Source organism: Pseudochaenichthys georgianus, chromosome 17, assembly GCF_902827115.2.
Source record: "Pseudochaenichthys georgianus chromosome 17, fPseGeo1.2, whole genome shotgun sequence".
Taxonomy (NCBI): Eukaryota; Metazoa; Chordata; class Actinopteri; order Perciformes; family Channichthyidae; genus Pseudochaenichthys; species Pseudochaenichthys georgianus.
In genome coordinates, this window is record NC_047519.1 from 19,375,284 (window position 1) to 19,487,261 (window position 111,978).

The 111,978-nt window shown below is 41.5% G+C and overlaps 4 protein-coding genes across 9 annotated transcripts; 3 read left to right on the forward strand and 1 right to left on the reverse strand.

The window, feature by feature from the left end:
* The first annotated feature begins 2,008 nt into the window (after positions 1 to 2,008).
* Positions 2,009 to 87,730, forward strand: pde4ca (phosphodiesterase 4C, cAMP-specific a). 6 transcript variants are annotated; one of them, XM_034104098.1, is made up of 17 exons: positions 2,009 to 2,073; positions 12,658 to 12,875; positions 75,055 to 75,246; positions 76,344 to 76,388; positions 77,023 to 77,059; positions 77,731 to 77,804; positions 77,909 to 77,961; positions 79,846 to 79,958; positions 82,090 to 82,183; positions 82,323 to 82,495; positions 82,582 to 82,680; positions 82,801 to 82,965; positions 83,087 to 83,186; positions 83,333 to 83,487; positions 83,583 to 83,705; positions 84,082 to 84,264; positions 84,484 to 87,730. In XM_034104098.1, exons 1-17 carry the CDS (start codon positions 2,032 to 2,034, stop codon positions 84,988 to 84,990), a joined length of 2,373 nt encoding a protein of 790 aa, XP_033959989.1. In that variant the 5' UTR covers positions 2,009 to 2,031; the 3' UTR covers positions 84,991 to 87,730. The 6 variants fall into 6 exon arrangements, with proteins under 6 accessions (XP_033959989.1, XP_033959990.1, XP_033959993.1 ...); XM_034104099.1 differs by lacking the exon at positions 76,344 to 76,388; XM_034104102.2 differs by lacking the exons at positions 2,009 to 2,073; positions 12,658 to 12,875 and adding an exon at positions 40,314 to 41,343.
* An 820-nt stretch (positions 87,731 to 88,550) lies between these two features.
* On the forward strand, positions 88,551 to 97,977 carry rab3aa (RAB3A, member RAS oncogene family, a). The gene is made up of 5 exons (XM_034104145.2): positions 88,551 to 88,648; positions 90,317 to 90,541; positions 91,828 to 91,946; positions 94,340 to 94,464; positions 95,297 to 97,977. Exons 2-5 carry the CDS (start codon positions 90,317 to 90,319, stop codon positions 95,485 to 95,487), a joined length of 660 nt encoding a protein of 219 aa, XP_033960036.1. The 5' UTR covers positions 88,551 to 88,648; the 3' UTR covers positions 95,488 to 97,977.
* LOC117462088 (transcription factor JunD-like) lies at positions 90,368 to 100,245 on the reverse strand. The gene is made up of 2 exons (XM_071206423.1): positions 96,712 to 100,245; positions 90,368 to 90,504 (listed from the first exon to the last, which is right to left on the reverse strand). The coding sequence occupies exon 1, from the start codon at positions 99,964 to 99,966 to the stop codon at positions 99,034 to 99,036; it is 933 nt and encodes a 310-aa protein (XP_071062524.1). The 5' UTR covers positions 99,967 to 100,245; the 3' UTR covers positions 90,368 to 90,504; positions 96,712 to 99,033.
* Positions 100,246 to 102,587: 2,342 nt separating this feature from the next.
* On the forward strand, positions 102,588 to 108,088 carry LOC117462075 (pyroglutamyl-peptidase 1-like). Its single transcript, XM_034104144.1, has 5 exons — positions 102,588 to 102,730; positions 105,068 to 105,120; positions 105,299 to 105,415; positions 105,540 to 105,772; positions 106,376 to 108,088. The coding sequence occupies exons 1-5, from the start codon at positions 102,700 to 102,702 to the stop codon at positions 106,614 to 106,616; spliced, it is 675 nt and encodes a 224-aa protein (XP_033960035.1). The 5' UTR covers positions 102,588 to 102,699; the 3' UTR covers positions 106,617 to 108,088.
* The last annotated feature ends 3,890 nt before the right edge of the window (positions 108,089 to 111,978 follow it).

The following is a 111,978-nucleotide window of genomic DNA, read 5'->3' on the forward strand; positions in this document are numbered from 1 at the left end:
CTGACGTGGAAACGTTACTCGTGGATGGGGCTATAGAGTTACTAGAAAGACAGTCGAAACCGGTGCATTCCTCCGTCTGAATGTGGTGCACTTTTGCTAAATGTTTAGACAAATTGCTCGTGTTACCGCCCTTACATGCTAAACTCTTATTGCACTTTTGGCAACGAGCATTTTCCACCTCAAGACCAAGCCCCCAGGAAGTGCGCCGGACTCTGAGGAAAATATTCGTTGTGTCCAAACGGTGGTACTACAATTTCCTTATCAGTCCGTGAAGTCGACCGGCCCAGAAATACTTTTTCCCATTGACTAACATGGGGAAAGAGACGTCTGTAAATCGGTGGATAATATTTTTGAAACTAAATAAATTATCCAGTATGAACTATTTTATAACCTTTATTAGAAACATTCGGTCCTTAAAGTTGTAAAATCTAGATTTATTTTCTCTCTCCATTCATTCTAGTGAGCCGACAGTGGGTGCTCAGGGGGCGGGGCTTAAGGGGTGCATGCTCTGTGAGCGCACATACGGGTTCTTCTGCACTGACAGCCAGGCATGACGGGTAATCTGTGACGTTTCGCTCTCTCAAAAGTTGGGCCATTTTGACTTCATGCGCCAATGAGCAGCTCTCATAGGAAAGAACGAGACCCCTCCTCCTCCGACGCTGTATTCAGTTCTTATTATACATCCATGCTCAAGACGGGTAACATATAACTACCCTCAGGACGCTTAGTTCTCTCTGCCATGTGTGTGTGTGCGCACACGCGCGCGCGTGCGTGCGTGCGTGCGTGTGTGTGTGTTGCATGCATGTAGCAGGTTGTGTGTGTAAACTGCCCCACCCCCTCGCACACCGACCGGGGAGAGAGATCTCTTGTCTGGATTGGAAAGATCGAAAATAAATCATAGACGCATTTTGTAGTCTTATTGCATATTAGAAACGGAGTTGACGACAGTAACCGGTTTGGTTTATTGGCACTTTGCAAACCACTTAAGAGTACTAACTGGAGTGTGAAACAAGAGCTATTGAGTCAGTGTTGTGGTGCTGTTGCTTTGGTCTGGATCTGTGAGCTAACCACGCCCCGTTCATTTGCATATAAGGAATGGAAATGTCTCATCATGAAATATAAGTCCCCTGAAATAAATACACGTGTCATTATGAAATACAAGTCTCTTGAAATAAATAAATGTGTTATTATGAAATAAAAGTCTCTTGAAATAAATAAATGTGTATTTAAATGTACATGTATACATATTTATTGCCTCATTTATTTATTTCAGAATTGATTTCATAGGCATATTTATATATGTATATATATAGATGTATTTATTTAATTATTTATGTATTTATTTAATTTTGGCTTAAATGGCATTCCATACAGATCATGGTCGCTGACTCGTCATGAGTTACAGCTGCGTTTTCCTTTATGTAATGCATTTTTTTAAACCTGCGTTACTGTGTGTGTGCAGCCGAAGGGGGGTGGCTCATTAAAGTGCATAACGTCTCCTGGGGATCAAACTGAATCTTGAACACAGACTCACAATGCAAAAAGAAACCGTAAATCCATCTTTGTATGTATGTTTAAAGGTTGATCAAAGACAGAGTCTGCCTAACCAGTAGGTTGGCTGATCCTACTGTCAGATAAACACAAATGAATTACGGCCTGTAATGCAGCTCCCCCACTTCTATGTCACAGCTCATCTGCATGTCCGTATCTTTATTATTCCAGCTGGTCGGACTAATTCTCACAATTTTCTATCACCCTCCAATATATGTATTACTTTAGGGTTTATACGGTTTACAGTATATTAAAGGCGCTGGTAGAAAACTCAAAAGCGTACTAAGAAAGATTTATCTCTCCACTAATGACTACTTTGAGAGGGGGCGTGGAAATGGGTATTTAGTGAGTGACAGCATCAGGAAGTATTGGTGCCCCAGACTACTTCATATCTGATCCTAAATGTGGTATCTCTATACTGAGCGTTGGTATTTCCTTTGCTATTTGTCTTGTTGCTTCCATGATGCAGTAGCCGAAAGTATGAGGAGAAATAACTCATCAAAAATATTCTACATCAACGAGGTAAGAAGAAATAGAGAACTCTTATATTGCACTAGTTGTGTTGATCTGCTGCTTAGGACTCATCACAATCTGAATTTTAACAAAAAACTGTTTACTTGCATTACTTATATTCTCATTCATGTGTTCTTTTGTGCATTTGACCTACTTCTGAACAGTTGAGAAGATTGTACAGTATGTGAAAATTAACCCTTTGTAATTCAATGTTCAGGTTAAGAGCAATTATTTGTTGTGTTTATTAGCTTTAACAAATGAGATTTGGGAGCCTGTTCAAAAGCCATTTTGAATTTAGATACATAACTTACAGTATTTTTGTGAAAGAAGATAAATGAGTTGATAACAAGACATTCTATATTTCACATGAGTAGGGTTGGGTATCGTTTGAATTTCCACGATTCCGATTCCGATTCCGATTCTACTTTTCGATTCCGGTTCTTAACGGTTCTCGATTCCGATTCTTTGAGGGGCAGGGTAAAAAAATGATACATGCTTCTTCCACCAAAAAAATTACATTTATTCGAGAAACTTTTACACAGGTTAGTTTAAAGTAATATTCACATTAATCAGTCTGTTTATATTCACTGCTATGTAACTTTAACCTGAGAACCACTGAAGCTACAACAGTGCAACACTCCAACTTTTAAAAACAGTTCTTGTTGAGAAAAACAAGCATATCTGCCTTCTCAGGCATAACGGGAAGAAATGTTTGAACATTTTGAAGTAAAATGCTTCAATCTGGTGCACACGCAGAATTACTAGAGACTAGATCTAGGGGGTACAACTCTAAACACCCATATGAAAAAGATCGGTTTACATTTTAATAATTAAATAACAAATAGCCTACATGTAATGCATTTTATTTTTGTTGTTCATTCATATCTTATTTTACTATTTTATTTATGCATATTTTCTTATCTCTCCAGTTTAAAACGATATGTCTGGTTTACTGTCCTATAGTATACATTGGAATGATTTCAAACCTGTTTTATCCGAATAATTATAAAAGAGTGCCTTGGAAATATGTGTTTACATAAATTGTGATCAAAACGTTTGAGACCCACTGAGATAACTTAGACTAAAGTGAACTATCTAAACCCTCAGAGTCCTTTACCTCACTGAGCTGAAGTTATCAGCCTCTCAGTCTGACTGGAGAGGACTCTCCCTCCACATCATGTAGAAACATCTTCTTCCGTAAGAGCAGCTAGCACCAGATGCTAATAACAACAGCGCCGGTTCCAGTGCACCCTCCCTTTCTCCCTCGCTCACGCGCACTTTGGCTGTGAGCTGCGGTTGCCAGATAAGCCAACATCCCCCATTTTCATCAATTGCAGCGCCCATCGTACAGGGCAAATGAAAAGTGTAACCGGGGTGAAAAGGGTGTTACATGTACTTAATTATGAATGTTGTTACATCAAGGCCGAAAATTAGGATGAGCACCAACGGTCAAAACATTTATTTTTTCTCCCAGAGCTGTCAGCGCAGCGCCTCCACAGATCTAGCGCCCTAGGCGAACATTTATAATGCCAGTGCGACGGGCCGGCCCTGGTCTCAGATTACACTGTAGGAAATGTAGATACAACGCTACATTTCCCGCAGGCATGCAGTAGGCTACCGAAAGCGGCGAGAAACATTTCCTCAGGAATCGAAAAGCGGAACCGAAATTCACATTTCTAAATGATACCGTTGGAATCTAAATGTTGGAACCGGTTCCGAACCGGAACCGGTTCTCGGTACCCAACCCTACACATGAGTGACATTTGCAGGAAATTGACACTGTTCACCGTATCTTGGGCAACTTGGTCAGACATGGTGAACAATAAATAATGTGTGAGTTGACTATTGTTTATGGGGAGGATTAACTCTCCACTGAGGAGATAAGGTCACAGGATGCAGCAGGAAACAAGCGCTCCTATTTGCTTCCCCCTAAACGCTGACGCTGAGAGACATGCCCTAAGAGCTGGATCTCAAACAATATCTCACTGTGAGAACCGTCTATTGTGTCCAAGGTGATAGTGTGCGGGTCTCAGGATCTGAAATCAGATCAAACTTCCAAAAATGATACCCGACTGGGCTTTTTTACGTGACTCGTCATATTTTCATCAACAGCACAAAACCAGCCCTGTCTGCAACTAACGTCCAGGTCTCTGGATGCTTTTGTGTTTTACACTGTGTCTTTAAGAAGTTCAGCAAAGGCCAAGCATGACTTGTTTAATATACTAATTATATGAATAATCTAAATGTATTCATACAAAAGTGGAATTTCATATATATTTTTTCTGCTGCAGTGGTGGCTATAAATCCGTTCAAGTAAGGGGGGCCAGTGTAGGGCGACATGCAATATTATGGGTAATAACACTATCAGAGTAACTATACACATATAACACTTAAAAAGAAAATACTCATTCACTGGTAACATCCTTTTTTTTCTTATCTATCTAGTGATGAAAAAGTGTGGACATTTTAACAATATAATTTCTTCAGTTAAGAGGGTGAAAAAGGGGTCAAGGCATAAGGGTCAAGAGAATTGCCCACCCTTAGAATCACCATTGTTCCACTACAAGAAATGTCAGTGTTTTTAGTGATGAGTCGCTCAAGTAGCCAAACTATAACTTCACTTGTGCGTCAAAGCTCATACTGCACCAGTAATTCAATTCCAGTAACTGAGGTTTGATAGAGATTTGGATGGACAACTAGTCCGCATTTTCAAATCTCCGCGTGTCCCTAAACAAGCTGATATCTTACAGGAAGGAAATCCAGAGCATACAATTAACCGTTAAACAATAATCCACTTTAATGGTAATATACAATGCAATACAATCAATACATTACCATACAAGACCATATCATTTCATATGCATAATGTCAGAAGTGGGCCCACCCCTGGCCCCTGCCCACAGGCCGCCACGACGTTCCAGTCCAAGCGGCGAGGAGAGAGAGGCAGAACAGAAAGCTGGATAGGCTTTCATACCAATGATACAGGAAGGGGTGGAGTTTAAGGACAACTGGTCGTCTTTTCCAGTCATCTCAAACAAACACCTCTGACCCTCACTGTCTCCTATTTCTGCAGCCTCTGCAGCCTCCACACATACACACATCCCCCCATCACATTCCAGAGACCACAGTGGGGTCTTGCTCCAGCTCCCCCACAGCAATAAAACCCTTAACAGTCCTTTGTCTACCGCCATTTTAGTCCTCACATTTATGAAAGGATGAAACAGATAAATCAATATAAAACACAAACATAGGTATTGTTTGAACAGTATTCACTTAACTGCTACTATTTGATAATTTGATATATTTTGATTTTGATTTTGATATGGTAATTACCAGAGGAACTCAATGGACCTCTTTTAATATCTGGAAATTGCAACAAGACTTTCTGCCTTTTTCAAATGTAACACACTTCTTAAATATCAGATGCTGCAATCCCCGTTTTGCACTCTCCTAAAAGAGTGCAACTTACACAAGGCACTTGAAACATAACTATTGTCATTCCTCTCCAATATCATCAGAAACTGAGATCCAAAGTATTTGAAATCGTGAAGGAACCGAACATCACTTCCCATGGCAGTGAAGGAACCATGAGGGGGCAGCTGAGTGCTAAGAAGCGGTCTCCTGGTGGTGAATCATCAGCCCGCCTGCCCGCCCCCCCCCAAAGGAATAGCCCACACGACAGCTGATAGGGAGGGGGAGATGCGGCTTTCCCTTCACGGGTGTAACTGATCAGAGAGAAGTAGACTCCTCTGCTGCCTCGACAAGTCCCCCAGCCCACTGCCAGCCGCTTCCAAGTCGTCTGCTGCCTGGATGTCCTCGAGGTCCTTCCCCGGTCCGATGATGATGCCTCCTGGGACGACTGCTGGATGGATGTCCTCGAGGTCCTTCCCCGGTCCGATGATGATGCCTCCTGGGACGACTGCTGGATGGATGTCCTCGAGGTCCTTCTCCTCCAATCCGCTGATGACAGCATCCGAGTCGACCTCCATGACGAGAGCCAGATCCGTCCTGGGTCCTCGCAGGTGTTTTCCCGACCGCACACTGGCTCCAGTGGTACCAGTTGTCCCCCTTTCCTTGTAGGCGGACGGCATTGGATGTCCTCTGGGTCACTCGGTCAGGGCCGGAGAGCCTGGGGTTGACAGTCAGCCTCCTGCGTCTCGGGTCCCCCTTTTGGCATCCACAACCTGTGTGGAGAAATCTGATACAAATCCCTCAAGCCTACGCTCCGGGCTCTGGGGCCCTCAGCTGTTTGACCCACCAGTGCGTGGCCACTTGGAGCCTGTTGGTGGGGTGTCTTAAAACAACAGACGTCTGTGCACAGGTTTTCTAAATTAATTGTGCAGCTTCAGAATCTTAATACTTGGACTGTGCCAACTAAATAAGAACCCCAACATCTTTAGGTAAACTAAATAACATATTTCAATAGCTCTGAATTTCTGACAAGCATCTGTGTTTATCTTTAAATGAAATCCCTGAGATCCCATTAAAAATCTAAATATGATTTGAACTGCTAATGTTTCTGGTAAAGAAACACACTAATGTTATGGATTCAAAAACAACCAAAATCACAATACTAACAAAGTGAATGGCTTCCTGGTGATACTGCTTCTACCCGTCAGTGCTTAGATATTATCCCACTGGAAAAATGAATACAGAATTCCAACAAACTGTCATCAAATGTCTTTCTATTATAAATGTAGATGAAATGTATATCCCCATAATGACCTAAACAATAAAGTCTATGGCTTTTACTTCTTTACCAGGCTAGTTACATGATGTTGTCTGTTGAAACATTACTCACAGGTCAGCTTCTCCAGTATTCCATTCTGGACTTACATCTCTCCCAGCAGCCCCTTGGCCACTGATTCTTTATCTGTGTTACCTGCTATAACTCAATCAATATTAGAGACATGTCAACATTCATCAAACAGTGTGTTATCCCCAGATATGGAGCAGGTCAATTCTAAAACTGTCAATCAATGGTCAGATTGAACAATGGAGATGGGCCAGCCGGTTCCTTTCAGTCCCTAAATGAAAAATGTACATTGTAAAGTTTACACTCCCCCTTTTTTACACATTATCTCATGTGTAAACAAAATCGAAGAAAACCTTCAGGTCATAATGGATTATAAGACAATACCAAACATTTTCCCCAAATGTACATCCATAATTTCCCCAGTAAACACTTCAGTGAAATGAAGTGTTTTCTCTCCATCTTTCAGCCCTAAAAGAAACAGAATCTTCATGTTTTAGTTTGAGTTTCACATTCTGCAAACAGCCACCTCCTGTGGGAGTGAAATATCATCAAGCAGATTAGATACGTTTTCCCCTTTTGTGCAATGTTAGGAAACCTCTCATTTCACACATTATTATCACACAAAGATAATGTGTTAGTCCAAAACATGCTTGATTAGTCATCGTTTTAAATCATGCAGTTGCACTGATCAGGTGCAGACATACACACACTCACACTCACACTGTCAGGTTGTAAAGTCAGGTCTGGTCAGGTTCACCTCAGAGTCAGTCATTGACAGTGCCTTCCCAAGTTACCCTGTCGGTCAGTTGGTCTCAGTCTTTTTGGCCATGTGTCGTGCTCTGCAGAGACTTTGATGTTCCAGCACAGGCCAGCATCCTCCGTCTATAAAAATCTGTATATATGGAGCGCCATCATTTATTAATTCACAATTACAACTATAATGTTCAAGATATCTCCAACCCCTCCTTGCTGTTTCCCACATTCCCTGAAAAGTGTCTAGCCAAAAAATGTCACTTCCTTATTGTACTATTACTATTACTGCAATTCATTTACACCTAATTAGTATTAAAATGACTAATAGATCTATTTCAGAAACATGTGTACATCACTATCTTGTGTCAAAACATTACTAGGATCTGTAAAGATCTGCTATGTATTCCATAACTCATTCTATCAATTTATCTTCAATTCTGGTGCACTTAAAGAACAATGTTACCCTCTTTAACAGTGCGTGGAACTCTGGGTGTCTGAACATGAAACCAGTACCTTAAATTGAAATACTATATTTCGTTTAGAACCAGCTTTCCCTTCAACATGACCTATATAAATAAATATTGATCTGATCTTATAGAGCTGTTACTAAAACTCTCCATTTGAACTGATCAATACTGTAACAAATTAAAACACTACCAAATTCACACACGAATAAAAAGTCCAGTGCATACTTCCTTCATGCCCCCCCTTTTCCTATCAGTGTGTTTTAGACTGATTTTCCACTTCACTTTAATAGTTCTCCTCTTTTCCACTATTTTTATTTACCAATTGACTAATTTATGGTCAATACATCTTCTTATCTTCACTTATTTATATTTATCTTTTGTTCACGATAACAATGGTATAACAACCACACGTCCTCAATTCTGGTCCACCTAAAAATCAATGTTAAACTCTTTAGCAGTGTGTGGAACCCTGGATGTCCGAACATGCAACAATTACTCCCTCCTTTATCAAGGATTTAAAAACAGAAGTCATTTCATATTTCCTATGGTAATAACCATGCTACAATGGTGAAATCAATTATTTAGATTGGAATACTATATCTAGCTTGGCACCAGCTCTCCCTTTAACATTATCCATACAGATAAAGATTTGTCTTATAGAGTGGTTCCTAAAACTATCCCACTACTTTATTCACACGTGAATAACAAATGTCAAAGAATATTTTGTTAACATGATGAAAAGATTGAAGAATATGGTTGTACTCTGTCATGTGGCCCCCTTTAACCCTCAGTGTGTTCTCATTTTACTCTAATAGTTTACTGCTATTTTTAATTTAATAAATCTTTCTGTCTTTACGTATTTATGCTTTAAATGTGCGTTTTGTGAATAAGTGTGTTTATGTGTAAACTCACTCATTCCCGTTCTCCTTTTCTCCTCCTCTGGTTTTCTCAAGCCGTGACCCCGGCCTCCTCACTTCTAATCGACCATGCCAACTCCTCTGATTCTGTGTTCTCTTCAGTCCATCAGCTGTAACCCCATCCGCTGTAACTCTTTTAGGCAGCCATTGGCCCAGTTACATCTGCATCCCCCATCATGCCAATGTTCTTGCACTGCTTTGCATTTCATCTCCTCCTTTACAGTCTCCCTGCTGTTTTTATGGAGGGCGGATTCTGCTCTCATGTCCCACACTTTGTTCTTGTGCTCAGCTTGGAACTTCATGGTCCCGTCTGAGGGACTGATGAGCGTAGATCTCTGCCTGTCAGCATGCTGTTTGGTTCTGGATGCCACAGGTGGAGATAGTTCTGGCTGCAGTCTTGTTGTTGTTGTTTCAGCTCTGGTTCTCTGTCTGTTCGATGGAGAAGGAGGAGTCTCCTGTTGGGTTAGGTCTTCTGTCTGCTTGGAGGGTCGGGATCGTAGCCTTTTCTAACTCAGAGGGGGAGTCCAGGTCTCGGGACGCATTACCTTTAAAAAAAATCTAGCACACTGAGGTTAAATAAATCCAATCCTTTCCACTCTGACTCTTTCTAATCATACTATCTGTCTTAATTGTTAAATGCCATCTAAACAACATAATTGATGTCTACTAATGATATCACAAAAACTCACTCTAAAAATTGTTTCATCCATTGCTACATATTTACCCAACATAACTCTTTCAGGAAACCATTTTGTCCTATACATTGAAAAACGTACATGTTTCCAGCATCACATATTCCACACACTACGAAAGAACATCTACATATTTTCTCCAATATTTTAAGCTAGTTTCTATAACAAGATTATCATGTGTGACATAATAATCAGATGTCTTGTTTGCTAACCAAGAATATTAAACTTTAAAATCTCTTTTGGCCAGTTGAAGTCCTGCTTACTTCATCTTTAAACTCTTCTTTAATTTGAAACCAAAAAAGGTCTTCCTTCTCCACCATGATCCTATCTCTATATCAAAGTCCAGACAAACTGATGATTTATCTTTAGAAACCATGAGGAATGACTCATAAAACACTATTCTCCCTTACTTCAGTTCTAAATCAAATGAGCCAGACAGGAAACCCCCTTTAACCACTTGCTTATTCTATTATCTAAGTTGTGTTACAAGCAGGTTAGATCTGTAATGAATTAAAATCAATATTTAAAGTTAAATATATTGTTAAGCAAATTACTGTTTTATTGTGAAGGCCTCTCTGGCGAACAGCGGCCTTTGGCTTTTATTTTGAAAGGCCGTTCCGGAACAGTGATTCCGATTTCTAGAAACACGGCAAGTTAACAATCGTTCTAATGCATTAACTATAGTCGTGAAAGAGACAAGGAGGGGGAAGGCGTATGGAAGCAAGCAATGAACTGAAAATGCCACCAATCCTCTGTTTTAACGTGATGGCGCACATTGAAAACCGAAGCGGGCATAAGCACCCCTGTCATAACTGACAAGCGTTCAAAAACCCTTCTGCTTATCACTTAGGCTACTACTCTTTGTTTTATTCATAACCTAAAAATACAATTGTGATGAATAGCTTGCTTTTGTACCATTACATTTACCAACATAAAACAAGGTCTTTACTAATCAACAATGACAACCTACAGACAGCTTATTTATTTAAATATACAAGCCTTGTCTTTCGCTCCCTGTTTGACTCCACTTAAAATCAATCTCTTAATCTGTTCCCATTGCTCCCTGTAACTCCCTGGAACTTCAGAATTGTCTTTACTTTTCTGATGTTCCATTTTGACTTCGCTTTTATTTATCTGACTTAATTAATATGTGTTCACTTGTCTATTGTCGTCGTTAACGTGCTTCCCCTCCTTTCAGCCACTAGATGGCAGCAGCAGAGCACAAATGAGCTTCACTCTTCTGAGTGCATTGTCTGTGCTCACACAATTATTTTAGGTAAAAATCACACAGATTTATTCCCCGTACAGTTTGTCCAGCTTGATAACGTGCTTCATATGTCGTCACGCAGGACTCTCTGTCTACCTTGCGATCAACGTTATGTTTACGTCAGCCTTTCAAATTAATTTTTACAGACAAGGGAAACGAGAGCCGGTTCCCGTCACATGGTGACGTTTGCTTTCTCTCCCCTGAATTGAACAAATAGTAGACCGCTGGCACTTTAGCTTATGGCGTCAGTCTGCTATTGAACCTCAGTTTTAAACGGCGACTCGATCTGATATATCGAGTGTCCAGGTTTCGTCGTGTAGGAATTTCACCTCACAGCCCACGAACTGCACCGTTTCCACGCCACTCAGGAATAAACTACCTAAGATCCACGCCAAACCGCTTCATATCTCGTCACGCAGGACTCTCTGTTTACCTTGCGATCAACGTTCACGTGTTTTATATAACTTTCCTAACATAGTAAAAATATGCATTGTATATTCCATTTAAACTTCAAAAACACTCTGAAACGCCTACAGACAATCCTACAGTTTTGTTACCTTATATGTAGCTGCAGGGCTCTGCGATTGTCTGAGGTGTCTAAAAGTGTTTGTTCCCGACCCAGTCTGGTCGTCTGAATCCTTCCACAGCTCTGTTTATTCAGAAACGTCGGGTCACCATTTGATAGAGATTTGGATGGACAACTAGTCCGCATTTTCAAATCTCCGCGCGTCCCTAAACAAGCTGATATCTTACAGGAAGGAAATCCAGAGCATACAATTAACCGTTAAACAATAATCCACTTTAATGGTAATATACAATGCAATACAATCAATACATTACCATACAAGACCATATAATTTCATATGCATAATGTCAGAAGTGGGCCCACCCCTGGCCCCTGCCCACAGGCCGCCACGACGTTCCAGTCCAAGCGGCGCGAGGAGAGAGAGGCAGAACAAAAAGCTGGATAGGCTTTCATACCAATGATACAGGAAGGGGTGGAGTTTAAGGACAACTGGTCGTCTTTTCCAGTCATCTCAAACAAACACCTCTGACCCTCACTGTCTCCTATTTCTGCAGCCTCCACACATACACACATCCCCCCATCACATTCCAGAGACCACAGTGGGGTCTTGCTCCAGCTCCCCCACAGCAATAAAACCCTTAACAGTCCTTTGTCTACCGCCATTTTAGTCCTCACATTTATGAAAGGATGAAACAGATAAATCAATATAAAACACAAACATAGGTATTGTTTGAACAGTATTCACTTAACTGCTACTATTTGATAATTACCAGAGGAACTCAATGGACCTCTTTTAATATCTGGAAATTGCAACAAGACTTTCTGCCTTTTTCAAATGTAACACACTTCTTAAATATCAGATGCTGCAGGTTACAGAGTATCAGTGTTTATTCACATGGCAATTCAAAATAAATTGTGCTGACATGTAATTAGGCAAATACAATATTTAAAGAGCAATTAAGATGGAGGAAACGGCTTTCTGGTCCTTGAATTGGATGGGTACAATGCAGCTTACTTGAATAGCTTGACTTTGCTTATCCTCTTTTCTAATAAGTGGCCAGTAATCAGCTGTCTATGCAGCATCTAGTTTCCACATATCCTTATGCAATCACAGTTGTTATCCGGTAGTGAGAAAAAGATAGTTATCTGATCTGATAATGTAACCAAACTGGCCTCAAACTGACCGCAGTGTCCTTTGTTTCTCCTGCCGTCCAGAGACAGTGGGACTCTTCGGAGCAGGACCCCGGCACAGAGCTCCTCCAGGACCCTGAGGTGAGATGTGCTGTGAAGAGGCTCTGCTCAGGCCCCCTGCAGCTGCCCAGGCTCTCCTGCAGACCCTCCACTCGTGATGGCCCCCAGTCCGGCCCCTCACATCGCAGAATCAAGCCCTCCAGGAGCCTGGGGACTCTGACCAGCTGTATCTCCAGAGACTTGTGAGTCAACTTTGCTACCTTTTTATTTTACATCCTTTTGACTTACACTTTGGAGTTATACATAACTAAACCTACAAAGTGTCTTTTCATACTTTAAATAATTCTGTTGAAATACAAAGATCACATTTGAGGTATTTTCTTTTATTTACTTTTAACGTTCAACTTCTTAAACAAATCCCACACAGTTCCTCTAGAAAAAGTGTATTATACAACTTCGTTTTTGCCAGTTTTGCCAGTTTTTGCGTTTTTTTCATCCTTTCCAAGCAGTTTTCCAAAAGCACATTTTCAAGTTTCATGATTAAATGTGGTTAATAAATAACGGAAGGCTGTGACTCCAACATATTGTGTCACACACATTATAGTCAACACACATTTTAGGATGACTTTGCAGAACGATCTTCCAACTGCGTTTCTGGGAAGGTTTTGAGTATTTAGCAGAGTTTGATGATATGTTTTGCTTCAATTATAAAGAAATATGGATTTGCTTCTTCTGATTTTGCGTCTTGTATTTGAGCATATGATCCAACAAAGTCTCCTGCTTGACGAGTTGCTCTCCCACCCGTTGAATAACTATCACTATAAAAGATCAGACAAACAAGGCTCTTGTGATTGTTACCATAAGAACATTCAATGTGCCGCTGGAAATACATCTCTGTGTGTCTGTTTGTGTGTGCAGCCCTTTTAATCTATTTGTTCACATGTTGAAGGAATGCAGACGGACCTGTTTGTTTACGTAGGCAGTTGTAGTGCATGTCAAAGGTGATCAGATATGGCTTCTCTCTGGACAAAGACACAGTTGTATCATTGGTTTATTTTTCTGAGCTAACAAACCTCCACCGTTGTGATATTAATCACTTTGAATTAGGGGTGGGCGATATGACGATATATATCGTCGTGACGATATTAGGTCTCCACGATATGCTTTTTCAGAGATATCGTCCTATCATGATAAAAAAAAAAAAAAAAAAAAAAAAAATAGCGGGAGGGGAAGAGGCTCTCCGTGCGCGGCGCAGGGGGCTATGACAGCGGACGGAGAGCCTCTTCCCCTCCCGCTCCCCCAGTCTCACCTACTGATTTTAATTTCACCATATATCAAGCCCGATCGATTTCACAATGTCAGCGCACCTCTGCTTGCGTTCAGTCCGAGTTGTTTGACACGCTCCCAAAGTCCCCGCCCCCTTTCTTTGCAGCGAGCAACCATAGGGCAGGCATTTCATAAAGGGGCTCCTTATGAAAAGACTAGCAAACGGTGGAAAGACATAACTGACGCTGTGGCGTTTTATGTTTTTCCCTTCAGTTATGCTAAAGTCTTTTATTACACTTCAAGTCTACTCTAAAGTTTACATTTTAATTATTTGGCACTGACTTTTCCTCATTGATGTTTTATGTTTTACTTAGTTATGTTTTACCCTCCTTTTCATGTTTATTGATGTTCACTGCTCACTTGTTCATTCAGGGTTTCATTTCTGAAATAAAACTAGCTTGAAATGCTATTTTGGTCTGTTACTCCTTTTTGTTTTAGTTTCTGTTACCTTGTAGGTGCTTGTACTGTTAAGTAACTTGAAAAATAACCATAATAACCGACATGAAAAAATATCGTGATATATATCGTCTATCGTGATACTGCCTGAAAATATCGTGATAACATATTTTTCAATATCGCCCACCCCTACTTTGAATGTTGAAAGCTGCTTAGATGCTGAGTTCTGACAGACGTTTGTCTAACTTTAGTCACAGCACGAGAAACTTGCTTTTGTTCATGTCAAATTCTTCGATACCATCTACTTTAAATCGATGAAATCAAGTTATGAAGTAATTAATGTAATCCTAAAATTATGTGTAGCATAATGGATTTCATTTGGTTACACAATTCTTTGAATAAAACTACAATTTATTTAGGTAATCGTGTCCATTCAACCGTTGTTCTGAACAGTACAGATACAGTCTGCAACATAACATAATGTGGAACGATACGATTCATCACTTTTATTTGCCACGGTCAATGTTTGGTTAATATATTGTGATGATCACGCCATATTTATTCCAATGTTGTTTATAAATCAGCAGGTATAAACCAATAGACAGGACTCCTCAGTGCTGATGAACTAAAAAGCATTTCATTGTGTTCCTTCTCCATGAAGAGGGCCATGTGCTCGCTTGTTTACAAATTGGTAGTGCAATTTTGATGCGGCGCCAGATAAATTGTTTATGGGGTAGCATTCAAAGCTGCAGATTGTTATATAACTACAATGCAACACATCATAAAACTCTGAATTGGACTGAATTAGTTTGTTTCTAATTTGATATACTATTATAGCTAATATTCGCTGTGGCTTGAGCACTGCCTGAAATGATGACATCCTCAGTGGAGTGGACACGTGTTGTGAGCGTTCTCACAGCAGAACTCAAGATGGTTTGGTTGGAGGCAATGAGTATTCATGACATTGTCTACAAGTCCTGGTTTGTTTTCCCCTCCTGGCTGTTTGATCGTGGAACATACTTTCCAGAGAAGATGGTTCCAGGAGGGAGCCGTAAGCTTCCCAAAATCATAAGATGAACAGTTACAGTATAGCTTGAAAGTATGTTAGGGACAATCTGTGGTCAATAATCGAAGAGGGAGTCTGATCAAAGCCATGAAATGCTCCTCTTTGGAAATCTTAATCTCTAGGTTTACAGTAGCATCATGAGAGGGGGTAGCTCTGTTATAAAGTGCGCAGGGGGGTTGACTTTAACACACAGTTGTTGGGCACATTGGACGGAGCAGACTAATAGGATGTAGTATCAACGAATGCGTTTGGCCACATGTTGTGACATCAAATCGGTTCGGTCTCAATTTGCCGATCCAGCCGAACTACCTCTTGAGGAACTTGGCGCTCCAGGACCGGTGAGAGTGCTTCATCAGGAATGTTCTCTCTATTCTGGCCTCCCTAAATCAAAGTGACGACTGGGCAGTCCTCACCTCTGCCTCTAGCATCTGCATGACTGGTGTTATGATGCACTTCAGGGCCAGGATCGCTTTGGGCCCCAGGATTATGAACACATTTACTTGGCGAAAGAAAAACATCTTGCTGCCTAGGCATTAGAACAATGCAATATAAAAGTGTTTAACAATGCCCACTGGGCCTGGCACAAGTTAAACTGTGTCACACAAGGATAGTGATAAAGATATCACCAAAAAGGATTGAAATTGATATTCAGTGACTGTGAAACTCTAGTTCGGATGGAAAGGGGACATGGAAATCTTTTGCTAGTGGACGATTTGAGCAAAGAACAGAAGATTAAAGCAGTAGATTTTCAGATGTTGAGATATTATCATCTTTGAAATGGAAACCAATTGCTTGATTAGGCAATGAGTAGACATGAAGTCATGATTGTGATCACCCAATACATTTTCAGTCAAACATTTACTTTACGTTTAGATTTGATTGGGCACCACCAACTCCTGAGAAAAATACCTTCCAAAGGCTCCACTATACTGTATTTACCAGCCAATTGCTAACTTTGTCTGTGTTTTGTTTGATGTTGTCTTGATAGTAAACAGTTGGTTTGTCTAAGATTTCTGTTGCTGAAAAAAGGGGTTGAGAGTTTGGTTTGTAAAATCGCATCATTTCTGATAAATGTAAATCCAAAGGCCAAGTCTCAGAGCAGGCTCTACAGTAGATCAATGACCAATAATGGCACTCCAGAGAAAATATTATCCATGATAGATGAAGTGTTGAAGCTGAAGTGTTGAAACTAGCATCTGGTGGTGAAATGGAAGTTATCAACTGAGAAAGACAGACCAGAGGTTACATCCGGTGTTATACACTCGTACTTTGTATAGTCCCTTGAGACATCCTTTGGTGATGACTGATGATGTAAAGATCTGCATCTGCCTACAAATACAGTATTGTTGCTCCAGCACACATACAGCGCAGGAGCAATGAGTGTTTCTCCGCGAACAGCCTTTAACCAAGGCATCTTTCTTCCCTGATCTCCCTACCAGCTGTTAGTCATAGGTTCAGCATTGTGTCAGATGCTCCAGCTCCTTGGGTTATTTCAGTTACTCCAGACACCGCGAGTGTTTAGCTGTGAGTCCTGAGACACAGGCGGACCTTTCCTCACTCCGCAGCGATAAACAAAGAGATTGGGTGGGGGTGATGATGTTGCCTGTGGTCACAGATAGAGAGCGCCATCGTGACAGCACCCATGCTCTCTATAGCTTTTATCTACCTCAGAGGCCCTTCATGTGACTCTTCCTGGTGTGCTCGGAGCATGTGAAAGGCAAAGAGGCTGTCTCTGAGGAAAGAGGCAACCTCACAACAAATAGCACCTCAGGGACCAGAGAAATCGCCAGAGTATGCAAAGTCATTTGGAGTGAGCATAAGAAAGGCAAGCTGTAAGGCCGAGCCAGGCGACGTCTTAATGTTTATACACTGGAGGAAGTAATTATGGAGCACAGTTTGAAGTTGATGTACAATATGCTCTGCGAGATTAGGAGTGAGGGAATGGGGGATGGCAGAGAGCTGGAAAGAGGGAGAGGGAAGCAGACGGAGGTGATCTGTCATGCTTCTCCTCCCTGTAAATCAGACGTCCATATTTAGCTGGAGAGAGGGAAGGCCCAACACTAATGTAAACACAGCCTGGGAGAGAGAGGCAGGGAGAGTACATCAACACATCATGTTTGAGTTCATACCCCGGCACGGCAGTCAGCGTGGTCCTTAGGCAGAGACACAAAAGGGATTCTAGTTGATAGGTTTCTTCTAAAAATAAAAACTCTGATAGAGAGACCGTTGTTTTGGGTTTTTTTAGTGCTCTTTTGGGATTTTCAAAGGAATCATGAACAAGCCTAAGTTTAGTTCAAAGATGAGTGAGCTTGGATTGGACCAGAGGCACTAGCTTTTCCTGGATTTGAAAAGCAAGAACCTTTTTTGTAGGCCATGTCACAAACAGGTACTTTAAGTGTTTTTTGAGGAACCAGAAATAAAAAAAACAACAGAGTGTACTTCGGACTAAAGTCACTCCAGGCAAAACAAGCGAAGGGACTGACTTCCTGACAGCTGACCTTCCTCGTTTCACCATGAGCGAGATGCGCTCGGAGAGCTCTGAAGAGGAGCAGGCCGAGGTGGAGGAGAGGCCTCAGGACCGCAGGTTGGGCCGGCTGCCCATCATTCAGCTCATGCCTCGGTCCAGAGTGGGCTCCCCGGGAGGGTCCCCAAAGATCTCACCCAAGGATTCTCCACGTGGGTCCCCCCGAAACTCCCCGCTGCTGTTCAGGAAGCTGCTGATGAACCGCAGCATCAACCTCCAGAGGCGCCGCTTCACTCTGGCCCACACGCCCAGGTAGAGTCCTTCACTCTGAGGCCGAGGATAGCAAAAGATCACATTTATACTTGTATTTAAATGCAAGCATATTGACTTCTACTGTGCATGAGCTTTCAGAAGCACTTCTAGGTCTTCTACTTCTATGTCTACTACTATGTCGATATTTAAACTTTCAATAGCTTCTCTTCTGGTTCAGAGTGTACCTTTAGGCGCTGTTTAATGTTTCAGCATATATGTGCGTGTTGCTGTAGTAGGAAATGCTTCTTGTCACATGGCGTGGGGGCGGTTACTCTGCTTGATGCATTTTAGGTTTATTTCTGTGCAGGCAACAGCATTTTAACTAGTACAGTAATGGTTTCCAGGAAGCTTATGTTGTTAAAATGGATCCTGACAAGATGTTCAGGTATTGCTTCAAGTTGGCTGTTGTTTCAGAGAAATTCTGCTGAATTAAATTCTCGTAACGTAAGGATTGCAGAGGTGTTGTTTCATTCTCTATAAATAGATTAGCACTTAGTCATTTTACTGAGAATATATCACATCAGATCAAACATGGTTGTTGTTGATACTTGCTTGATTTTATTTTATTTTTGCAAAATACATTTGATTCACTGTTGAAAAGCTAAGGTCTTAGAAAGAGTTGAGTTTCCACAGCACATTCTGTGCGTATATTTTCCTACAGGTGAATGTATTTTTCCAGAGCTTTTGTTGTCCCAGCTAGTAGCATCATCTCAGTAAACACACAGCTTAACGACAACCCTGCTGTCCCTACAACCGCACACTGATGATGTTCCATTTCTATGTCAAACAAGTCCTTTAAACCTAGCACACTTATGGATTAGTACACAATATTTCCTGCTTAGATAAAACATGTTACATTTAGTCTTAACTTTTTGGTGACAGTGCTAGTTTGTAAAGAGTAGGCCTACAGCTGCCAGCTCTACACTGGTAGTGTTAATAGCTTTAGATTTATGAACCATTATTGCATCAGACCCAAGATTCAAATGCAAAAACATTTCGTCAGTTAAAGGTGGGGTAGGTAATTTCGGAGAAACCAGCTCGAGTGCGCTAGATTTGAAAATACACAACCGGAGAAAATCTGCCACTTCCTTACAGAGCCCCTCCTCCAACACACACGAACGCGCACATGACCAATGAGGGCACGAGATAAGTTTGTGCACAGACGGAAGGCTGACAGGCAGGTAGGCCATCCAGTTATTTTAGCCGGGCCAGCTAAAATGAATGGTCGTGCTTTTTACAGTGCCACGGCTTCCACAGATGAAATAATTTTTTTATGGATTTTTTGTCAAAGCACTTAAGATATTCATTGCTATCGGGATGTTAAGAGCATTCCATGGAATATAACAAAAAGTGTATCTCGAGCCGGTTTCTCAAACTTACCTACCCCACCTGTTAAACCCCGAGCCTGTTTTTCAGGTCTCAGACTCGAAAATGACATTCCCAGAACAAATGACCATATCTTCCCTTCTAAAAGGGTTAAATCAAGCGGCAAACTCTGGGGAACAGCCGGGAAGCCAATACGGAAGTGCCACACACTGCAGTTCATACATGGGCCGCTAGGGACTGGCTGCAGAAAGGAGCAATTTCCATAGACCCCCATGTTAAAATGCCCAACTTTACAGCAGAAAAAAACATGTTTCTACCCATGGATGCAATAAATATTATTATCGATATAGTTAGATTCCACCTTCATGATTATGAATCTGTGAGTGAATTGTTTTCTAACGCGACCCTTTTATTTATATTAGGTCTTAAAGTTTTTGCATAAATTAGGGCGTGGTCACGTTGATGGACACGTACATGCCTCACTGTCAGCTAACAGCAACTTGTCCACTCTGCTAGGCTACAACCATAGAGGCTACAACGTTAGTTAGTCATAGTACTGTACTTAACCCTTTAGCTTTAGCCCTGTTCGTAGTGATTGTGCCTTTTAGGGAATATTGTTACAAATACCAGACAATTAAAATGTCGTGCTGTGTGCTTGAATGTACTAACAGAACTTCCAAGAAGTCTAAAATGATAATATTATACATATACATAACCCCGTTCGCAGGTGTTTGTGTGCTCGGTAGCTTAGCTTGTTACTTATTAGCCAGCTAAGGACGTAACCCTTTATGCATACATATACATTTTAGTTTATGATTCAGCCTTGGGTAAGACTTTTATAGTCTATGGCTATGACGCCCATAATGCTAAACGGGAGCAAATGTTAATAGGGGACCCAATTATCCCAGTGGTGGCCGCCGGAGCTAACGGAGCCGCAGGGGGCTAGCTCCAGCCGGCGTCCCGGAGCTAGCCCACTGCGGCTCCGTTAGGATCGGGCGGTGGAGTCCGTCTTTTCTCAACGTGTGAATGACAAGCATTAAGAATAACAAAATATAGCTAATTCTTTTGCAGATTGTCTCATTTGATTATGAATGTAACGTTTATATAGCAGGGTTGCCAACTTTGGGTACCTGGCTGGAGTGAGATTTTGATATCATGGGTTTAATTTAGGGCTGTCAAACGATTACAATTTTTAATCAGATTAATCACAGCTTAAAAATTAATTAATCATGATTAATCACCATTAGTGGAGTACTTCGTGACCACAGAGTGTGAACGTTCTGATCAGCTGTTTTAGCGCAGTTCTCCAGTGAAGGGGGGGGGAGTCTCCCTCCGCAGCCGGTTGGCGTAGTTTTGGCACAGTTCCGTTGTACAGACCGACGTTAACAGCAGCCCTGTCTGTGCACACGGAGACCGACTCTGTCGTCCGGTGATCTAACCGCCTTCTGGAAAAGCTTCACAAGTACGTCGGTACGCAAATGCGCTTTGTGACACAAGTGACGGTACGCATTTCAGATTACGCACATAACCTGCGTACCAGTTATGTGCACCCCTGTACCAGAGCCATATTATTACTATTATATGGCTCTGCCCTGTACTACAGCAAAAGTAATCTCCGTCGGGACTTCCTGCAACAACACCACGCCGTTATCAAAGATGTTCTATTGAGAAGACAAAAGTTTTCAAAACCGTGGCTACTGAAATCAATCTTACTAACTGCTGTCTGTGCAATTTACTCCGCGCGAGTTGGGAGACTTTATTTTGCTTACTTTAACATAATTTTTCATGGTGGGGCTAAGCCATTTCTTGGTATGGGTGTAGCCTACCCCAGCCATACCCTGGCGCTGCCACTGGTGGCACGTATGGGGCGGGCCATTCTGCACATGCGTTAAATGCGTTAAATATTTTAACGCAATTAATTCAAAAAATTAATTACCGCCGTTAACGCGATAATTTTGACAGCACTAGTTTAATTACACATATACGCACAAAATGACTGCTATCGTGTCAGCAGCGGGACCTTAGCATATATTCTTTCACACACACATACGGGTATTGGGCCGAGGGTGACACCGTACTTCCGGTATCCGCCGTTTTACGCGAGGTGCAAGCAGGCCAAGGGTTTAGCCGTACACCGTCTAGGTGTTGCTAAGCTTCCTGTACTGAATATCATAGTCTATTGCCTTAATCAATATCTAGTCAACTCTAAAATACCACATATATGCAATGGCATGATAATATTATTGTGACAAGTGGGGTATTCACCTGGTGTTTCCAGAAATTAGACGTAGATGCAGCCAAAATCGACGCAGTCTGTAAAGGCAATCCGACAACCCACACAGCTCTAGTTTACGCTGGTAACGACCTAGAGCACACCCCTCAAATCCAGAGATGTAATCTGAAGACATGCAGCGATTTCTTCGGTCGTTAATTCAGAAAACAAACCTAGTGCGCTCTGCCTTGCTACGTTAGCTAGCTGTTTATATGCACTTTCAGGATATTTCCACCTCCATGAAAATGGCGTATTTATATATATGGCGCTTGTTGCATTGTGGGTAGCTCGTGACGTCACTGTGTGCGAAAGAATACAGGATATATATACAATATATACAAATACACAATATTGGACACAGACTATAAAGGGCACACAGTTTCATTCACTAATGAAAGTCAAACACATGTTTGTTTCCACTGTTTTATTGTGTGCCTGTCGTGATAAGCAATTAATTGACTTATCGTACGATAAATAAAAATGAACTCGATAAATTCCCATTTACATGAGGATGTGACTAGCAGTTTGAAAGGATGTACTTGAATTATTATTATATATTATCATTATGTCAGTGGTCTAAATGGTCATACAACGGTGCCGACAATAATTTCCGGGAAAATGTATCCAACAAAATGAATTATCGTGAGAGGCCTATACATGAAACACACACACACACACACACACACACACACACACACACACACACACACACACACACACACACACACACACAAACAAATCTACAGACTTACTCCAAACTGCCAAATATATTAATTAACACACTCTCACTCTCATATACTCTTTGACTCTATTTTGGCCTAGAACAATAAGCAGCAGACTTTTACTTTTTTATAATTTCTACTGGATCTTAGATCTGCGCATGCGCAATACGGGTCGGCAGTTGCGGCTCCAGAGTATTTTTGTTGGCTAATCTATGGTAGGGCTAACCCATACAGTGGTGGGGCTCAAGTCAGTATTTGCAATGTAATTACATACACGCTATATCGCCCCCCTTGACAGTGAAACGCCACGCCTGAGGTACATTATTTCCCTGTCTCAATCCAAATTGAACTGTATGAAATAAAAAGGCACATTTGTCTTGTAGTAAATAAAAAGGGCGACCTGGAGCCAATCCTGCAATTTCCCCACAAGTGAAAGAGTTGACATGCTGAAAACCCAACCCCTGCAGGGGGGGTCTGAGGTGATTCTCACCCTGGAGATTTTTTTGAAATACTAACGTAAAATACACATTCTGGTACTCTCTTGAGAAGAAAAATAAATACATCTATTACTCCACGACATATTTTAGTTTTGTGTTACTTTGTTCTCAAAGCTGAACCTGCTGCTCCTCACAGAGAGAAGAGGGAAGAGGCTGTGTGAATTACTTTACATTGTGGATAAGGGTGGATAGCCCCCATTGTTCTGTGTGTCAAAATGAAAGACAGCCCACACACCTATCAATCATCAAACCGTGGGGTCTTATTTCATTACGTTTTGATTTCTATCAACACGTAATGTTGTATCGATGTACAGAGATGTACTACAGCAAAAGTATTCTCCGTCAGGACTTCCTGCAACAACACCACGTCATTATCGTGATTCTGATTGGCCAGAAGACATTATCAAAGATGTTCTATTGAGAAGACGATCACTACGTGACAAAAGTTTTCAAAACCGTTTCTAGTCTTCGGTATTCTTGTTTTTGGCGTGAGAATAGTTTGGGCAGCGTGAGAGCGTGGTGAAAGCGTGTGTCACACGCCAGATGCGTGAGAGTTGACAACCCTGATATAGGGGAACTACACTGTTAGCAGTAACTTGGTATGCATGTATTTCATGTTAGCTTAGCTTCTTAGCCTGAGCTAGCTCTGTTTACTTCCAGTTCGGAGGCAGCAGGTCCTGCCTCGGCTCCGCCTCTTTGCCCTTATTTGGAGCAGGCGGGATTAGACTCTAGGCTTGTTTGAGACAAGCAAGACCTGCGCAGACCTGCGCAGACCTGCGCAGTTGCGATCAACGTCTTGCTAGTGCGTTGCATGATGGTTAGTCATTTTGTCCGACTTGCTCTGGAGGTTCGCCCACATGAGACTTTGAAATCTCGCGGGACAAAGACGCCCGCAGCCTTGAGAGCGAGGCGAGGCGAGTTGGCGCAGTTGCTCTCCACGAGCTGCGGAAGCGAAATGCTTGATGGGAAACGGTTCGCTGGTATCTCGAGCTGAGCGCTCATTGGTGGTTTTTACCACGTGCTGCTGATGAAGCTCTCCAATTGGCTGGCAAAAGTTTGTTGTTGTTTTGTGTCAGTTTTACGTCGCCACATCCATTCCCATTTTTCATCATTGTTCCACAATGTTTATCATCATGACATTAATATCTATATATTTTATACTATACTGCTTACCGTTTTCATACTTTATATATCTTAGCATATAACATAACACACTGTTCATACTGCTCACAGGCTGATATCTAGTGTATTCATACCCCACTGTTTATTCATCATTCAATTCATTAGGGCCTGAGCACGTAGTGCAAAGACCTATTGAAATCGTCAGTATTATTATTCTTCTGTTACCGGTTCTGCACTTTCGACCTGTTTTTGAGGGGGTTACGACACTATTCATGTAGCGACATTTGGCAACGCCGCCAGGACCGGTGAAAATGTTAACATTCTGGATTCGATGGGAGAAAATGTTTCAACTTGCTCTCTAGCGCCACCTGTGTAAATTCAGTGTTTCGAAAAATTTACAAAGTCACAGCGTAAGTCTGACGGACCTGACATTTTGCACACTTATCCGGGTGGAGCAGCATATTATCCTCTCATATCCCGAAGCTCCGCCTACTTTGATTTTTTTTTAATTAGCCTAATGTGAAAAACATTGAAATATTAACTTAAATTCCAATTTCTTGATTTTCCAAACCAAACTTAGTGCACAGCATCAATGGAGGGGCAGACACATTACCGTACAAAATGAGCACGAGGTGTGGAAAAATGTGGCCGACATCAATCAAAACGTATTAGCAAAAGGGTGTGGCCTACACATAAATGCTCACAATTCATCCAAAATGTATCCAAATATCACAGATTTCGGTGGATAGGTTCAGTGTGTCTTGGGGAATAGGCACAACAAACAATGTTCATTTCGAACAATAGGGGGCGCCAAAAACACAACTAATTTATATCTCAAGAACCGATGGACTAAAAAAATATATATTGTCATAGACATACTGGCAGGGTGAGTATAAACTGTGATTTAAAGGGTCGCAACCAATGAAAAATGTGGGCGTGTCCTATTCAGTTTTTTCTCGAAATCGAAGGGTTAAAAAATGTACCGAGCCATAGGTAGGGGAGAAAATGAGTTACGGCCTTTAAATTCGGAACGCATGTCACAGCCCACAACCTTCTCCAGACTGTGGAAAAAAATCGGACGTTTTAGCAAAGGTGTCTCAGTAGCGCCCCCTATTGTGCGGTAGTCAAATATAGTTTCTTCGAACTACCCGAAACTTGGCACAGAGATTCCTCATGGAAATGCGGACATATTTCAAAATGGCTTCCATTATCTCCGCCCCCCATGAAGTCGGCCATTTTGAAATATGTCCATTTTAAGCGCATTTTCGCATATTTGTCCTATGAAAATGATCGGAAAAATTTCAAACCAGGACAAGATCAGCCCATATCCAATGTGATGCTAAATTGCGAATGAATAGTCGACTGCTCAAACGGGGAGCTCGTAAGCTAACGGAACATGTACCAATTTTGACGATTTAAATGCCACAAAATCGCTAAAATGACTTTCGGACGCAAAACTTGGAAAACACGTCACAACCCACGTCTTTTTCCAGACTGTACAAAAAAAATGTACATTTTTGTACACCAGCTCAGTAGCGCCCCCTATTGTGCGATAGTCACATATAGTTTCTCCAAACTACCCCAATCTTGCCACAGACATTACTGATGGAATTGCGGACATATTTCAAAATAGCTTCCATTAGCCCCGCCCCCCAGAAAGTCGGCCATTTTGAAAAATCTGTGTTATTCATGCATTTTAAGCGCTTTTTCGCAAACACCTCCTCGGGAAAAGATCGGGAAAATTCCAGTCCAGGACAAGTTAAGCCCATATCCAATATCATGTTAAATTGTGAATAAAATAGTTGCTAGCTCAATCGGGGCGAACGTAAGCTAACAGAGAATGTACCATTTTTGACGATTTACATGTCTCAAATGACTCCAAACTACTCGCATATAGTTTTCCAGATATTCACGAAACGCTGTATACACATTACTATTATGATGGCACACAAATTTACCAGCAACAGCTCTGCTTATTAATTTCCCACATTAACCATAAACACCCAATACATATAAAACTCCTAAACAATGTATGGTGAAATGTTTTCCATCTTTGTTTTTCTATCTACGACTACAAACAGTATTTCCACTACAAGCATAACAGTAACACATCTTTCTATGCAATACAATAGAACAGTATGTGTTCACAGCCAATCCATGATTTAATGAGTATTTCCTTTGTGCCAAGAGCTGATTTAGTATATTGCATCAACGACCTTTTCAATTAAATTGACAATTCTTTTGTGTAATTAATAGTGTGTGAAACCAGGCAGAGTGAGTGACATGGTGTTCATTTCCACTATGCCAAAGCAGTTTACAGTTGCTGACGGTGTAAGGTAATATATATTGTCCTCAGTAATTGTATGTAGCTGTGTTCAAAGGAGTACACGTTACAAGTCAGCGAGGTATACAAGGACCTCTCAGCAGACATCTCACCATGAAAAAAAACGAATGGCTCACTACTCAACTCAATCTTGTGCACAGAGCCTATAGAACACATAATTAAAACCAGCAGGATGTAAACAGAGGAGAACAGCCGGTCTGATTTAGTGCCATGTGATTATCCTGTAATGAGTAACATACACAGTGTTGATCGACTATATAAACAGTTCATTTATTGTCTCAATACATGTATTGTGTAAGACATTTGAATCAATTTGATACGTCAATATTAAATGTACCTTTATTTTGAAAAACTTTATTGTGAAGGACAAACCGGATGTCACATTTCCGGTATTGCCGGTTTAGGGAGAGACTTAATTCAGGTAGCTTGCCTTGGCTGTCTGTGTGCGTGGAGGTTTTGTCGTCAACAGACTCATTAAACTACCCACTTCTCGGTACATAGAAACCCTGCTCCACGGTGTCAAATGTGAGGAATATCGCAATTGGTGTGTTATACTGAAATGTGTTGACCTATACTTTATACTTTATTTATATATATGTATGATTTTCATTGGAACACGCCGTGGGTGTGTGCAGTGCTAATGCTAATACCTAGCGCCACTTGTTTTGATGTACGTTTTTGTTGGTAACCTCGCTAGTTTGTATCTTTTAGTGTTGAGGTGGGCACCGTTAGATTCTGTGTCTTTACGATCATAAACGATGTGTTGGATGTGCAGCTAGGATAAGTAATAAGGGAGCTAGGAGTGATTTTCGGTGCAGTAATAGGTTAGCATTTTTCGCTCGGGGCTAATTCAGAGGCTCACTGTTAGCATTGTGTGTTTTTTGTGAAAAAATAAATGAAAAAGATCAGTTAAATTAGTTTTTTTCCCGTTCTATGGATATAAAATATTCATAGTTTATTAAATATTAAGCTTCCTTAGACGTTGTTTCCTGCAAATGACGCGATTTCGGGTCCGTGGGGCCTAAGAGGATAACAGAGTATGTTTTATTTTTATTTATTTTTTCACAACAGTTGTATTTGGATGGAATGAATACCTATAGTGATAATTCAAAGTAGTACAATGATTTGTACAGTGAAAACGTTCAAATGGAACTGATGGTTCCCAAATTACCCAGAGGTGAGGTGGACTTTATTTTTCTAAACCTCTCTAAAAAGGTCAAATTTCACTTGTTTTGCATCAATCTTGATACAGGGTACTTATTATATGTTATAGTTTGGATTCCTAAAGCTTTTAGTCTACTAAACCCATCATTCAAGGGTGGTTTTCACTATAAGTAATGTTTTTTGTTTAGGCGGACATTAGCATTTTTTTACTATGTTCCATCTGAATTTACTTTAAAATAAAAACATCTCTATTGTACGGTGGCCCTGAAGTGCAAGAAACCACAGCATTTCACAAAACACAACAGAATTTCACAAAACACAACAGCATTTCACAAAACACTGCAGCATTTCACAAAACGCCACAGCATTTCACAAAACACCGCAGCATTTCACAAAACACTGCAGCATTTCACATTGGACGGAAAGGGTATTCCTTAGGGAGAACACTTATTGTTTGTGATTGGACAGAGCCAGCCAGAGAAGCACTGCTGTGATTGGTTGTTTTTGCTGCCAATCAAGAAATGACTTCGTGATTGGCCCAACACATCAGCCGTTAGCTGTTAGCACACACTCAGAGCTCACAGCTCCTCATATCTCTTCAGAAACTGAAACAAAAATTAAAGATATGCAAAACACAGACTATCTATGTCATGGCGAATACAGTCGCTGCTTTATTTATGTCTGTATAATGTTGTTGTGAGTGTGGACGGAGCAGCTACAGGTTAGTTTAGCCTGATCAATCCGATTCCGATAGGATTTACATGGAGATCCAGCCCGCCCCCTCTCCAGCGTATTTTTTGAATCACAGGAGTAAACACAGAATTAATGCTTTATTAATTAAGTCTGCAGACAAGACGGCAGGCGAAAAGCTTTTAAAATGCGTGTTTTCAGAATGGAATCGGATCTATCAGGCTAAACTAACCTGTAGCTGCTCCGTCCACACTCACAACAACATTATACAGACATAAATAAAGCAGCGACTGTATTCTCCATGACATAGACAGTCTGTGGTTTGTACATATTTAACTTTTGTCCAGTTTCTGAACAGATATGAGGAGCTGTGAGCTCTGAGTGTGTGCTAACGGCTGATGTGTTGGGAGGGACCGGTTGGGACATATTGCGCTGTCGGACGTTGACCAATCACGAAGCGTCATTTCTTCACTGGCAGCAAAAACAACCAATTACAGCAGTGCTGTCTGGCTGGCTCTGTCCAATCATAAACAAGAAGTGTTCTCTCTAAAGGAATACCCCAATGTGAAATGCTGTGGTGTTTTCTGAAATGCTGTAGCGTTTTGTGAAATGCTGTCATATGCTAATATTAACCAATACACAGCTTCAATTATTACTTTACTTACCTTGACCACATAACAGCTGTATTGAAGGTTTGCTTTTTGATCAATAAACACAACAACAAAAAGCAAACTCTACTGGTATGGAACATACATGGCCTAATATCCAGAGGAGATGCGTTTATTGAGTAAACAAACAGTCAAGGGCAGAACGTCTGCACAACCCACTGCACCGCACGCCACGGTTAACCTGTTAAACCCGATGGTCCCCGGGGACCCTGGTTTTTTTTCTCAACACTGTCTCAGGGCATCTTAATATTTAAAAACCTATCAATGTGTTATACCAAATTAACGAGAAGAATCTCAGCTAACTGACGATAAGAACCATTTTTACCGAAACAAAACAAAAGTGTCACAAGAAGCGTATGTTATACTTTGGATTCCTAAAGCTTTTAGGCTACCAACCCATCATTCAAGGTTGGTCTTCACTATAAGTAATGGGTTTTCTTTAGGCGGAGACAGGAATTTACATTTTTTTGCTATGTTCCATCTGAATTTACTCTGACACAGAACAATCTATATTGATTCTGACACTTCTACATCCAACTCACAGATGTAACCTTGATTTGATCAAATTCATATAAACCTTTTAGAAGTGAAGTTATGGTAATTTGTTCTGGGAATGTCATTTTCGAGCCTGAAACCTGAAAAACAGGCTCGGGGTTTAACAGGTTACGGCTCCTCCAGACAGCCTCCGCGATAATCGATCGTCGACGAGCCTTTACAGAAATAGCCCACATACGTTTCCCGGTCGCTGCCGGAAGACCTGGGAGTCCGGGACGCGCACGTTTGAGAAATTACGAACGGCTCATTTCTGAGGACACGCGCGTATCTGCTTGACGCCGGGACGACCGGCGACCCTCCCCTACAGGCGCTCGGACGCGAAGGCCCGCCCACAACTGCGTGCACGTCTGTGACCGCAGTTTTAATTCTATATGTTATTCTGTAGATTGTGTACATTACTTGCCACTTCACTGCTTGTTGCACCTGTAATATGTGCAATAACAATAAAGTTTCTCTTTAAGTTAAACCAAATCATTAAAATAAAATCTATTGTAATGTAATGATTTGGTTTAACCTTATTTATTGAATACATCATTTAAAATGGCAAGATTAAATCAAATTACATCCATGTTGTACACATCATAAAGCTTAAAGTGGCAGCTAAAGAATTAACACAGCAGCAGGTCTGTTCAATTCATGCTCATTAAGCTTCATGTGTGCGGATCTGAAGGGACTGATCATTTGTAGCCTGTCCACCTATCAATTTTGCAAACATTAAGAGGGAGGAGCATTTCTAATTATGGAACCCAGTCACTGGTGTGGTTCATCATCATCACTGAATTAAAGGAATGGTATGCTCATGACACTCGTTTTTAAATAATTATCATCCGATAAAACAGACCAGTCTCTGCCAGTCTTTTTTTAATTTTTTTAATCCGATGACATTATCAGTGATTTTAAACTGATTATATACCGAAATAACATCAACACTGTGGGCGCCGCCATTTTCCGGACGTGACGTAAACCATGCGTTTGGTTTTCGAAGACACGTTGATCTCCATGTTATTTACTGTAGTTTCTCTCTTCAAATATGCCTCACTGTATCGCGAAATATTGCCACAATTCTGATAGAAACAATCCACGGAATGCTCGGTTCCATCTGTTGCCAAAAGGTACAACACACTCTCACTCCCTAAGCGTCCAATAGCGACGTTTGGTCAGTGTCCGTGGCGTCCAATTGTGACGCTCCTAGGCTCCTTCAGCGTCATAAAGGGACGCAAATAGCTTTCAACTGATTGCAATGTATTCCCATCTGCGTCGGGATTTGACGCTCATGGAAGCACGGCATTCGTTTATGCCGGCTGCCCTTAAAGGCAATGTGAGCATCCATTCCCATTGGATAACGGAGAATTTTACACCCGGAAGTAAGTACTCCTCTTACTGTCGATTGATTTTACAGTGATATCTGCACTACTCATCGACTAAAAAACACCAGATTATCCTTGTTAATTACACAACATTGATTGGTTTAAATTGTGTACAATGCTTTTGTATTTTTCCCCTTCGATTCGGAGAAACAAATATGTTTTCTGAGTAAAGGATGGCAGAAGACACTACACTACCCAGAATCCCCAGCTATCGTTTGGCCTACACCATGTGCTCTGTTTGACAAACGCCGTTTTTTTCACCATTCATTCCGATGGCTGGCGTCTATGGCCCTTTCTCATTTCATCAAATCCCCCTCCTCGACTCCTCGACTCCTCGGTCCTCCGGTAGTGACCCGGAAATGAATTTCAGCGCGCCATGTTGAAGGACATCTCATTTCTCTAAATGCACTTCGAGGACCGAGGATCGAGCGTCGAGGAGGCTCTCTGGAGGAGCTATAACCGAGGATACACTGATGGGTCCTCCACGGCCCTCCACGGCTGCTTCGTGGATGCATTTCCGGCAACAGAGATGTTTCAAAGAATCGTGACGCACGGCCGGACTTATCTCAGCCAATGACAGCTCTGCATGCATCCCCTGGATATTATTTTATTAACTGCTTTCATCGCGACACGATGTTTACAGTGAGAACAGCTGTGAGGTCCTTGCAGAAAGCAGAGCAGTGTGTATAATATATATCACTCAGTAGAACAGGCCTACTCTTTTTGCTTTAGTTTAGTAGATATCTACAAACAAAGAGTCGATATTTTTCTAAAACCATTTAGTGCTTCACAATAAAATACACCACGGCTGTAGCCTGTTTTAAGAGCTGTATATGCGTGTGTGTGGTGTAGGTGTGTGTGGTACAGTGTGTGCATAGATGCAGCGGACAGACAGGTGTCAGTTGGTTTAGTGTCCTCTGCTTACTTTTAATACTTGTAAATACAACTTTTGGCCCGTAATTTATTTTCCACATTGTAGCGGGGAGGGGGGGATATATCCAGTCTCTGATAGTGTTACGTTATTATGAGAGTGCTCTGCTTGATTCTGAAATTGTATATATTTATATAAATATATACATATGTGTGTGTGTGTCCGCATCTGTAGCCATTATTGTCTCATTATAACGCACTGTGAATGAATCAAAGTAAATATATAAGTCGTCATGAACACATCTGTCCATCAGACAGAGGCTGCTGCCTCCTGTCATCATTAATGGACGTCTCTTTAAAATGACCGCTCAGAGGAGAGGAGTTCTCATTTCTCTAACCGCCTGCTGCTTCCCCTCCTCTCTCCTCGGTTCCCCTCCTCGGCTCCTCCGCTCGCATCTCCTGTGGGCGGGACTAAGTATCGAGGATAGGAGTCGAGGAGGGGAGTCGAGGAGGGGAGTTAGAGAAATGAGAAAGGGCCTATGTCACTGATCTTCAAATGTCTCCCTGCAGAAAAAGAAAACATGGCCGAACTTCGTTTTATTCTAGGTGTAAAATGCCTATTTTAAAGTTAGTTTGGCCATTAAAATGCGTTTTGATGTCATTTGATGCGAGAAATATGAGTTGTTATTTCAGATTATGTGTGCAGTGGATGTACATGATCTTTAGTTTGCTAGTTATTACGAAGATTACTTCAGGAAATCGCGACGTTTTCATTGTTACCAAGGTGGTTGCTAGGGACGCTGCTATCGATATTATTTCTGTTATGTTGTGTAACTGTTTAATGGTGTTATCTTTATTGCTACCCCCTTCCCCGTCAATGTATAGTGTTGGTCCACAGCCTAAACATATTAGTTTAACAAAATCCGCATCTAAAGATAGCCTACGTTATTTCCCCCCTGTGCAATTCCAGTCTCACATCTCAGAGCACACCGTCATTAACAAATACCAGAAACAGACCGAAATAATAATAATACCTTATTCCGAGTGTGCTTGCTTTTCTCTTTGAAAGTCATCACATAACTGCATTGTAATACACGGTTCGGCTGCATTACATATTACATATCTGCCGTAGTTCTGTATTTATAGAGCCCTGATGAGAAGACAAACATGAGGAACTGAAAACGTGACGTGGATCATAAATATATCAGCCATTAAATCTATCTTACATTTCTTTTCACACAATACGTCTCCTTGCAGTATCAACACTAATTCGGCTCACTTTTATATTTGATCCAATTCGTAGATAGGCTGTATTTACACCATAAAGGTGCACAGTTGATATAAAGGGACACCTGGTGGTTAAAGCATGTTATTGAATTTCAATATTTTTATTATTAGATATTAATACGATCCCTATAAAGTATATTCATTACTCGTTATTCTCTACTAATTGTTAATTAAAGACTGTATGTAATGACTATTTTGCACATCCCTTTCAAGATTTTCTAAGGTTTATTGACATCATATGTTAGGCCTACACAACTGTGGCGTAGTTCTGCACTGAATGAAAAACTTGGGTTGCAGGTTCCTCAATAGTGCATTACAAGACATCTATCAATATTTGTGCATACCTCCAGCAATGTTAACTATGTTGAAGCACTTATTTTAACTGATATTATACATAATGTATTATACTCTTATAGATGTATGTAGATATTTCATCTCCAGCCTTGTCAGGTATTGAACAATCAATAAATAAAGAACACAGAATTGTTGAATATAAAACACAGAATTTATGTGATTATACTAAATGATTTTCAAATAAACACAACTGCATATTTAACTGTTACACATGCTGATGTAACGCAAATGTTCCAACTTGGGATCAATAAAGTATATCTTATCTTAAGCTGATCGATGGCTACTGCCATATTTGCACAATGTGCCTCTGAACCTTGACAAGTGCATGTTTCAGGCTTATCAATTAATGTAATGTTATCACAGGGGTCACACACATAAGACCAGCTGTTAAATAAAGCTCTTCTGACCTTAGCTGGCATGTGGGTATATATAGTAATACTGCCCATAATGGGCACAAGCAATTTTCACCCATTTATTAATTATATGTTTTAAATGTGAGTGTTTCCTTTCCCCTAAACCTCCAGGGATGTACACAGTTTAATACTGGCAACTTCTTATTATGGGAAATACGAAAACGTCTTTTAAAACTACAACTCCCAGTAGAGACGTGCCATAGAGAACATGTTGCGAAACAGAATAGCCAGCATGTGTAGTTCTGGGGACGGGGTGGGGGAGGGGGGACGCGGTGGACCCGTTCAAATCCAGTTTTGGACAGTCTGCCGTGGTTCCATCCCATTTCAAGTGCTGTTCGAGAATCGGCTTAACCCTCGGAGCACACTCTCCAATCACAGAGCTTGAGGACTATCATGGGGTTTGTCAAGAGCACATGGTGTAGTCCAAACGATAGCTGGGGATTCTGGGTAGTGTAGTGTCTTCTGCCATCCTTTACTCCTGGGAATGGACGCTCACATTACCTTTAAGGGCAGCCGACATAAACGAATGCCGTGCTTCCATGAGCGTCAAATCCCGACGCAGATGGGAATACATTGCAATCAGTTGAAAGCTATTTGCGTCTCTTTATGACGCTGAAGGAGCCTAGGAGCGTCACAATTGGACGCCACGGACACTGACCAAACGTCGCTATTGGACGCTTAGGGAGTGAGAGTGTGTTGAAAGGTAAGCGTAAGAAGTACATTCGGAGGCAGTGGCTAGCGAAATGTGACCGGCCCGAACCGAATGATTCACAGGCTCATGTATGCAGCGAACATTTCAAATTTCCGGACGACTACTCTGAGAGTATGATAAAACATAACATGGGATTTATGGAACAACCATTACTTAATGGAGATGCAGTACCATCGGTCTTTCTGGTGTCATCACCGACCAGGACACCAGTTCGGCCAGTTGAGAAATCGCCCTCTGCAAGTGTGAAGCGACGGAGGAGCAGAAGTAGTGCTCGGAGTAAGAATAAGGTATGTTATAGCGCATTTCCATTGCAGCGGCTAGCCCTGTTTTAACGTCCTTTAGCGTCCAGGCCAGGACAGTTTTTGGTGGCCTTTCCATATAGCGTAGTACCGGCTAATGTGTATTTCCCCCCAGTTTTTTCCGGCCCCATAAAATCGTGATTCTATGGCCAGGGACAACGAAGCTGAGTATGCTAAACTAGAGAGGGAATCGCTAGCAAGGGTGATACTACATGCATACATATAGTATCTTATATCATCTTCCTATTATACACACATGCATTTCCAAACATGTGGACTACCTATGTTGCAAATGTATTATCTTTTCAATTTACACACGGCATCTATTGCACGTCTGTCCGTCCTGGGAGAGGGATCCCTCCTCTGTTGCTCTCCCTGAGGTTTCTCCCATGTTCCCTTTAAACTGTGGGTTTTCCTCGGAAGTTTTTTCTTGTACGATGTGAGGGTCTAAGGACAGTGGGTGTCGTATTATACTGATTCCCGCATCCAATCTCTTCACGTTGGTCAAAACTTCTTCTTCTGCTGACGAGTCCGAACTAAAATACTCCGCCATGTTTCTGTGTGTTGACAAAGTGAACGCATGGATAACGTCACGACCATCACGTGACAACTGAAAATGGCAAAAATGGCGGCGGCCAGACGGAATATACAGGTTTTGATAAAAAAGAGCTATAAAATCATTATTTACTGGGGAATATCGCTGATTTCTTCAGGGTATGGTTTAAACATAATGTTTCACTAAATACTGAAGTTTTGATTAATTATCTAATGAGTGGACCATTCCTTTAACAAACCTATATACAGCAATGGAGATCACCTTTGTCTACAGTGGGTAAAATGGAATTTCCGCCATTGCAAACCCAGCCAGTCAACTCGACTCCGAGTCCGAGCTGTCCGATTTAAGACGAGATTTTTGACACCTCCCCCGGCTGCGATCGGCTACTCTCGTCTACTTTCGAGGCGAGCCGCAATGTGTCTCAAACAAGCCTACTGACTTCACAGTCGAGCCGTTAGTGGCCGACTCCGCCTACTAAGGGCTTCACGGCAACTCTGCAGAATCCTGTGGGTGACGTCACGGACACTACGTCCATTTATATATACAGTCTATGGGTTAAATTAATAATCTTTTTTCTCAAAGCAAGGTTACACCTGTGAGTTGGATGTAGAAGTGTCAGAATCAATATTACGGTGGCCCTGAAGTGCAAGACACCACAGCATTTCAGAAAACGCCACAGCATTTCACAAAACGCCACAGCATTTCAGAAAACAACAGCATTTCAGAAAACGCCGCAGTATTTCAGAAAACGCCACAGCATTTCACAAAACGCAACAGCATTTCAGAAAACACCACAGCATTTCACAAAACGCCACAGCATTTCAGAAAACACAACAGCATTTCACAAAACACAACAGCATTTCAGAAAACACCACAGCATAGATGATCGATGGCTACTGCCATATTTGCTAAATGTGCATCTGAACCTTGACAAGTGCATGTTTCAGACTTATCAATTAACAACAGGAGGGGTCACAGACATAAGACCAACTGTTAAATAAAGCTCCTCTGACCTTAGCTGTCATGTGGTATTAATGCTGCCCATTATGGACACAAGCAATTTTCACCCATGTATTAATTATATGTTTTAAATTTGATAACACCAATGTGTTTCGTATCCCCTAAACCTCCAGGGATGTATACAGTTTAATACTGGCAACTTCTAATTGTGGGAAATACGAAAACGTCTTTTAAAACTACATTTCCCAGTAGAGACGTGCCATAGAACATGTTGCGAAACACACAATAGCCAGCAAGTGTAATTCTAGGGGGGAGGGCCAGGCTGGACCCGTCCAAGTCCATTTTTGGATAGTCTGGCGTGGTTCCATTCCATTTCAAAGAGCTGTTTGACAGCGTAACCTTGTCGCACTGCCACTCCAATATCCAATCACAGAGCTTGAGGGCTAATCACGGGGTTTGTAAAGCAAGGCGGATGTTGTAGTCCCAAACGATAGCTGGGGATTCTGGGTAGTGTAGTGTCTTCGGAAACTCTGTAGTGTCTAAACTCCGAAAAAACAATTTGTTTCTCCGAATCGAAGGTTAAGAACACAAAAGCATTGTACACAATTTAAACCAATCAATATTGTGTAATTAACAAGGATAAACTGATGTTTTTTAGTGGATGAGTAATGGAGATATCACTGTGTAATCATTTGACAGTGTGAGGAATACTTCCGGTTTTATTATGAAAACTTCGAGACCGGAAATACTGTTTTCACCCACGCTAACTTTACATGGAAGTTGCCCCATATACAGTACACGTTCTCCTGGCGAGACCTCAAATCATCTTCGTATATCTATCAAACTGTAGATCCTACACATCCACTGGACGTAGATTATAAAAGTCCAATATACACTTCTCGCTAGAAATCTAAGAAAAAAAGCATTTTAATGACCAAACTATTCCACAATTTAGGATTTTCCAGAGAGGGTTATTTCTGAATAAACGACACTCCGGAGCGTTTGCAATCGACAGGAGCATGTTGTTTCTTACACGACCACTAGAGGGGCTACACTTTAAAACGTGACTCTGGGTCGTATTTAGCTGCTGAACAATCGACCTATATGGTCGTTTTTTGTAGGAGGACAGGCTGCAATTATGTGTGGATGGATAAACAAATAGGCTTGTTTGTTCTTTTTTTGCCGTTAGGGGACAGTTTGTTTTCCCATTGGTGTGTTCAATACGTGTGTAGGTTGACTCAATAAGAGCCTGTACTGTTGCAGAACATTTTAAGATCAGTTTTTTTACACACATGGTTACTTTGTCTTTGTAAATGTTTACCCTTCTCTCCTCAACATAATACACAGTGAGATGTAGGCCCCTTGTAACTCTGGGCTGTTACAAGTTGTCCTCAAATTGTTGCAGTGATGTTAGATCCCATCCACCAAATTAAAAGCATGGAAGACACTTTAGCCGGGCCTATAAAACCCTGGCTTAGTTTTATTGGCACGAAATGCATATTAAACATTCCTAAAGAAAGCCCACTAGAAAAACTCAAAACGTGTTTAGAAGTTCATTCACCTTTTATAAACATGTAGGTCCCCCCCGGGCGTTTAATGGTTGTGCATTTCAGATTTAGAGACACATATCTTGACCAAAGTTTACTCTGACTCGCGAAAACGGTTTCATTAATCTCCGTGTCTGTTGAAAATCTAACTATTACAGAGTAAGAGGCTCAATCTGGAAAGTCAGCTTGCAGATATTCAACATGTCAGAGCTGTTATATTGCACAGCGTATATTGCAGGGTACGTAGAGTCACAGCTGAGGTAAATGGATGGACATGAGTTATTGCAGGATGGCTGGTAAGGAGAATGAATTAAACAAACTGGGGGTCCAGCGGAAAATGAATGTCGCAGGGATCTCAAATATAGAACGAACCCTTTTCACCTACTGTCTGAAGTGATTAAGCCTCTTTTTCCACTCCAGAGACACCACTTTACATTTTGTGAAAGAGTTTCATGAAAATGTTTTTCTCAGGCCAATTCTTGGGGTGAAAAGTTGTCTTGGCTTATTGAACATAAACACAATCATTTTCACTTTATTCATGGACGACTCTCTCTCTTTTGCTTAAAGGGGACCTATCATGAGTATTCTTTTTTTAGATGATTACAGCAGAGTTAACACATAAAGCAACTCAACTGTGGCCGTCATTGGCACATGCAGTGGTGGAAGTACATTCACTCAAGTATTGTACTCAATAATGTAGGTTCTTGTACTTGAGTATTTTTATTTCATGTTTTCTACCTCCACTCCACTACATTGTGTGAGCATATTTGGTACTTTCTACTCCACTACATTTTATAAACTTACTTAGTTACTAGTTACTGCAGATTTAGGTTCTTAAAACATAATATAAATCAATAGAACATATAATATTATTGGTTAATCTACCTAGTTGTAGATAAACTAATTCAAATAAGTGCTACATTCAAGTGATAAACACATTAATGCATTAATAATTCCAATACAATAATTTTATATACATGGTGCTTAAATTGGCCATTCTGCATGACGAGTACTTTTAATTTTGGTGCTTAAAGTATGTTTTGTTGCTTATACTTTTATACTTTTACTTAAGTACAGTTTGAATGCAGGGTTTTTACTTGTAACTTAGTAGTTTAGCACTCTAGTATTGCTACTTTTACTTAAGTCAATAATTTGAGTCCTAGTGGTGGAAACAGGGTTATTTTCAGGATGTTCATCCTTTCTCCGGATGAAAGTTGACATTGCATGTCCTGCTATTTTCCACTAGAGGCTGCTACGTTGTGAAATGAGAGCATGGAGCATCAAGAGAGTGTTTCTGTTGCTGTGATTGGTCAGAGAAGAGGAAAGAGGAGAGATACTCTCCTTTGGCTGGTGTGTGGGTGGGGAGGAAATGTAATATTTCAGGAGGTATGAAAAGATCCTGGTGTGAGAAATGTTGTTGTTATTTCAGTTATGTTCAGCCCTTTCTCTCAGCGGGGACAGAATAACATGAAGCTGGCTTATAGCGTTCATATATCCGTGTAAAAACAAACATTTGACCCATTCCCTGTGGCATTTCAAAACACCCCTATTTATCCGACACTCAAAAAATGTAACATCCGGATATGCATTCAAAGAACCACAAGAATATATATCATTAGTAACAACATATATATTTGTACTATTAGATGCTTTCAAATACCCCTTAACATGTATTCAAATGAAGCTTTTTCTCTTAAGTAACTGCCTAACGTTTCTCAGTGGAACAGAGCTTTTTTAGTCCCAGCTTCAGAATAGATCATTTAGCTTGATGGCTATCATGGACAGTAAGTAAACCTCCAATATGTAACTTCCTGTCTGCTTCCTCCCTCACATTATGAAAAATGTGATGTTTCCATCCTTTACTAATCCCCTTTTCTCTGCAGTAATTTCACAGTTGCATATTTGCCGACACCAAATATTTGTTTAACAGTGAAGAGGATATTGTGCGAATCAGATGGATTATAGCGTGGCATGAGAGGAGAACTCAATATCAAAAAGGAAAATTGAATCTCACACACACACTATTGAAGTATTGATTGACCGGTGCACTATTGCTGCTGGCATGGAGGCAGGCTGGTTACACGGAAACAGAAACGGGAAACACTTGCATATGATAAAATAGTTTGAATACTTAAAAAAAACCACTTCTATTTCCTCCATTAACCTCACCTCTTCACCTCCTACAATAACCCCAGTACTGTTCACACTGTTCCAGTTTCTCATGCAATGACTGGCATTCTTTAACTCTCCGTTCAAATTGCTCTCGCTCTCCCAACCGCCCAGCACCCCACCCCTCCTCTCTGCCTCCACAATATATCTCTCTCTCTCTCACTCTCAGGGGAGATAGTGTTGTTGTTTGTTGTTTTAAGCCTGAGTTTGGTCCCACCACTCTCAGGAGAGACGAGAAGAGAGAGCAGAAGTCTGTTATGGCCCGCTGACAGGGTCTACATGGGACGGCCCACTCCAGGGAGCATCTGATGGGATTATAACACTCTTTCCAGCTCACTTTTTCCCCCTCCACTAAGAATAACTCTGCTCAGTCTCTTGCATCACAGAGGCAATCTGAAGTTCAAATGGACAACTTTGTGTCAAGTTTGTTGGACCTGATTTTTCGAAGAAAGAAAATACCTCATGGCCGCTTTTGAGGAATTTGTTTTGCTGCTAATTTGGGAGAAGCAAGAGAAGTGTTTATCTTGGCACGTCTGTGGTGAGCTGAAACAAGTGGAGGAAGGAGTCCCAGATGAGCAATGACAGCTGACACCATCCTCAATTTCACTTGATTTGATTCGGCCCCCTATCTTCAGTCACTGAGATGATATGATTACTGGGATCTAACAGCCAAGACTCTTTGCCTTTTTAGGCTGTTCACACACTAACACACACATATACACACACACACACACACACACACACACACAAGCTTTCTGAATCTTCCTTCTTCACTAATGCAAATGGACATATCCTGTACGCTGGGACCAAAAGCTGAACTGCAGTTTGATGCACTTTGATCCGTTGATTCTGCACTGAGCTGGAAGGGAATTACTTATAGCTAATAACGTTTATTTTATAAATACACAGAATACTCAGCAGGCCTGACTAACTGTTCTGTCATTATTGTTCTTACCCTGTGCGGCTGATGATACTCCTGGGTTTGCAAATAGCTGTTTTTACCATTTAATGGACATTCTTATACAACATAAAGGAAATTGGAAAGCTCTCCTTTTTGATTCATGCCGGCATGGGGGTTTTGGTCGCTCCTCAGAGGTTCACTTTCATCACTCGCATCCCAAAGCTGCCGTTCTGATGCCGCTCTGAATTCAACTTACTCTTTTTGAACTACCAATACAATGATGAACAAAGACTCTCGCTTTCCAAGAAAGACGCATAGCAACTTCTCCACCCGCAGACACTCGTGCATTAGGTATGTATCCAGGTTGTGTGTTGAGCATTTTGAATGTGACTGCAGTCGCTGATGTGATGCAAATATTTGGTATACTGGAATGCTGATTCCACTTGTTACTGTATCTTGCAAGCACCTGTTTTCTCTTTTAAAGTACTTGACATTTAGTCAGCTGATGGGGAATAGTTTGATGCTGCTGCTCTGTGTCTTTATTCTAACAGCGTGATTGCATTGGGTTAAGTGTTCGTTTTGATGTGTTTTATTCTGTTGTGTAGTCATGATGTTTCAGGCCCCAGTAGATTGATATAAAAAGTTATTTAAAAACGTTTAAGACGGATTTTTGTTAACTCTCTGACAATCTCAATCTTTATTTATTTATATAGCACATTTAAAACAACCTCAGTTGACCAAAGTCCTGTACAGGGAACAAATACAATATAAAATAACACAAAATTAAAGTAGTGTTTTGGTTTGCTTTAGTGACGGTTTATCTGGTGGTGAATTTGCACCTGCATCCCTTTTCAATCAAACCCAATCTATTGTTAAAAACAAAACATCTGCCACATTATCCAGTGTGTGCTGTTGGTGTTGCTGTGGTTGGCGGCGCAGGCCTCGGGGGGGCTTGGTGGATCGATGGCTCTGACCACTGATGGCCCTCCTTGGGGTCCATGGACCGGAGCCAAACCGAGGCGTCCGTGTTAGACACGGTATGCCTGTCATGTGGTCCAGGACTTGCATAACGAGGACTGAAGAATAACGACACTTGGTGGAAAATTGTTGATGAAAGCGACAGATGGAGCAGATTTCATCTCTGTTTTCTATCTTGTCCTCTAGGTAACAAAACAGAGAGGAATAATACAATAATAATGAACTCACTTCATGTACCATGGTCTGTCCTGGCTACAAACTGATGAGACTGATTGACTTGATTGCAGTTGTAAAATGTGATACGACTGTGTTATAACCAGCACGACCTAAGGAAAAAGCATAACATCTACTACAGCTGTCATGAGATCCCTGCAGGACTCGTCGTTATGTAAGATTGCAAAGACTAAAAACAGATACTTGATAGATGAAGTACAGAAATAGACACACATAAGATCACACAGCATATGAATATACGCACACACACAGATCCGGGGGTCAACAAGACTCCATTTGGATAGGGAAAGGTAACTCAGAATTAGACATGGGTTATTAAATAAGCAGAACAGATTCATAAAGAATCTCCCTCCCTTTTTCATAGCACACAAAGAAAAAAGAAACATTTCAGAGCTTTGGTGGGATTTTTTTTGTTGCAATGTGTGGTACTTTTCTGAACTCTGGGCATAAGGCATGTGCTTCACAAGTGTCATCTGAACTCCTCCAGCCGTGAGCCTGTTTGGATCATATGAGGAGATCAAAGCAAGATATTTTAGACCACAAACAGGGAAAGAGAAGTGCACAAGAGAACAGAAAAAGCCTCTATTCTCTCTACCTGATTTGTACATCGAGTTTCTTTACTCAACAATCAAAACGTTGTCACTGTTGGGAGATTTACATCAAAGCAAAGTTCAGATATAGTTATTCCACTGCCAGCAAACAACATCATATGGGGTTTAAGAAGATATAGATGTGTGTGTTAAAGCAGTCGTAACATTTATTAGGGTTGTTATTATTAAATTAATTAATTAATTTCTCTGCTTATGTAATAGAGACAACGCAGCCTCTTGTAATCCAGATGTGTCCATCACAATAGAGAAAGCTCTTTCCTCACTTGTACTAACAGTACCAAGGCGCCATTCATCCTCTGACGCAAACACACGCAAACGCAAACACACACACACACACACACACACACACACACACACACACACACACACACACACACACACACACACACACACACACACACACACACACTCACACACACACACACACACACACACACACACACACACACACACACACACACACACACACACACACACACACACACACACACACACACACACACACACACACACACACACACACACACACACACATACTCACACATACTCACAGTCCATATAACCTTCTCACCAATGCTTTTTATGGCTTCTCTGGTACAACATAGGGTCACTGTATTAGATGGAAAAGCTCTTAGTCCTTATCTTTAGAAGAGACTTTGGTGAAGCATCCAATCAGCTTGTAACAATTTGAAGATGGCCTTTATCTAAAGTAGAGAACCATGGGTAAGAGACGTGAGTGATGTGAGAGCGAGAGAGATACTTCACAACGGCTCACCAAGTGGGAAAAATAGATAATTTAGGCCAAAAGGGTTACAGGCGCAGACGAGAGGGCGGTAGAAGTGATAGAGAGGACATTGGTCCAGATAGTGCTGCTCTCAGTGCAGAGATAATGACAGGAAGTGAGGGGTAAAACAGGAAGACAAGGGTGAAAAGAGAATTTAAAAGATACTTCTGAGAGGTTTAAAGTGATTGTGAGGAAAAGAATAATGATGAAAACAAAGAAAAAAGTGTCAAGTGAGGCCATCCAAGTAAAGGGCAACAGTGTCAATGTCAGAGGTCCCAATATAGCTCCCATCCCCCCTCCTCAAACACACAACCAGATTAGTCAATAGAGCCTGTGTGACTGTGGCGGGCCGGCTGCTCTGTGCGTCACTGCTGTACTCCATATTTTCAGCATGACTGATTTCCCCAATCGCCTCCAGAGCCTCATCGATTTGTGTAACTGGCAGGAACAGCAGCAGCCGGGTACAAAAATCTGCCATGTAGAAACAAAATTCTAACTTGTAATCTTTCTTTTATCCGAAAGGATGACCGTTGTAAATACGATGTGATTAACATGTCTGATAACCCTAACAGATCCAATGTGCTGCTACTTTAATAAATATTCTCAGATATTAAATGTTAAGACATTTCTTTGTTAAAAAATAATGTCAGGTAGACAGTACAGTTTGTAAATGGCATGACAAAATACGTACTGCATCAACTTGGCTTGCTTTTATTTACTTTATAGTTGGTAAATAACTGCATTTCAGAAAAATAAATCACTTTTGTATCAAACACTGGTGCTGGGTGTTTGAACAGTAAGAGAGCAGTGTGAGGGTGAGTGTTTGTTGTGACCACTAGAGGGGGAAGTTGACTCAGTTATACTAACTAGACTACAGTATTAGAGCGCAACAACCTCCTGCGGACCAAGGGGTTGTGGATATAGGAATATAAACAATGTGGTGGTTTGATAGAGTATAAGTCTATGTTCAGGCTACTGGAAAGAGGCCATGCTGTGGAGAGTTAAGATGAGTTAAAGGGATTGTTTCAAAGCAATTGTATCCAATGTGAAAATATGCATTTAAATGTATAAACTGTCTGAATCAACAGTTATTATTTTTCTTACTTAGTTTGAAGGGCAGATAACTTCAGATTCACACTTTTATGCTGGGAACAATTCAATATTTTATATTGACATCCTTTTTCATCATAGTATAACTCTACTATTGCTCCTTCTGTGTAAATGACATGAATTGCAGATCCATTTATGCAGCTTTTCCTTAGGTTCATGCTGTTTATCCTAATCCAAGTAGTATCTTTGAGAATAGAGAGTTGTTGTTTGAGGTTGATACTGTAAAACCCTTTTTGATAGATCTGATGATTCTTGAACTAAATGAACTTGACCTCAAAGTTGGTTTGTCACATTGAACCTGTAGTTTGTACCTCAGCCACTTGAGGCAAAAGAATACAGCAGAAGAGTTATGTGTAAGAAGAAATGTAATGCATAGAAAAAAAAACATTACACCAAACCCCAAATACAAACTTTTCTGATTTACAGATGACATGTGCTTCTGAAAAGCATAATAAACCCCTTTTAAATATGTTATATAATTAGTGAAACTAAGCTCACCACCAAAAGTAATTTCATATATTGATATGTTTAAGTTAATTTTCAATAGTCCTCACAGAATGATTCCAGTTTGGTATTTAATGGACGTATCACAACAGTTGACGTTGTCCTCTCTCATACATTAGATACCTTTAGATCAGCTGGTTGTACTGCATGTCTATTTACGTCTACTATTACATAAACAGTAGCCATACAAAAAACATATGCACACATATCTACTGTAGCCTACACCCTGAGTATGTGTGTCTCATCTAGGTGGCATTTTTTCTCAGATGAAATAGATTAGATTAGATTCCTTTATTGTCACTACACACTCAGAGTACAGCGAAATTACAAACATTCCCGATGGTGCAATCACACATAACAGACAGTATAAGTATCATTTTGAAAAATAATGACGAGGCTGCATTTCCCTGCCTTTTTTATCACACATTTAACTTCACTGTGTCCATTTCAATGGAGGTGCATGCATTAGTGAGTTCCCCTGTGCATGTGTCCAAGCCTTTTTCGGCCGTGTGTGTTTGCATGTGTGCGTGCAAGTCTGTCATCCACCCCAAACCCTCCGTCATGCTAGCAGCAGATGGCAGCCTAATGAATCATGAGGCGACACACTGATATCCTTTACTACAGTACATGCTGTGACACGACGTTTGACATCACCAAGACTCTGATAAATATAGTCTGCTAGCAACTGCCACATGCTGACACCTGGCGCTGCCGCTTTGTTACGTACGCAGCATATTAGATGACATGTGAACCGAAAGGAAATGTGTCTTAGTTTTTGGGATTTACCCCGGCCCTGTGTAATCCTCATTCATTTAAAATTGACCATAACAACTGCAGTGCTGTTTAAAAAGATGTAAGAGTCTGTTTATTTTATTTTTAAAGAAGCAGTCATTATTAAATTATTAAATGATTCTTCCTGGGGATCCTGTTACCTTATTATGAAGGTGAAGAAGAACCCACTTGGAGTCATTTTGAATTAAAGTGGATATCCCAGAGTCAAAATATGTAAATGTTCCTATGAGGTGTAATGATGAAGCAACATAAAATGTTTGAGTTTGATTTATTCAGACTTTGACAAGCTTTTTCGGTAACTACCAAATCAAATATTCTTTGGTCTTATTATGCAACCACACAAACCTTTCTTGCTGACATAACTTTACATTTGAGTTAATGCAGTTGAATTTTTGGGGCATTTCTATATACTGTGGGAGCTAGAAGAATCAGGTGAAACATGTGTAGGACTTGTAAGCATGGCGGCTGCTTTTGATTTGTTATCGTGAGACATCTGAAGCATTGAGAAATAAGAGGGTGTTTCTAAACTGCTCATTACTTTTGGTGTGTTAGTGAAACGTTATGCCTAGTAATCAAGTAATTCAAGATGTTTTACCGTATCAGTCGTCTGATTGTATTCATTCATTGCATTTTTTTTTCATACAGCCTTGTCCTTAACCGTTGCTGACTGTTTTTCCAAATAACCAGATTGGTTCCTATAATATTTCAGTGTCAGTAGCAGAACCCCTTCTACTTTCTCTATTGTGCATTTATATAGTTATGCCGGTGAGTGTTTCGGGTTGCAGTATTTTAGTAAGTATTATTAATATCTGCTATGCACTTTAATGTTACACATGTTAAATGTCTTGTAATTTTAATAGCTCACAACAAATTTTCTATACAGTAGGTATGTAGCTAAAACACAATCCAACGTCACTAAAGTTGTACCTTTGCAAAAATGTTACACTACTTTTTTACATGTAGCTTGATTTCTAAGAAACAATCAACTCACGACATTTAGCAGGTGAACACAAAAAGACAATCAGGCACAGGAGGGAAAAAACACAAGGAGAAAATAAACGTCAAAATAAAGTGTTGCTTCTTTGTCAGACAAAGAAGCAACACAGAGTGACTCACAGTGCATTTGCTTACAAAGGCAGGCGGGTGAATATTCAGTGTTTATTAACCCACATGAGCTAAGTTAACAATGACAGGCATCAACTTTGACATACAGCGCTCCTCATTGCCTTCAAAACAGCTCGTTATCCAGGAATGCTAACCATGCCTTCATGTAGCCAGCACATGATGTAATGAGGCCCCTTCGCAAATAATGGATCATTAAACCCACCATGGAGTGGTCAGCCAGAACATATGATGCCTCGCTTTTTTATGAGCCTAGAGATTAATTCGCCACATCGCCTCGGCCTCGGTGTTCGCCGTTTTATAGTACGACTGTCTAAAGACGAGATGTGAAGATACTGAGCAAAACTAAACATTTAATGTCTGTCTTTCTTCAAACATCCTCTCTCTTTCACCACGGTGACGCAGATAAATAGAACTCTGAAATCCTCTGCTACACTGCCATCCAATGTGTGTGTGTGTGTGTGTGTGTGTGTGTGTGTGTGTGTGTGTGTGTGTGTGTGTGTGTGTGTGTGTGTGTGTGTGTGTGTGTGTGTGTGTGTGTGTTCCCTCTAGAAAATAAAGGATAAGACTCTTGAACGACGTTGTTTAAGCATTTAATTATTTCGACTCCACATGAAAACAATTTTCCTGTCATGAAAATGTGTCAAAAGAGCAAACTGCTGTTCATTTTATCCCTCTCATCCGTTTTGCATTAGGACACTTTTCATTGCACTTGGGATGAATTCTTCAGTTTTACAAGTCCAAAATCCTTACTCCAAATCTCGAGGTAAATAAAGGACCATGAAACTAAATAAAACGAGTAACTGCACTGTGGAAAAATATTTCTTAAAATAGTTTATTTCCCTGATAGTGATTCCTGCTCAATCTACCCTGTTGAAGGTACCAATTAATTCACTGTTGTCATGTGACTGGATAGTAATCTGCATTTGTACATGACTATTGTAGGTCTCCACAGTTTGTGGTTATAATTGGCTCTTTTTTGTGTATGTACGTTTTCATATTACCTTATATGGAAGTTTTCTTTGAATACCGCAGGCACTAAACCTTTGTAGCCTATTATATTATAGGATTATATTAAACACTTTGTTTTAGACTGACCAGCTGTCTTTGTTGCAACCAGTGCACATATACATTTGAAAAATAAAACCATATGAAATAAACATAACCACATTCCACGCATGTAGGTAAAGGATCATCCTATCATGTAATGTATTCTGAACTCTCTGACCTGTAGAAAGGGGGCCTGGTTTGTGTTAAAGATACCTGAGCCTCTGCTGTATATTCTTTCATTTTCCTCTCCATTCTCACCTATTGTTGCCTATTCTCTGCCAAACATTTCTGAATTCCATGTTGATGATGTGATCCTATAGATTGATTCACCAATTGAATCGGAATCATGTCATTGTGCAGATGGTAGCTTAAAGTGCTAGTCCATTTATGGAAGTGTTTTTTGTGTGTTTGAGCTAGCGGGCTAGCATTCAAGCACTCCTCTGGTCACATGCTGTGTTTGCCGAGCTTTATGTTGTTGCAGGGGATTTAATGCATTTTATTTCATATTTCAAGCTCCGAATAATGGGTTCTTCTTTCGGATAGAGGCAGGCATCGATTTTCTATGTTCAAGCCCATTTTAGAGGCTGCAGCTAACAAGCTAACGTTAGCTCCATGAGCTAGTTTAAAACATCATCTCTTGTTGTGTTGCCTGCACTGAAAAAACTGAAATGTTGACTTTAATCAAATGTTTTGTCTCAAAACAATTCACATAACTGTATAAGGTTAGTTAAAAGCAATAATATTAAGTTGAACCTAATATTTTTTATTTGAACTTGATATTAGTGCTTTAAACTAACCTAATACAGTTATATGAAATCTGTTGACATAATACATTTAATTAAAGTTAACGTTTCAGTTTTTCAGTGTGCTCACCCATTTTAAATTACGATCTTTTTTGAAGGGGTCTTGAACAGGGTTTCTGCTGAAATGCTGGTCCACCTTAAAAGGCAGACCACATAGGGGGATTTTTTGTTGATGTAGCTTTTGGGCTAAATCTTTTCAGTTGTTAATTATTACAAGCCTTCCATGAAGCTTGTATTTGACTATAGTTGCAGCTTTAATTAGCTTACAAATAGCCTTAACTGTACACATGCTACATTTCGCCCTTGTTTTTTAATATTAACTTGATGGCTACAGACAGGAAATACAAACCATAAGAGTTACTGCCATTCTTAAGCTACTTTTAACATGCAAAATGCATCCCATGCATCATCCCTAGTTCATTGTTTATGAATATATTTGACATTTTAATTAAGAAACAGAGTTTTTCTTGTATTGCAGTGAAGAGGCCTTACGATTTTGGCTACGTTTGTCGATGTGTTTGTGTGTCAGTACCATTATCATGGTAGCAATATCTCAGGAACACCTTGTGAGAACTTCTTCAAATTGGAAACAGACATCCACTCAAGTTACTCAAGGAAACAGGGGGGGGGGGGGGGGTTGATGTAACCTGCTACCCCACAAGCTAATGTAGCTAGGGTAGGCAAGTTCATTTATAACCACTGGATGAAACTATCAGTGCATCCCAACAGCAATCAATAAGTCAAATGCACTAGTACGGTACTACCTCATTCACACCCACGGTGTTTCAGGGCCGATTCGGAGCTGGAGCTTGAAAAGCACCGGGTTTTCCTCTTCACACCGCAGCGGAGCAGCCTCTTAGCTCCGGAATCCGGTTCGTTTCAAGCACCAACAAATTGTCCGGCCAGAGCAAAAGCACCACATAAGTCACGCTTACTTCGAGGCGGGGGCAGGGGCAGAGACAGATCAACTCCTGAACAACAACAAAAAGCCCGCGTTTTATCCAGTTTGTACACAACGATGGAGAAACTTAACAAGAGTTTCAGAGTTCCGGGACCTTTCTCATTTCTCTAACTCCCCTCCTCGACTCCTATCCTCGAGACTTAGTCCCGCCCACAGGAGATGCGAGCGGAGGAGCCGAGGAGGGGAACCGAGGGGAAGCAGCAGGCGGTTACAGCCCGTCTACACTACAGCGTCGAAAGCTCCAATCTGCCCATTCACTTTCAATGGGGTGACGTCACGTAGCCGCGCTTTTTCGCCGAACTGAATTGTGGGTAGCAGAGCGGTCCGTCTCAGGCGTCTCCGGCGACAGAAGTTGAACAATGTTCAACTTCTGAAGCCGGAGACGCCGGAGTAGTGAAGCGTTAGCGGGGGCTTTGAAGAGGCGGTTTGGACAGTGTTTCCCGCCAGAGCTGCTCCGGAACGAGTTGAGTAACTGCTGTAGGGAGTTTGGAGAGACGCTGCGTGCGTTGGCTAACAACGTGGAGAGCGGCGGGCGTATGCACACATGCCACCCGAAGTGCAGAGTGAGCTGGCACGTGATCAATTCATCAGGGCTCTCCGCCCTGCGGACTAGAGGGTCGAGGTACAGATGCAGCATCCACAGTCTTTGCAGGCGGCCTTGGAGATGGCTGTGGAGAGAGAGAACGTGTGGAGTGGAGCTGCTAGGAGCAGCGGAGTGCCGGCAGCACCGGCTGTGAGGAGCTGCAGGGAGGAGGAGAAGCCTGCATGGGTTACCGAGATGACGGAAATGATAAGGGCTGTTTCTCTGCAGCCAACACACAGACCAAGTACCAGGGTCTGCTGGGGGTGTGGTCAGCCAGGACATTTGGCCAGAGACTGCCCCAAGGCACCCCGGGCCCAGGGAAACGACGGGGGGCCCGCACAAAGGAGAATATGTGGAACCAAGCCCAAAGACTCCCCAACCAAACCACAGCTCTATTGCCACCGACTCAGACATCCGAGGAAGGAGCCCGACAGCACAGCCGGGGGAGCCAGACTCTACGCCCTCCTGAAGAAGATGACAGCACAGGCGTGGAGCCTGTCGTCGCGGTGGGCCGAGCTGGTGGGGACTCCTGCTATGTCCCTGTCGATGTGGAAGGGGTGCCCTGCGCTGCACTGGTGGACACAGGCTCTACAGTAACCCTGGTGAGAGCAGATGTGTTGCCCAGTGAGACTATGTTGGAGCCGACATCGGTGCGTCTACGCACAGTCACAGGAGAGTTGGTGGCTATGAAAGGAAGAGGCGTGCTGTCTGTGTCGGTGGGGGAAGTGGAAGTGCGGCACCCCGTGTGGATAGCGGATGTACAGGACCCGTGTATTCTGGGTTTGGACTTTTTGAAGGCGACGGGCTGCCTCCTGGATCTTCAAGCAGGCACAGTGAGTTTCCGGGGGGGGCCTGTGATTACTATGACCCGTATCCACAACCCTGCTGAGCCTGCGGGGAGACCCCCTACACCCACCGTGAGTACCCTAGAAACCGAGGAAAACCCTCCCTCCGTTCCTGTATCCCCGGTGACGCCCACTCAGGACAATTCCCCACCTGTCACCCCCGGACTGCGCCACCCGAACTGTGGCGGCCTAAATCGCGAGCAGCAAGAGCAATTGGGGCAGCTTCTGCTAGAGTTCCAGGGCAGTTTTGCCATGAAGGAGGAGGTGGGCCGAACGCATCTGGTGGAACACGAGATTGATACGGGGGACTCGCGGCCCATCAGGTGTCGCCAGCGCCAACTTCCCCTGGCTTGTCAGCAGGCTTGCGAAGAGGCAATGCAGAGCATGCTGCAGGCAGACATAATTGAGCCCTCCGACAGCCCGCAGCACCGGTAGTCATGGTCCCGAAGAAGACAGGTGGCCGGCGGCTATGCTTAGACTACAGACCGGTGAACGGGGTCACCAAGAAGGATTCATACCCCCTTCCCCGCATCGATGAGTCCCTGGACCTGGTCGCAGGGTCGTCGTGGTTCTCTTCCTTGGACCTCCGCAGCGGGTATTACCAAGTCCCTCTTGCCCCAGAGGCCAGACCAAAAACGGCTTTCTGCACCGGCCGGGGACTATGGCAGTTCAAGGTCCTCAGTTTTGGGCTGTGTAATGCCCCGGCCACCTTTGTGCGATTGATGGACAGGGTGCTGTCTGGGATTCCCCGCCAACAGTGTTTAGTTTACCTGGACGACATCCTAGTGCATGGCAGCTCGTTTGAGGCGGCCCTGGGATCTCTGAGAGTGGTACTGGAGAGGATCAGAGCCGCTGGTTTGAAGCTACATCCAGATAAGTGTCATTTCCTGCAGAGAGAGGTCACTTTCCTGGGACACAAAGTGGGGGGGGAGGGCATCGGCACCCTGCACGAGAAAGTGCAGGCGGTCACAGGCTGGCCAAATCCTCGCAACCAGAAACAGCTGAAGAGTTTCCTGGGCCTGGCCTCGTACTACAGGAAGTTTGTACGGGGTTTTGCTTGCACTGCCGCACCCCTGTTCCAGCTGCTGCAGAAGGACAGGGATTTCCTGTGGTCTGAGCAATGTCAAGCAGCGTTTGACTGCCTTCGGCGTGCCTTGAGTGAATCCCCAGTTCTCGCCCCAGCCAACCCCAGGCTGCCGTTCACCCTGGATACAACAGACGCTAGCGGCGTTGGGGTAGGCGGAGTGCTCTCCCAGACTACACCAGAGGGGGAGCGGGTGGTGGCATACTTCAGCCGGGCGTTCAACAAAGCGGAGCGACGATACTGCGTCACCCGCAGGGAACTTTTGGCAGTGGTGCTGTCCATCAGGCACTTTAAGTACTACCTGTGCGGGCAGGCGTTCACGGGGAGGACGGATCACTCTGCATTACAGTGGCTCATGACGTTCAAAGAGCCAGAAGGGCAGGTCGCCAGGTCGCTAGAAGAGCTCCAAACTTTCGACTTCAGGGTGGAGCACCGGGCTGGGGCGCGCCACACAAATGCAGACGCTCTCTCCCGCCGCCCGTGTGCCGCCGGCGGATGCCACTACTGCGAGAAGAGAGAGACTCGTGAAAAGGAGCTGCTGGAGGAGGACATCGTCTGTGCGGCAGCACAGCAAGTGGAAGAGGTTATCTGCCGGGAGCTCCAGACAGTGGATGTGACAGAGTGGAAGCAACAGCAAGAGCGGGACGCCGTTCTACAGCCTGTACTGCAGTGGGTTGAGTCGCAGCAGCGGCCACCGTGGGAGGAAGTGGCAGTGCTCTCCAAAGCAACCAAGGGGCTGTGGTCTCAGTTTGAGACTCTACGTCTGTGTCAGGGCGTACTACAGCGGGCGTGGAAGGAGCCAGCAACGGGGGAGAAGAGGTGGCAAGTGGTGGTCCCGAGGGGTCTGCAAGAGGTCGTACTCAAGGCCATGCATGGAACGGCAGGCTCTGGGCACTTTGGTGTCACTAAGACTCTCCGGCGCCTTCGTCAGGGCTGCTACTGGGGGCAGTGCAGGAGGGATGTCGAAGACTTCTGTCGCCGCTGTGATCCGTGTATGGTGCGGAAGGGCCCCCCTGGTCGTTCCCATGCTCCGCTGCAACAGTTTCCCGTCGGGGCCCCGATGGAAAGAGTAGCGGTTGATGTGGTGGGGCCTCTACCCTTGTCAAACAGGGGTAACTGCTACGTTCTCACGGCCATAGACTACTTCACAAAGTGGCCAGAGGCGTATGCTCTCCCTGATCAAGAAGCAGAGACAGTCGCAGATGCCTTGGTGGCCGGCATGTTCAGCCGTTTTGGAGTGCCGGAGACCCTGCACAGTGACCAGGGGAGACATTTCGAGTCCCGGGTGTTCGCCTCCATGTGCTCACAACTGGGCATGCACAAAACACGCACCTCCCCCTTGCGACCACAGAGCGACGGACTAGTCGAGAGATTCCATCGCACCATGGGACAGCAGCTGGCCATCCTCACGTCTCAGCATCAGCGCGACTGGGATGAGCATCTGCCCCTTGTGCTCATGGCATGTCGGTCTGCAGTCCAGGAGTCCTCAGCCTGTTCGCCTGCCCTCCTCATGTTGGGGAGAGAGCGTCGAACCCCTGCTGTGTTGGCGTTTGGTCGGCCACCAGATTCCCTAGACACGCCTCCAGGGCCTGAGTACGCCAGGAGACTTCAGGACCGCCTTGATTCCGCTCACGCCTTTGCCCGCGATCAGCAGAAAAGTGCTGCGGTGAGACAGAAGCGGAACTACAACACCAGGACCAGAGGGCAGCATTTCCGGGCCGGGGAGCTGGTTTGGGTCTACAGCCCACAACGAAAGAAAGGCCGGTGCCCAAAACTGGACAGTCAGTGGGTTGGTCCCTGCAGAGTACTGGAGAGGGTGGGGGAGGTGGTCTACAGGGTGCAGCTGCCACCAAAGGGGAGAAAAGTGGTGCTCCACAGAGACAGGTTGGCTCCGTACAGAGGAGTCGCTTCCCCACAGACCCAAGGAACATCGGGGCCCACAGCCGTCCCCTCGACATCCCCACTCAGGCCCCCCGGCGAACAGAGCAGCAGTCCCCCATCAGGGACTGAGATTCTCCCCATTTTTTCGCCACCTGGGCCAGATCCGGCAACCCCGGTCCTCCTGACCCCAGTCCCCCTGCCGAGAAGGCAGACACGACCCCCGGGTCGCTTCAGAGACTTTATTTGGTAGTAAGGTTATAGTGAGACCCCTCAGTTCCTGTAGAGGGCAAGAATGCGCCCTGGTCTCACTGGAAGGGATAATAATAATAATAATAATAATATATTGGATTTATATAGCGCTTTTATAGTACCCAAAGACGCTGGTAGTCCACCCAGACCTTCCTAGTCAAAGTACAGTGTGTAGTTGTAGTGTTGTGCTGTGTTTATTTGTTCCTCGTGGGCGAGGAAATTTGTAGTTGGGGGGTAGTGTAGCGACCCTGCATAGGATGTCCAGGGTGTCACTCAGGCATCCCCCGTCTCTCTGCCAATCATGGAGCTGCACAGTGATGCTGGTTGGGGTGTGGGCCTGTGGTTGGGGGAGCGGACGGGGGAGGGCGGGGAGTTGTGACGTAGACCCTGCTATATATATATGTGTAGGAGTTAGGTTAGTGTGAGGTAGAACCCACAAAGTGTACATGTACCTGTGATCATCTGTAAAGAACAAGAGTTATTAAAGCCTAATAACGAGAAGCCTGTTTCCGACTCACCTTGTGAACGTTACAATATCTACTAAACTAATGCAAATAAAGAGAGTAGGCCTGTTATACTGAGTGATATATTATACACACTGCTCTGCTTTCGGCACGGACCTCACAGCTGTTCTCACTGTAAACATCGCGTCGCGATGAAAGCAGTTTCTAAAATAATATCCAGGAGATGCATGCAGAGCTGCCATTGGCTGAGATAAGTCCGGCCGTGCATCACGACTCTTTGAAACATCTCTGTTCCCGGAAATGCATCCGCGAAGGGGCCGTGGAGGACCGTGGAGGACCCATCAGTGTATCCTCGGTTATAGCTCCTCCAGAGAGGCTCCTCGATGCTCGATGCTCGGTCCTCGATGTGCATTTAGAGAAATGAGATGTCCTTCAACATGGCACACTAAAATTCATTTCCGGGTCACTACCGGAGGACCGAGGAGTCGAGGAGTCGAGGAGGGGGATTTGATCAAATGAGTAGGGTTGGGTACCGAGAACCGGTTCCGGTTCGGAACCGGTTCCAACATTTCGATTCCAACGGTATCATTTAGAAATGTGAATTTCGGTTCCGCTTTTCGATTCCTGAGGAACTGTTTCTCGCAGCTCTCCGTAGCCTGCTGCATGACTGCGGCGGGGCGGGACATGTAGCGTTGTATCTACATTTCCTACAGTGTAACCTGAGACCAGGGCCGGCCCGTCGCACTGGCATTATAAATGTTCGCCTAGGGCGCCAGATCTGTGGAGGCGCTGCGCTGACAGCTCTGGGAGAAAAAATAAATGTTTTGACCGTTGGGGCTCATCCTAATTTTCGGCCTTGATGTAACAACATTCATAATTAAGTAAATGTAACACCCTTTTCACCCCGGTTACACTTTTCATTTGCCCTGTACGATGGGCGCTGCAAGTGATGAAAATGGGGGATGTTGGCTTATCTGGCAACCGCAGCTCACAGCCAAAGTGCGCGTGAGCGAGGGAGAAAGGGAGGGTGCACTGGAACCGGCGCTGTTGTTATTAGCATCTGGTGCTAGCTGCTCTTACGGAAGAAGAAGATGTTTCTTCAATGATGTGGAGGGAGAGTCCTCTCCAGTCTGACTGAGAGGCTGATAACTTCAGCTCAGTGAGGTAAAGGACTCTGAGTGTTTAGATAGTTCACTTTAGTCTAAGTTATCTCAGTGGGTCTCAAACGTTTTGATCACAATTTATGTAAACACATATTTCCAAGGCTCTCCTTTATAATTATTGGGATAAAACAGGTTTGAAATCATTCCAATGTATACTATAGGACAGTAAACCAGACATATCGTTTTAAACTGGAGAGATAAAAAGATATGCATAAATAAAATAGTAAAATAAGATATGAATGAACAACAAAAATAAAATGCATTACATGTAGGCTATTTGTTATTTAATTATTAAAATGTAAACTGATCTTTTTCATATGGGTGTTTAGAGTTGTACCCCCTAGATCTAGTCTCTAGTAATTCTGCGTGTGCACCAGATTGAAGCATTTTACTTCAAAATGTTCAAACATTTCTTCCCGGTATGCCTGAGAGGCAAATATGCTTGTTTTTCTCAACAAGAACTGTTTTTAAAAGTTGGACTGTTGCAGCTTCAGTGGTTCTCAGGTTAAAGTTACATAGCAGTGAATATAAACAGACTGATTAATGTGAATATTACTTTAAACTAACCTGTGTAAAAGTTTCTCAAATAAATGTAATTTTTTTGGTGGAAGAAGCATGTATCATTTTTTTACCCTGCCCCTCAAAGAATCGGAATCGAGAACCGTTAAGAACCGGAATCGAAAAGTAGAATCGGAATCGGAATCGGAATCGTGGAAATTCAAACGATACCCAACCCTACAAATGAGAAAGGGCCTCAGTGTTTCTGCCATAGACTGTATATTAGAGATGTTAAGATTCACCGATTCGCATCGGTGCACCGGCATAAACGTTCAAGATGCGAGTGCACCGGTTGAAAGAGTGCACATCGGCTACAGTTTGGGTTGAACCGGGTTGAACTCGCGATGCATCGATTGCGTAGCGTCTTTGCATCGGTAAAAAAACGATTCATTCATATAAAATCCCCTCATCCTGTCAACGCTCAGCAGAGATGATCTTTGATATTTGCTTCGCCACTACGGAGGCCGAGAGTCTCAGTTATCAACACACACGGAAGTTGAGGAGAAAGAGAAACACAGCGCACCGAAAAATACCTACAAATCAAACGTTTGGCAACACTTCGGATTGTTCAAGAAAGACGGTGTAATAGTCCTTTATGCTAAATAGTTGACCGCAGGTCATGGAGAGTAATAAGGTATCCGTAGACCTTTGTATGAGGTATGTTTATTACTTAACAGGTCTACAGCCATGATACATAGATCCGTCCTTGATGCGGGCTTGCATACACACAGTATCACTCCGCAGCCGCACCCCATCAGTAACGTCCTGATGGTATATGTGCGCGGCACTATATACTACAGACGGTCAACTTGAAAAATCGCTCGCAAATTGTTAACGATGCCGAGCCACTTTAAAGTACACAAGTAGTACGAGGAACTTAGCGACGCACATAAAAAGGCGACATGGGGTCTGCGGCTGAAAAGAGAAACCAGAAAGTTAGACATGAGTAAAATCACTCAATGAGGTGTTCTGTCAGAGAGAGTGGTGTTTAGTTTACAGCAGCCTGTGACGGCCAATAATAATTTAAATATCTTCCTTACTGTAAGCAGTTATGAAATACCTGTTTGTGAAAGGTTATTTGTATTCTTTATTGTTCCTATAGAACCCACTGCTTTCTGCTCACTGGTGAGTTAGCCTATGAATGAGTGTTAAGCACATCAGGCTGGCAGCTGTATGGGCATTGCACTATGGTAGCTGTTATTTGCACATTGTTAATCATGAGCAATGCATCCTTACATTGTTTAACTGTGAGGTGTTATACAATTGTACTGTACTCTGGAGAGCTTTTAAAGGTAAAAAAATAAACGGCATGATGGGATGTGCAGTACCAAATATGTAAAGCACTTTTTTGTTAATGTATGATTTGCTGCATATAAGGAATACAACAAAAATCCTCTGTCGTACCATATTGAAGTATCATTATGTTTGCATCGTGTTGAATCGCACCGAATCGCATAATGTTGAATCAAATCGTATCGAACTGTATCGCAACAGGGGTGAATCGTATCGTATCGCATCGCCTGGTGTTTCAAATGTATCGTTAATGTATCGTATCGTGGCAACGTATCGAGATGCGCATCGCATCGGCCTCAGTGATGGAGATGCACATCCCTACTGTATATATATAAAGGTTTCTGCTCATGGTGAAGCAACGTGTCTGCGTGTTAAGGTGGAACCTGAGCATTCACGTTGATCACCTCTCATTATAACTCATTATAAATCTATAAAACTATAAATATTAAACTTTAATTCATGTGTTCATTTGAGAACAGCTGTTACATACCTGGGTGAAGGTTACAGTTCATTTAAATGAAAGATACAACGTTACTCCACACTCATGGTTCAGTCCACCTTAAGAAATAAGACCGACCTCGGAAGCAGTTGTGTTTTTAAAAAACCTTTATTGACACGAGTACACTTTTTTATAAGAATATAACTAAACCACAGAAATGACTCCGGAAAAGCTGCAGATAGAGAACCATAAGAAATGAATGCAACTGATTTCATTCGCGCGGTTTGGCTTTATGAAGCAGGCACGCAACGGTTACGTCATGACGCAAACGATGACGCAACGATGCATTACCAGTCGGACTCTGGGCGGTGTGAAAAGAGCCAGAGCTAAACCGAAGAACTGGTTCTGAACCTGAAAAGCTCTAGCACGGAGCTTGAACCGGAGTTGCGTTGGTGTGAATGAGGCATAGGAGGCCTGTTATAAACCCATGAAATTATTGGATGGCCTGCCTTAGTTTGCACTCAATGACATCGACATGACATTTAGTACTGTGAGTACTAAAAAAAGCAATTTTCTAATTGACATTCATTAGAACATAGGTGTCTTCTTGAATGTGAATAACACAGGAGGTAATTTGAGAGGATAAGCCTATAGTCAGGAACTGTGCGTTCAGTCTTTGGTTGGATATATCCAAAAGCTAGCTTACTCTTGCTGGGTTCTCCTAAGTTGCCTACACCAGTTGTATTGGTGTGTTTCTTGGCTTTGAAACTAACACCAGGTTACATCTGCTGGTATAAGTTAGCCACACATGCCAAATATTTCATATACATATTTCCATTTTGATTTGGGAAGTCAAAAATAAACCTAAACAACCCATTTGACTCTTTAAATGTCCCATTTTTCACAGCATTATTTACACCAATTCTACATTAGGACGTTTCCAAATCTTGACAGGTCTCTCTAGTTATGTTTGTAAAAGCTATGATTTAACAGTCACTGTTTGAGTGAGGACTTTAGCTAAAGGTCAATAGGTAAAAATTAGTTTTAAATACCCATTATGATATCACTCATATGTGGATTTCTTTTTTGACTTGGCAACACCATAGCACACGCTGTGCAGTCAGAAACCTTCCCTGCTCCTGTTCTCACTGCAGTAACTCAATCTTCTCACACACACATCCTGTCCTGGTGACATTTTGCAAATTTTTCTTCTCTGGTCCAAAAATCCAAAGCTAATCTGTCTCCCGGTACACAGCCTTTAGATTCATAGCCCCTGTCTCAATTTGCTGATCTCTTGTCAAATATTTCCTGTTGAAGTTTTCACATGAAGCATACAGAAGGTCGACCAGCTAAGGTTTCATATTTACTTTTCACATTTCTTGTCTTCAAAAATACACTGCCCCTGGCCATGGGTGACCTTGCATGCTTTTGCCTAAGCCTGTGCGTGACTACCTACTGTATACGGGTACGTGTGTATGTGTGTGTTTGTTTGTACGTGTTCTTCGTTCTCAGAAGGCTGAGTCCCAAGAGCTACTTACTATAATACCCTATCATACTCATCCTGTCATCAATCTCTTTACATAACCCAGACAAAACATACCTGTGTCCCACACACAGACACACACATGGATACACATTCCATCTGGTAAGGATAATAGTCCTGTCTAAAGAGAAAGTGCTGTCATGGGGTTAGGATTCAGTGTGTGCGGGTGTGTGTGAAAAAGTAGAAAGGGGTTCAAATGGCTAAAACATTTGGGGCAGGCAGAAACCATGCTGGCTCAGTTCCCGCCCCCTTTCTCAGCTCTGACCTCACTCTGAAACTTGTTCCCCCTTGTGTGTAATACACACTCACACACAGACACTTGCTTAGTCACATGCCTATACACACACTTGCTCTCTGACGCACACGCTTGTTCGTTCACACACACACACACACACGCACAACTCCTCGTACAGATCTGGGCACATTCTGTGGGGCTCTGAGAGAGAAACACACACACTCACAGCGTAGGGCTTCTGTGACAGCAGATTGAAGCAGGAGAGCAAGTTTGTCCAGGGAAAGGAAAGGTCTCTGTTTGTACTGAGATTAAAGGTGGAGCAGCAGAGGAATAAGCAGAGAGAGAAACAGAAGAAGAGCAAGAGAGGGAGATAGAGAGAGGGAAGAGGGCAGCAGTGTTGCGCCACATTTAGACCCGGACCAGAGACAAAATGTTCATGGGGGACCGATTACTGCGGCTCTGCTGAGAGTGATGAAACGCTTTTCTCTATAAAGCAGACAGCTCGGAGTGTGCAGCTCCCACAAGAGGAATCCAGGTGCTCAGGAAGGAATACACTCCTAATTTATTCAAATCATCCAAAGAAGAGCAGATTTTCACCAGCATTCATTGACATGGATTGCATCACCCTGCTCATTCTGGCTCTGCGCTGAAGCTACTGGTCCTAAACCTGGTGTCCACTCCTGCCAGAGGTAATGAGAACTCCTGGGAAGCCACGGAGAGCCGGACAGCCCGACAGAGCAAGTCACATAAGGAAGAGGGCCGGCTTTTCCAGGGATGAGAGCAGCCACAAGCTGAGGAGAACCAAGAGAGGGAGAACAGCGGAGCGGCCGCGAAGAGGAGGGTGAGGACAAGTTAGAAGAGAGTAGGCTAAAGAAAGATGAGTGTGCCGACCAACTGCGGGTTCTGTTACTCCGTGGAGCGGAGTATCACTGTGCGGAGTGGGAACATATGGGGATCGCCGTGCGCTGTCAACAGGCCTATTGACATCATACAGAAACGCAGGCGGTAATTAAGAGCTATCTCATTTACTCTCACTCAGTCCTTTGTCTTTTTCTCCTTCTCAGTGTCTCCTTTCATGACACACACACACACACACACACACACACACACACACACACACACACACACACACACACACACACACACACACACACACACACACACACAGCATGTGAAACAAATATACAAATCATTTATGATAGGCTGACCCAGCTTAGATGATTAGTCTAAGGTTAGGTTGTCATTTTTAAATGCTTTTTCTTACTATATACTTATTTCCAAGAGACTTATGAAGACATCTCTGGTAAACACCTGCTTTTAAAGCTGTGTTTTTGCATTATTCTTTTTGTAGAAACTCAGATCTGTTGAATAAATCAATTTACAGAACAATCGACAAAAAATGTGCTTGTTAGTCAATTTAGGATTTCTTTAGTCAATGACAACATGTACATGAAGTTATGAGCATGGTTAGTATTGAAATCAAAGTTCAAATTCATTTTTTAGTAGCTTTGACATCCATCTGGAATATATGACCATTTGTTATATCAGTTGAATAGAAACCTAAAAATGGACTACCATAATAAGTCTTTTTGACATTATATTATTGTGAGTGTCTGAAATCTGTACCCTGCATACAGACTTTTATCAGCTTCAATATTTACAAAAAACATTCTTTAGACTTTTCAGTTGTTTTTGGTTCCTATCTGCATTTCCCAAAATAGGATTTCCTCTTGACCCTGTGCAGACTTCTCATTTGTTACTGATGCTTTGTTCATCATACACAAACACGAGATATGTTTCCATTTTGACGACATGTTGCAAAAGCTATTTATGTGAAAATAATAGCTTTTGATTCATTCAAGTTTTTATGCATATATAACTTCATATTAAAACTGCAAATATTTGTATTCTGGAATGATTACTGAGGCCAAATCACAGTTGTGGCTAAATACCCCCTCACTATATTATGTAATTCAGCCATGACTTGATAATTAGGATACAAGCTGTGCAGGAGACTTACAGAAATTGTAAATGCGTAACAGAGATAGAAATGCGATTGGCAGTTCACATTTTCTGTCTGCTGAAGTTTAGCCAGCACCAAGCACATTTATTTTACAAACTTAAAATATATTATTCATATATTTAATTGGATTTTCAGTTTTCTTGACAGTTAACAGTGGATTTATATTTCACATGGTGGTTCAATTAACTACTTGATGGTTGCTGCAGCTGTAACCACCAGCAATCTGTTTCTTCTCTAAACATTAACTTGATGACTTTTTCTTGCACGTCATGCGAAATAACCACATTCACACTCATGCAACACACAACAGTGTGTGTGGATGTGTTCTGTAAAGACATCCATGAGAGAACTCTTGATCATTCTCTGCGTAATACACTGCCTTTTGTCCATCCAACATTAATGTCATTTACACAAATATTCCCACAGAAAAAGTCCCCCAGAAGTTTTGTATCTTCGCACATAATCCTCAGTGCCAGCAGGAAGGCTGTGAAGGAGGACTCCGAGATAAAGTCGTGTTTACATAAATGGTCCTGTGTCCTCTTTCTCAGGCGGGTGTCTTATTTATCAGATCAGATATAATGCAGAACAGTTGTGAGCATGGGGGATTTTAAAGGGCAGTTGTCCTTTCAATTTGATTCCCCTCAAGACCCATGCCAAGAAATGTAATTGACTTCTGCTCCTACAAACGGTCCTCTGTGGCCATAAGTATGGAAATGTCCAACAATTGCTTGTCACACATTACTTCCACCTGCGGGTCTAAAATGCGATCCAGAATTTCTTTGCCCTCTGAATCACAGTTTTTAAGGTAGTGATATCATTAAATGTACCCGAGGAGGGGGTCACAGATTTGGAGGCCAGCACGGTGTAGCTTTAATTGGGTTAAGGTATTGACCTTGGTTGATTTAGGTTATTTTTGTTGAGGTATTGATCTTTCCTTGTACGCATTTGTAGACATTTTGAGAGTCTGTTTAATCTCTGGAGGGGAAGCGAGGCGCAGTGCTAGGGCAGTGGAGACGCACAAGATTATCAGCCTCGTCAGTGCCCATTTTGGGAATCTATTAATATCACATATTTAAGAAGTTGACGCGGCTAAAGTAAAAGCTATATTTATAAGTATGAAATTATTAACAGTAATGGTTGCCGGTGTTAACATTCTAAATCTTAAGGATCCTGAAGTGCATCCACTTTTTTCCCTAGTTTCTTCCTCACCCTAGTAACATTTTCCCCCATCTTTTCTCTTTCCTCCTCCATCGCTCTGTCCACATAAAGTATAAGACAGTCCAGGTAATAAAGTGACATCTAAAGAACTGATGTAGGCACTCAGACATGCAGGGGGGAGGAAGGACATAAATCTGCAGCTTTTGACATCAGACACCAATCCTAGGCGTCTCATGTGTGATTTAAAGCCTAATTATCCGAATGTAGAACAGCTAGATAACAGTGGCCCTTTCTCCTTAGAGGGATAGGTTGTTAAAGCATGCATGTTTTACGTGTCTGTGAAGTTGTTGTTGATACTACTTGGTGTGTGGTGGTGGTTTTCTGTGCCCCGTTTATTTTATGAAGCTGGAATTGGCTTCAGGCTTTGAAAGCAGTCTCTAAGGTACATCTAATTTGTCTGCATTGCCAGCTCAGAATAGCATGATGGCACTCTTCAGCATTCAGTTGAAATGCCATGAAATCTTGTACGGACATTCATGGTCCTTCAGAGGATGAATCCTAATGACTTTGGTGGTCCTTCAATTACTCCTCCAACGACACCATGAGGTTGTGAGTTTTTAGTTAAATGTCTTGACCTAATATGGGATAGATTGTCATGGTATTAGATACATATCTTCTTGTTTTCCTGTCAAAAGTGTCCTGTTCCTTCCTGTTCCTGTGTTTGCTGCTAATCAACACATTTTAGTATGCTAACATGCCTAAATAAGATATTGAAGATGGTTATATTGTATAACCATATTCACATATATTTTATATGCTTAACATCAGCATTTATTTGAGTTTGTTAATGAGAAAAGTATTAATAACATTCTCTAAGAACATGAACACATTTTAAGCTTTTTCTCGTAACGAGGGTTACCATAAATGAAGAACTTTTCCATTAAAAATAGTTCATTTATTTAAAACTAGCCTACTCCAGTGTAATATGTCATCATCTTGCATACATCCCACAGGGCCGGTAGAGTTGGAGTCTCCATGTGGTTGGGGGTCTCTAAATTGGAGAAAATAATTCCTTTGGTTTGGTGGCTGGTGGAATAATTGACGTGTAAATGCGTATGCTATGACGTGAGAGCTGATCCGCAGTACAGCCGCACAGATGGCTGTACACACTTAGTCTTATTTTAGGAGAAGTCCATCTACAGTCTTTTTTTTTCAATTGTAAATTGATTAAACATATATCTGTTTGGTTGAAAGAACAGTTATTTGCCTCACGATGGATCACAGAAGCCATATTCTGATGTCAAATTGAATATTATATGGTGGGTAATGGCTCCATTAGTTTGAGCTACTGTATGCTGCTCTCCTACGGTTTACAGCCTGCTTTGTGTCTATTGATCTCATTTCTATCAACACTGTGTGCAGACAGCCAAGTTGAAATGAAGTGGCAATGACACTGAGCATTATGTACCTACTAGAGCCAGGGAATGGATGGAAAAATCCCTTAAAGATTACTTCTAAAGAAAGTGCTGACAGCAAAAACAAGTATGAGCTTTGTTGCCTGTTTGGAAGTGAAGGTGGTTTATGCAGAAAGTAATTTAATATGAATTAAGAGTCTTACAAAGACGACGGTTTGGCAGGTTGTATTTTAGTGAGGTAACTGGGCTTAGCTTTAAGCGTGCATTTAATAAAAACCTAATACTTTCGTGTCAGTTCAACTTGGGAGGAGAGGAGGGGAAAAGAGAAATCTTCATCTGCGTGATTTCTCAAAGTCTGAAGTGTGAACGCTGATGTTTTCGACGCCAAACCCTGTCTAGTGGCTTTTCATTTTTTCTCTTGTTTTAGATAAGTGTGTGGACATCAACTCTTGTCCTTGACACAGACAAACACCACCTGTGCCACAGGTCAATCACTATCAATATTTGCGGGCTCAGAGTGGCCGTGATGAATGAATCTTTGAGTCACAGTAAATGAATCTCCTCATTCGAGGAATCATCCCGTGCCCTCCACAAGCATACTTCTGTCTGATCCTGGCCAAGGAGAGGATTTTGTCGTAATAAATGTGTCTGAAAGTGTTTCCAAAGCTTTTATTATATCATCAGTGGCTTCTAATGGTGGTCTGGCCCACAGGGAGCGTAGCGGACCCTCATTTATCTCCCTCGCAGGCAGTACAAACTGGCCTGCTGGTGTGGGGTTGCAGGCCTCACATACTCCGACACACACATTCTTCCTTCATGTGGGATGTGAGGTTGGGCTCGTACCTGTGTTTTCGTGCAGGAACACTTGGAACAAGCTCCCTCGAACACAACTTGGTGTTGGATCATCTGCGGCGAGTGTTTGCAGTGTGACAGGCATAGTGGATTGAATGTCTTCCTAAAACCCTAAAAACTTTACTGTCCAGTAACGAGCTTTCCAGACACAAGAGCACAGCAAGCGTTTTTTGTAACATGACAGAATAATTGCGCAACATTGTGTCTTACAGTGTGTGTGTGTGTGTGTGTGTGTGTGTGTGTGTGTGTGTGTGTGTGTGTGTGTGTGTGTGTGTGTGTGTGTGTGTGTGTGTGTGTGTGTGTGTGTGTGTGTGTGTGTGTGTGTGTGTGTGTCCATTTCTTTAAAAAAGGAGTGGCATGAGGGTGCTTAGACATCGTATTCATTAAGCAAGATAATACATTTTTTTATTCTGAGTTGTGTTACTTGCAATTGAGCATGTTGATTTTCACTCACAGTGGCTGTATTATTTGCCATTCCTTCTGTACATGAGGGACATTGGCGGATGACATTAATACAAACAACTACTATGATAGTGTGATCTTTGTTGGTGCCTGAATACCCGAATGAATACATGACAAGCTAAAGACATTAGCTGCATTTCATGTTTATTCTTTTTTTTTAAATGTCACCTTGCTGCTGAACTTGATGTTACGTAACATCTTTATTAGAAAAATGAGGTGAACCAAGACCCACAATTCTAGAAATGTTGATATTGCTACATATTAATCCACATTTAAAGACAATAGGCCTGTCTCTTCAAGGAAAAAAAGGTTATTTGAGTACATTTTTACAACATGACATTCAAAATGAACCAAAAAAGGAGACAGTTATAATGACATTTAAATGTATAATGTAAAATATGGTAAATGGATAAAGAAAAATTCGAGTGGAAAAAGAACACAAAAATACTTTTATGTAAATACATGAAAAATAAAGGAAGAAGATATTTAGAAGACAACTAAATACAGATTTTGAAAAAAAAATGGTGGGCCAAGAATTATGATCTATCAGCTTAACTGTAGCGTTCCCCCATAGCTATTCGGCTCACAACACATGACCTTATTTCATAAACTCTTACAGTTAATAATCTGAGTCTTATTCATACAACAGTTTTTCCCATATGCCGTGCCAGGTGTGGTTGCTCTCATACGTTGACCAGTGGCAATGCTTACATTAAACGCTAATTGTTGCACTATCCTAAATTACTTTTAAAACAAAGAACCATTTAAATGTTGTCTGAATTAAAACTGCTTCCTAGTGGATTCATGTTGTCATTACAAAGCCACATATTGGGTGCGTAAAATGGTTCAGCATGTTTTATTATTATATCATCATCACACATTTATTTCTCTTTCCACATGATGTCTGATGTTTCTCTGTGGTCACACCTCACCTGAGGGACCTTTACCATTCATACCTCACGCTGATCATGTTACAACACTTTTATAGAACAAGTTCTTAACCTTTTCTCCCTCCTCATTTCCGCTCTCTTTAAACCAACCACTTTTATTCATTTCCCTCCGATTCTTCTCCTCTCACCTCACTGTTTTCTTTGCTGCGCTATACGATCCTGGAGGATAACAGTCCATGGTGTGTGAACGTAGGTAGCCGACGCTCTTATGACTCACTTTAAATCTCTTCTGCTCTCTAACTCCCTCAGGTTTATAAACCACAGCCACTCTGTAGTCCTTTACACAATGCCATACTACAATTAGGCTTTTAAATTAAAAATACATGTAGTAAGGGAAAGACAAATAACCCTATTTTAACCCGAGGAGTGTGTTTACAGAGGAGGATTGGTTATCCAAGTCTAATTTCATAGGCAAAGGAACAACAAACACAATCATTTCTCAATATTTGACTGCATTCAAATGATCAGAATCTTTTATAAGCTGATAAGAGCTTATCCAACTTCTTAAAAAAAACGTTTTCTTTAGGAAAATTGGATATAATACTTCTATCAACTGTATCAAATAACAGGAGAAATCAGTCTGTCCTTTTGCTTTCTGCACACCTCTCTGATCATGATACTACTGAAAATACAACAAACACATTTATACTGTAAATGTTAGACTGTATCAAAGTAGAGGCGTCATTGTGTTGTTTCCCTAGGAAAAGATCTGAGGAGGAGGAGGGCCGGCCTCTGAGATTACAGGCGTCAGAGAGACACGCAAAGTTACTCGTTTTGTCTTTATTTATCTGTCTTTCGCTTACTTCCAGCTGTTCTGAGTTTGTAGCTAAATAAACTGTTGTGATTTAATCACAGTGGACGGACTTCAGCATATACACACAGACACACACACACACACACACACACACACACACACACACACACACACACACACACACACACACACACACACACACACACACACACACACACACACACACACACACACACACACACACACACACACACACACACACACACACACACTTACACATGCACATTTAAATGACAAAGCAACTGCTGGTTTTAAAATCAGTTATTTGACTGCTAACGTTTTTCTGTGTGTGTGTGTGTGTGTGTGTGTGTGTGTGTGTGTGTGTGTGTGTGTGTGTGTGTGTGTGTGTGTGTGTGTGTGTGTGTGTGTGTGTGTGTGTGTGTGTCGCTGTGACAAAACAAGTACAGCCTGATTTGAAGTAACATAGTCTTTGTTGTCATTTGAATAAATAAATGTTTTCCACCATATTTGACACACTAACTCTTACATCAAACAGTCAACAGGAGAAACAATGTGGTCTTTTAATATCACTGGCTCCATACAAACGTCCCATTATATAGAATAGCTCCAAACTCTGACTTGTTTTATAAAAAGGTAATTGAAGTGATTCTGTGTTCCTGCCTTTCTAAAACCATTTTTCACTGCCTGATTCTGAACAATGTGCATTCATAGATATCGCAGTTATCCAAGGTGTTGACATACTGGCTCTATTGTTATTGGGTGTGAAACAATACAGTGTCTGAACGTTTATTGTTTGTGTAGCTATTCATAAGGACTTGCTGAAATAATAACTCTGCTTTGAGTTTTAGTTTTACTTTGTTGAATTCTTTGAGTGTCATCTACAGGATATATGCAGTATGTAGTCGTTTCCCTCGTGTTTTTTTAACAATGGGATTAGTGATTAACAGTGGCACAAACAGGGAGGGCTGGGAGGCAGGTTTTATGCTTTTTCTGCGTGCTGCTGCCCACGCAACAGTTGTACCACGGAAATCAGTTAGAGGAAGAGTTTTGGAAAATTCCCTTATTGCTCTCTTGCAGGAAGTAACATGTGAAAATGAACACCTTGCTCATGTCTGTACGGTCAATATAGACTGCAGCTATCAACTGGTTAGCTTAGCTTAGCATGAAGACTGGAAATCACTAATTACCACGCTAGTTAACAGCAATATTTTTACATGGGTTACTTACAAACTAATTATTTCCCAGAAGCCGTTACCAGGCAACCGGCAGAGACTCCAGGAAGTTACTATTGCCACCTAAAAAAATGTCTGACTCTTAAAGACGATGGCATATTAAGCTTTTCACTGTTTGTTTGTTTCAAGTTAAGCTAACGGTCTCCTGGCTATAGCGTTATATTTATAATACAGACATGCGAGCAATCTTGATCTTTTTATCCAACTCTCATTAAGAAAGCAAATAAGTGTATTTCTCCAAACATGTCTATAGGCAAGGCAAGTTTATCTGCACCTTTCAACACAACGCAATTCAAAGTGTTTTACACAAATGAAAGACATTAAGAGCAATAAGAAATAGTGCAGTTGAAACACATTATAAAATGGCATTTCAAAACAGTCATTAAAAAGCATAGATAATAAAAGTCTTTGGCCTTTAAACCATTTTTCATTTCAATTCCCAGAATTAGGATATTTAAACCTGAACTAAACTTTTGATGCTGCGACCTATTTAGGGAATATTCAGTAGATACAGCCGCTGTTTATTCAAATGAATATAATCAGAGTTCATATTGCAAATCTGTACTGCAAATCTACCCCGGTAGCTTTTATCTCAAAACGCACACTGGTGATTTGTGGTAATACATACAAAATGTCACTGTGCATTTGAAATTGCTCCAAGACTTCTTTTAAGGTCTGCCTTTGTGATGTGGCCAGATTGACCACCTCCGTGGTTCACTTTATTTTCCGTGTGTTGAGCTTCAGGGTGTGGACCCTCAGCTGCTGGTGTGAACTCTGCGGTTGTCTCGTTAAAACAATCCTAATCCTTGTTTACTCCAGAATATGTTTTATGTGTCATGTGCAGATACGTACAGCCTAGACTATAAAGCTTAAACACCACAGCAGGGAAGATCATTTTGAGTTTTGTTGCTTTTTTCCCTCGCAACTCTTCATTTACTGTTTTTAACACACTCATTGTCACGTTATAGAGATTATTTCAATACTCTCAAGCGTCACTAAATGAGATATACGTTACATGTATTCATTGCATCCGTTTACAGTGAATGTCTTTTGAATAAATGGCTGAACCGGTCCTTTGAGTCTGGTGTAACAAACTCTACCTCTGGCTATGTCACGGCTAAAGCCTGGGAGTGATGAATGAAGGTTCAGATGACAGCTTGCCCTGGTTTACAGGCCTATCTCCTCTCTCCCTCTCCTGCTTGCTCTGCCCCGTAGCTCCTGTATTTTAATGCTCCCCAGATGGGATTGACGTTGCCATGACAGGCGGTGACGCATGCGAGGTGTCGAGTAACAGGGCCACTGACAGTTTACCATCAATCACACTTCCTACCATCCAGCCACTTAAATAACACTTAAACAACGCTGTAACACACCTCACTCTACACTTTTTCTTTTTGGGCTTTACGGTGCCCAGGAATGTTGGTCTTTAGAAAGTAATCAGGTGTGTGTGTGTGTGTGTGTGTGTGTGTGTGTGTGTGTGTGTGTGTGTGTGTGTGTGTGTGTGTGTGTGTGTGTGTGTGTGTGTGTGTGTGTGTGTGTGTGTGTGTGTGTGTGTGTGTGTGTGTGTGTGTGTGTGTGTGTGTGTGTGTGTGTGTGTGTGTGTGTGGCGGCCCCATGTGCGAATGCAGACGCCAAATCAGGATGGATCTATTTAAACATATACAACAGTATCCCAGGAGTGGAATGTGTTTCAGATTGCTTGTTATCTTTCATGATGGATTTCTCCTTATTTAGTCTAATCTTTTATCATCTATTGACTGTCATTGTAACTTGTATCTTGATCAAAGGTCATTATGTGTAATTGTTTTACAAAACTATGTCACAAAAGTTAACTAAAAACAAAAACAGATGAGTTAATGTAAGTGGATTCACTTTGGCACATGTCTGTTTTTTTGACAGTTTAATTTATTGAATCAATTTTATTTGCAATCTTGCATACCTTTCCCCTAGTGTGACATGTTGTTATAAATGGGGTTCCCCCCCGAAAACAGAGATATTACATTTACTATAAAATCGGACAAATACATCTTCCTATTTCAGAGGCTGTTGGAAATGTTCTGCATTTTGTGTTTGATTGAGAATTGTTTCCAAAAACAATCAGTTATCCAAACTGTTGCTAATGAAGTCTTTGTCAACCGAGTAACCAGTGATGATATTATTTTCGCTCTACAGTAAATGTCCACAGTCGACAGTTGAATATTCACAATTGCCAGCTCTTGCAATCTCACCGAAGCCCAGTAGAGGGACTCTGTCCTCAGAGTCATTTAGAAGATTTCATTCAGAAAGCATCTACTATACATTTCAGCCATCACTCACACACATGCTTATCTGGTAAAGTTAAACAACATGCTCCACTCAACGGGAATATAACAAAAATAACACCATTTCGTTATTTTATGTTTATCACTTGCGGCTGAGACTAAAAAGAGAGAGGGGAAAGGACTGAAGAGAGGAGTGAGTTCAACTGGCATGTGAAAAACTGAAAGACAATAGAGCCATATATGAAGTCCAGCCGTGGTGTGGGACAAAGTTCCTGTCCGGACAACGTGCACGCTTAGCCTTAAAACTGACCTTTGAACCTTTGAAAACACAGAATGCCTCAGTTGACATATTTACTGAGCATACTATGCAGTGTATGCTTAGAGACTGTGCACAATGGAAGTGTTTCGGAGCACATTCACTACGTCAACATTGGCTCCAAAAAAAAATATTAAGCCCTGCTATGTAGTTTCTGTGTGTGTGTGTGTGTGTGTGTGTGTGTGTGTGTGTGTGTGTGTGTGTGCGTGTGTGTGTGTGTGTGTGTGTGTGTGTGTGTGTGTGTGTGTACAAATGAATAGTCTAGTGTCATGAGCAAGAAATGACTCAATGCTCACTTCCCTGAGAACGGCAGGGAAATAGCAACGCGGGAAAAACGGGGGCAATATTTTGATCTGTGATCTAATTTTAACTTGGCATCGGCTTCAAATAGAATCTTCTCCATAAATATTCATGAATGGAAGGAAGAAATGTGCTGCAGAGGGAAAAGAGAAGGGGAGGGGTTGGCTCTGTGTTCTACCTGACAATCTATGTTTGGCTTCTTCGCTGCCTCTATCGGTATATTCCCCGTGTGTGAGCAGGCTAAATTTAGCTGCAGAGAGGCGGGAGCGTCGTGCAGGAATACAAATAGAAAGAAGTCTCTGGTCAGAGCGGGCAACATCATTAGAGAGGACAAACAAGACAGATAGAGAGAACAGAATGAAGAGTAAAGAGTGGGTGGGGCTCATAGCTACATGTGTGCTTGTAGTAAGTGAGATGACATGTGTTCTTACAGATCAGAATCAAACATAATATGTGTGCAGTTGGTACATGCTTGAATCTTACATTTTTCTGTAAAGATGATTGATTGTCCTCACATCTGTGACACAGGGGGAAACACATATGTAGACATGAACCCTGACACAGTGCACAGTTAAGACCTTAAAGAACTCATGTGCTTGTCTTGTGCTTTGCCCTGTTTTACCCTCACCACGCTGCCTGCCCGCCCTTCCTTTGACTCCTCTCCTTGGCTATGTATAGTGCCATCAGTGAGTCTGAATCTGCCACATGAATGGAGAGATGGGGGCTTCTGTTCAGTGTGACGTAATAGCCAGTAACACAGTCTCTTGTCCTCATGCAGCATCTGAGGAGAGTATCAGGGTGGGGAGGGGCAGAAGAGGATGGAATGCAAAGAGGAATGGGATGTTTGCATGTTAGAGCACACCCACTATTGAAGCTGCAAGCCTGGATTTTTCAATGGAATCACATTTAAGTATAAATGGTGTAAGTAACTCTAACTGAAATATCTCATCAACTATTGGATGGGTTGGCACAAAGGCATCAGGATGTGGTAATCCCCTGATTTTCATTTAGAACCTCCATGAGGTTAACATTTGTGGTTTTGAATTCAATATCTATTGGATGGATAGATTGAGATGAAATGTGCTGCAGACCTTCACTACGTCTATAAGATGAATGGTAATATGTTGGAGGTCCTTCTCATCACCCTTAATGTTAATTTGTCCAATGCTTGTAGAATAACGACTTTCCCATCAGTTGTTTACTTAGTGTTGAGTGCTAATTAGCACATGTCGAACATGCCACACCAATATGGTGAACGTAGTACCCACTAAACACAAACATTTATATTCTTTTACAGTGTTAGTCAAATGAAATGATGAGTAGCTACAGAGTATTTAGTACTGTGTTATGCAGTACAGGAATCTTTGATGTATTTGGTACTGTGCTGATATTTTTCGGTGTAGTTTCATTATTTCCCACACTATCAACAACAGACATCTCCAGCTAATACTGCTGCAGCCATAACTACAGTTTTTTGTTTGCCTTGGATTTTAGGGATTTTTATTTTTGAATATCCTTTCCACTGCTGTATTTATTTTGAAAAGATCGAATGTGTTTCTTAGCGTCTTGCCTGTCCGAAATCCTTCACGTTCTGCTAATGGTTGTTTTGCTAAAGCCTAGATTTCTACTCTGGAGTTCCTCACACTGTTTAGAAAAGGAGACGTGTTGCCAAATGGAGCTGCAGGTTGACGAAGTCTCTCTGGGTTTGCATATCTGCACAGGGGTTGTGGGAAAATAGAGATGTGGATTATAGCAAGAACGTGCCCAGACTGGGAAAAGACGCCTTGCCGTGACTTTATTTTGTGTTTTTCCCTGTAGTCATGTCATGTTTTATCAAGAGAAACTTCTCCTCCACCTGAACGCAGAGCTATTTCTAGACTCACATGAACCCACGTCAATACTCTGATGCAAATGGTATACCACATGTTCCTTTAGCCCTTGCAGGCCTCTTCTGAATGTTCATTAGCAATTAGCATGCATGCTTCACACCTCTAATGAAGTGCATATGATGTTGGCTTTTTTCAGGCCAACCTTCTATAACTGAACACATGCTAGCCCTAAGTCTGTCTTTCATGATTTGCGGAAAAAAAACCCGAAAGTATCAAATGGAGATATTTTTGCTCCCATTTTTGATGTCATCGACTTGATGTGAATGGCTTTGTTGGTCAGTTATAATGGTTGGCTCAAGAATTGCAAGATTATTATCGTTATTATTATAGACATCAGAATTAGAAACTATTCTTTATTTTGCTCTCAACACCCCTTGTTGTGGTTCCTGTCTAATTGTGTTTCTTTCAGACACATTTAAATGCAGTGCTGATTATAGTCTACTACTAGTCACACTTCCTTTCTAAAATACACTATTTCCTGTGAAAAAGATAAAAAAATAGCTGTATGGTGTTATGGTGTATGGTGTATGATGAAAGTGTGTTATATTTTTAGATTTGGAGAATTGCATATTGTGTTTCTCCCTTTCATCCTTACTGGAGCTGAATCAGACTCTCTTATCTGGAGTAGACTACACAGTCTGTGATCACAAGTGTAATATTTTAATAGCATAATGAAACCTGTGGTCTTTGGATCAGTCCTTATTGATTTATGTATTTGTCTCACTATTACATCCACATTGGCTGCTACTCTCACTGAAACTAGTTTATTCAATTGTTATATCAGTACTCCAGTTGTTCCTACGTGATACAAACAAAACACAAAACTGTATGTGTTACAGGAATGTCCAGAAGCAGATTAATACAGGACATTAGCTTCCTTCTGATCTGCACACATTCTGTCTTATAATGATGTGTTTAAATCAGTTGTAGGATTAACATGTAATGAGAAAACATTCACTCACTATTGGTTTTACAATGCCAACACCTTATTCGAGAAGTGGGTGTCAGGACGGATGCATGGATTCTTCTTCTTTCATTCCCTTTCCTTTTCATGCTGTGGAATGAATCTGCATGTTTACCCATGAACCGTGTATTGAGTTATCTAACCTGAATACATTCTGTCCCTCTCTCTTGTTGTTTTAGTTTTGATGTGGAGAATGGATTGTCTGTGGGGCGCAGCCCTCTGGACCCCCAGGCCAGCCCCAGCTCCGGTCTGGTCCTACAGGCCAACTTTCCTCACAGCCAGCGACGGGAATCTTTCCTCTACCGCTCCGACTCTGACTTTGACCTTTCACCCAAAGGTCCTTCCAGAAACTCCTCCACTGCCAGTGACCTGTAAGTCTATTTTAGTCGTTCCACAAGTCTATACTGTTGATCTGGCACTGCTTCGTCAATGGTACTACACAATACACAATCATTTATACTTATTTTCTTTGTAAGCAAAATGTGTTTCTCTTGATTTGTTCAAGATTATAGCCTTTATTTCAACCGTGTCTCAAAAGTTCTCGTTCCTACTGTCCAATTCAATACACAAAATGAAGACTGTGCTGCTTTGAGTAACAAAATCAACAAAAGTCAACCATACTGTAAGGTTAATTATATATCATTTAAGAAGAAATGCTTTAGAACCTAAGCATAACTACATAAACACAGATCTTCAAACATGTTGAGTGCTCCTCTGTCAAAGAGACACTGACCTCCTCTCTAAATTGCAGGCTAGTCAATAGTTGATTGCAGAGAAAGATGACATTTCTCCACCAAAAAAGGGGCAGCTTTGGTCGAGTGGCTTTTGTGAATACCCTTCTGGTTTCCTGAAATGGCACAGTCCAATTATCCAGGCCCCTCTGTTTAGGCAGCTCAGGAGGACGTTAAGCTTCAAGACATTAGTAACAAGAGTTAGGTTAGCGCTTTACAATTAACACCTTTCTAAATTAAACAAAATTGCATGGATTCAATCAGATAATCTGGTAAAAAAATAACTGTCTGCATGTATTGTGATGTTAAAAAATAACTGAAAACATACCCTTTAATATGCCCTTTTTCTTTGGCTTCATAGAGAAACCCCAAGGCCAATGCGTTGTACTGCCTAGGTGGCATGATCTGGTAAATGGGGTCTACCTTAAGTGAACTTCAATTTCGTGTTTCAGTCTTTCAGATTCACTAGGGCAGTTTTCAAACAGGCTGTTTTTTAGGTGTGTGTATTAAATCCACCGATCTACCGCCCAACATTAGTTCTTCCAACTATTTTTCCATCTCAAATGCAAGAAAGAAATGGGCAAAATACAATATTTTGTTGTTACTTTTCCCCTTTTGTGTTTACAATGTATTTCTAAAACCAGTCCCCTACAAAGGTCATAATGTCTGAACACCTTTAAGTCTGTAAGTAGCAGTCGCAGGTCTCCTCATCGACTCTCGCCTATCTGTTTTTGAAGGGAAGAAAGCTTGAAGCACTGGGAAGTCAACTGGTTGTCATCTCGGTGAGAAGAACACGATAAAAAAATTGGATAAAAACACTGACTCTCTTCTCCTGCATTCCTTCTAGATTGCTTTATTTCCCACCTCCCACTTGACAAACGTGACTAAATATTAAACACTTCACCTATGATCCCAGTTAAACCCCCCCCCCAAAACACCCAGTTCTCTTTTGTTATTTTTTGCATGTGGCGCTTAATCAGAGACAACCAAGTCTGTTTTTTATTTGCTTGTGAATATTTACCAGTTCCAATTGATATCACCCACCTTTCCTCCCTCCTTAAACTGTTTCCTCACCATCCTAACCATACACAGTGCATGACATTTTCGCTACATTTTACATGAAAGGTGCTTTACAAATCGAATTTATTATTATTATTACATTTTAACAAAATGATGACAAAAAAGAGTGATGAATGAGCATATCCGAGTAAGTACATTTGAATTCTCTGGCTCCCTGGTTGCTTCATATGGAAGTGGTACCAGGTGTAGTTTGGTTTCTATTTAAATCCTCTTTACAACGTTATCAAGCCTTGCTATCTAACACAGATGAATTATCATAATTCAGGAGCTTAAAGACAGTTCCTCTAGTCAGTGTTTCATGCCTTTTCCTCCTGTGTATTCTGTTCTGAATTGCAGACATACAGAAGACATGATTGTCACACCATTTGCACAGGTGAGTCATCCAACCTATCAGGGCTTTTTTTTCATCATATGCCAATTCGAAATATTGCCAGATCGTCAAATGTAAAGACAATCCCGTTCACTTGTTAGCTAAAGACAGCAGGTCTCAAAAAAGTCCAGATGGTATGGAGACCGGGCTTCTCTGCCTCAGAGGAACAGCCCCTCAGCCTTTTGTTGGCCCCGGGACAGGATCAGGCATCCCGCTAGCATTGCATGGCTCTTGCGTGGGATGTGCGTCACACTTATGCTCACTTTAAACTTTTAATAAGCAGTGAATCCAATACTGCTTGATCATGCTGTTTAAATACGCATGTTGGCTGATAAGGGCTGCTACATGGGTCAGGCCTGGATACCGGATACTCTGGCTGCTGAGTCAGTGTTTGGCTCCAGATGGAGTGACAGACATGACATCAAAACATCAGAAATGAAAACGAGGATGCTTTTGTGCAGCACTTTAGCTTCGAGCATGAAAGCATTATCTGATTGCCAAGGCTCGTTCTAGTTCAAGATGAATTAAGTGAAGGCATGTGCAAGTATTTAAGGCTATGGATTAAGTGGCATGTGTGGTTTCATCAGAAATGTATTGTGCGTCACATTATGATGAGGATGAGGATGAGGATGATGATGACCTTGTGCATCCAATCTCTTCTTCCTACCTTTTAGGTTCTCGCCAGCCTGAGGACTGTCCGAGGTAACTTTGCCGTCATAACCGGCCAGCAAGATCGCACAGCCAGCAAGTAGGTCTTACTTTTCTTTTTACTGTCACACAAGTATAAATATAATCATGCTGTAGTTACATTATGAATTTTGCTTGCTCACTTTGGATGGTTTCTGTCTGCAGGACACGATCCTCAGGCAACAATCCACCATCCATGTGCAAGACCAGCCTCGCAGGTCGGTACTGATGTCAGAAATGGGCTGTTTACTTATCAATATCCCATGATCCACACTGAGCCTGGAAAGCCTAAGAAAGACTGAGAGAAGGGCATTATCATGCTACAATTTGGGTTACTGGTGACACATCACAGAGATAAATGTCACTTAAGTACAAGTTCAAAAAGTGAAGGTATTCACTACACTGGTGGCCCCTGTTTGTGTGCACAAATATTATTATTATTAGGGTCTGAGACCTAGGTCGGCGAAGACCCTATTGAAATATATAAAGATAAACCTGCGATACACACCCAAAACAGGGAAAACGACCGGCAAAGGCACAGAAAAGGTTCGGAAATCATGACGGCTGATAGGCCGCGCGAGCCTGCAACTCGCATAATTGATATCGTTACGATCAATTTAGTCGCTCGCACTGCGAGCGATAACCATGCAAAACCCACAAAAAACAGGGAAAACGAGGGGCAAAAGCCCATTAAAAGTGGCCTAAATCATGACAGTAGGTAGCCCATGCGACTACAGTGAGGTGGGCGTAGCTACCTACTTTAACTTTCACGTAAACGAACGAAACTCGCTATGCATGTCTAGGGTGCGGAGACGAACCAAAAAGCCTCTTGGAGGGGTATAAAATAACGTACAGGAAGTCGGCCATTTTGAATTTGGCATTGGAAAAACGCGATTTATCGCGTTTTTCGTCCTCCGCACCAAAAAACCTGATGTTGTCGTAATTCAATGAAAAATCGTCCAAACGGCACCAGACTTCAGACTATCATTAATGGTCCGGCCCTCAACAGCTCTATGTCAATTATGGGATCTCATCATAAGCCGTTGCCATGGCGACAGATCCCTCGCCATGAAACACAGTGTTGTCATAAGTCAATGGAAAATGGTCCAAACGATGGCTACTTGTCCAGCCCTCAACAGCACTATGTCAATTATGGGGTGTCATCATATGCCATTTCCATGGCAACTCATCCCTCGCCATACAACACAATGTTGTTTTAAGTCAAGGGAAAATGATCCAAACTGCACCAGACTTCAGATGACAGTTAATGGTCTGGCCCTCAACACCTCAATATGACAATACTGAGTTTTCCTCAAAAGCTGTTGCCACGGCAACACATCCCTCGCTGTTAAGCACAATATTGCTATAAGTCCTGTGTAAATGGTCAAAAACTGTTCAAACTGTACATGTGTGCTAACCGTCAAGCCCTCAACACATATATGTGTCCATTTTGAGATGTCGTCAAATGTCGTTGCTATGGTAACAAAATGGTCGCCGTCAAACACAGTTTTCTCATAACTCCAGTTAACATGCTCCAAACGGCCCAAAACTTCACAGGTTTGATAACGATGCAGCCCTCAACACATCTAGGCGTATTATGAGGTGTCATCAAATGCTGTTGCCATGGCGACAGATCACCCGCCATCAAACACAATGTTTGTATTACTGCTGTAACTCAAAGACATTGTCCTATCGACATTGTCCTATCGGCCGACTCCTCGAGACACCTAGACACACTTCGACGTGCGGACAACAGCCTGCGGAGCGTCGAAGACCCGCTCAACGCTGCTTGCAGCTTTAATTATCATTATTGTTGCAGGATTCGTTTTACTTTTGTACATAAAATCTTGCTAAGAGGTAACTAGTAACTAGAAATGTGATGAAACACATGGACAAAGTAGAATTAAATTAATACTTAAATAAAATAACTGTATACATTATAGTTGCCTTCCACAACTACATAAACATTTATTTAGATTTCTCAATCAACAATAACAGAAAGTTAAACAGTAAAACTACTTTTTGGGAATTTAATGAAAATGTGAGCAGTCTTTACTAGTTGTAACTTTCCCATAATTCCTTGCTGTGTTTGTCCTGTACAGAGGAGCCGCACCAGCAGCTGGCCATAGAGACTCTGGATGAGCTGGACTGGTGTCTGGAGCAACTGGAGACACTGAAAACTCGACACTCTGTCAGCGAGATGGCTTCCAACAAGGTACTTCAACAAAATGCGCAAACACACAGTGAGCCCTCAGCTATCCTGAAACAAATCAGAAAGCTCACTTTTAGAAAGAAACCATCATGAAAATATGAAGTGCATCTTCCATCCATCAACAAAGTGGAGAGGGGCTGGTTTAGTGAATGAGCGGGTTGGTTTCGTGCATGCAAATAGTGACTAGACACACTCCTCCCCCCACACATCTGCAGACAAATCAACTGAGGCAGGGGGAGCTGAAGATGCAACGGCATCCCCCACATCCGTTCATCCAGGCTTGATAATTCTTCAATTAGACCGCCCAGGCTCTTCATGTTTACACACACACTCCCCATTGTATACATGATACAACATATACCATTACACGCGCCACATGTTTACGCACCAGCCCATTTCTCCAGATCAGTCAATGAGCAGCTTCTGCATCTCTGACACAAAACAGTTTTCTTTAATACATGACTCCTAAAAAGAGTGAGAACTCTATGGACTTTTCAAATGTTAAATGTTTAAATAGCTCAGTTGAGGCAATTCTCATTTAAGTCCATTCAGAATGTTACAACATAGTTAATTAAGTGTAAAGTTGGGTTGCCGATTTTATAAAGAGTAATTGCACCAAGTTAAAAGTGTGTGGTTTTTTTGTGCAGCTTTAGTTTATTTCCACTCATTAACATATCATTTCAATGATGCTTAGGCAGCCTGTTTGGAGCTTATCTTTGTGCCAAAATACTTTGTTTACAATCATATTCATAAGGTCGATTCAGGAACTGTTTTTATTTTTGGCTCCGTGAATGAAATCCCCCACTCCATCCTATCAGAGCTTCTCCTCCATGTCTACTTCAAACTTGGTGCACATGGTGTGTCTCACAACCTCTGCCTCCGTCACACTCAGCCCTGCCCACTGAGTGCATCCCCCCACCAATGAGGTCCTTCCGTCTCTCCCAGCCTCTGCTGCAGCAGCCGTCTGATTGGCCTCTATTCTTAGGCATGTTTGGAAGGAGGCGGAGATTAGAGTACCTCGTTCTGCCTCTGTTTACACACACAGAGGAGCAGGCAGTAACTGAGTGAATGAGGGAGAGTCAGGGGGAGCACAGGCTTCTCTGCCTAGCATCCTCGCATCCCTCAGCATTCCTGCCACTATGCTTCCACTATCCACTATTCTTCTTCTTCTTCTTCTTCTTCTTCTTCTTCTTCTTCTTCTTCTTCTTCTTCTTCTTCTTCTTCTTCTTCTTCTTCTTCTTCTTCTTCTTCTTCTTCTTCTTCTTCCGTGGACCTCTCAACAGTTTTTTTTTATTCAATCTGTTCAGCTCGTACTGATCACAGCTTTCTCTTGTGGACTGCCTGCTAACTTTACATTTTGCTCAGTCCATCAGTTTAGGAGCACCAAGAGTCCCTTCCCTTAGGAGGACCAGAAAGCTCAGCTCTTTCACTCAGTTTTATTTTTGCTCCCATGCTTGACTTTGCGCTGAAATGCCAGAAGAGAGTTATTTCATCACTGTGTCGTGGATGTTCATTCAGGTAAGGGGAAGCGAGGGCGAAAGTGGGCGGGAGGGGTTGAGCACTGCTTACATGTTGCTCTTTTGAAAAAGTAAAAAACTGGTGGCTGACATGAGACAGTGGACTTTATCTGAGACTTTCAATTAGATTTCGGATTGCATGTGTTTGGGTGCAGCAGACTACTTGCTTTTTTGTGTGTTTTATGTTTTCATTGGCTTTTGCACTTTGTGACGTGAGAAGAAAAACAACACATGCGAATGCTTCAAAGAAGGCGTCTACATGTTGTTGGTGTAACTATTGCGGTTATATTTATAGATGATTATAGTTGTCAAAGTGACCTCTGGTAATGAGTTCCAGTAAGTTAGGCATTATATCATTTAGACATCTTCTGCCTTCAAACTCAGGGGAATAAAAAGTTTGTGAGTTGCTTTGTGGCATGACACAATTTACTTGATCTCTCTATACAGTACATACACCAAACCCTGGGACATAGAGAACAGGATGTAAACCTGATGGCATTCAACAAGTGTTTCTCCTGACTGAAAAAACAGATGGTGCTGATGTTATCTATCCTAATCTGTCCGCTTTTGACCAAAAAGAGTGTGATTAATGAATGTTTGTGTGTGTTTGTCCTTAGTTCAAGAGGATGCTGAACCGAGAGCTCACCCAGCTGTCAGAAACCAGCCGTTCAGGGAACCAGGTGTCTGAGTTCATCTCCAGCACCTTCCTCGGTAAGATACCTTTCACTCTGGTCAATGCACTTGCTGCACATAAACATATGTATCAGATAAATGTGTGATATGGTTAGCGTTTGAAATGTAATAAATAAGAGACTGCTGTGTTAACATTGTGTCTGTCTTTATCTGACAGAGAAGCAACATGACATGGACATAATTTCTCCGCCGGCCAAGGAGAAGGACAAGAAGAAACGGCCCATGTCTCAGATCAGCGGTGTGAAAAAGGCCACCCACAGCCCCAGCCTCGCCCCCTCCACCATCCCTCGCTTTGGGGTCAACTCCAGCCAGGAAGGACTTCTAGCAAAGGTGTGGTCACAAATTACTCTTTCGTTTACTCTCCATTGTACAGTATGTTGTAATGATGTATATCTGTGCTTATTGTCCGACAACAGGAACTGGAGGACATAAACAGATGGGGTATCGACATCTTCAAGGTCTCTGAGTATTCTGGGAAACGCCCTCTTACGGTCACCATGTACAGCGTCTTCCAGGTAACTCTTCACTTTCTCAACATTTGCTAAGGTGAATTGACGAACAAGACAGTATTTGAATGAATGACCTCACATTTTAGTAAATGATTTGAGCTTGACTGTCCTCTCCTTCTGCTGTAGGAGCGTGACCTGCTGAAGTCCTTTAAGATTCCCGCAGACACCTTCATTACCTTCATGATGACTTTGGAGGATCATTACCATGCCGATACGGCCTACCACAACAACATCCATGCTGCAGACGTGGTCCAGTCCACGCACGTCCTACTGTCCACGCCTGCTCTGGAGGTAGGGTTTGTAATTTCACCAAGGGGGGCAGATTCGTACTTCCATTATCATTAACCCAAAACGATAGGACACAAATACATGCACACATGTTTACAGTATTTTCCTTCTTGTCTCATCCAAGGCTGTGTTTACTGATCTGGAGATCCTCGCCGCTCTGTTTGCAAGCGGCATCCATGATGTGGATCACCCTGGAGTTTCCAATCAGTTTCTCATCAACACCAGTGAGTTTGAATAACTCCACAGCTGTTATTTGAACGTGTGTGAGTGCTGAGTGTAAGGTGTCTGTATACACGTGTCTGTGTAGATTTGTGTTTCCCATTTTGGTGTTTTACTGTGCTGTCTGTAAACGTTTTGTTTTTGCATTCAGACTCTGAGCTGGCCCTGATGTACAATGACTCCTCGGTGCTGGAAAATCACCACCTTGCTGTTGGCTTCAAGCTTCTGCAGGAAGATAACTGTGACATCTTTCAGAACCTGAGCAAAAAGCAGAGGCAGTCGCTGCGCAAAATGGTCATTGATATGGTAAGATTAGCGACATAGTTCTGATCTTTCTCACTTCAGGGATTACACTTTGTTTATTCAAACAATCTTTTTAAATCTGGTTGCTTTATCTACAGGTGCTGGCTACAGATATGTCTAAACACATGAACCTCCTGGCAGACCTGAAAACTATGGTGGAGACCAAGAAAGTCACCAGTCTAGGAGTGCTACTGCTGGATAACTACTCAGACCGCATACAGGTAAAAAACGATTTTCCTATTATTAATTTTAAGAGCTTCAATATGTTCACATTAAATATGAAATACTGTATTTTGTAGTTTACCTTAGCACTACAGAGCACTGTAGCTTCTTTCAGCTAATTGATTTGTTTTTTACAGCCTCCAACTTTACTGTTTTAGTTCAGTTTAATCCGGTCTCATCCACCATGTTCCCAGCAGGAAAGCTAAAAAACAGACTGTGCACTTCCTACTTAACACAGAACTACTCACTAAGTTACAACTAGCCGTAAAATGTTCAATCTCAGGGCCTGATGGAAACCAAAATAAAAGCAAACCAAACAGAAACATGTGTGCTGTATATCTGAATAGGCAGATTTTTTTTTTTATTTCACCATAGGTCCTTCAGAACATGGTGCACTGTGCAGACCTGAGCAACCCCACCAAGCCTCTGGAGCTGTACCGACAGTGGACAGATCGCATTATGGTGGAGTTTTTCACCCAGGGGGACAGGGAGAGAGACAAGGGCATGGAGGTCAGCCCCATGTGTGACAAACACAACGCCTCCATAGAGAAGAACCAGGTACAATATTAGAGCTGAAATATTTAACTCATGAAATCTACTCTAAGTGTTGAATAAAATGTGCAATACGGCTCCTAAGCACTAGGATGGGTCAAATGCAGAATATAAATGTCCCCTCTGTGGGACTAACAAGGGTATATAAAATAAATAACAAATACAATGGTGGAGAGAATTTAGCAAGAAGGGTACTGAAAAAAACACTTTTGTCTCGCTCTTTAGGTGGGTTTCATTGACTACATTGTTCACCCTCTGTGGGAGACGTGGGCCGACCTGGTGCACCCCGACGCTCAGGAGATCCTGGACACACTGGAGGATAACAGAGAGTGGTACCAGAGCATGATCCCCCACAGCCCCTCCCCCCACCCAGAGGGCCCCGAGGAGGGAGCCCTCACCGGGGAAGCCTCAGCGCTCGGTGGGGGCAGCGGCTCTATTTCGGCGGACAAGTTCCAGTTTGAGCTGACCTTGGAAGAGGAGGGAGAGTCTGATGACGAGAGTCTGCCCGAGGAAGAGGAGAGCTACAGTGGCAGTCGGGGGCCCGAACTCTCCATAAGTGATTCTGGCAGCGGATTGGATTCAGTTTCGTCCACGTCTTGCATGCTCACCAAAAAGCTCACCACTGATTCAGTCAGAACGTTTTCATTAGACTCTGATAAAGAAATGGCTGAAGAAAGAGAAACAGAGAATGAAGGCGTCTCTGGAGTCCCACGCTTCAGACTTGGGACATAGCACCCGCCAAAAGTAGTATTTCTTTTGGCCTTTTTTGTTTCTTTTATTGATCTCGGTGCCTCTTGACTCCCTTTCTCGCACTCCAACCAACCTGGTTTCTGCGGACAGCATCACAGCAAACCTAGGGTGGGGAGTAAGTGAGTGTGGTGGTTGTGGAGTGTGTTAAAAAAATGCTGCAGTTTTACCCAGCAGTCATCTGCACTGGAGAGAAACAGATGGACATTTTAATAGAGGACAGGAAACCAAGTTTCTGAACTGTCCTCTATGCTCTGCGTCTTTCAGTGAGACGTACTGTGGATGAACTACAGCGAGGATGAGAAGTTTGAAACCTAAAACTTCCCCTTTACCAGCCAACCCAAGGTCTACTACAATAAAGACAGAACTTTTTCTTTGTGAAGAAAGTGAGGAAGTGATGAATGAGCGTGAAAACATATTTTAAGACATCTTGCCAAACTTTACCCTGCCTTCTTAGTTCTTATTTTGTTTGTTTTGTTGTCTTTTATATAGGTCAATTGAATTGCAGTCAATGAAGGCACGGTAAATAGCAGACTCCAAAGCAGTGTAGGCAAAGTATTGGCAGAAAGGAGCTATGCATGATTTTATGCAGTCATTTTTAATGTAGCACAGCCTATTTAATTATATTCACCAAACAGTAGTGTTGCTATAAATGGCATGCAATGCATAATATGTTATGTAAGGTTTTTAGAAGTGTTTCAGGCTCACTATTTCCATTTTTATAAACCTAAACTATGATATTGTCGGTGACAATAATGAACCACGGTCAGCGTAGTGTTATTCAGTCAGGAATTACATCCAGCTATGTGGGCTGTGCATGTGGTGCCTCCCAGTGTCGACATGTGGAATTAAAGTTCTGGCATTGGAGGCAAATTATTAGCAAAGCTATATTCAAAACCCATTGAACTGTAGGACTACCCCAAATATCAGTAATATTTCAGTTTTGTTGCTATTTTGACTTAAATTTCAAGTCACTAATTCTTGAGTTCTTAATATTTGGCACCCATTTTTATAGGTTTCCCTTCAAGTTGAGCACTTTACAGTTGGGACTGAGCCAACACATGAACACATTGAAGGCTGTTGACTTCAAAACAGCTTTGGAAGCCTGCCAAGCAACCAGCGGAGACATCATGCAAAAGCTAAATGCTACAGTACATCTACAAACTGCATCAAACTATCCATACAAATCCATCATGGTAACTACAGACGTGTCACACAGCATCCAAGCACAAGGGTTGCAAAGACGGATGTCAGCATCATTGTAACTGTAGAAAACAAACAAACCAGGATGGCTTTTTTTTCCTCATTGATCAATATTTTGCTCTTCACAGGGACATAGTCAATGACAAACAAGTGCCAAGCAAGCATGACACAACCCGTACTGTAATTTCCATTTTGCCACTGGCTACTTTCCATCCATGACTGATAAAGTTGTTTGATTGTAGCACACTGTGTGCCAATCTGACCCGAGTGTCTCTGTTACAATTGTTTTTAAACTCCAGTTCTAACGGTAACTGAAACTGATATTGTCTTAATACAATGTTTTGTTTATTGTGTGAGAGTGAATGACTGGGTTGACTTTTTTGATGTATTTGCTAAGAATAAACCAAAGCACTTTGTATGGTACTTTTACAGTTCTGCACTTCCAGTACAGTTTAACATGTAAAGTGACTGTTTCACTGTTTTTCTGATGGCTGGTGCTTGAGTTGAATTGCACGGGCTGCACCACTACAGCTCTTAAAGGTCGGATTTCAGAGGGACTGAAGTCGTTTTTTTTGTCCTTTTTATAATTGACAGTATGAAAAAGAGGCGTTCTGTTGAAGTGCATGACGTTGGCTGCAGGATGAAGAATATAGAGATCTTACAGAACTTGACCTGTGGAAAAACTTGTTTTATTTTATAACCATAAAACAGAGTGAAAACTATTTGAATGTGTGAACGAGCTGAACGCCTTACCTTCAAACTTGGGATTTTTTTTTCTGGTCACAGATGTGTTAACTAACATGCTGGAGTAAAACATGTGCAATCCTTTCTGTAGCCATAAACATCACCAAACAGACAAACACTCAAGTATGCCTTCAACACTAAGGACTATCTAACAACAGCTCAACCAGCACAACATGCGAGGATTCAGTCTGTCTCTGCATGTCACTAATTGCTTGATTTGTACATTTTCCTCACAGTGCTTCATGTACAGTTTATTTATTATTTCGGTATTACCTGTCAGAAACGATGGAACGGTAGACTTATTTTAGTCTGAGGTTTAGTACTTATGTGTGAGAAAGTCACACAGGACAGATGTCAACTGTAACTCAGCTTTTTTTTTTCCTTCTCTTTTCATTTATTTATGTCTGCGAATAACATTATACATAAGCACAAATATTCACTTTCATGTTTTTCTTGGTATAAAAATAGTTTAGTGACATATGTCTGAGACATCTCTCATCTCCTGTTTTCCTCTGTTTTCAATGATCTGATCACATATTCATTCACGATCTTACAGTAAGTGTGCTGATCTGAGACTTCTTTGATATATAGTGAAGATAATATAGTCACACGGCCTCAAGTCATCCTAGATCAGTTTTTCTGTTCTTAGAGATTTTATGAATATTGGTCGTGAAGACTTTGCAGCTTTGACAATCCAAACTCTGCTGTTTAACTGTGGGTGTGTTAGCCCTCTCTCCAACTAGAACTGTTTGCCTTGCCAATAAAGGAAAAAACGATTCACTCTTTGATGTCTTTGTCTCTAAATGTTGAGGAAACTAAACCAACCTCCTAAAAGGAAGCAGCTTGCTGATGGTAAGTCATTAGAAAATCGTACTATGCATCAACTGATTGTTCAGTTATGTGGTCTTATGAAATATAATGCATTAAACAACCCCAAGAGATGGCTAAAAGAATATGCATTTTACAACTACAATAGTAAAATATTGCATAATGATTATGCACCTGTAATAAATATAATACAATAATAGGATATCAGTGGTAACATAACTCCAAACGAGACCGTTCTTCATAATGACTATACTTTTGATAAGGCCTATTTTGCTGATCAAAACAATGAAAATTAACTAATGACGGTCAACAAAGTACTGAAGTTAAGGGCAATTTTGAGGTACTTATACTTTACTTGAGTAGTCTATTTCCAATGTAAGCTATTTTATATTGTACTGCACTACATTGCAGACTTAAATTAATACAAATGTTTCACCAGAAAGAAGTGTATAACGTCATTAACTTCACCTTTACCAACTTTAGCATTGTGAATCAATAATTACAATCCAATAATATAGTAAACAAAATGTAAAACATGCCCCCATCTTCCTCTACTGTACTTGCATTTGTCTATTTTATTATTCTGTTGTATTACAACGTTTACTCCTACCTTCTTTATTCACTTTTCAGCCTCAGCTAAATACTGAATCAAACCCCCTCAATAATTTACAAAATGAGTGGAGGCAGGGCTCCGGGTGAATGAACGGATCCTCTGCTCTGATTGGTCAATCCTCGTGCCAATCGTCCTTACACTCTGTACGTAGCTGCTAAGGCCGGGGCTGTCAATCAAGAGGCGCACCGAGCTACTGCAGGTGCATTACTGGGCTAGTCGCTGCTGGGAAGTTGAGGATTAAACACACCTTTCACGGTAAACACTCCGTTGTTTTTGTCATTGCGGGGACGTGTTAAGTCTAATCGTTCCAGTGGATGGTTGCACGCTTATTATACCCTGGATTTATACTCAACATTTAGTCGTAAATAAGAAGAGTAACCTTCATTTGACATAGCTGGGATGCTTAGCTAGCTCCTGCTGCCACTTTTAAATACTGGTAACGGTCTGCTGTGTTAGCATTAAAGGTAGCGATGCTAGCTTGATTTCATGCGTTTTCACGGGATAACAACTGCATTTGTATCTGTGTTGCTATCATCACTTTCACAACCGTTTAATATTTAATACAGGCGGTAAATAATATATGACAAAACGACGTGTAGTCTAATGTATGTGTTTTTTCTGCAGCTAACGTGAACCAGTGTCAATTTCAGGCTACGTATTCACTAGCAAGCTAACGCTAGATAAGCTCTGGATAATAAGGATGTGTTTAAGGCCGTTTTAATTGAGAGCTTCTTGTGTTTAGAGACGGGCACAGAGCACTACAGACGTATGAGAGTTTGTCGGCGTTTCTTTAATGTAATGCAGGGCAAATTCAGTCCAACCATATGGTCATTCATAATTGGCTGGCTATCGCTGCAATGCCCTCCTGGATGGGGAGGGATAGTCCGTTTAGCAGCTGATGCTTAGCCTGCTAAGCTCCGGTACTTCCGTCCTCTTATCTTCCGTGGGGCGGAGGTTTGGAGTCCTTGCCCTAGCGGTATTATTGGCATTAAGTGGAAACCCTCCAGACTGTGTGTGGGTATCGACTGGTACTGTTGACACAGCCTCTTGGCGAAACGGCTGCATAATTTTAAGACCTGATAAAGTAATGAGTGTTGCTGAGTGTAACCTGGCCTCACGCAACACGGGTTAAATGAGGCTGTGGTACACTGCCACTTTGGTCTTTCTGATGAATGATGGAGATCAGCAGTACATCTGTTTTCTGTGCATTCGCCTTATGTTATGTAGGTAGTGAATCATTGATGCCACATATGAGTTGAAAAAGAGATGACTAACCAGAAAGAGTTGGGTCAGTCTAGTGAATAAACGCATTTACATCAAAACAGCCAGATATTTTGTGTTATTTTAATATTTCTTGTTATATTTTATGTGTTTTAGATGTTGGTGGTCTCGTTTTTCTTGATGTCAATATATCCTTTCAAATTATCTTATGTTTATTTAATGTCACAATGTTTGTTGTAGATAAATTGTTATTTAATATTTAGTTTACTTATAAACCAATTTGAACGAATACAGTTTTATACAAAAATCTAATCTGTCACATTTCCTAAACCAAAACAGTAATACTTTATTAAATGGCTGTTCAGTTTCCTTTTTTAAAAAAAAAATCCTTTATCTGCCTTAAACATGAAATGTTTTAGCCAGTGGCTGGAGAATTGTGTATGACATTGTAACAAAAGGGAGTGGACACAATATCAGAAATAAAGTACCTGCACAATCTGATGTGATCAAATACAGCAGCTCTACATTTGTAGATTTATATAATGTCTAGTTTTTCAGACACTGTCAGAGAAGCTTTGATTCAAGCCTGTTAGATGTTGTGATCTATGTCTGTTGTGTTGTCTTTATTGAATATAATTGATGTTGTTGTTTTAGGCTATTTCCTTTTTAACTCATTAATGTCTGATCTCAATCCTTGCATAGATGGCGTCTGCAAATGCCACATACGGACAGAAGGAGACTTCAGACCAGAACTTTGATTACATGTTTAAAATCCTCATCATTGGCAACAGCAGCGTAGGAAAGACTTCCTTCCTTTTCCGCTATGCAGACGACTCATTCACGCCGGCCTTTGTCAGCACAGTGGGCATCGACTTCAAGGTGAAGACCATCTACAGGAACGACAAGAGGATAAAGCTGCAGATATGGGTGAGGAAGTTAATTGTGAACATTTGATTTGGGGCAGCAAGTGAAACACAGTCTGCCCCATGGTTGCTTTTCAGTGGCTGACACTTACATCTGAACTGCTGAGGTGAACTTACCTTGCTTTGCTTATTGCTACCTGTTGTGTTATCAGTGTTCATTATTCAGTGCCACTGTGCTGTCTACACCTCGGTACCACTGGCACTGAATAAGTAATGGTGTAACAGTGAGAGCTGTGCCTGTGGCAACCATTCATTTGACATTATATACAGTAATTACAGATGGCACTGTGAGTGTTTTGAGTCTTATGTCGTTGTCATATTTCTCTTTAATATTCAGTGACACAGCCACAGAAACAGTATATTACAAATACACATCGAAAATGTGAATGAAAGCTAAACAAACTTAAAAAAACTTCCTGCACTTCTGCTCTACCTTAATGGTTTCTTTAATGGAAGACTTTATGGGATTCAATACATTCAAAACAATATACTGGAATATAATTACAGATTTCAGCAGCAGTGACATTTCTGATACCCGGCTTCAACTAACAATTGCAGGGTATTATCTACATGATCAATCAACCCACTTCTAACAGCCCAAAACACCAAAGATATTTACTTTACTGTGATGGAAATCACTGAAATCAGCAAATCCTCCTATTGGAGAAGCTTCAGTTTTGACATTTTTGCCTGAAATGAGCTTTTAACCGAAATTAATCATCAGAGAAATTGCAGATACATTTTTTGTCAATCGTCTTATCATTTTGGCATAACAGTACAGCACAAACTAGATTTGATCAACAGAATTAGGGCACATTTCCTTGGATTGTCCTGAGTAAGATTGCCTGTTTGTTATCTTGCACCCTCACATCTGTCTGAGACGGTCTCTGTTACCGTACGTCTCTAATGGTTACCAGCAGCCCTCTGCAGTCCTAGAGTGACTTCATCGGCTGTGTAACGCCAATACCCTTGAAGTGTTCTTAACTTGAGCCATAAAGCCTGACCCTGGGACCAATTGCTTGTTTCATGGGACACCAGAGGAATACCTAATGCTCATTGGCCTAATGTTAAACCTCGGAGATCATCAGGAGGCACGTGCACGTCATAAATCCCTCGCAGGTGCTGGGTGACGGTCTGAAGACAAGACAACAAACGCAAACACACTCATGTCTCCAAACGCTTTGGATTTGATTTTACATTGACACTTTTTAGACAACTGCATGAGCAAGTGCATTTTCAACATAATGTTTAACTGATTATTTTTTTGTGTTTTGTGTGTTTATCTTTCAGGACACTGCTGGCCAGGAGCGCTACAGGACGATCACCACAGCTTACTACAGGGGAGCCATGGGCTTCATCCTCATGTATGACATCACCAACGAGGAGTCCTTCAACGCCGTTCAAGACTGGTTAGTGACTCCTCTGTGTGCCTTTCTGTGTGTTTAGTAGTCAGGTAACTCAAAAACAAGTCCCTTGTGTATACAGTACATACAGATACATTGACAGCTACATAAGTTAAACTTAATGTCTGCTTAAATTAGTCAAACTTGAATCAAAAAGTGACTAAGCAGAAAAGATGTTTACACCAGATAGTTTGGTTTACATTTCAACATTGGCCTTTCTTTACCTATCCAAATAATTGGTTTGGATAGGTATGCTAAACTTGAATTATTATAAACCTGTCTGGTGACTTGTGTTTTGCTTCATGTTTTCTCTATTGAAGCTTTACCAGTGGCTTTGCCATTTCCCATATCTCAAAATGAAGTGGTTGACTAAAATGAAGCTGGGGGGTATTTCAATAGTTTAATGTCCATTTAATGGAATTGCTGTGATGAAATCATCTATTGAGATATTATGAGTTTTGTTTTGCTTCAGACTGTCACAAGTGTCTCCGGCCTTTAAGCTCCATTACCCAAATAGATAGTAAATACAGTTCAGGGGCCTCATTTATAAAGCCTTGCGTAGGATTGCCGTGGGAAGGTTGCTTACGTAGGACAAAGCAAATAAATACGCACCGACACTTTCCGATTCATAAAAGACTGCGTACCGGCACAGGACTTGCGTACGGCACATCCTACGCCGGTTTCCCTTTTATAAATCACAATCAACTCGAAATGCGGCGCAGCTTTTGCGGGCTTCACGTAACGCCCATATTTGCCTATAAATAGTCAAAGAAACGCCCATTTTGACTGACTGCATGAAGAAGATCGCGGGAAATGACGACAGAACAGCTAAAAAAGACATCTCACACCGTGTCAGATTTTGGTTATTTTGGGAAGGTGGAGATAAATCATATTGTTTGGTGGATGCCGTTTGAACCAGAGTAGCAGCATGGAGGTCGGATCGTCACCAAAATAAATAAATAAGTGATCCGAAAAAGGTTCATGACAAAAAAAATACACGTAGCCTTCCTCAGGCAGTGTGTTTGTACCGGGGACAGGAGACACCCCCTTGATGAGAAACTAAGAAATGATCGGGGAATCCCTCCGGAGTGGAGTCATGACGACTGGATCTGAATTATTGTTTTGTATTTGGTGGTTTGTGTTCCAGCTGTCGATCAGCTGTGCGCAGCGTCTCCGCTGCAGCAACTCTATATCCACCAGTTAAAGGAAATACAACTAATGTGGTGTTATATTCGCTGTTCAATTTACCACATATGGTGTTCTTAGTTTCCATACCTCCTGTGTTTTACGACCGACTTATCAAGTAGGCGGCAAACGGCATAAAACACGATTAAACGTGATGGTATATAAACCATGCTCGTATCTACAACCTATAGAAATGCAAAACGGCGTCAGTTTAAACTAATTCCGTCCTTCTGCTTACCGCATCATTTATGAGAAAACATTTCTCAACAAGAGAACAAAATCGAGGGGTGATCAATAACATTTCCGTATTTATTTATTTCTCCCAGTTATGTTTTTGTGTGCACTGAGGAGTCTCAAACAGGCCTTTGTTAAATCATTTTAAGATTGGCTTTAATCAATTTGTGAAAATGAATTCTTCATATATGATAAATGAGAGGTAACATTTTATTTATGGTATTATTTCCACATATTTCTCTCCATTCTTCCTTCTGCCAACGGTGTTGCAGTTTCTCGTCTCTCCCGTTTTTGTGCTTAGTGCGTACGCATGGGTTAGAGTTTGCGTGGAGGACCGCACATTTTCCCATCAAGTTAGTATTTTATAAATCACAAACATTGCGTAGAAACTGGTGTACGCCATCTTTTGAGCATACGCACCGTTTATAAATGAGGCCCCAGGACAGGCTTCTCTCTTATACTGAAGAATAATGCTTAAAAATTCACTCAAAAAATACAACAATGTGCAGGATTTTCTTCATTCAGCTTTTGTTTGTTCTACCCATATATGCTTACATTTACGTTTATGGGAATAACCCCAATGTATTTTGATCAAACTACTGCCTCAATCTGATGAATGTGTACTTGTATATGTGCATGCATGTAAACGGGGTCAGTGTATAGCTTGAAATATATATTTGTTATGTCTTAAAAATGCACTTAAAACTTTGTTAATTATGCTTAATATTTAAAAAAATATTATATATAATGACAAAATACTCTGTAATGACAGGATTTTAAAAAAGAAATTCCCATGTGGTTATTTCATATAGAATATATTTTAATTAAAATATCTGAAAGCTTGCTACATTGGGTTTCATATATGTATCCAGAAATGAAATGACTATATCAGGATAGAAGATAGAATGTCGCTCAGCCCCGAAGTGAACTAAATGGTAAATGAGATGATGATGCTGAGCCACGCCCCTTTCTGCTGACAGGTCGACCCAGATCAAGACGTACTCCTGGGACAACGCCCAGGTGCTGCTGGTGGGGAACAAGTGTGATATGGAGGACGAGCGGGTGGTGGCGGCAGAGCGGGGCCGACAGCTGTCGGAACAGCTGGGTGAGTCAGCTGATCGTAGGGAAAACGATATGCCATGTCTCTGTTGCTCCTCTACTGTCCCTCCTCTCCTCTCCTGGGATCATTTATAAACATTTTATATAATCATGACCCCGACAAAGAGAAGGCAGTGATGTATATTTTTAGCATCTAAACATAAATCAAATTCATAATGTTTGTGATATGTCTGGACATGTATGGGATCCTAATAAGCTTAGAAGTTGTAGTTTTTAAGGAAATGAACAGTTTAATATCTCTATGTGATGCCCTTTCCGTAGTCGCCAAACTGTTATGTCATCTTGATTCTATGTAGCCACGGTACATAATTTCACTGTGTTTGGAAGTGATGTTGGATCACTTCAGGCTGAAGTCATTGTAAATCAAAGGTAGCTCTGCCAATGAGCCTTACTCACAGGAATCTAATTGGTCTATTAGCCTTTTTAAATATAAGAGATCTAAATATCAGTCTTCATAAAGCAACCTCTGGAGACGCAAGAGTCAGGTTGCTGCTTGTTTTTGGTCTCATTTCCTACTCTCCCTGTTGGAACATGTAAATCAAAAGCATATTGCTGTGGGGAGTGATCAGCAGGGGTCATAGTATCGTAATAACAACATATTTCAGAACATATATGAAAGAGTTTTAATTTGGTGAATAGGTTTAATTTATAAATACTGACACCAATCTGATAACGAGGGGGAGGGATTGAGCTGCCTGTCTCACCGCAGCCTCGGTGTGTCCTCGCGTGAGATAAGTGGATCAACTGGGTAAGCTTCACCTGGGAACATTAAGCGTAACCCACGGCCTCTCTCCGTCTCTGTCCCCCCCGCCCCGCAGGTTTCGAGTACTTTGAAGTGAGCGCTAAAGACAACATTAACGTGAAGCAGACCTTCGAGCGGCTGGTGGACATCATCTGCGAGAGGATGTCCGAGAGTCTGGACAACAATGACCCGTCCGTCACCGGCAACAAGCAGGGCCCGCAGCTCGGGGAGCAGCCGCAGAGGTCCACTCAGGACTGTGCATGCTAAACAAAAACATACACTCTCAAACACACACACACACACACACACACACACACACACACACACACACACACACACACACACACACACACACACACACACACACACACACACACACACACACACACACACACACACACACACACACACACACACACAGTCTGCTTTCCTAAAGCCCACAGACATTTTTGGGTTTGTCTCTTACTTTTTCTTTCTCATACACACATAAATTACACACAAACACTGCCATAAACAACACAAACAACAAGGTAGATTCTCCACCCCACTTACTACTCAGAGCATTTTCCACATGAGCGGCTCCCCCCAAAGATTTGGCGTTGTCACTAATCTCTTTTTTATTGTATGTTAGTAATACAGGGGTTATGTGATGGTGCTAATTTAGTCCCAGGGGTGAAGAAAATGTAACGGAGGTACAAGCTCAAGTTTTCTTCTTGTTTTGTTGGCACACGTTTACACAAGCATACACCAGACTGTCTCTTAACAGAAATGTAAAAGGCCAGTGAAAGCTGAGACTCCATCATTCCTTAAAGACGTGTCTACAATTGGGTTTCAATATAAAATGCTGATTATCCTCAAATCCCAGGCCCTACTTGGATCTAACGCCTCAAACCTACTTGGGTATAAATCTGCTGTATTCGTTTTACTCTTAGTCCCATTGGATATATTTGTTTGTTGCTGTGGATAGATTTTTTTTTTTTTTACATTTCTGGGTTGGTTGGGTGTGTTTTTGAGCATGTGAAGTCACTGGTCCTCCCCAGTGTTGTGATTGAGTCTTTTCAGGTTATTATAGTCCAAACAGGTCTTACTTTTTTTATTTTAGGAATGAACGTGAGAATAGCAAGACATTCATATCAGTTTGCTTGTGAAGTTGTTTCTATAATTCATTTTTCGGCCCCTTTCCCAGATCCCAAAAAATGTTTTAATTCTTTTTTTAGCAAAACTGGATGTCAGTTGTTTCGTTGGTGTCGGCGTCCGGGGCTGCAAAGCATTGATTTTAGATGGTCTTTTTTTGTTTTTAACTTTTTTATGTACTATTTTTTTAAGACATACAACATAATTAAAAGGTAAAGGATGTCTCTCAAAATGTAAAAGAGTGTATAAATGTTTTAAAGTCAATAGTTGTGCATTTTGAAATGCATTCATAATATATATAAATGTATAAAAAAACAAATGATACAGTAATAATGTTTGAGGATATTGGATTCCTACCTGTGCTTTAGTGGGAGATTCATGTTGTTGATGTTTTTTAACCGACTCTGGTTGACCGGATGGTTCTTTGAGCTGCTGTCTGAATTTAAAAGCTGCCGTCCTACAGTTTGAACAGTTGGTTAGCTAATGGAGGCTAAAGCTTTCACATGTTAAGCCCACGCCCCCTTCTCATGTATTAACTTTCATCCACTGCATACAATGTGCTCACTAGAAAGGCATGTGATCCAGTGCGGACCTCCACATCAACGCAGATTGTCTCTTGTGTTACGGTGGATCATATTTGTATCTTTTCGTTATGGGGAACATGATGTTTTACGCATGGTAAATGTCAGATTGTGAGCTTTATTTCCCTTTAAGGTTAGGAATGTGTCTTCTTGTGTATATAGTACAGAAACAGTAAGGCTTGCAAAAACACCTGTAAGTTATTTCAAAATAAAACATATTTATTTTGTATTATTTATAACTTTAAATTTGCTTTAAAGATAATCTTCTTCCTAGATGATGCAGTGTGATCTGCACTCTGCTTTTTAAAGTGATGTTCAACAGTATTCACTTGCTTAAACTAAACCTTGAAGGGAAAATGTATTTGTGTTTACAGTGAATATTAAGCTTAAGATGATTCCTCAAGGGGAAGTTTAAAACATTCCAGTGAGACACTTTTATCATGTCCGCACAGCTTTGTAGGGAAGTTTGTTTTTCTTTTGATATCAGTTATGTTATTTTTAAGACTTGGAAGTGTAAAAGGGGGCTGTTCTTCTCACAGATCAATAGCAGTTATTTCTCTCTACACATACAAATAAACAGCGTGAACCCTGCTTTTGTAATGCACTTGGTGTGTGAATGTACTGTTTATGAAGGAGGTCTTATTAACTGTTATTTCCAAAGAGATCTCTACAAGGCATTTGGAGCCAAACAAAGCGCTTGTTAGACAATGTGCAGTAGCTTCAACAGGGAAAATGTTTGTAGCTAACTGAATACTCTGAACACTTCATTAAAACAGTGATTCTTACTGCATTGTTCACTTTTGAATTGTTTGTTGATTTTTTTTGTTACTTTATTTATTGTGTTTTGCTACAGCTGTAAACTTTCTGGTGACTTAGAAAAAAAAAACATGAATCATGTTCAACGCTCTCTTCATCCTCTCTACCATCTTGTAAATAGAAATGTTCTTTCTGTCGGGTATTAGTTGTGTGAATTTGTGCTGTAATTCTGTAATGCCAGATTTGCTAAAATGAGGAAATCAATAAACCAATTCTAAAAGCTGGAGTTGTGTCGGTTCTACTTTTATTCCCAAAAGGGAGGGATTTACAAGAAGTGCACATGTGATGTTTCAGAAATGGTTTAGAATAATTGTGCCCAGCAGAGGGCATAATAATACTGCATTAATGTTTTATTTTCTACCCTCAGAGTTGTTTGACCATCTATGGTTTGGTTCAGCTTCTCTACTGCACAACTGAATGAGAGAAGACTCATGTTAAAGGTAAGAATTTATATTTTAGTCTTTCAAATGCTCCTTCCAGCTTTATAAAGCAGGCATATCCTCCTGTCTTAAGAAACAAAACACATACGTTTTTGTAATGTAGTGAATTTAATAAATGTCAGGTAGAGACTTGAATGTCCTTTACACATGTATAGATAGGGTTTCTCAGCACGTACACATACATTCATGGACGTTTTGGCGCCTGAAGAACTACACAGCAGCCACCAAAATAGAAAATACAATGGGTACTGTACACAAGAGCAACAAGACATGCAGTGTTCCTTTTTTCCAAAAAAATAATAAACAAAGTAAGACCATATGTAAAGTAAGAAACGTTTCAGTAAATAAAATATATATATTTGTCATTGCTAAGTGCTTGTAAACAAGTAAGGCATTATATTACACGGTGGGTGCCAGCACTTGGTGACACCCTGGTGTTTGGTTGCACTCTAGTAGAGATTGTCCAGCTTAAACAAAGATAAACCCTATTCTGCACCAGTCCCCTGGATAGCACTTTGCTACATGGCTTCCCAAAAAACATTAGGGCAACAAAATAAGTCTATTGGCAGTAAAACACTGCCAGATTTCAGGCTGCAGCCAAGCTGCTGGTCGTTATTCCAGTAGACTTTCAGCTCCCATCAAGCCGGCCATGCAGTTCATTCACTGTGCAGTGCAAATGCCTGTTTTGATTCTCAGTAACAGGCTTTATCTGGAGGGTGCATTTACAATGGCCTCATATCAAGTCTCTGATAAGTATTCTGTGTTACAAAAGGCAAATGTTCCTCATAATTCATGCCTGTATTCTTCCTCAGAGGATATTTAGAGCTGCATAAACAGAGGCTTTAGTAAGCTTGGACCTGGTTTGGTAAAAGCTGGCACCCACTGCTGACATGGTTCATCACCTTCTGCTTCAGCTGAGCCACTTGATCCCTGAGGACGCTGGCTGTGGATGCCAGCTCGGTGTTTTGCGTTTTCAGGTTCTTGACCTTGTCCTCCAGCCGAGAAATCCTCTCCAGTTTTCTCTTGCGGCACTTGGAGGCGGCTACCCTGTTCCTTAGCTTTTTCCTCTCCGCCTTGATGCGCTCCTGGTTGTCCATGTCGATGGGAGACATAGGGGGGCTGTCCCCGAAGCTCTGCATGTCTGGCACAGTCTGCGGCTCGTCCTTCACCAGCCCGGCGGACTGGAGTCGGGACAGCGCAGCCGCGGCCTGCTGCTGCTGCTGCTGCTGCTGCTGCTGCTGCTGCTGCATGCTGGCCAGATGAGACGGGGGCGGCGGGAAGGGGATGGTGTCCGTGGAGTAGTTGATGGTGGTTCCGAGCGGACTGGACGCATAGCCGTTCAAAGTAGTGTAAACAGGGAGGTCTGAAGTCTGAAGCCCGCTCCCCATTGAGTTGGCGGCTCCGAGGAGCTCCAGTCTGTCCACGCAGCCAGCCTCGCTCAGCTGGTTCTGCTTGTGGAGATCCTCCAGCGCCTTCACGAAACCCTCTGCGAACTCCTGCTCGTCACTGGCCGACTTCGGGTAGAGGAACTGGGAGGACGGGTTGACGGTGGTGACCAGACCGTTGGACTGGATGATAAGGCGCTCCAGATCCGGGGTGGTTAGTTTCAACAGTCCCAAGTCTGGAGAGTTAAGGAGTCCGTCAGTGTCCCGGAGAGGGTTGGATTTGTGGTCGTCCAGGTTTAGATTAATGTCCTTCTTCATCATCGTGCTGTGGGAATAGATGTTGGGGACCCTCAGAGTGTTCACGGAGCCTGGGAAGAAGGTTGTTTCCATTCTACACCCTCACACGAGGGAGTGCTGAGCGTTACGCATTAACGATTGTTCAGCAATCATATCCAAACATGAGGAAATCAGCTGATCCTTATTGTCGTGCGATCCTGTTTCCTTATCCACTTGTATCAGTCTCTTCTATCGGTAGACTCCTTGAGCTCTCGTGCCTGAGGGTCTGGGATGTGTCTCTATACAGCGCGCGGGTGATATTGTCTTTTCCCGATGGCACGACTGCTATGCGCAGCGCCAGACCTCGCTCGCTTTCTAGCCCTAAAAATTCCATTATGTCACTCCAGAGCGCGCAGATTGGCCCAAAATGACGTTGGTTTCCGGTTTAATTTGAATAAGGGGCAGAGCCTGTCTTTATTGCCATGGAGACTCTGGGTAAACTACAAACAGTGCAATGCATTGTGGTTTGATGTCATAGCATAAAAAAGCTCAGGGTCGCCAAAAGAGAGCAGAGACTGGGCGGGGAAGGTGTAAGAGGCGAGGGCCAAGGAAAGAACAGAGGAACAGGACTTACAGAAAAATATAACTTGAACTAAGGCAGGGTAACTCACTTTAAAAAGACTTAAAGAGTGGAATAAAAGTCAGCTTTAGAAAGTGGATCTGACTCGACCTAAGTCTTAACATAGCCTACTAATCAAGTGTAATCTTACTCTTCCACAAACTATAGTCTCTAGGATTTATTTAGTCTTAAAGTATGTGTTCAAACTGATTTCATGTTTTATTACAAAATCATCAGATTTCTACACAAACCATGCCAACTCCTCTTGTTCCAACTCTGTGAGATCAATGGTCAGATTCAGCCCCCACACACGACCAACAGAGTGAAATGAAATGAGCCGTGTCTCTATAAGTGCTCTGAAAGTGTTTCTGGGGAAACTGCGTAGAAAAAGGGAAGGAAACAGTGACAGTAGAATGAGGAAACCATGCTGTCTGTGATTTTAAATTTGAAAAGGTTGAAGGTTTAATGGCTGTTGCTGAATTCAGTCTTTTTATTTATCCATTTTGTAATCGATTTCCTCCTAAACTAATTGAACTAATCATAACAACGCAACACAAAGCTGTGAAACCTCAGGCATCGCCACATATAAATTAATTTTTAAAATCATTCTAATTATTAAAATAAATACATTATTACAGAACAGATTAAACATACAATAAAAAAATAAAAGAGAACACAATATTACAGAACACAATATATTGGAGCCTTGTAGAATACAAAATATATAAATAATAAATATTATAGAACAGAAAATAATAGGATTGTGTAGACGTCGATTATAGAATACAATAAAGATTCAAGTAGAAATAATAGAATATATTAAAACATTAGAGAATATAGCATTGTAAATAGATTAGAATAAAACATTAGGACAGAAAATAATAGAACAGAATAGAATACAACATTATAGAGTAGAAAAAAATAAAGCAGAATACAATAGATCATTATGGAATATAAAAAGGCAGAATAGAATATCTAGTGTTTACATCCAGTCCACATTATATAAGGCATTGACTTCCTCAGTAAAATGTTGTTGTTCCGCCCATTCACAGCGAGGACGTCAGCAGACTGTCTGCATCAGCACCACCATGCAGAGAGGGCACCATCCGTTTCCATGGCAACACTGACATAGCCGTGACGCAGGCGAGACGGAGAGGAAGGTGAATGGGTTGAGGGAGAAGAGGGGGTGTTAGCGACTGCAGTGCACGTTGTGTAGGTGTTCAGAGGAGGTGTTGCAGTGTATGTGTGATGTGCTTCAGAGGCAGACATCAGTGTTGTTCTGTAAACCTTAATGAATGAGAGAAATTAGTTTGAAACATTCAATGCAAAAATAAAAATCTCCACTCTATGAAAAGATATTTTCTTCTCTGTGCCAGTGTGGAGCCACACAGGGTGCAGTGTCCAGAATGTGTGACTCATTTCGCAACCCAAGGGTGGACGGCACCGAGAATGAAAATAAATGCTGTTAGGCGATATTAGATTAACTCTGCCTTCATGACAACAAACTGGGAAGAGGGTTTGTCCTCTAAACCCAGGTAATGGAGTGTGTCAGGGGTTGTGTAAGATACAATTTCCCCTCCCTCAGCCAGAGAAGTGTCCTTTGACTTTTAATCCCTCGGGCAGGCACGTTCAGAAACGCCCTGTGTCACTCTGACGCTGTTACACTGCACACATTCACACCTGGGAGCTGCCCAGTAAAACCTCTGAGCATGTCGCTTCATGAGCAGCTGGTCGGGGTCAAATGTTCATTCATGGGTTGTCTCAACAGCTCTTATTGATGGAGGGGAGGTTGTTTTTCATTCACTTAAACAGACGCAGTGAATGCAGTGCAGATGCTTGCTTTTCATTTCAGCACACACACATGGCTTGAATTACATTCTATTGCATTCAAAACAGTTGGAGTAAAAGTATCAGTTTTCATCATCTCCTGTCCCCCTTTCCAACACTTTCATGAGCATGAAAAACAAAACAAAGATAATGAGTCCTCTTTTGTTTTTTGTTGTTTTTGGCCTTTTAGTCAAATGCATTATGCTGCTGTTGAAGAGTGTATGCCCATACAGCAGGTGGCAGTATGATCCATCCAGATCTGGTTTGTGACTTCCTTTCACCTCTGAGTCAGAAGAAGACGGCAGCAAGCGTTGACAATCCACAATCCTGGGATTCTTGTTTGGGATATTTGATCTCTCATTATCAATCTATGACAGCTCCTGTCCTAACAACCAAGGATAATGGCCAATAAGAAGAAAGTAATAGTAACAGGTGAGAGGCTTTAACTGGTCAGTGTCCAGAGAGATTAAGGTGTTTTAGAGAATTCTTTATTGCCTAGTGCTGTTGCAGCTCATTGAATTGTCTCCTTGTGTCAGAGCTGTACTTTAATGGATCTGTTTATATGATAAATATGTTATGACATTGCAGTGAGTATTGCTGCTGTGATGAGAGAAGGGTTGTGTCTGTTGGTTTACATTAGGAAACAAATATATGAATTAGGTGAAGGAATGATGTTTTTTACACTACCATCTGCGATACAGAAATGATCCTGCACTTTTGTGACGAAGGTAACTTCGTCCCTGTGGACTGCCTTCTTTGGAACTTGTAATATTGCACATATGGGTTTGCACTTTATGAAACAACATCCTTTTGCACAGTAATAATGTCACTCAGCACTTTAGTGAACAGTTTGCACTTTATTAGCGTGATTTCCACAGTACAGTTTGGCATTGCATATTTGCACATTTTTATATAAATTATACTATTTAGTATTTATTGATGTAGTATTTATTACATGATTAATAAATCCTCTTAAGCCCCACGGACCCGGTTCCGGGGCCGAAATCGCGTGATTTGCAGGAAACAACGTCTAAGGAACCTTAATATTTAATAAACTATGAATATTTTATATCCATATAACGGAAAAAAACTCTTTTTCATTTTTTTTCCCAAAAAAAACACACATTGCTAACACTGTCACTGACCCTCTGAATTAGCCCCGAGCGAAACATGCTAACCTATTACTGCACCGAAAATCACTCCTAGCTCCCTTATTACTTATCCTAGGTGCACATCCAACACATCGTTTATGATCGTAAAGACACAGAATCTAACGTCGCGACGTTATCAACAAAAACGTACATCAAAACATGTGGCGCTTGTAGGTAGCCACAACCGCTAACATGGCTTACCTTGGTCAAAACTGGTCTTCAATGGCATTAAAACAATAAAAACGATGCTGTAGTTAATCCATAGGTTAATATCCAATGTGACTGTGTCCCCGTTGAAATGTTCTGATAATTTATAAGCAATAAAACTGTGTTTCCGTTTCTAGAAGTCAGAGCAGGGATATTCCTACGCTCTGCAACAAGATTTCATTCGCAGAGATGCAAGCTTCTTTTTTTAACATGAGAGTCTATGGGACGATTTCCCTTCCATTCTATTGGCTCTAACGGTCGGGAAGAGATGTCACATGTCAAAATCGAGCAAGGGGGGCCAGATATAGGTCAAATCCACCCAAATGGCCCCAGAAGAGGGTTTTTTTGCTAAATCTGTCTTAAAAGGTCAAATATCCCTTGTTTTGCATCAATCTTGATACAGGGTACTTATTATATGTTGTACTTTGGATTCCTAAAGCTTTTAGTCTACTAACCCATCATCCAAGGTTAGTTTTCACTATAAGTACAACATATTCTTTGGACGGACACTATAATTTACAGTTTTTTTATCATGTTCAATCTGAAATTTCTTTAAAATAAAAAATATCTATATTGATTCTGACTTTTCTACATCCAACTCACAGGTTTATCATTACTTTGAGAAAAAAGATTATTAATTTAACCCTTTTAGAAGGGAAGATATGATCATTTGTTCTGGGAATGTCATTTTCGAGCCTGAAACCTGAAAAACAGGCTTGGGGCCTAACAGGTTTAAACCGTATGAATTGGAATGTCGTCTGGCAGATGCTGGTCGGGTCCTCGGCTCCACCTGAAAAGAGAGGGGAGTTATAGCGAGAGCGCCGAAAGTGTTTATGATTGTGTAAGATTGACAGCGGTTGAGATTAATCATTGTGTGCAAATAATATGTTTGAGCGTGTATATGTCATGACGTTAAGTTGCATTAATTGTACAAGTGTTCCCCCTCCCGTCTTATCTGTTACTGGTGATTGTGGTCACCTGATGGCCTGTGTTGTCTCCTCTCCCCCCCACCTGTGTCTTATTGGCCTGATTAGTGTGTGTGTATTTAGGCTCTGTTTTCCCTGTCAGTGGACAGGTAGTGTGTGAGATCCTTGTGGCTGCTGACTGTGTTCAGGTGGACAGCAATTGAGGCTGTGAATCATGTGCCCATGATTTGAATAAATGCGGGTTGTATTTGAACGCTCTGCCTCCTTGCTTGGTGGCGCTGCTCAACGGTCTGTCTCACAACCTTTTACTGTACTATGAATACAATTTAATGTTTAACTGGCAACTGTTGGACTTTGAAATGTTTTAAACATTTTCCCTTATCACTACATGACAGATTGCCATCATTGCGTTTTTATTTTCTTTGCTGCACTTGTCTCATTACTGCAGTGAAGATTGTTTTATTTTAAAATATTTTTCTCTGTAGGTTTTGAACCTTTTGGTGGCCATGCAGTGAACTCCAGCTGGGTGGCAGTACAGGTAATCCAGTTATCCATTTCAACAAAGGTGCATTTAAGCTCCTGAATAATCATTTAAAGACGGATGTACATTTTTGGTGGGCTTTCCCTCAACTCACTGTTTGCCTGCAAAGCCCTGTAAGACTGCATTTGAGTTTAACATATATATATATATACACAATTTGTACCTGTGCTGACAGGAACTGGAGAAGTTAGGTCTTGGTGAAGCAGTAGACCTCCATGTGTGTGAGGTTCCTGTTGAATACCAGGCTGTTCAAGACCTACTGCCTTCCCTGTGGAAAGAGCCCCAGCCACAGGTATAGAAAACACACAATATTGTACATAACAAACACATTTTTCCACTATATTACATATGAAATGTTGTCATAATCCCTCACTTAATCCAAAACAACCCTCCTCTGTGTTTGGTCCTGTGAGCAGCTGGTGGTCCATGTGGGTGTTTCTGGGTTAGCCACCACTGTGACTCTGGAGCAGTGCGGCCACAACAAAGGTTACAAACGTCTGGACAACTGCAGCTTCTGCCCGGCCTCCCAGTGCTGCATGGACAGCGGCCCCGACTGCATACAATCGCTCCTGGACATGGAAACAGTCTGCAAAACAGTCAATGGCTCTGACCTCGGGGTCACTCTTTCTGTGTCCAAAGATGCTGGAAGGTTTGTTTTATAGTTTACACACGTAGGAACATTTACACACTCACATACTCTCCTAGCAAAGGACAGGTGTTGGTCATAATGGAATAATGAATACAATGATTCAAATGAAAATAGATAGTGTGCTAATAAGATAAGAAAACGTTATTGTCCATTCCATGATGCAATACTGTGACAATATTCATGTTAAAATAGAACAGGATTACCATCAATAAACCAATTTAGCATTGCAAAGCTTCAATTTTCATGCCTGAATGAAGGCCACAAATTTAAGAGTTTGGTCTGAAATGGACAAAATATTTGTATTTGTTTATTTTAAAACTGCATATAATACTGTATAAGTGTTTTGTCTTCTGCTTTGGGGATTTTGGTTTGAGTTAATACATCTCTCAATCTTCATTTCATGAATACATATTCCCACCTCTCCTAGTCGAAATATCCTTTTTTTCTCAGCTGGATAATTGCAAAATATGCATGATAATTAGGAGTGTTTCATGACTCATCTTGAAAGTCTTAACAGCTTGGTTTACCATTAGTATCTTTATCTGTTTGGTCATGTTGACATGTGATAATACAGACAACCACTTTTGTTTTGGTGTATGGCAGGTATCTGTGTGACTACACCTACTACACCTCTCTGTACCTGGGGCACGGCCACTCTGCCTTCATCCATGTGCCTCCTCTTGGGAAACCCTACAGCAGCCAGGATCTGGGGCGAGCTCTGCAGGCCGCCGTGCAGGAGATGCTGAAAATACTGCAACTGGATCCTGAACACAACAAGCACTGCAATCACGAGCAGCAGCATCATCATCATCATCATCATCATCATCAGCATGACCACGTATGACTTGCCGGCAGTGAGTGCTGGTTGACTATCTTGGGGTCAGCACTGTGCTGACCCCAAGATAGTCAACCATTAGCTCCAGAAATTAATGGCCTTAACTGGGTGCTTTTACCTGTAATATCCGTGCCATTTGTAAACCATGTTAAAAAATATTGAAGGTTTAGTTTATTCTAGATCTGGTCTTGGTTCTTTACATGTGTGTGTGCAGGAGCAGTGGGCACCTGTGAATATCAACCATTCCTCTTCCTCGGACACAACTTTGAAAATAGATGTTAACAACAATTATAGTTGTATTAACATTGTATGATGTGAAAGGGGATTTATGTGACGTCTTTAACATACAATAGTAGCTGAAACGCCAATTATTTGCAACACATTGTGGGAACATTTTACAGCTTCACTAACTTTTAAAGCCACACTTTCTGTCCTCTCACTTTAAAGTGTTTTTTTTCTCCAGTATTACACCTACTATTGGTATGATTTGTGTTTGTCTTGAAATTATGCTGCCATGCTCCATTGTATTGCTTACATTTGCATTAGAGAAATATGATTTATATTGAATTGAAATGTTAATATTCACACTTAATGGTAAAAATTGTTTGCTTATCTCAGGGAATATATTGCACACACAATCGATATTAAGTAATCTGATCAATTGTGATCAATGTGTCTGTCCTATGTACAGTATGTAGTGCACCTTTGCAAGGCAAAGCCATCTTCAAACTGTGTATTATTGTAACACGCAGGCTTCTTTTATTTATGTTATCCATGTCTAAGGTACTGCTTCAACATGCACTGCTTGTACTTTGAAAATAACATCAACTAAAAAATGATTGCTCATCATTTTCCTTTTACATTCATGAATGCAAATATAGGCCTATAGGTTTCAGTAAATAATCATAAAAGCCATTTTTCTCACCTTGATATTCTTTTTATCTAAAATCTACATGCACATTTGGCTTAATAACCACACCCATGAAATGTTGAAATGTCAACTCCTAAAGAAAAAAAAGCATTTTATGATCTGTGATTACAAAGCCAGTAAGAACATTGTGTTCTTTGAGACTCAACTATTTGAATGCCAGTGTTGCCTTTTTAAGTTCAAAACGTCTGTAAACTTGATTCAAGGCCTGGCACTGAGGATGTTCAAAGACTTTTGCACAGTAAGATGTGAAACATTAGGAAACAATACATTGATTTGTCATGTGTATTTTTTCAATTCTAATATAACACTTTGAGATTCCAGTGTTGCAGGGCGAGTTATGCAAATACTGGGTGTAGTTCATCCTGGTTCAACAGACCTGCTGAACTTGTTCTGACCTGACAGATCTGTGAAAAGAACATGGAGTTAATAGAGGGGAGGGGGAGGTGTCTGAACCCCAAAGAAAATGCATAGATGCCAATGTTAAAGGTTCATATTTACACTGATTTTCCCACATGTAGTGAAAATGGGAAATAAAGATTGCCTCTGCTTATATTGATCTAGAACTTTTCCTTCCATTGCATTTTGTTTTAGCTCTTACAAACCCTGTCTCCTAAATATTACGTTCCCACAGAACTAAACTGCATTCTCAATTACGTTAAGCAAGAAACGTATTTTCTCCCACGTTACGTTCGTTATGAACGTATCTCAAATACGTTTATTTTCTACATATCTTCTAGAAACATATTTTCTCCCACGTTACGTTTGTTATGAACGTATCTTAAATACGTTTATTTTCTACATATCATTGCTATTTATTGTCTTGCTTATAATAATGATAATAGTCATTTATAAATATCATTTTAGAGCACACATTTGAAATCAGTAGGCGAGGCTGTAATTTTGCCAGCTGTTACTCTCATGAGCGAGGCAGAAAATAATAGTTTTTAACATGCCAAAAAGCTGCTGTCGTTTATTGTGCCTCAAACGTTAAAACAAATCCAGTTACGTGTTTCTGTACTTCCTCTAAGAAGAAAGGACAGTAACAGAAGATCTCTGTGACGCCAGATGTGGTGTTGTTAATGCGATATGATATCCGAAAAACATTTCAGTTTAGGATGGCCGAAGACACTACACTACCCATAATCCCCAGCTATCGTTTGGGACTACAGTCCCGTTGACAAACCCCGTGATTAATCTTCAAGCTCTGTGATTGGATGTTGGAGTGGCAGTGCGCCAAGGTTACGCCGAGCGTCAAGCTCTTTGAAATAGAACGAAACCACGGCAGACTATTCAAAACTGGACTCGAACGCCCCCCCAGAACTACACATGCTGGCTATAGTGTTTCGCAACATGTTCTCTATGGCACGTCTCTACTGGGAATTGTAGTTTTAAAAGACGTTTTCGTTTTTCCAAAAATTAGAAGTTGACAGTATTAAACTGTGTACAGCCCTGGAGGTTTAGGCGATAGGAAACACATTGGTGTGTACACATTTAAAACATGTAATTACTACATGGGTGAAAATCGCTTGTATCCATAATGGGCAGCATTAATATATATTCTACTCCACTACAATTCAGAGGTTAACCTGGTATTTTTACTCCACTACATTTACTTTAGTAACTCTGCAGATTCTGATTAATGATGTGAAATATAAACAACCTTTAAAGCAGACTTTAGTTACACCTGAGTAAAATTCAGGGAAAGGTGATTGTCAAGTGTCAACAATCAGGGGAGATATTTGATAGTTGGTGCTTGAGAAGACTAAACATTTATCTGCAGATCTCTATAAAGTATATTAATTACTCGTTATTCTCTACTAATAGTTAATTACAAGACATCTATCAATATGTGTGTACCTCCACCATTAAACTGTCATATTCTGCACATTTCTTATACTATCTACCAGAGGTGTGGACTCGAGTCAGAATCGAGTCATCAATTTGATGACTTGAGACTCGACTTGACAAAATCACAAAACACTTGCGACTCGACTTGGACTTGAACACCAATGACTCGGGACTTGACTTGGACTCGAGCCTTCTGACTTGAGGTGACTTGATCATTTAATTCAGAGGTCTGTCTCCAACACGCCGATCGCGAGCTGCCGCTAGAAGAAAAGACTCCCGTTGGGGAGAGCAGAATCTTCAGCCGCTACTCTTGCAGGCAGGGACGGGACTTTATTTTGCTGGGCCACCAAGCGGCCAATCATATGCGAGGACACACTAGGATCATACCATTATGTGAAAGAAGGGTGGGGGGCACAGAAGGTGTAGTGGTACAGGCCAGCTGCACAGAGCGACGGGGGAGACGGATTGGAAAAAGAAATTAGCGAAAACCGAAAAAATAAGCAGCATCTGGCTGCATTTCAATGATATTGGAGAAAGCAAAGCTGAGTGCAGGATTTGTAAAATGAAAATAACCTTTTTTGGTTACCTTTATTTTGGTAACCACTCAGGATTTACTGTCAGAGGTGGGAGAAGTTCAGATCTTGTACTTGAGTACAAAAGCACCAGAGTGTAGGAATACTCGGTTACAATAAAAAGTCCTGCATTCAAAATGTTACAAGTAAAAGTAGAAACGTATTAGCATCAAAATATAGTTAAAGTACCACCTGCAGAGGGATCTAGATGCAGGTGTTCTCTTCCCCATAGAGACCGCCTCGCTGCACATTATCCCTGGCATAAAGATAGATAGTGGGTCCCTTATAACATGTTGTACACAGTGATAAACATTCTGTCACCTCAACATCAGGGATCTTATACATTAAACTCCTTCTGAATCAAACCGTCACGGTAGCCTTAACTTACTGATCCCTCTTAAAATAAAAAAACACACGTTACTTTACCAGCAGAGAGAAAATGGATTATTAATGTGACTAATAAAAAGCAGTTTGATTATTAAGTATTATTCTGTTGATCGATGTCATTACATTTGGTGAAAAACACATAATGACTTGTTTATGACTCGTTTTGTCAAAGTTTAGGACTTGGACTTGACTTGAACTTGCCCATCCTGACTTGAGACTCGACTTGGACTTGAGCGCAAAGACTTGAGACTTGACTCGGACTTGAGCGCAAAGACTTGAGACTTGACTCGGACTTGCAAAACAATGACTTGGTCCCACCTCTGCTATCTACTACATACATAAGAGTATAATTAATGTGTATAATATCAGTTAAAATAAGTGCTTCAACATAGTTAACATTGCAGGAAAGCAATACATTAGACGTTAAGTACTTTGTCAGGCTTAATATTTATCTGTAGATAGATACCCCCAAAGTTTTTTTCTTATTTGAAAGAAGACCTTAACCTAAAGTATTATTTAATGTTTAAATAGAGCTTAATTAGTTTGTCTGTTTTGCACATCCTCCTATTAATATCTTTGTACATCGTGCACTAAACTGTTTTATTGTAGAGATCACTTACAGTATCTTCTTGATTTTTTATATTCTATATTTCTATCACAGACCTTCTACTTTCCCCCTATGAAAGTATGTACTCTTAATATTTTTTTCATCAAATAACATTATTCAACAAAAATAACATTATTCAACAAAAATAATTCAATAACGTGCTTTAACCACTAGGCGGTGCACACAAGGTACACACAGCATACTAATAATAACTTTGTATTAGGACACTTATGTATGTATAACATCTGAGGATGTGTAGTTTTATTCATGTTTTTACATAATTTTACAGGATATTGCTATACTATTTATCATGCTTTACTTCTACACATTAATATCTGATTTGTAAAACATCACAGACAGAAAGGCATATCCGTCATTTAATGGTAAGCTATTGAAATTGTGATTCCATAGATGTGTCTCCCATCACCCAAATTCCCTGACTATTCTCTCAACTCAGTATTTACATTCTTATATTCAAAGAAAATCAGTCCTTTTCTATCAGTTGTGCACCTTTATGGTGTAAATGTAACCTATCTACCAATTGGATCAAATATAAAAGTCAGCCGAATTAGTATTGATACTGCAAGGAGATGTATTTTGTGAAAATAAATGCAAGGTGTTGTTTAATTGTTGATATATTTATGATACACGTCACATATTCAGTTTTGGCGGCAGTTCTCCTGTTTGTCCAGAAGTCTTCTCCTCAGGGCTCTATAAATAAAGAACTACAGCAGATGTGTAATATTTAATGCAGCCGAACTGTGTATTACAATGCCGTTATGTGATGACTTCCAAAGAGAAAAGCAAGAACACTCGGAATAAAGTATTATTATTATTTTTATTTTTTTCGGATATCATATCGCATTAACATCATATCCCAACATGCATTGCGGCTAAACATCCAATCAATGAGCTTCAAGCTGAGGATCTTGGGATCTGTTCAGTGGGTTTGTGTGTATCCTCAAAATGTCCCTGCTAGGCTTACGTCTGTTTCCGGTGACTTTATTTACGGCTAAAAATCCCAAG

Bases quoted from the DNA above. Each gene is read 5' to 3' on its own strand.
- pde4ca (XM_034104098.1), top strand. From the start codon at position 2,032: ATGAGGAGAAATAACTCATCAAAAATATTCTACATCAACGAG. The intron at 2,074-12,657 runs GTAAGAAGAAAT...CCTGCCGTCCAG, and splicing joins AAATATTCTACATCAACGAG to AGACAGTGGGACTCTTCGGA. The intron at 12,876-75,054 runs GTGAGTCAACTT...TTGTTGTTTTAG, and splicing joins AGCTGTATCTCCAGAGACTT to TTTTGATGTGGAGAATGGAT.
- rab3aa (XM_034104145.2), top strand. From the start codon at position 90,317: ATGGCGTCTGCAAATGCCACATACGGACAGAAGGAGACTTCAGACCAG. The intron at 91,947-94,339 runs GTTAGTGACTCC...TTCTGCTGACAG, and splicing joins TTCAACGCCGTTCAAGACTG to GTCGACCCAGATCAAGACGT. The intron at 94,465-95,296 runs GTGAGTCAGCTG...CCCGCCCCGCAG, and splicing joins ACAGCTGTCGGAACAGCTGG to GTTTCGAGTACTTTGAAGTG.
- LOC117462088 (XM_071206423.1), bottom strand. From the start codon at position 99,966: ATGGAAACAACCTTCTTCCCAGGCTCCGTGAACACTCTGAGGGTCCCC.
- LOC117462075 (XM_034104144.1), top strand. From the start codon at position 102,700: ATGGCCAATAAGAAGAAAGTAATAGTAACAG. The intron at 102,731-105,067 runs GTGAGAGGCTTT...TTTTCTCTGTAG, and splicing joins GAAGAAAGTAATAGTAACAG to GTTTTGAACCTTTTGGTGGC. The intron at 105,416-105,539 runs GTATAGAAAACA...TCCTGTGAGCAG, and splicing joins GGAAAGAGCCCCAGCCACAG to CTGGTGGTCCATGTGGGTGT.